Raw genomic sequence first — 144,179 nt, 5'->3', positions numbered from 1 at the left:
TTTTTCAACCAAGCATAATGAGCCAATTCCAAAAAAAACAGAGGTTAAGAGGAGATAATAATCTGAGAATTCAAGGTTCTGAAGTGCATATGCACAGACATCCCCAACCTAAATCTCAAAGTTCCACTCTCCCTAAAGGATCTGACTTTGGCATCTGGGCCTAAAGTGACCTTTCTCTGGTGTCTGCCATTCTTACAATTAAGTCCAGTGTATTGTCTTCACTGCTGATTTCCAATCATAGAAATTGATTCTCCTTGATATTTCCAAAGAAGCTCTCTGATGCTCACACTTTGGTTTAAATTGTTGATTAATAGATTTGAGCCTATATTGTAGCTCGATACATAAATGATGCTTGGTTACTGGCACCTGATTTCACAGTCACATGTATTAGACTCATCTTCGTATTCTGATAGGGGAGATATGTAACAGTGCTCTACAGATCAGAGGAAAAATGCATTGGAGAATTACATATTTAGAACAATTATAGTAACGTATGCTCAGTCTCTGATGGGGTGTTGATTGGTTTTAGAGATGACTCAGGAATAATTTTTGTGAAAGTTGATTCTTGAGCTTTATGTTATTGAAAGATAAACTAAGATCCTCCATATATATATATATATATATATATATAGAGAGAGAGAGAGAGAGAGAGAGAGAGAGAGAGAGAGAGAATTACATTAATACTAATAGTGTGTCATTAAAAGATTTTAATCTGGGTAAACAGACTATCTAATTTTTTGCCTAGATATATTATCTTGAGAATAGTTAGGTGTTTATTGCAATAGTTTAGCCATAATTGATGAACTTAACTAAAGAAAACCTAGAGACAATGAAAGGCTGGTTAATAAGAATGACTCATGAGTTTCTTGCTGAGTGCCTAGGAGGGTAGTGGAGTTGATGTCTGAAATGGGAAATGTAAGAAAAAAATGTTGAATATATGGTTCCTATTATATATTTTGGGTTTCAAATGCCAGTGGAATCTGAGATGAATATTGCAAAGCATTTGTTTTAAATGGGTGGCAACCAATCAGACTCTATTAGGGCATTCCTAAACATTGTAAACTAAAGGTGTAGAAGAAGATAAAGTACAGAATAATAGAAAATGCCCAAGTTTGAGAATTAAGAAGAAAAGGGTTTAGCTGTGACCATACTTATATTTTATGTAAACTAAATGTATCAAAAAGCAAAGTGAAAGGTTTATCCCTCCTCTCATTTTCTTTTAAAATTAGCTGAGTCCTCCCTTGCACTATCAGACATAAATCAAATAACTGAGTCTTAGACAATATTGCACTTTTGATAAACTTTTAGAAAGGAAAGGATATGAACGCTGTCTAGAATACTTAATTATTACCTAAATTCACCAAGGCAACAATCAGCAAAAAAGTGTCATGAGCTAAAGAGTATTCAGAACAACTGCTTTCACCTTTACACAGTGGGTCATGTTACTTCATTTTATTTTTGAGAAACAAAAAAGCATAACTATTACATAAAAAAGTAAGTAATTTTTCTAAATGAGATGTAATTTTCAAAACATCTTTTTTATAAGATAGGAATAGCAACTTTTAATTATGATTGGGATTTGCACGGAAATACTGGTACACCAATTTAATCAAAAGCAGATGTTCCACTTTCAGTTGTTTTCCAAAATGAGGAAAGATGACAATAGCAACTTAGTAACAAAAATAATAGGGGATGTAATATCTTACTAACATTCATTTTACTAGGATGCAGACCTTGCCATGGGTATATCTTTTGTCTAAACTAGGCCTAATTATGATAATAGATTGCTAATTTTGCTTTACTTGAAGTCACTCCAAAAGCTTAAATTCTTGCAAAATGTTGCTATTCATTTTTCATCTCTTCTTCCTTTGCCACTCATAATGATGATTTGTCACTTTGTTTTAAAAATCCAAGATGGTTCTATGACAAATAAATTAGGCAGACATCCCACACAGATTAGGTTATCATCAATTCCAGATTTTCCTGGGCATCAATTTCTCATTTGAATGTTATATTTTCCTTGTGTTTAATTCTTCATAGTCTGAATTCACTCTCTAAAGTCAGCTAAAAATCACAGGATTTTTTTTTGAGTTGTTTTGCTAAATTTTTCCATTATTTAATTCTAAAATAAACATAATGTTTAGAGCAAAGTCCCTTGAAAAAATATTAAAAGACCCACTTATTTTTGAGTCTGTTTTGCCCCCAGTAGTTCTTGCCACCTATCTTTTAATCACCTCATTGTTCATTTGCAACAAATGGTAAAAAGAGAAATTAATGAAAGCAAATTTAATTTAAAAATTACGTAATAATTCAAATGAGGGAATCAAATGTCCTAACTGTGGCCCTGTTTAGGCTTTTAAAAAAGTGGCTAGAGAGCTGAGTACATATTCATCCGTCATACAAAAGAGTAGGCAACACAAAGCCTTTAGTGTATTTGCTGAATAATATAAAAAATTATGAAAAACTGTTATGTATCAAATGTGTAAAAGGGTAATTTAGAAGAATTTGAATAAATAGTTATATTTAGTTTTAATTACATATAACAATGATTTTAACAGCTTGTTAATAGGAAAAGTTGATGAAATTTTGAGATTTAATTGTTGAAGAGTATTGAGAGTTTTAGGAGCAATTTTTGTTATTAACACGAAAGTTGAATACGATAAGAAGTTAATGCTTTCATGATGATGGCGATAGGCAGTGTTGACTATATAATTTGTCAGCAACCAGCAAAGCTTTCAAATTTCACAGGTTTTGAAAGTAAATATAATAATAAATATTTATGCTTTGAGTGAATTATTTATATTGCTTCACTTATGTTTGTTTGAAAATAAAAAAAAATTATCAAAATATTTTTTCTTTCCTTTTGTCCATATTTTTCCTTGCCAGCAAGCAACCAAATAGGCCACACTTCAAAGGGAGGTGTTGGTAACATTGCTCTGGAATTGGTTATACAGAAAATCATGGTCACAGGTAATCTTAAAGATATAACTAAATGTTCAAGTATGACTACTAGACAAAACCATAGAAAGAACTAGTTTCACAAAGGACAGTTCTGCCAAACCTATATTGGCTTATTTTAATGCAAATATTAATACTAAGACTGAATTTAAAATTAAAAAAGTAATAAATGTTGAATCATATGATTTAAACTATTCAAATACATGTATGATAGGAATTCTCCCGGCCAAATTGGGATTTATATGCACCAAATAATCAGATGAAGAATGACATGTTTACATTATATCTGGATGAATAGCCAAGGGAAAAACTTGTGATATTTTCTAAAACATAAAGGTTTCTTTATGAAAGAAATTATAAAATATTTTATTTGAAACATAAAATTTTATACACTATTTGAAGTATTCTTAATCATGACAAGTAGACCAAATGTACATTAAAATAATTATTTTCAAGGTTTTAGCAAGCAATGTAGTGTTTTTTCTTAAATGAGTACTTAAGTTATTCTGTTATTTGATTCATTTAAAAAAATTATTATCTATAATTTCCTATATAAAATTTGAGAAACATAAAATGGGTTAAAAGTTTATGCTGTTAGTTGAATACATTTCAATCTTAATATTTTATTCATGCTGAAAGGTTGAATTTAAATAAAATATGTTAATGGAAAAATATTATTAACATTCAAAACAAAATATATTATATTGGTATCACACAATCTATTTGGTTTATTTCAACAAGCTCATTAATGTATCTTATTGTATATGATTATTATTTATTTAAACAGGTACTTCTTTATTTTTTTCTCCTATTTCCACACTCAAAGCCAGTGTCACATTTGATAACTAGCTGTCAAGGATATTTAATATCCATAATCATCTATGCCAGGAAAATTTTCCTAGCCAGATGGCCAACACTTGCAGTAGACTCATCTCCTTCAATTTATGATTAAAGAATGCTAGCACACGTTTCTTTGTGATTGTTGTATGTGTACACTGATTGTAATTAGTGCAGTAAATTTTTATGTATTAGCCATATCCCATGTCATTTAATGATTACCAAATGCCTATAATTTTAAAAATTAAATATAAAGTGTAATGTTTCTTTCATTATACTATTTGAAAAGTTATTTCTCTGGCACTATTTGAATTTAAATAGAAATTCAACTAATAATTATACAATACATTTTAAAGTATTTATAAGGATAATTTACACTAAATGCCTTTTTAATGTTTGGAACCCAATACTTCTTTACTTTAAAAGAAAACTATGTTGTTACAAACCATAGGATATAGAATTAAAAATTCAAAAGCAATGTAAGTCCAATACTAATAAAACACACAGGTAGCATTCAATATTATGTATTTATAGATAAAACATTATCATAATTTTTTGCAATATATTTTTAACTCAAAACACATGTAAAATAAGTTAAAATTATTTATGTAAAAAGCATCAATCTGCTACATTATTTAAAAATTTTTCTTCTGAAATACCGCCATTTAACAAATTACTCCATATTTGATTAACATTGCCAATATGAATTACCCTATATTTGATTAAAATATGGCAATTCTATGCTACAATGAGTAACATTAATATGAGAAGGTCCTTAGCATTAAGACTTTTTCCATATTTTTTTCTTTTACGATATGTCATTAAAATTGTGCATATAAAAATATGCCAACTTCATTTTTTGTTTATTTGTACTGTATTGATATTCATATTTCAATGCCTGCATGTGAACATGAGCCTTTACCTGAACAATATCCAACATTGTGTATTAAAGGTTTTGTCTGTTTTAATATCTGGTGCTATAATAGAAAAAAAGTCTCTCCTTATCATTTATTTTACTTTATTTGAACAATTACATTTAAAGTTGCTTTCATGTATTCTTCTTTAGGGATATCTTATTAATATAATGTCTGTATTTTGCTATAGGAATGCTCATTGTTTCACTGATTTGCAAAATTTTTTACTACCAAGGAAACATACTTTTTAATTTTTTGATGCAAGCAAATATTTCTCAATCTGTCTTTAAATTTAGTTTACCAATTCTCCGATATATAGCAGTGTTTTTATTTATATATAATTTATCATTCTTGTGTGCTATTTGTCATTGGAACAATGCTTAGGAAAATAGAGGACTAATTATTGTTATTTTATTATTTCAGTGTTTTATATTTAAAACTTAAGTAATTCACAAATTTGAAGTTTATTATTGTATATTTGTTGCTCCTGTTTTACGCAGGTTTAGAGTAATTCCTGGAATTTTTGTGTTGATTAGTTCTGTAATTTCTGTAACATAATCTCATACAATTTTCCATCTCTCCTTTCTGTATGTTACACTTTTGAAATTTCTCTGTATATTACAGAAATAAATTATTCAAAAAGTTTGAAGCCACTGAGCTGTATATATATATATATATATATAATATATCCTGTTTCATAATTTTACATCATATCTTATGCACACTAACTTTGCATAATATAGAGCACAAAAAGAAAGCAAAAGAGAAAAAAGATGAATTATATTACTTGCAATGTTTTTAGATAAAGAGTGGCTGGAAGCAGGCAGATATCCATTTCTGGAGAACATGATTGAGACTCTTGGCAAAAGTCTCAATAGCTAAAGGTGTGTAAGTATATAAATCTATGAAATATCAGTGTTAATCTCTTGAAGTTATTCGTAATGCTGATCTAACACTGAATTTGTTGGAATCATAGCTTTTCAGACCACTGCATAAAGATTCACTTGCAGCACGAAACAACTGTCAAACTAAATATGTGTTCTAATCTTTTGAAACCATTTAAGTCTCATAAAATATGGCTTTAAATAAGTTTATGTAGTAATATCCAAGTCAGTATAATGTTAATGTATTGTTCTGATTATTATAAATATAATAAGAAAACTAATTCATATTTTAAAATTCCTGATTTTCTGTGGAAATATTATTTTGAAAAATCCCTCAAGCTCATTGCATTTCTGATTGCCTTTTCTCTGTAACTTAGTAACATCTACCAGTAAAGATTCCCCAGGGAAGATACACATGTTCCCAAATCCATCCTCACTCACCTATGTCACATATGCTGGTGGCAGTGTCCTTTAAAGTGGGATAGAATATCATTGGTTGTTGCAGACTTTTCCATGGCCCTATTCCCTCAGAACAGAGCTATCATTTAAAAGTGCACTGGCTTGCCTCAAAGGATGCCCCGGCAGCTTTGTTGACTCCTCCCCCTTTAGGGTCCACATCCCCAGGAGGAGCCAAAAGCTCTCTTGCTCCCTGTTTTAGTGATCCCATCTGTGAAGGTACTGGAATCGGGATACATAATCAAACACACATATATAAATAAGCATTTACAACTATTCTCATTCTGTGAGATTATTATGCCTGGAAGAATGATTCTCCAACTATCACTCAACTACAAAGTGGCCAAGAGCCTGAGCGTGACATAAACAATTGAACCTGTTGTTTAATGAATTTCCCCTGGACCCATAAAGTTATTATCAAAGGAAAGAAAACAATTCTACACTACCTTTCTGACATTCAGGGGCACTCACCTGAAATGTATTTTTGTCGGTACAGAAGCCTTTTCAAACTTTCTATCACCTGCCTTTGAAATAAACCTATCTAATATAGTATGGCATGACTCTTTCTGTTTTCTCTTATGATAAAAAAAATTTATTACATTACCTTTATATTATCACTGAGTAGCTTTCCTAATTCATTTTCAAATCCTCTTGTAGTGTTCCTTTTTCCTTCTCCTTATTATTTTTTCCTCAATAATTGGGGGCAATGTGTGGTAAATACTGAGAGTCTTACATTTCTCCGAGCTCTAAAAAAGAGACCTCTTCATCCAAGAACACAAATATATGCAACTTAGAGCCACTTGGTGTTTTTAGCTCTCTATTTAGTTGCTCCTCCCAACTTTCCAACTTTGTTTTTTTTTTTTTTTTTTAACCTGTAAGTATTAAGACTTAACCTACACTTCTACAGTTCTATTTGGAGAAGTTTCTAAAGCAAAGTGGCAACTACATTCTCCTATAGTGCTAACACTGAATCTCCACAGTGTCTTGACTATTAGTGGGGTGTGTATATGAAACAAGGAGTCTGTTTTTTAGTTCTGACCATAGGCAATTACAAAGCCCTCACCTACCAAGCCTCACAGGGAAGAGACACCCTCCACACAGCAAGCCTGGCACACAGCCTGTGCACTGTGGTTTCTGAAAGGAGCTGCCATGTAGGACTCAGGCTCCCAGACCAGTCATGAGCATTTGCATTCCTAGCCCTATCACCTTCATTCTCAAGTCTCTTCATCTTTTAAGAAAGGCTGAAGTAGCTGGGACAAATATCAAGGAGGTAGGAACCCTTAAAAATTACAAGGCTCTGAAGACTTGGGATGAGGAGAGAGCCAATTCAAAATCAAAGACCAATCTGAGTTGAAAGTATAGAAATCAGGGTGGGCATAGACTATATGCAGAAGAAGAAAGAGACCAGCATGACAGGAACTTGGCTTGCTGGAAAATTTAAAGACACTTGAATGAGAGAAATGCATGTTCAATATCAATTCTACCACTCTTTAGCTATGCGACCTTAGGATAGATAAAACAGCTTACTTACTTAAAGTCAAATAGAAATTCTTGGTAAAAAGTTAAAGATGTCTTTTAAGAATCTAAAATATGTGTATTCCAGTCATTGCAGATTAATGTTAGCTATTATTAGCGTTATTGAGTTCTCACCATGTCATGCTACACATTAAAGGTTACAAAAGGTGAAAAAGACAAGGCCCGTTCTTTGAATTTCTCACAGTCTACTGGAGAAATATTGATATATTAATTCAGCCATAGAATTTAGTCTCCTCTTTCAGCTTCTATGCTAAGCATAATGAACAGGAGCAATTGACCCTTATGCCAAAATCATTTAGCTCATATGAAATCGTGTGATGTATCTCATGGAAGCTGAAGTAAAAGAGTCAATGCTATGACATAATTAATATATTAATAAAAACATTTCTCCAGTAGGTTGGAAGTAACTCAACATGAAAATTCAGATAATGTTGATCCAACTGCAGACCATGTTACTGATAGTTTAGTACTTGGTGAGAAGACACTAACATGATTATAAGATTTTCAGCCTGGAAATAAAAAGACTAAGATAATATCTGTGATGTTTACAAATGTGAGAATGACAGAAGAAAGGAAGGACGGAAGGAAGGAAGGAAGGGAGGAGAAAGGAAGGGAAAGGAGGGAGAGAGAAAGTAAGCAGGCAAGAAAGAAAGAGAAAGAAAAGAGAGAGAAAGAAAGAGTGAGGGAGATAGGAAAAGAGAAAGGGAGAAAAGAAAGAAAATGAGACAAAGAATAAAAAGGAAGGAGTGGGGGAAGGGAGGAGGAAGAGAGGAAGGGGGGAAGATAAAAAAGAGAGAGAAAAAAACTAAAGAAAAAGAAAGGAAGCAAGCAAGGAAGGAAGAAATTAAGGGCACAGAAAGCATAAAATTCCTCCAAAAACTCTATACCAGTAGAATGCACTATTTACTCAAAATAGAGCTCAGAAGGCAGCTATTCCATGAAGTTTGCTTTGCTGGCTTCCCTCATTTTCTTCCTTTACCCCCACTAGATTAAGGTCCCATGTTTTCAATTAAAAAAAAAAAAAAGGCAGGGGGAAGCTTTTTTCTGCTTATATCTACCATAGTGGTGTTAGACAAGGTTTCCAGGATTTCAGATGGCTACTAATTTCTTTTTCCAATCTCAAATACATTGCTTGACACATTGCATGAGCCAAATAGCTTCCACAGGGAAAAAAAGATATGAATGTGGGAGCAATTTTTAAAATCCTTAAAATTCTTAAAACCATTAGAAATTTTTAGAAAAACTAAATACATACTTTTCATTAAGTAAATACTGCAGATTAAAAGCATTAAAGTAAATTAAGGAACATGCAGCTATTCTGTTATTATTATGAGTATTACTGCTAATGTTAGAAATATCAATGTAATGGTTTTATGTATTTAGAAGAGTAATGATAGATTAGCATAAATATCTCAAGATGTTACAAGTCAGAAGCCAAATAGAAAAGAGGTAGTTTAATTAAGCGTGGCGTTTCTTGAAGTTTTTATAAGATTTGATAAGTAATAAAAGACGAGATACTGACAAATATAATTTGCATTGTGGCATTATGCTGTAATTAGTTTATCAGCAGAATACATAGTTCAGAGTTTCCAGAACATGAAGGTTTTTTAAAAAGAACTGTAATCTGATTTTAGTACCAGATTAAGTCGCCCAGAAAAACAAGAATCTCGCTCATTGTGTGCCGTTTCTCCTGGTACTTTCATTCTGATGTCTATCTTATAATAAGGAATGGGCTCCAACCCAAATGTATTGTGAGTGGTTAAATGGCAGTGTGTCCTCTCTTCCAGGTACTTTTAAAGGCTGAGTCACAACTTACTTTCTGTCTGTGGTTATAATTCCATTTTCTTATAGGGAATGTGTCTATGGCTGCAGCTGCTGATCAACTGCTGCTGACAGCGATTTTTGTTTCCTAAGTGGGAGGTAACTATGCCTCTTTTTGAACAATTTTTCAACATGGCATTTAGCCTAGAAAGGAACACTATTTTCCTAGATGTTCTTGACCTCCAAAGTCAGATGAACTTCTTCAAATCTTCTCTCATCCCACTTATGTACCCATTATCTTGCCTTTATCCAGATTCCTCACTCACAGGAATTGAAGTACTCTCAAATGTGGGCTTTACCCTTGAACTTTTCTCATTCTGAGAGATTTCTACATTTCCCTTGCTGATAGATCTTCCATTACCCCCAGTTTTTACCTCCTTCACCCCAACGTATCTCAAAACCTACATGCTTCTCAAGTTTCCACTTAATCACAAATTGAATATTAAACCTAACATTATGGGTGATATAAAGGTGAATAAAACACAATCCCCTCCCTAGGAAGCTCATGGTCTGACATGGAAAAGTGACAGACATACATTATTTAAAAAAAAACAACAACAAACTACTGGGAAGGTCATATTTAGAGAAAAGCATCAGATTTAGTGGTGCACATGAAATGACCCTTATTTGAGTATAGTGCTTAAAGAGCTATAGAGAAGGACTTTCTGCCTTAAGTATAATTTGAAGGAGAAAGATGGCATTCTAGGGGAAGGGGCAATATCAGCAAAGTCAGTAAGGCCATAAATAGCATACTATATGTTAGTGTTATGTGAAAGTGTGAAGAGTGAGGCAAGTGCCTTAACCTTGAAAATAATATTTTCTGTCTTATAGACCTTAGCCTAATTCTATAGGAAAAAGGGATATATCAGGGTTTTTAAACAAGAAAATGCCATGATCAGATTTTACAACTCTGGTAAAAGTGTGGAAGAATGAATGAAGTTAGAAAATGTTGATGAAGTTGAACCCTTACCTTATAGAAACTCGAAATGAATCAAAGAAATAAATGTAAGAGCTACACCTATAAAACTCAGAAGAAAACGCAGGGGAAAACTTTATGGCATTGGATTTAGCAGTGCTTTCTTGGATATAATACCAGATGAACAGGCAACAGCATGAAGAAAAATAGATAAACTGACTACATAAAAATTTAAAACTTTTGTGCATCACAGGACACTATCAGTGGAGTGAAAAGGCAACATATAGAATAAGAAAAACATTTACAGATCATGTTGATCTCTAACAAGGGATTAATGTTCAGAATATATAAAGAACTTCTGCAACTCAACAATAAAAAATATAAACAACCTAATTTTTAAAAATCAGAAAAGGTCCTGAATAGATATTTCACCAAAAAACGCACACATGAACAAGGAGCACACTGAAAAGATGTTCATCGGTAATCATGAAGGAAAGCAAATCAAAACCACAATGAGATATCATCCCACACACATTAAGGTGACTACTATATTAAAAAAGCTAAAAATAACTAGTGTTGGTGAAGATGTGGAAAAATTGATGCTCTTGTGCATTGCTGCCAGAAATGTAAAATGGTGTGGCTATTAAGGAAAACCATGTGAAAATTAACTCAAAGTAATTAAAAATAGGATGAACATGTGATACAGCAATTCCACTTCTGGGTGCATACTCAAAAGAATTGGAAGTATTGACTCAAAGATATGTTTGTACACTCTTGTTCACAGCGACATTATTCATTATAGTCAAAAGGTGGAAGCAAGCCAAGTGTTCGTTGCCAGCTGGATGGGTAAACAAAATGTGTTATATACAGACAACTGAATATTAATTAGCTTAAAAAAATGAAAAGAAATTTAATGCATATTACAGCATGGATGAACCTTGAAGAGATTATCCTAAGTGAAATAAGCCAGTAACAGAAGGATAGAGACTATATGATTCTGTCTATGTATGGTATCTGGGGTAGTCAAATTCATAAACAGAAAGTAGAACGGTTATTTCCACAGGCTGGAGGGAGTGGGAATAGGGAGTTATTGTCAAATATGTATGGGGTTTCTGTTTGAGAAGATGAAAAATGTCCTGGAGATGGATGGAGGTGATGGGTGCATAACAATGTGATTATACTTAATGCCCACCGAGCTGTATACTTAAAAATGGTGAAAATTGCAAATTTTATGTTATATATATATTTACCACTATTAAACAAACAGACAAATGGATGGCCTAAATTTAATTACTATTAGTAGGCAGGGATAGGAGAGAATGAGTTGAGAAATATCTACAACATAAAATAGCAATATATGGGGAAAGAGAAATGTAACCGGAAGGGTAAACTACACTATGTAATCAAAGTAGGTTATATTTAACCTGTCTTCTTTTAAGTTTTCAGAAGTAGTGGTCTAAATATACCAGAAATGGTAAGTAAGACAAAATCTTTCACATGGCAAAATCTGCAGACCAGCAGAACCTGAATGAAGGTAGAGGGCTCAGGAGAGTCTCCAAACCATCTCTATTTTTAATAAGCTCCCTAGATGACTTAAAAGCATATCAAAGTTTTCAAATAAAAACACTGGAGAGAAAGAAAGATTAGGAGAATGAATTGGGACATCTGGAGTACAAGATGAATCATATAGGTAGGTGGAAGCTAACCAGAGATAGAGGTACATGAAATACAGGAGCAGTTAACTGTGTCAAATGCAGCAGAGATGTCCACTAAAGAAAAAATATATTTCTTGGGTTAAAATAGCTAATTACTGGTGACATTAGCTGGATAGTGTCAAAACAGTTGTGGAATCATAAATACAGTTAACATGGGTTGTGGAAAATAAAATATCAATTGACATGATTTAAGAAGTTAATGGTAGATCATGATTTAAAAATGGATTAAGTAGAAGAGAAAGAAGGAAAGAGGCATAATAGCTAGAGGAATAATAAGATAAAATAAAGCTTTTTCATTCACATGAAAGGTATGTGAACATGTTCATAGACAATGTAGACATCCAGCAAAAGGAGTGAGCCACAGAAGAGAAAGGAGAAGAGACATGAAGCATATGGATTATAACCAAAGAACAAGGTAACCTTAACTGGAGGTGGCTAGTTAAACATATGCCTCTCCTGGATTTCTGAATTTTCTTCAGTGCATGCAGTAAGCCTTAAATTGCTTCGGTTGAAACTAAAAAAAATTTTGTCACATAATTATTTTCTTTCTCAAAAAACTATGATGGTACTTACATTGTGGTGCATATTTTAGGTACATATTCAAGGAATTCAGAATCTAAACATTTCTACACATCTCATAGTTTGTTGACTTTTCTTCCTCAGCTTGAGATTCAAATAAAAGGCAGGAAAACTTACGTCCCATTTTACAGTTTGCTTCCTCTCTCAGGATGAGTGCCTAGGGGGCACCTCTATACATGCACTTTAAAAGGAAATGTCACATATGTACCTATGCTGCAAGTGAGGAGTTAAATGGGGCCAGCAGGACAGAGCACAGCTCTTTAAGACTATCTTCTACAAGAAATCATAAAAGTCCTTGCAGAGATAGCTTCATTTCCAGGTGCTGAATCGTGATCTTACTCATTTCATTTGTAACACACAAATTGCAGAAGAGATTAAGAAACACTTCAGGGTTATAGATATGCAAAAGAGCACCCCGCACAAAATATCTCACCGCCAGCACTATGAACAAATTACACCATTTGTGTGTCCGTCTCCACTTTAGGTAAAGGAGCAGTTGAACTAAGAATCCATCTGGCCTAGGCAACAAAATATGCTCAATGAAATTAGTTTTTGAAAGTTTGATGCCAGAAGTATATTATATCACTAGACAAGCGTGGATTATGTTACCAGGATTCTTCTATGGAATAAAATATTAAATCCTTAAGCGTCTCAAAAGAACGCCAGAGGAATAGAGCTAACTCAAAGTAGTATGATAAAATGTTTGACAGCCTTAGAGAAATTTAGAAATAATTTCCCCTATTTCAAAATTGGGAATCCTCCTCAGACTTAAACAACTAGAGGAGTGGGAGATTCGAATAATTAATTACTTAATGTAGGAAAATATGCATTTTCTATAAGAACACACACACACCCAGAAAAAAGCAACAGTGTAGTTTATCAAAGTGGTACTCAAGTGGAAGATGGTCAGTTCCTACTTATTGGAAAATACTTATTTTTTTAGTCTGCTATTTTCTATCCTTAGGAAAGGACATGCAAAAATCATGTGTTTTTCACAACTTGTGAAAGCCACAGGCATATACAAACGTTATTTAAAAAATCCACTGTGCTAATCTGCTCTTAACGGTAATGAAATATTTTATGTAATTATGTAAAAACTACAAAAAACAACAGATGAATATTTGCCATTCTCCATTTTCTATTGTTGGCAGAGTCATATATACCCAGAAAGATGCAAAGCATTTGAAAAGCTAACCAGCGAACCAGAATGATGAGAGAAATATTACTGATACCAAAACATGAAATGATAAAAATATGTTTTCAAAACACCTCATAACCTATGTCAAACATTGTCATGCAAGTTTATTTATATTTGGCTAGTTTTTCTTCTTCATCCACTGCATTTATTTATTAATTTAAAAATATTTTCTGATTGCTTTCTTTGTGCCAGATACTGGTCTGAGCACTGGGGATACTAGAGAAACCAAAAAATAGCAACAACGATAACAAAACCAAACCAAAGAAAACCTGTGTTTGTAGAATTAAGTTCAAGTGAATTCACTCTATTGTCCAAACCTGACAATTCTTTCTATATATTATTGTTGGTAACTGCCTCCTCATTTCCTATTCTTCTGTCACTCTTTTCCTCTCATTGTTTAATCTGGGTTACTGAAATGCCTCCCCAAGAAATCTTCCTTTTCCAGTGATTCTCCTTTTTAACCAGTGAACCCTCCTCTATGATTTATTTTTCTTTAAAAAATTTTCACTATGACAGAACTCTGCTCAAACGTTTAATTGCTTTCTTATTGCCTAGAAATTCGTCAACATTTCTTTAAGGCAGTTTATTTATGAACAATGATTTGATTTTCCAGAATGCTCTGCAAATTATGCCACTTAACTAATCCTAATGTTAAAAAGGACTGCTTCCTACTCTCAGGAATGTCACTTGGATTTCTGGCTTCCATGCCTTGGTTGCTGCTACACATCAGACAATCCCCACATTTCCCTGTTAAAATTTTTAACTTATTTTTCAAACACTTGAGTATACCTCCTCTTCTATAATATTTTTATAATCCCCAGGCTAGTGCATCTTCCCTCATTTTAATTCTCACAACCTCCCTTTTCATTTGCATGAGAGGCCTCACAGTTGCCTTTTCTTATATAAACTTTTCGACACATTCTTAGTTTTTTGGAGACAGAGGGCATTGCTTCTGAGTCTTGGCTTCATTACTTACTAAGTGACCTTGACGTACTTCGCTTCTGATCCATTTTTCCCACAGCAAAGTAGAAGCAGATTATTTACAGAATTATTAGAAATCATGTATGTAGAAATCCACAAGGTATCTGCATGTAAACTACCATTTGAGAAGTATGCCTGTATATTCTAGAATAGAGACAAATGCTAGGTTTCTTTATGGTTACAGTCACAGTGCCTGGGCAATATTAGAAATGTAATACATATTTGTAACATATTGTACTGGAGGACAATGCTTATTTTCAATGAACGTCATGACTACAAAATGCTGGGTATTTAAATAAAACCTGAGACTTTGAAGCGCAAATATGCATAAAATTTGGAATCTATTCTAGGTACTTATAAATAGAAAATTTTGTTTTCATTTAATTTTTCTCCATTATCTTCCTCTTGTTTCACTACACAGGAAGAAATATATTACACTAATACATAATCAACGAGTAAGCTACTTCATATTTCATTATATATTTACTAAACCTATGCATTATATTTTTTATTGCTTATTCCTCATTGATGACCTTTCAAAATTAGTTGCAATGGAAGTTTTAAAGCTTTATTACTATATGTAAATTTCTTATTAAAAGAATCTGATTTTTCAGCAAATCCAAAAGTTAGACATGAAAATTAACTTTTTCTTCTATCTTATAAAAAGAAAGTTTTCAAATCCAAAGAAAATAAGACTTTGGGTACAGATAAGTGTTAATAAATATAAAAATTTAACAATAATAATACTTTATGATAGTCTACTGATTTTCACTGCCAACAAGTGAAAGTAGTATTTTCAGGGGGAGTCAAGGGAGTGAACATTTTTTTGGTAAAAGGAAGTCAAGAGTTGTAATTACACCTACAACAATATTGTAGTGAGTAATCGTTATAAACATACACAATTTTTGGATATAAACTATAAAAAATCAAAAAGAGCAACAGTTTAGAAAAGTTCCTGTAATTTGAAAACTAATATATGTTTTAATTTTCTGAGTTTAGTCAAACTTGTAGTATGGAATATTTGGGGTATGAAGTCCATCTGTAGCATAGAATATTTCGGATATAAAGAGATGAACTTCTTCAGGCATAGCATACCTTTTTCTAAAATACCCAACAGTTAGAAATTCTGTCCATTTTGTTAATACATTTTGGACTATTTACATTCTATTATTAAAGGAAATTACCAGAATTGCTTAAAATTTATGAATTTAGGTATAGATTCAAGTTTATACAGATTTATGGAACAAAAATTAGATTTTTTTTCTCTGATTTGAAAATAATTGATGATTTTCTAATATGTTAATCATAGTTAAGTAGAATAGTCATATATATTTGACCAACATAAACTATACTTATAGATATATATTTGTTATAATCATTTAGCTAGAATCAGAAACATATTTGAAATTACAAACACAACAATCAAAGAAACTAGAATGTCTTTAGTGTGAATACTTTAGCTACAGTAAAATGTTAGTAAATTGTTTTTATTATGCCTGATCCATCAGTTAGTAAAGTCCTATATGGTTGCCAGCATGTCTTGTAACTGAAATCAACTAATTATTCCAAGTCATGAGTAAGTGAAGAAGAATAAGAAGGTAACAGAAAAGAAAGAGGAAAAAGAGAAAAGAGAATAAACTCTCACTGTAGTGCCTTGCAGAAACTAGTATTTTCCACCTAGGTAGCTGATTCCCACATAGCAGTTAACTCAGCATGAGATCCATTCATAATTTCCATTATCATTTCTGTTTTTAGTAATCACTTTGTGAGTATCCATACACACTACATTCCAAATAAATTAAATTATTTCTGGATAAAAATAAAGAAAATTACAATGTACTCAAGAACTGTGACTCCTAAGACAAATAATGAATTCAAATAAATAAATAAAAGGTATTTTATTTAACGGTTATAGTGGCAAACACACAAATTCAAATAGGAGATGAGTGGAAAACTCAGAAATACAGTGGACAGCCAATATCATACTGAATGGGCAAAAACTGGAAGCATTCCCTTTGAAAACTAGCACAAGACAGGGATGCCCTCTCTCACCACTCCTATTCAACATAGTGTTGGAAGTTCTGGCCAGAGCAATTAGGCAGGAGAAGGAAATAAAGGGTATTCAATTAGGAAAAGAGGAAGTCAAATTGTCCCTGTTTGCAGATGATATGATTGTATATCTAGAAAACCCCATTGTCTCAGCCCAAAATCTCCTTAAGCTGATAAGCAACTTCAGCAAAGTCTCAGGATACAAAATCAATGTACAAAAATCACAAGCATTCTTATACACCAATAACAGACAAACAGAGAGCCAAATCATGAATGAACTCCCATTCACAATTGCTTCAAAGAGAATAAAATACCTAGGAATCCAAGTTACAAGGGACATGAAGGACCTCTTCAAGGAGAACTACAAACCACTGCTCAATGAAATAAAAGAGGATACAAACAAATGGAAGAACATTCCATGCTCATGGGTAGGAAGAATCAATATCATGAAAATGGCCATACTGCCCAAAAAGTAATTTACAGATTCAATGCCATCCCCATCAAGCTAGCAATGACTTTCTTCACAGAATTGGAAAAAAATACTTTAAAGTTTATATGGCACCAAAAAAGAGCCCGCATCGCCAAGTCAACACTAAGCCAAAAGAGCAAAGCTGGAGGCATGACGCTACCTGACTTCAAACTATACTACAAGGCTACAGTAACCAAAAGGGCATGGTACTGGTACCAAAACAGAGTTAAAGATCAATGGAACAGAAAAGAGCCCTCAGAAATAATGCCTCATATCTACAACTATCTGATCTTTGACAAACCTGAGAAAAACAAGCAATGGGGAAAGGATTCCCTATTTAATAAATGGTGCTGGGAAAACTGGCTAGCCATATATAGAAAGCTGAAACTGGATCCCTTCTTTACACCTTATACAAAAATTAATTCAAGATGGATTAAAGACTTAAACGTTAGACCTAAAACCATAAAAACCCTAGAAGAAAACCTAGGCATTACCATTCAGGACATAGGCATGGGCAAGGACTTCACGTCTAAAACACCAAAAGCAATGGCAACAAAAGCCAAAATTGACAAATGGGATCTAATTAAACTAAAGAGCTTCTACACAGCAAAAGAAACTACCATCAGAGTGAACAGGCAACCTACAAAATGGGAGAAAATTTTCGCAACCTACTCATCTGACAAAGGGCTAACATGCAGACTCTACAATGAACTCAAACGAATTTACAAGAAAAAACCAAACAACCCCATCAAAAAGTGGGCAAAGGACATGAACAGACATTTCTCAAAAGAAGTAATTTATGCAGCCAAAAAACACATGAAAAAATGCTCACCATCACTGGCTATCAGAGAAATGCAAATCAAAAGCACAATGAGATACCAACTCACACCAGTTAGAATGGCAATCATTAAAAAGTCAGGAAACAACAGGTGCTGGAGAGGATGTGGAGAAATAGGAACACTTTTACACTGTTGGTGGGACTGTAAACTAGTTCAACCATTGTGGACGTCGGTGTGGCGATTCCTCAGGGATCTAGAACTAGAAATACCATTTGACCCAGCCATCCCATTACTGGGTATATACCCAAAGGACTATAAATCATGCTGCTATAAAGACACATGCACACGTATGTTTATTGCGGCACTATTCACTATTGCAAAGACTTGGAACCAACCTAAATGTCCAACAATGATAGACTTGATTAAGAAAATGTGGCACATACACACCATAGAATACTATGCAGCCATAAAAAATGATGAGTTCATGTCCTTTGTAGGGACATGGATGAAGTTGGAAATCATCATTCTCAGTAAACTATCGCAAGAACAAAAAACCAAACACCGTATATTCTCACTCATAGATGGGAATTGAACAATGAGAACACATGGACACAGGAAGAGGAACATCACACTCTGGGGACTGTTGTGGGGTGGGGGGAGGGGAGAGGGATAGCACTGGGAGATATACCTAATGCTAGATGACGAGTTAGTGGGTGCAGCACACCAGCATGTCACATGTATACATATGTAGCTAACCTGCACATTGTGCACATGTACCCTAAAACTTAAAGTATAATAATAATAAAATAAAAAAACAAAACAAAAATAAAATAAATAAAATTAAACCAAAAAAAAAAAAAAGAAATACAGTGGAATACTCCCCTATGTTTTACTAATATACTGATATATGTGTGATTAATAGAAACATCAAAATAAAAATAATTCAAAGTAATCAGTATTAAAATTAATATTTGATTAACATTTAATAGGCAATTTTTAAAGCTAGGTTTCCAAATTAAAGTGAGGAAAGGAAATTACAAATTTATTTCCCTTCTATTAAAATTGTATATTTTTATATGTTTCTCTGTCCACGTAGCTACTGTGTGGAGAGTAATGACTGGTTCTATTTTGTCATTTTAAAGTATGCATTGTGTGTGGAATATCTCCTTTATGCTCAATGAATAAGAATCAACCTAGTAAGACAAGGCATACTCATTCATTTATTTACTTACACTAAAAGGATATAAACTCTGGCCACTATGTTAAAAGGTAAATCAAAACTGGCCAATTTCTTTTCTTTTTCTTTTTTTTTTTTTTTTTTGAAACGGAGTCTCGCTCTGTGGCCCAGGCTGGAGTGCAGTGGCGCGATCTCGGCTCACTGCAAGCTCCGCCTCCCAGGTTCACGCCATTCTCCTGCCTCAGCCTCCCGAGTAGCTGGGACTACCAATTTCTAACAAGAACCATTGTCAGTTGCCAAACAGTGACCAAAGTAATGTTGCTGCTTATTTTATCCCACACTGACCTCACTCCCAGCAGATTATGAAAACTTGCATGATTTTAGCAGTAAAAGTAAAGAGTGAGCGTTACACATAACATACCTTACAGTTTGGCCTTATTGTGCTGCTCCTTCTGAAAGCGGTCAGAGTGGCAGTCATCTGACTTGACAGAATTGTGATATATACATACATATAGTGTATATACATTTTTGCTGTCTTGGTGGCTGTCTTCTCCTTTTCAGAAGGCATTTCCCTATCTACCACTTTTTCTGTTAGCCTTATGGTCTTCAAACAGTGATTTTTCACAAATGCAGCTATTCTGCCTTGTCAGCAAAATGTGTCTGCTACTGTCACTTCATAGGCATAATCAGGCTGTAAAAGGTTTATATAAAAATTATCCGGCTCACATGATAGAAACCATGTAATTTCATGGTATTACTAGATAATTAGTTAGAAATCCTTCCACAATCCAGCTCAGTTATTAAGGTGGGCCACTTTATTTATGACTTGGCTAATCATTACATAGTAAGGATATCCAAAAGAATATTCTCTAGTTAGAAATGTACAAAACCGCAATGGTTTCTTAAAGTTTGACTAGGCAGAGGCTGGCTTTAATGAAACCTTAGTAACATATATATTTCATTTGAAAATTAAATGAATATTTAAAAAAGGCATCCTGGAAGTTACAGTATTATTTAGAATTGTATGTATTTGACTGAACATGAATTTTTCATAATGTGATTTTAAAAAGATGAAGATGCCTACTGCAAGTATCCAAATTGCTCCACTAGAATTTACATAGTGCTGTATGAAATGTTATGGCCTCACCTTTTGCATTAATACAGTATTTTCAAGGGTGTATGTCTGTAACTGAAAAAAAAAAAGCACTTGGCATTTAAATTGCCTAATGCAAACTATTTGAACAGCAATTTTAATTTTAAAGTTATATACCCTTTTTCACTTTTTTCACTAACAAACTGGATTAAATGCATAGTTAAGAAATGGTTAAGAAACACCCAAAATGAATTTACAGTTGGGTTGGATCTAGCAACTATAATCTGTTTGTGATGTTAAATTCTTTTCTGATATAAATCAAAGTCTAAAAAAACCCAAACTTTATGCTGTCAACAAAGATAATCTAACTTACGATGCACCTTAAGTATTTATTACATTGGTGACTATTACAAAGAACTATATGTTGCAATGTTTTAAAAAATTAAAAATCAAATGTAAGTTACTAGAAACATATTTCCAATCAATTTATAGGTTATTTCCTTCTGTCTTCTTCAAATATAAAGAAACCGGAACAACTCCAATTCTAGGAAAGTAATTACACATATCAAGACCTGCCAAAGAAATTCAAGGCAGGTAATAGTAGGTGAATATTACGGTGGAGAGAGAAAATCCTGGAGATGGATATTCAGCTCATGTACTAGGGTTAGATCAGCAGCTTTGGGTAGTTAAAAATAAAAGGAAACTCCTGAGGATACAACACATCTCAAGCCAAGTGATATTCACTCAATTTCTTTTCTTTTACTGATGTTTTCCCAGCCGCTATCCATTATTTCTAATGAAGATTTCTTTCTTCCCTAACCCACCACATAATATAATGTAGCTACCAACACGCAGTGGTTTTTACATCTAAAACAAATCCATGATCCATTTCTCTCTCCCCGCTCCCCGCTCCCCGCCCCTCCTTCTTGTTGGTAGTGTTAGAAAGACACTGAGATAGGGTTAAATGTTTAATTTTCTTCTTTGCCCACCAGTCTCTCTTGGCATATAGACAGGGACTAGTAACGACACACACACACACATAAACACACACACACACACACATTCAAGCTAAGCTCCTAATGCTCCTACTGACAGCAAACAGACAGACAAAAGCCATCTACACATCAGAAGGAAATTGCAAGGAAATATCATCACAGAAACTAGGCCCAGGGCTTTGCATTTCCAATCAGGACTTTTCCTGGGAACTATGAATGAAAAAATGGAATAGGCACTGGAAAGTGCCTGGCATATACAGAATTCTAGGGTTGTTTGGAAACAACCTCAGAAATAGTCTCTCTTCCAATTTTTCTCTTTACTCTGCTTTTGTTGTTGTTGTTAACTTCATGTTGCCACCAATGGCTGTACCTTGCGCCAGCCCCAGGAGCCTGTGAAAGTGTGGGAGGTGAGACAGGTTTCACAGGCAGCTATCTAGAGAATCTAAGTAAGGAGAGCAGGCAATTTCAAATGCAGCAGCAGAAAAATGCTTCAGTTCAAGAAACACTAAACTGTTCTGACTATTCTTAGTGGCTATTCCAAAGTAAGATCTTTGAGTGACTCAGATTATTTTAAATATCAGCTTGTATAATCTTAAGAAGTTCATAGATTAGTGTAGTTTTCAAAATAAATTATATAAATGCGTAGCCATTTATAACCCAAACTTAACTATTTTTAAGAAGTTAGGGAAATAAAATAACAGAAGAGTTGACCAAAAAATAGAAAATGAAACCAATTATTCTTGAATAATGGTAAGGCAAAGTTCACTTATGCATGATATATTTTATATTACTCCCCAAAGAATTATTACAAGCTTTAGGAGTACTCAAAGCAACAAGGTTAAATGAAGAATAAATTTACCAATTTGCAAAATTTAATTTTATACACATACACAAATAAAACAATTTTTAACAAATTTAAAATTCATGGTCCCCCAAATTATTTTTCATTATTTAACTCAATAGGAACTTTCAGATCAACACGTAAATATTGTAAAAAATAGTTGACTCCACATTATGCAATATACTATAGCAAAGGAATATTAAAATAGTAGATAAGAAAGGGCACTGGAGTTTTGTAAAACAGGAAAAAAGAAGTCCTGTATTTTATACATTGAATATTTATCCACAATAGCATAATTTGTCTGAAAATAAAGTGATGATCTACAATTATATAACAAGGAGTATCTTGGGATATTTCAATAATTCAAACATTTATTTTTCAGAAAAGTGGTATAGCAAATGAGAATTATGCAACTAAATCACCATTCTAAGAATAAAATGTCAAAAAATAATCCTACAATGACATACTTGAAATGTTTCATATCCAACAAGGCAAAACAAGTAGAAAAGGGAGACTAATTCACAATTAGAAGTCAATATTTTACATGGTTTTGCACTTTTGTCTTTATCTTAATTATGTGGCACCTAGTGTCAGATTACTTGTAAAAAGTATTAAAAAGGGGGCCAGGTGTGGTGGCTCATGCCTGTAATCCCAGCACTTCGGGAGTCCGAGGCGGGTGGATCATGAGGTCAGGAGTTCGATACCAGCCTGACCAACATGGTGAAACCCGTCTCTACTAAAGATACAAAAATTAGCCAGGTGTGGTAGCGCGTGCCTGTAATCCCAGCTACTTGGGAGGCTGAGGCAGGAGAATCACTTGAACCTGGGAGGCGGAGGTTGCAGTGAGTCGAGATTGCGCCATTGCACTGAAGCCTGGGTGACAGGGCAAGACTCTGTCTCAAAAAAAAAAAAAAAAAGTATAAAAAAGGGAGAGATTAAAAAAAAATCTCTGTTTAAATTTAACCTGCATTGGCTATATTTGTACACTCAAAATCTCCATTTTTTTCTAGATGAAAACCATATTTTTGAAATATTAGTATATTTGACAATGAAATCTGAAGATGAGTGAGTATTGCTAACATCTTGCTTACTATCCCCTTAAGATGAAAACCGTATTCACTTGACAAAGTATAGCCTGCAATGGCAACATTAGTAAGCCACACTCTGTTCTGAAAACATGACAGACAGAGATGATATCTCACATGTCTTCTTGGCATCATTTTCTTCCAGTGATTGGTAAGATAAAAGGATTGCTAAAAGTATGTGCTGCTCCTTCCTTCTAATCTTCAACAGGTTCTTGTTGTGTACAATTTATAAGAAAAATGCTCATGATTGCATACAAAATATGAAATAAAAAATACACAAATTGATAAAACGAGCAACCCTCCCTGCAAAATTTGTATAACACAACATGAACGAATGTATTATATCATAAAACACATGCTGAACAACGGAGACATTGTTTGCATCTTGCTTCTTCAGTTCTCTTATGTTTGCAAACACAAAAGATAAGTTTGCTGCACCAGTTTAAAATTGCTGGCCATGTGAATTCCTCTTTATTAGTTATGTACTGGAGTGTTTTAACATATGTTAAAGATAATAATGGTATTGAAATAGTGACACTATCAGAGTACTTAATCATTTTATCATATGTAGTTATATTATCTTACAGAAAATATATTTAATGCCAAACTTTGAATTTTCTTTTTAAAAATCCCAATCAGAAGACTAAAAGCAATTATGTGGTTTTGATCACATTTTAAAATAATGAGTATAAAATCTGTTTATTTTAGAAGAGAAACACATTACAATATTATTATTGAAGAGCTATATTTTTACTTAAGAAACTTTAAATTAGAATTAAAAGGAATATTTTAAAAGAAAGAATTACTTGTTCATTAGAACACGGCTTTCACAAAACTTAATTATATTTATTGAAGTAGAAATAAAAGACTTATGTACCAATAAATGACTTAAAACTGAACAGTGGAATGCCAAAATACATTTTTTGCCCAAGCTCATGGTAATAATTATGTATATTAAGTAAATATACATAATTATATACGTATAAATATATATACATAAAAATATACATTTTTAAATTATGCATATTAAGTAAATATACATAATTATTATATCAACCAATCAATGTCAAAAAACTGTGTATATTTTCTTTGCTTGTTTTTAGAACTTTTAACTAATATCAGCATAAACATAGCCACACATATGAAAAAATGCAACTGTTAGAAATGCACTCCATTTTTCTATTAATATCCCATAAGAAAAATGAAGCAAATGCAGTTAAAAACAATTTTTTTAAAGCTCTGATATTTAGTAGTTGGAAATAATTAGATTTGGTGGCTATCTTATGTCTTCTTTAATGTTTTGACTAAATCCCCTATCAATGGATACTTTTTAACCAAGATGAAAAATATAAACCACAAAAAGGCAGGTGAGTTATTGTCTTGGAGGCCTACATTTTCTACTTGATTGGCAGGCTTCATCTTCCATGTAAGATGAATGAGTCAAAATACAGTATTTCTGTCTCTGGTGCTGAATTGGGTTTCCAGCTCGGCATCCCCTAATATCATTGCTGTCACATATCCTGTGACTCTGTAGCTAGAGGTACGTTCTATAGACTTGAAATCTTTTTTGATATCTGAGGCACCTTCATCATAATATTACTATCATCAAGCAGAATGTCATGAACAAATTAACAACTAGAAAAAACACATTTGCAGCAACATGAGTGTAACTTCTGAAAGTAATAAACCTCGAGTTAAAATTAAATCCAAAAGAGAGAAGGAGACTGAAAGGGGAAGTATGATTTATCTACTTCAGTTTTCCTAGCATACATTAAAGCAGAGTCAGTGAATTCCTAGTTATGAACAATTAGAACAATGTAAGTATAACAAATTTTCAGAGCTCAAAGTAATGTAACCATTTAAAGAGAGGTCACAATGTACCGTGATAAAGCCTTTAACTGAATTGAATATTGTCAACATGTACAAAGATTTATAATCACTTTAAAATGTCTTTGATTTCCATATCCAGACAAATGCCAAAATCCTTGTACAACAATTCCTCAAATAATATTTTATCATTCAACATCGTTTCATTACAAACTTGATGAAGGAAAAACAACCAACAAACAGAAAAACCCTGCAGGGACCACTGTCTGTGTGGAGTTTGCAAGTTCTTCCTATGTTCTCATGGGTTTTCTCTAAGCACTCCAGTTTACTCTAGTATCCCAAAGATGTGCATGTTGGGTTCATCGGTGTGTCTACACTGTTCCAGTGTGAGTGAGTGTGGGTGTGTGTGAGTGCACCCTGCAATGGGACGATGTCTTGCCCATGGTTAGTCTTTTTTTTTTTTTTTTTTTTTAGAGAGTCTCACTCCCTCACCCAGGCTGGAGTGCAGTATCACGATCTCAGCTCACTGCAACCGCTGCCTCCGGGTTCAAGCTTCAGCCTCCCGAGTAGCTGGGATTACAGGCGTGTACCACTACATCCAATTAATATTTGTATTTTTAGTGGAGATGAGGTTTCATCATGTTGGCCAGGCTAGTCTGGAACCCCTGACCTCAAGTGATTCACCAGCCTCTGCCTCCCAAAGTGCTGGGATTACAGGCGAGAGCCACGGCGCCTGGTCCCACGATTACTTCTTGCCTTGCACCCTGAGCTTCTGGGATAGGCTGCAGCCACTGGAGACCCTGAACTGAAATAATTGGGTAAAAAATAATTTTACTTGATTTTATTAATCATTCATATATATATGTATATATATATATTTCACATACATTTCAATGTTTAGTATTAGAAGTGTTTTGCTCTTTATTTAGAAATTTGGTGATGTTTTCGTGACCAGAAATATGCCCTAGGAACTTAACTCTTGTTTACATCATTAACCTATGGTAAAATTGCTTTCCTTATATGTTTTTTTTTGCTTAGAGTCGCAGTTTCCAAGAGCCTTTCAATAACTTTGAGTGAGTATTTACTCTATTTACTTTAGTTTCCAACCCCTTCTGGCTTGTTGCAATACAAGAGTTACCAGATAAACATGCTATGTTACATACAGTGCATGAAAGGAATAGGACAATCTAGATGCAGAGATAAATATTTTAACATTCCTGAATCACATATAATTATAGTAATTGACGCTGTAATAATATGTCATGAAACGTAGTCCAACAATAATGTAAAAATGTTAATATGGATCATGTGAATAATCACTATATAGGAACGTTTGTACCAAAATTCCATATCCAGAATAAATAAAAATTTAATGAGAAAAATGTGAGACTCCAAGCGTCTAATCCTAGTTAATACACAATCTCATTCCAGCATTTCAGCTATAAATCAATAGAGATACTCAGTCAAAATATAAGGATATATATTTTTTACGACTGAATAAATATTTGGTAAAAGAAATGACTTTCATTTTTTTAATAGAGATTTTCTTTATAGCACCATAGGTCCAGTGTAACAGTTCCAGATGATAACAACTACTAAGAGTTTTATTACAGAATGACTTCTAGAAGAAAAATGTGGCAACAACAATAACTTAACTCATTTCAAGAAAATGAGATCAAATGGAATTTTGTCCAGTACTTCTAATATTCATTATACACGTCTAACAACAACGTTGAGGCAGATTATAGTGTAGTGAGATTAAGAATTTGTTTAAAATTATTTACCCAAAATTCCTAGAAGATTATCATATTTATTTATTTACTACATGACAGATACTAAGTTCAGAACTCCTTAAAGCTAACATAAGATTTATTATTTTGGCCGGACACAGTGGCTCATGCCTGTAATTTCAGCACTTTGGGAGGCCGCGGCAGGTGGATCACCTGAAGTCAGGAGTTCAAGACCAGCCTGGCCAACATGGTGAAACCTCGTCTCTACTAAAAATACAAAAATTAGCCGGGCATGGTGGTGGGCACCTGTAATCCCAGCTACTTGGGAGGCTGAGGCAGGAGTATCACTTGAACTCAGGAGGTGGGGGCTGTGGTGAGCAGAAATTGCACCACTGCACTCCAGCCTGGATAACAGAGCAAGACTCTGTCTTGAAAAAAAAAAAAAAAAAAAATATATATATATATATATATATATATATATACACACACCTATATATAGATATATAGATAATTTTATAAATTGTCTTAGTTTGGTAATACCTACAATCTTAGTTTCCTTTGCTTCACTGTAACCTCATTTCATCCGCATGGGAAATTTCTTGTTTTATAGAAAGATTTTCAAATGGAAAAGAATCTTTATTTGTAGTACATGTAATAGAGAGCAAAATTAAACCAAACATCACTGTTCCTATTATGATGGTTACAAATTTTTCATAGCTATGGCCCAGAGTACACATGGAAGAGTATGAAAATTCATACTACTCTTGGTTACCATGTGAAAAACCCACACGAGTGTTTTTTTCTAATTATTTATAAATAAAAACTACTTCTTTAAACTAATGTTTTCTTCTGTCTCTGGTACTGGAAGTAATATTGCCTATAATATTATTCATAATACATATAATGACTAAATTTTGATGTGATTTTACTTTAAGACATTCCAAATAGAAATTTAGCCACATAAAATTTGTGTTAAAGGTGTACACATTATTCAATTTTAACAAAAATAATTTAAATTTCTGAAAATACACATGGAATTGTATTTTTCCAAGTCACTTTACAAAACTATTTATAATAGGATATAATATATTATGATGTAATATATTATCAATATGTAGAGCTTACTTTTTCACACAGTTGTCTAGATGTTATGTGGTCTATTTTTCAATTTAACAAACAAAAATGTAATTTCAACTATAAATGTGGGTACTCATGCACAAGAATATCCACATTCCCACTTAAAAAGACAGACACACTGATGTTCTCATGTTAGCACTATTCATAAAATCATGTTTCATGTATTAAAAAGAGATTCAAACTTTAGGAAAAAAGCTATGTATTTTTCTTTTTAAAAGTATTTACTATGAATCAGCATATTATAAAACATCTTTAGTACCCAACATTATAATTGGTTTTGCAGTTCTAATTTAGAAAATTCATTGTTTAAATGACTTGTTTTTGATTGATTTTAGTTTAAATGTTATTTAAATGCTCAATGAAATAGCTACATTTAGTTTATTTATAAATTAGTCAACCTATTATTTTCATTTTATACAACAAATAATGATTTTGTTTAAAAATAATCAACAGAAATTCAAGTTAATTTTAAATAAATGAGTGTAAAACTGATTTGGTATGAAGAAATTAGAGAAAATAACAGGATAAAAAGATCTTTCCTAAATTCAAAAAAATCTAATTTTCATTTTGATTATATTAGTTACTTTGAAAAGATGCTTAATATTTATTTTTCATTATTCCACATAAGTATAGTATTCTTAAATGTAATCTATATTTTATATTTATCATCAGATTGCTATTGAAATACTTTGATAATATTAATATCTCATGAAACAAAACTATTTTCTATAGGTGTAGTTCTGCGAGCATACATTTTATAATGCAAACACAATATCAATGTATCTTAATGTATTAACATTATATATTCAATATAAAATTTATTCTTATTTTGGAAGGAAAATTATTACAAGAGTTTGTAAAATAAAAAAATAGGTATTTAAAGTACAAAGGTTTTTTAGTAGTATTCCAATATTTTTAATGGGCAAAAGAAGTGAAAACAGAACTTTGAAGTACATGAATCTTAAATATAATGTTAAGGAATTAAAAGATGTGGCTACAAAGTCAAACTCCTTCACAATCTCAAATTATACATTCTCCAAAGTATTCAAAGTGATGACAGTAAGTAAATACTTCATCATCTAAGTACTCATCAAGGTTAAAGTTTGGATAGAAAGAATGAAGAATATATATTTTGCTATCAAAATAGCTAAAAGACTTCTAAAATTGTGCTGTTTGGTGTTCGTAAGTGAAACTCAAATATCTCTTTACTTATGCCTCCTTTTTTCTGATGTTATGTTTAACAAAACATGCAAATTGAAAGTTAAAATTATTTTATTTTACCTCAAATATGAATACAGCTAAAATTTTCATAGCAAATAAAATTTCCTAAATTATAATTGACATATAAAAGCTTATAAAAATATGTTACTATATATTCAAAAAATACTGTATCCTTTAGTCATGGTGCCTTATGACAAAATGCAATGATATCTTAAAATATTAAAACTCTTCCACTGAAATATACGTGCAGTCAGTCCCAGAGAAAAATGTGTCCCTGTGTAGGCAACTGCCCTGAGGAATGTATTATTCCTTCTGGATTACTTTTTTCCCTCCAGGTAATATTGTCATTAAAAAGATGAACTGATTTTCTACTCCCAGGGGAAAATACATGGTGCCCAGAAAAGCTTTCTAAATAGATAAACACCTCACCAGACTTTAAAAAACCGGGATCATATTCGTTGAAAATGCCTGAAAATTTCACCAGCATCTCCATTAAGGCATACCCTGAACTTTAAAACAGTAATGTAAGTGCAGAGCAGCAACAATTACTTTTCTTATTATTTTTGAAAAATGTAACCAATTATACTATCAAAGCAAAATAAATAATTACAATTAAAGACTGGGAAATGAGTTTTATGCCGAAGTTCTCTAGTCCCATTTCCATTTTTTTCTTAACTATCTGAACTTAATTAAAACAAGCATAGACTAAAAGGGAGCCATTTGGAAAATATTTTCTGTGTTTAGCATAAATATATTTAAATATCACTAGTAGCATCCCAATGGTTTTCCAAAAACTTTCATGCCAAAGTACTAAACACTCACCTGATATCCTTATCGACATTTGAGCCATCTTTGCAGTTTATGTCAAGATAAATGGCGTTACGATGGAGCACTCAAGAAGTTTTTGATATTCACTAAATTCACCTTGGTCTGCAGACATCTACAAGTACATATTTGTTAATCCATTAGGTGCTTACTGAATGCCAGGCACAATTCTAGAATATGGTGATAGATAAAACCATTATCCCACTATCTGTTTGTTTGTTTATATAGTAAATATTAACTGAAGCATTTCCTATTTTATTTACATTGTGTTTGGCCAATTAATTAGGAAGAAAAATTTGTGGTCAAAATAATTCTGGATTAATTGTCTTGCATGGAATGGAAACAACATTTGTAAAGAACAACGCAAATGTTGTAAATTGTAAAATGATTTTCACTAAGACCTTTTCATTAGGTGTGAGTACCATCTTGCTGCACTTCTAAAATCTTTCAAGATATTAGCTTTAAAGTACTGAAGTTTCTGTTCATTAATAGAGAAGGTAATGATTTATTTATTATGTTTATAGTGGACTTGTCATTGCTACCATTTTAAATTTTAATCATTAGAATTCTCTATTTATAACCCTGTATAAAGATTCCTCTAAGCATCTAAGGAGGATCTCAGATTGTCACTGAGACTAGTAAATAGCAGTAGTAATGATATTTGAAAATGTTAAAAATATAAATAGTTTTATTATTGGATTAACAGCCAAATTTATACCACAGCGGATAAAGGAAACTAGAACAACTTATATTATTAATCATTAGGTATAAGAGCAGTTGCTAAATTTAGAATATTAAAATGGTGAGTGATATATTGCATATTTATTGTACCTTTTCCAATTAATTCTGCAAAGAAAGGCCAAAGATCTTTAGATATTGTAAGTATGTTCAGTATTGTTTGAATTAAAACTGGAACAATGGAAATTACCTCACACATAACTTCAAAATGTGTTAAAAGCAAATAAAATAAGCAAATAAAAATTATCTAATTTAGAAAGGTTACTCAATTTTTTGAGAAATAAATACTGATGATATATCTTATTAAATGTACTGAAAGCTCAATGTTATTTCAAAAGGTAAAAATATGTAAGAAAGTCAAGAAAACTAAACTAGTAAGTTCTTTCTTTTTCAAGGGTGTCATACTTTTAAAGTTGCCATTAATTATCTACAAACAATTATTTCATTTTGTAAAATAAAAGTTAATGGAGAAATTAAATAATATGTTTTGAACTAATTATTTTACAAATATTAGACACATACACAGTAAGAGAAAGATGTTTTCTCTAAAAGATATAATCATCCCTTTCATAGGTGCATAATGTAAATAACAGTAATAGTTAATTATCATGTTGCTGATTTTAGAGTCACAGTTGTCATACACCTAGTAGAGAAAACTTAAAATCTAAATTTCTTTCAGCTGTTCATAAACCAAGTTCATTGGATTCATTTTTACAATTGAAATTAAAGCAGAGACACAAAGAAAGTTGCCAAAGACACACCATCAATCTGTGGTGGACAAAGAAACTTAATTTGGAATAACAGAATCATCATTTTAATGTTTAGCCATTGGCTATCATTTGATAAAAATAACAGCAAATACTTCGCACCTCTTATTTTCTCATTTGAAGCACAACCTATACTTTCACTGAGGCAAAAAGCTAAGATGATGACTAAACCAAATCAACAGTGAAAAAAAATCCAACTAATTATATATTTATATAGAAACATACATAATAGCAATATATAAAGCTAAGTAACATTTTGTTATAAAAATGATAGAGGAAATAAAATCCAAAATTATTTTAGATAGTATTTCAGTTTTTTGTCTCAAGAAAAACAATCTTAAAAGGAAACAAACATATTTGGAGAGTTTGAGAATTTCATTACATTATCTTTTACTTCCTGTAGGTATATATCTATTTACAAACAACCTCTCATGGACACAATAAGCAATGGTGAAGAATATATTACTTCTACTCATTATTTTGTTCAAAGACATTGAAAAAAAATGGCCATTCTGTCTTCCCCCATTTAAAAAAGTTTTGGTCTTAATTCTATCGGATCAGATTTTCCAAATTATACCTGTCATCCTAAAAGTGATTCTCATATTTGATGTTTCACATATTTCCAATGAATTGGCCATTTACACTCTTGTCAAGTATATGAGCAGTTGAACAGTTTAGGAAAAGCTTCTGTGTATGCTGCAATTATAATTTCCCTTCTGTATTCACATACCTCTTAAATTACTGCTGCCACTTCCCTTATGATGTCCAGGGGCTGTGAGAGATAGTGCATTTTACAAAATCACCTAAACAGGAGTAATTTCATCTCTGAGAGACTCCAAGTCACTGTCAATGGTTAACTTTAACACATATATTTATATTTCAAATACAATATTAATATACAACATACCAGCTCCCCCTTTTCATGTAAAATTATTCATTCTCGTGTTTATTATATTTGTTTTATTTCTTTAATATAAACCTACATAGTATTTGCTACCTCATATATCACATATAAAGCTTTGATAAACTCTGAGCTCCCCAAGAACAATATCTAAAAATCCATGATTATGATAGATACATTTTAATATTAGAGGAACAAATTTTATTTAATCATGATTGAAAGTTAAAATACACTTATGGTCTAGCTGGTAATGTAAAATTATTTGAAGTTTCTAGGTTAAGACAATATGGAAATATGGAAGCTATTCATCTAGCCTAAAATCATTTGAATTCAAAATTTTTTTTAAAGGAAATAAAGCTGATCTGATCAAATAAAACAGATTTTTCAGGAGTTACCACATGAGTCATCAGTTGGCAACCAAGTTTCTTAATGTTTGTAAGCACGCAATAGTGGCATTTTGTAAACTATATTACCTACCCTGTCAACAAAAGTGTGTAATTTAAAATATACTAAAAAAGAAATTGCCACCTTTATGTTTTAGATGTTGTGTATTTAAAATTACTAATGAATCACAAATTCATAGTAACAATTTAAAATCCCCATCCCCTTATTCACACTAAGTCCTGCTTACATAGTTCTTGATTGCCATGTTAGAAATTGAGTCATATTTTTATTTTAATAATGTGGGGGATGTCATGAATTTGCCTTAGGATATTCTTAAAATTCTTTTGTTAGCAAAATAAAGAGATATATCACCTTCTTTTTTTTTTCTTTCCAAAAATAACAGAGAGGTAGGGGACAGTGGTAGAATGATTCAGTTGTGAGAATTAAAGGCAATGATAGAGACCATTTTCCATGTGTCTGACCTTGGGCACAGAGCTTCTAAATGAAGAGACTAGGCCAAAACCAATAATAGGACAACGGATGACTCAAGTACATGCTATACAAACAAATACCTTCTCTGGGGTAAAAATTCTTAAAGGAAGATGAAATTTGTTGTTAAATTACAAGTCAAACATAGTGAAAGCCATATGAAATTAGTGATTTCCTAAAATGCTTACTTTTATAGAAAGACCCTCTTTAATTTTCTGTATATATATATATAAATTATATATATAAAATCTTGGAGAGGATATTTAAAATTTATAATCTGGATACTCAATAATTATGGTTTAACATTCAAAAAACGAATTTCCAGTGAAATACTACATTTTCATCTAAGAATTAGGGATCTTTCATCATAATTGGGTAACAAATATATCATTATACTGATTGAATGGGTTTAAATGACAGTCTGGTGAATGATTTTGAATATTCTCTAAAATTAGTAATTTCTGGATCTCAATATTCTCATTTGGATGCACCCATATATATGCTCATGGTCACTAGCTTTAAAAAATTGGGATGATTATATAATTGAGGTATATTGTTTGAAAAAACATAATTATAACTTAACTAGTGGTAATTTATAACTTCATATTTTAATATATGGTAACTAAATGCTAAACAAAAATAAAACTGTGAAGGAACCCTATTATGTGTATTGTATATCTTATGAAACTTTAGCAAGGGCAGATTTCAGCTATATAAAGAAAAATATATACCATTAACTTTATATTTTGAAGTGAAAATTTAAAGTAGATATTAAAACAGAGGATTTAAATAAATTTGATAGCTATAAGTCTTTCACTATTATTAGAACTTTCAGAGTGATACACCCTTTTGACTTTGGATGTTAATATAGCAAAAAATATTCTATGTTTATAAAGTTAAAAGGCATATTTTTTGTGTGGATAATTTATGTAAATATATTATTACAGGTGAGATATATTTATTGGTCAAGTTTTCATTTTTATATATCAATTTTTAAATTTAATATTTAAAACTGTAGTCTGCATATCACCGATGAACTTTTCACGCATGAAACATGCTAGTCAGAGTATTACAGTATCCTAAAAGAAATTTGCTAATCAGTTAACCTAGGATTACTGACACCCTTCAGATTTTGTTTCAATAGGCAGGTACTAAATTGAAAATATGCAGAAATTTTGGTTTCAATATCCATTATTATGTATTGTTTTTAATGAAGTATACAATAAGGTTTTTGAAAAGTGTGTTAGTTGAGAATGCTAGAAATGATCACTAGTGGTAGAAATAAATTTGTGAGTAAAAATCTAAAACATGTACACTCCAGAACACCAAAAACCACAGAATTTTGCTGCTCGCATAAATATATATGAATATAAATATGATTAAATATTGAAGTATTACAATCAAGAAAGAATTGAACTTGTATGTTAATATCTGGAAAAAATTATTTAAATATACAAATCGCAAATAAGTTTGTCAATGTGGACCAGGTATAAATGAGTCTTCAAAATAAAGCCACAATGTCATCTGTGCATATGTTAAACTAAAATTAAAAACAACAACAAAAATGAAAAATATCCTTCAAAACAATGGTTCATAACTTCTACTTTTAGAAACATGAAATTTTAAAGTATATACATGTTTATTTTATAATAGAAATGTACAATATTTCTTCATGATTACTAATAAAGATGCCAAAAAAAAAAAAAGAACCTCAGTGGAAGATTTCCATTCAACATATCTCTATGACTATTACTTGACTATTACTTTCTTGTATAAAATGACTCTAATAACATCTAATAAAAATGGATCTGACATACTTAGCATTGTGCAATATATCATAACATTTTGTTTAGATCTCTAAAAAATCAAATTATTTTATATTTGCATTACATCAACTTTCTATAAAATATTTCTATTTTAATCTTCAGAAATTATTTTAGGAAATAGTCTAAATATCTCAAACTTGGAGTTAAATGTTGTTCTTTTAATACTAGTACAGTTTTTATAATGCTAGTACAATTAACACCGGAAGTATTTGACCTGTGCTAGTAAGCCATGGTCTGCTAAAACCGGAGGAAGAAAAAAAAAGTACTGTATTATTGTCACATTCAAAAATTTTACTGCATCAAATTTTCTGTCCCCAATCTAACATTCCTAAAACATTAAAATAAGAGTATAATTTGAAATCCTTGACAATATTAAAATGTAAAAAACTTGGGAAAAATGTGTGTGTAATAACTCCTTGATAATCCATCTATTTTTGTATGTCATATACATGCTACATATATTCATGGAAATATATATGGTTAGTCATAGAAAGGCATTAAATTGAATTGAAATTAATAATTATAATGTACAGCGCAATATCAGTGGATATAAAGTTTATGAGGATATAGATGTTAGACAATTACTTTTAGGCACATGACTAATGTCTATCCAACTACTTTAATTTTATTCTCACATATTTATTTGCAATAGTGGAGAATCTCAAAGGGTTTGTAGAAACTTATGCATAAATAAAACTGTTAATATGGTACAGTTTATACTTTTGCAACATTTTATTCTCTTTGAAAATTAATTAATTAACTATGCCTGGTTCTAGTATTTAAATCTGTTGCTTTGATGTTCCTAGTTCCTTTTTCTTAGTGTAAAATTTATTCTTAAAAGTAGTCATTCCAGGTATCTTGCCATGCCTGCAAATATCTTAACTTGGAGCCATCTGAAAAGTGCAAGAAGAGCACATTTCCAAATAAATTGACAGAATATTTGGGATTTGCTATGTTATCATTAATCTGGAGTCATGTGACTTTGGGAACCATCGATGGAACTCTTCAAATTAAATAGCCAGATTTTGGCATTTCAAACTAGGACTAAACTATGTTCACTCTTTCCCTTGCCTTATTGAAAAATAATGAAGAAAAAAGATAAAAAAAAAGAGAAAGAAGGAGGGAAGGAGCAGATGTAAGGAAACAAGAAATAATAGAATCGAAAAAGAAAATAATGAATATTAATTTGAATATTTTGCCAACAAAACAAGGTAGTAACACAAATATAACTAATACATAAGCCCAGAAACTGCAATCTTGGATTAAATTCTTAAACGGTAACTTTTTTCACAGTACGTGTGGATGTTCTCATTACAAACTAGTTTGATTTTCTTACTAGTATTGAGGAAACAGTGGTGAGGAACAGACTTGAGTTCCCAGGAAATTTGTCAAAAATTTCCACTTTTCATGTGTAAAGGTGATAATCTTCACTAAACAGAAGACATGTTCCAAGTTGGCTATCTATGCTAAGGTGGTTTAACTTACAACTTCAATCAATAGTTTAGCTGTAAATGATTTTTTATATTAGCATTCAAATTATCTACATTTTCTTGGAATATGTTTATTTTTTCTTATATAATTTAAGTATTTACATTATAATCACATAGACATAGAAATAATATTTTGTAATATCTACCTCTAAATATATGAGATTTATGCAACATATTAAATCGAACAAGCACAAAGAGTAAGCTTAGTGTGCATCCAAATTTAATTGGTGCCTGAAACATTCCATATTTTCTTCCTCAAAATTCTGTGAAGAGAATTTTCTTACTCCAGTCATATACTACTGATATGTCCATTCCAATTATCTACTCAGTGAGCAACTTAAATCAACAAAAATCAAATATTCAACACTATACAACCTATATTCTAATTTATGAGTTAATGTATTAGCAGGAAGACGTTGGTAGGAGAAAAATGATTCATTTTTAAATTCTGTGCAGTTTCATGATTCTGAGATGATAAAAAATTTTTCACATTTATGAAAGTCAGGATGAATTTACTTTTATTTTCTGAACACAGTGGGAAAATATAAAAATTAAGGGGAACTTTTAAAAATCAATCTATAAATGTTATTTTGAAGATTGAAATAAAATATTGGACATCTTAGGAAGAGTAAGATAGAAATGAACCACCTAAAGGGAGTATATGTGACAAAATGATGTAAAATAATGCTGGTTTTACAATAAAATTTTGTAAATCTTTGAAAAATACATCACTAAACTTTCTTTGAAAGTTACTTATATTGCCCAGAACTAAGTCATTAATTTTATGTAATTCTTATCTTTTTATTTTATGCACCAATTAAGAAATAAAACTAAGTTACATGGAGGATTCCACTTTACATTTATATTTTATAATTTATAAAACTGTCATATCTATATATAATAAGGTTGAGGAAGTGATACTGACATTAAAAAAATAACTTCCTGCTGCTGTGAAGAATAATACCAATCTCAATTGTGAAGTCAAATGCTAGTATTTTTTTTTTCTTTTCTAATCTTGGATCTAATATAGAGGAGGTAGATGAAGAGCAAGCAATGCACTTTTCTTCATGATAATACCATGGCATTATTAAGCTTATTCCTTTCCCCTTTGAAAAAAAGATTAGAAAGGAAAATGTTGCAAAGAATATGAACAGCCTACTGTACTTGGTCAATGTAGCATTACAATTTGTTTTTTTTTTTAATCCTCTGGGAAACTGGTACCACCTGTTCAATCTGAATTCAAGTAGTTACTGTCAATTTTCTCATGGGTGAATGCTGCCTCTTTGTGGCAGAATGCCATGGAAATTGTTCTTTAAACACAAAGTTCATGAACAGCCCTTGATATTGTACAAATTCCAGGTGAAATTATGGGGAGATCCACCTACAGCAATGAAGCACATAATTGAAACATTTCTTATCCTTAAATTGTGTCTAAACTCACTAGAAAACCTTATTCAAAGATGACGAGCTCATATACACCATTTTGAGCATTTAGAATACTGATCAACTTTAGATAAGGAATCCATCATAATTGTTGAAGGTAGTTTTACACAAATTAAAAATATGAAAACTATGGAAAACTGTAGACTGAATAAATAATACTGATATGACAATTACATTGTATTAAGAGAAAAGTGAATATGCGATATATTACTTACCATGCTCCACGTAGTAGATGAATACTTCAGTAAGGAAAGAGTGTATATAATTGAAACAGCATTAATAAACACATTAAGCGACACATTTAGAAAATCATACTTCCCTGAACCAACAAAGGAATAAATTACATATATATGTCATGTATGTTATATATATACTATATATACGGTATATATATACTATATACTATATATATACTATATATACTATATATATACTATATACTATATATATACTATATACTATATATATACTATATATACTATATATACATAGTATATATAGTATATATATACACTTTAAAATTTTGCTAATTAGGGGAAACACATTTTGTATTACGAATAAAGTTTAGGAACTATTTCCTAAATTGTTAATGATGGAGATTCTATCAATCACACATAGTTAAGTCTTTTGCACCTTAAGTAATCATTACTTCCATCCCTCATATTTGACATAGTTATCAAGTGTTTATTCAGAAACTATTTAAAAAATTACATGTGCTGGGATACATATGAGACTGTAACAACAGTAGCCCCATCTTACAGATATCCTGTTTGTCATTATCATCATTGCTTGCTGCCCACAGGGATAAAGACATTGTATAGAGACTTGTACAGTCCATGATTTGGTCTTCTGAGGTGCCAGTACACGTGGATCTGTACAAATGCAACTGGGTTTGGTTAAACAATCGAAAATCGGCTACAATAGTAGTCAAATGAACATGTCATTTTGGTTCATTAATAAAAATACTTTCAAATATTTTCTAATAAAACCCAAAACTTGCAAACAATTCTCACTGGAATGGCCCAATCAATTGCCCTATTTTTAAAAATACATTGGGATACAATCAGCTCTGTTTTCTTAAAAGAAAATGCAGATTCAATTGGGTGGGTTGCATTGGCTTTTAAAGATTTAGCCATTAAATTCTCCACATTTTGAATGATTGAAAATGCCTTCCTGATACCACGTCAGTTTTAGAAATGCAGATCCTAATACAGTGTGACACCTCTGCAAAATCATAGGCTAAATAGTGAAGGAAAGAGGAATGCTAAATGTGCATATAAAAATAGGTGCTACAATAAAATATTTGTATATTTCATCAATAAGTTATTTTGACTAATCAATTATGGATCATATAGCTCTGTAATTTTAATGATTTGTCCACATCTATGGTGATCCTTTACAGGATCACAATACTTTTTTTTTAATTCAAATGTCCAGAATGCATACAAACACATCCTTTAAAAACAAAGAAAAGGAATGAGAAGGGAGGGGAGGGGAGGAGAGAAGGAGAGGGGCGGAAAAAGAGAACAAATTTCCTATTAAAGTTGGGGTGTGCTAATTTCTCCACAAAAGCCAGTTAGACCCACCCATGGCTTAAAAGGGGAGAAAGAGAGGTGGGGCAGGGGCGGGGGAGGGGGAGGAAGCAAAAGAGGAAGAGTAGAATCTATGCTCTGCCATCATCCACCATTCTTAGCACTTCCAACCACTACAAAAATGACTGTGACCTTTCACAAGTCACCCGCGCAGCAAATTGGCCTCCTTAAAGCCCTTCTCCACACCTGCCCCACACGCAAGAAGAGAAAGTGATGTGCCCAGTTTACACAAATGTTTCCCACGTGTAAATTTTAAAGGAAATTGCACACCCTTTTCGTATCTTCCACCGAAGCTGAGAAATCCCGTGCCAAGGCACTTCACCCTAAACGTTGAAACAACACAATTAATCAAATGTGTTCACTGTGTGTGTCTGCTTGCTTGTTTGTTTTAAATGCAAAAGCTCCAAGGGAGTTTCTTTGCTTTTAGAACTGGCTAAATGTGGTCTGTTTTTCCAGCACTTCGAGGTAGTCCGGCTCAACGTTTAGTTTTGCTTTTAACTCCAGATATTCGTTCCGGTTGGGTTCTACAAAGACAGCACTCGGGGGGCTGTAGAGCACCGGTTCCCGTAGCCTGCTGTCCCCTGCCCCCGGGTGCAAATACTGGTGGGGGCGTCTCAGGTCATAGTTGGGGGAGAAAGTGTAAGCAGCGGGGCTGCACGGGAATTTGGGATATTCCGGGAGGCTATTGCCGGCGGGGGTGGTGGAGCAGTGTTTGTCTGGTTCTAAAATGCCCCTGTAAAAGCGGTCGGCGTCCTGCACCGGCGACAGCAGGTCCTCCCGGGGCTCGATGGTGCTGACGCTGTAGGCGGGGCTCCGCAAGTGGTGGCTTTCCCGCCTCTCCTCCTCCCCGGGCTGCAGCTGCAGCTGCGGCGGGGGCTGCTGCTGTGGCTGCTGCGGTGGCGGCGGCGGCTGCTGCTGCTGCTGCAGGTGGTGGTTGCTGCTGTAGGTGACCTTGAGCTCGTGCAGGTCTTTGTAATCCTCTACAGAGTTGCCCTCTCGGGAGCGGTAGATGGGGTTTTTGCACATGTGGCCCAGTGGGTGGGGGATGTATTCATACACGTGGCCCGCGGGCGTCTTCACCTTGGGCAGCGCGGGCCCGCGGTGATGCACGTGCGCGTGTGGGTGGCCGCCCGTGCCGCCGCCGCCGCCGTACACGCTGTACTGCATGTTAAAGGAGCTCACGTCGGAGTTGTTGGTGCTGGTGTGGTCGCTCTGGTTCTTCTTCCTGCGCTTCATGACCAGCACGAAGAGCCCGGCGGCCACGAAGACGGACATGATGAAAACCAGCAGGAGGCTGAGAATTAACACAGACAAGGGCACCGACGACGCCCCTCCGCCTGCGCCCAAGCTCGCGGGGGCCCCGGTGCTATTCAACCGGACCGCAGGAGTCACGGCGCTGGTCCTCGCAGGGACCTGGATAGAGGAGGGTGTGGGCGTGGAAACTACTACATCTGAATAGTCAGGGCACAGCAGCTCCGACTTAATGGAGCGCATGTCGGTCTCAGCGAATTTTTTGGGCGCCTTACAGATCACCTCGTCCACTAGGACGCCCACTTTGAGCTGCTCCACCCACAGCTTCATGCCCACAATGTCACAGGTACAATCCCAAGGATTGTCATGCAGGTCGATTTGGATGAGTGACTTCAGCTGGTCCAAAACTCCACTCACTGGCAAGGAGGTGAAGTGGTTACTCCTCAGGTTTAGCCTGAGGAGGGTCAAGCCAGAGAAGACGCCTGAGGGCATGGCCTGCAGGAGGTTGTTATTCAAGAATAGCAGCTGGAGGTTTGGGACCGGGTCAAAAGTTCCAGACTGAATCTCGCGGATGAGATTGTACTGGAGGAATAGATACTGCAGGCTCTGCAGGCCATAGAATAACTCCGGGCTCAGCCTCTCGATCCTGTTGCCATTCAGGTAGAGGCGCCTCAGGTTGGTGAGATCCCCGAAAGCGCGGTCCTGGATCATCGAGATGCGGTTATTCCCCAGGTGCAGGAGGTCCAGCCCCGTGGCCTCCAGGAAGTCTGTCCTGCGCACGACAGCGATGTAGTTCTCTGTCAGATACATTTTCTTGGGATTGTAGGGCTTGGGCTGCAGTTCAGCGATGCTCTCGATCTTTCGCTCCTGGCAGTTTACGTTGAGGCCCAGATCAGAGATCTGCAGGTTGCAAGTGCACGCGGTGGGACACTCCAAAGGCACCGGGGATTTGGTCTGATAGGCGATGCTGGGGCCATAGTTGCTGTAGCCCAAGTCCTTAGAGGGCTGCCGAGAGGTGGGGCGCACCCTGGGCTTGTTGGGTTGGCGAGTCCCCTTAGGGGGCTTCAAAGGGGGTTTGTAAACAGCAGAGGAAGAAGTGGCCACAGAATTCACTGACGCCGGGGTGGTGTGTAAATACCCCGTGGTGCTCAAAGGCGTCTGCGGCCTCATCTCGTAGTCAGAAATAAGTCTCCTTGGGCAAAGTTCCTGCTTGGATACCTCGTCCAAGTCCCTTCCGTGTAACCGGAAGGGGGTCTCACAAACCACATCCCCCACCAGGGCTGAGTAGGAGATGCTGTCCAACCAATCCTTTAGAGAGATCAGCTCACAAGAACAATTCCAAGGGTTTTCCTCCAGCTGTAGCTCCACAACTTTATCCATGTGCTGCAAGAGCCCCACGTAGGGCAGAAGTTTCAGCCGGTTCCCCCGGAGGTCCAAGTGCGTTAAGGGCACAAAACGGAAAAGATTGTTGGGTAAACTGGACAAAAGATTGTCATTGAGGATAAGCACCTGCAACAAATGCAGTTTCCCAAAAGCATTGGGTTCAATGACGCTGATGTAGTTGTAATCGACCTGTAGGTACTCCAGGTTCTCCAAGCCAAGGAAGGTATCATCTCGCAGAAGTTCCAGTTTATTATTGTTCAGATGCAATCTCCTCAAACCCCGTAGCCCATGGAAAGCCCCGGTCTCAATGTCCTGGATAACATTGCTACCTAGATGCAAAATTGAAGCCCCAGTGTAATTGACAAACTCATTGGGATAGAGACGGTTCAAAAGGTTTCCGGACAACAAGAGGTGGTAGATTGGGAAACGGGGAGGGCTAATTTCAGAGAGACTGATGATCCCCCGGTTTTCACAGCTCACAGTTAAAATGCCGTCCTTTTCCTCACAAGGACATGCATTGTCACAGATTTCCCCATAATAATCGATGGTTTCTGCACACGAAAGGACGAGAGATGTTACAGCAAACGCTAGAGTCTGCAGCATCCAGCTATGCATTTTTCTGTGAAGGTCCTGTTCCAAAGTTACTGGGGGGCAGCAAGTGTGCATTTTACCTCCTGTAAGGGAGAGAGAAAACAAGGAAACAACAGAATATGACAAAAATTTAAGGGATCAGTCAGAAAGTCTCTCTCTTTCTTAACATTATTACTCTAAAACCCAAAAGGAAGAGATACAAATGACACACCTCCCCAAGTGAAACATTGACATTCTCCAGATTTTATTAAAATCGATTATACATTTTGATTTAAAGGTTGATTTCATTTTTTTAAATGAGCACACCACAAATATGCTGCTCCTTACAAGATAAGAGCAGGTTAGATAAAGTCCCATTTTAGTTTTCTCTGCTCCCCCCCTTTTCAAAACCAATCCATAAATATACATAAAATGGCTGTCAGTTCAGTTTCATGGTTCTAATTTAAGAAAAAAGAAGCACCATTTTACAAGGTTCCCCACCTCACCTATGCCCAGTCCCCACCCCCCCTTCTTTCTTTCAGAGCCTCTTCAGTTAACAGTTCACCGTGAAGGTCTCTCATGTTCACAGAGAGGCAAGGAGCCAACATACTTGGGGTATTTTAAACCATCGCTAGAAATGCCACGGTGGGAACCTAAAGGATACTTTTCAGAGGCAAAAAGGCTGTAATATAATGCATCAAAGGAGCCCCAAGAAGCTCTTAAATCATCAATTGTCTCCCGGAGCTTTGAGTAAGGAGAAAAAAAGGAGAGCGCATTTGCTTTGATGGTGGACTTCACTACCACGCTATTAAAGCACATCAGCGTCCTAATCGCATGCACGGTACCACTTAGCAGCGCTTCCCGGAGAGCGCCCTGCGACCACTTCTCATTGATCATGTCAGCGACGCTACCAAACCGCATCTTTAAGCCACTGAAATAGTTCTGCACGATGGATTACAAAGAACTCAGCGAAGGTATCCGCAATCTCCGAATACCTCCCGATGCCTAGAGTTTAAAAAGGACGTTCCTACCGCTTACCGGGAATCAGTACACCAAGGATCAGCACGAAAGCCTCCCTTACCTTGGGCTCCGCGTCTATTTGCAACGGTAATAGCAAGGTTTGCACGGAACTACCACCTCGACAGCATCCCCATCTTTGGAGTTGCTTATTACATTTAATTGTTAACGCTCCCCTCTCTCTTTTTTTTAATCTCAGGGAAAGGACGCCTGGGCCGATTAAGAGGCAAAATAGAAAGGTGGGAGGAAGAACTGTAAGCGACTTAGGTCAGTTGTTTAATATCCGAATTTCATCTCCCACAGGAATCAATATGACCCCCTCCCCCTTTTTTTTCTTGCCCTCTTTTGTCCCCTTGAAGGCTTCCTTCCACTTCCTACTTCTGATCAACAGCAGCACTCTTAAAGGAAGGACATAAATGGAATGAGCGTGTGTGTGTGTGTGTGTGTGTGTGTGTTTGTGTGTGTGCGCGCGCGCATGCTGCGTTGGTTAATGGGGTGGAGGACATTTGATAGAAATGCTGGACTCTAGGAACCTATGCCTTTTCTCTGGTCAACCTTGCCTTTGCCTCACTACCGAAGTCTAATATCGAATTGCAACTCCAAACTAAAGCCAAGATGTTTCCGAGACAGCGGGTTCAAGCCTGGAGACCTTGCTCCTGATCCCCAAGTCGACTCCAGCCCGCGTTATTAAACGCCCCTGCATTCACACGCACATGTATCAGTGTGCCTGCGAATCATTCACGTGTGGCCACCCAGACGTGTCGAGATGAATTGGAACCACAGTGCATAAACCTCGCAAGTATCCCCGACCTCCCAACGCAACGGTAAACGTCTCCCGGCTTAAAAGCGGCAAAAACATCCCCACCCCAGTGAAAGCAAAACGTTTACCTTGAAATTTCAGTTCTCCGCTGGATCAAATCCGCACATCCATTCAGCGAGGTTGGGTCCCCTCCCCCTCCCTCCCTGTGCTTCCCCGCCCCCATTCACCTCCCACCCCATCTGAAAGCCCATTGCAAATTCAGTCCAGCCAGTATTAAACTCCAGCGTTTACAACTTTAATTCAGTTCTAGTTAGCAAGGGTCGAAGAGCTTCCTCTCAACCCACTCCCTTTCCCCTCCTCCTTGCTAGCAAAGGAGACCAAAAATTTGAGAAAATAAAGTTGAATGAGCCTGGGGAGGCTGACATTCTGACGGGGAAACGCACCTCCGATGCAAATTCGCGGGTGCGCTGAACATTCTCAGATTCTCAGATTTTTTTTTTCCTGGAGGGCAGGGGCGGGGGAACTATTCATTTTCTCCCAAAGAATTTAGATACTGGATCACCGCCCTGTACGTCCCTGCAGTAAGCAGCATGGAGCCTCTCGGACTGGAGCCCAGCACCCAGGCCGCACCGGAGGCTCCGGGCACAGCTGCTCAAGCGGCCGCCCAGGCAGAAGCACCCGGAGTTCCAGGACGCGAGGCTCCCCCTCCCCCACCCCGCCCCAAAGAGAAGGAAGGGAAAACGGAGGAAGAAGGGGAGGGAGGAGAGGGAAGGAAAACCACCCCGCCACATAGATAGACACACACACACACACACACACACACACACACACACACACACACACACACATACCTCTTTTGCAAAGTAAACGATAGACTTACCCAGTCTCACATCTCCAAGGCCCAGTCATCATAGCCACCCTTTAAAAACACACACATACAGAAAAACCCTCTTTGGGGTATGCACTGGGTTTCTCAAGCCCAGGCAGGGCGAGGAGACTGCGAGCAGCGCGGTCCCAGAGGCTGGAGGAAAGAGGCGCCCGGACGCCTCCAGCCTGGGGCCGCCGCCGCGGTGGCGACCGCGGGTTCCGGGGCTCCCCAAACGGCTCTCCCCGGTGCTCTCCGCGGTAGTCGGAGCGGGCAGCAGGGTTGGGGGGTGGAGAGCGGGGGGCGTTCTGCAGCGGCGGGATAGCAAGGCGGCGGGAGGGGGCGGCGGAGGTCCGGCTGGAGAGGCGCCTCGCGGTAGGGGCCGGGAGCCGGAGCCGGGCGGGGCGGGGAGGGGGAGCTGCTGGGAGGGGAGGCACGGAGCGGGAGGAGGGGGACGCGGAGAAGACTGCCTGGCACCGCCGGCCCCGCCAACGTGACGGTCAGCCCCGCCGAGCGCTCGCACCCGCTCACACTCATGATCACTCGCACACTCGCTCCAATACGTGTTAAGGCGCGATCGCGGGGTCCCTGGCAGCCTTCGCTGCACCCTCCCCCCCACAGGGGTACTCACAGTTCCCATCTGCATAGGGGGCAACTTTCTCCGACCCAGCTGTGGCCGCCGCCCCCTCCAGCCTCCTCCGGCTCCTCGCACCCTCCGGCCTGGGTTCGCGCCGGCCGGCCCTCCCCTCCCCCCTCGGCTCTCCTCCTCGCCGTCTTCACCACATTCCCCCCTGGTCAGTGGCGCACGCCGGGGGACGAGCCAGAGGGAGCGGGTCGCGGGGGTGTGCATGCATCTCCCGCCTTCTTCTTGCAGCGCACACTGTACATGGTAGTGAGGGGGCGAGCGAAGGTGGCACCGGCCCCTCGGCTGCTCCAGCGAAGGCGGCGGCTGCAGCTCCTGCGCTGTCCTCCGCCCCCAGCGCAGCGGCGACCACCGCGCTGGGATCCCGCCGACGCTGTCTCCCCGCCGAGCCCGCCGCCGCCGCGGCCCCTAATTAGTATTTGAGAGGCTCTTGCATCCCTTTGGCAGTTTCATCCTCACGGTGTTTGCAGGGTTTTTTTCTGTATCCCTTCCCCAGATGCGGCGCACAATCGTCATTAGTTGGAACTCTCTATCACCGACATCCTTTGGGGTTTCTGGGGGAAGGGGGGGCGGGCAGCAACCGCGTCGTTCTATGCCTGTGGCTTGTCCTGGCAGCCCGGTGGCTCTAAAAAAAACTCCGAGAAAGTCGCGTCTTCCTCCCGGGCGCCGAGGAGGTGGCAACGCGGTAAGCAACACCGGGTCTCTGAGACAGCTGCTCCGGAGCGGGTGCAGGGCCCAGTCCAGTGCACTTGTTTATTGTCGCGCCTCTGGTGCGAGCCAAGCTGCAGCAGACATGATGGGCCCGGGGCGAAGCGGGCGCTCGGTGGCCGATAGATGGCAGCCGAGGGCGAAGGCGTCCCTGGGCTAGGGCGGCGCAACCGGGGCCCCCTTGGATGTCACATTCGTAGGAAGAGAGAAGTCTTGGACCATGTGCGTAATTCGAGCGTGGGACTGTGCAATTCTCGGATTGGGAAAGGGAGGAGTGGAAATAACCCCGGCAGTGCCAGGCTTGCTGGTGGTCAGGAACAGATGATTCCAGCCCTGTGCTGATCGCCTGCCTTCCTCCTGCCGTTCAGAATGCTGCTGTCTCGTGTACTTACTGTTAAGCATCCTGGAAAAGGGAGTGGTTCCTCCTAGCTGCAAACAAGGGCGCTACTTTTCTTTTCTCTTTAATAGAATTACGTTTTATAGGTGTGTCTAGGCAACACAAGGGAATGTGAAAGACTTTCAGAGGGAATGTTTGTGAATACATCTGGTGTGTACTAAAAAGCTGGAAAACCCCTAAGTAAATGCAATATCGATAGAAAGCGAGTTTCTTGAAGAGTCATCTGCTAAACTCCACTACAGTCATCTCTACAGTAAGTATTCTTGGGTCTTTCCATGAAACCAGACACTTCCATCCCCAAAAAGGGGTCTTTACATTCATAAGACATGTTTTCAATATTTGTAATATTAGACCTGCCGTTCATCCCAGGTATAAGAGAAAAGTTGATCATAGTAAGTGACCCAGTGCAGGCTGAGTGCACATGTGCCTGTTCCTTTGATAACTATGTAGTTAGTTTCTCCATGTAAATATATTTTACCCACTTTATTTTGCAATTAATTACGTCTTAATTATTATTGATATTGTTTTATTCTTAGTAATATTTGGGATAATACTGTGTTATAATCTGGTTAATCATATGTTTAATATTGATATAGAGTCTCATAATATGTCTATGTTCTGAGACGTATGTATATCTCAGGTGATGAACATTGCAGTCTCCTGAGGTACTGCAATCTTTTTTGAACTTTCCCCTGTGTATGTTGTGTGAATATATATATTTTTACTTTATACCATAAAAACTTTATTTGGAAACAATTTTGTTTAAGTATGGGTTATATTCAAGGGAGAGGAAGGAAAGAAGTAATATGTAATTTCAGACAATAAAAACAAAATCTTGTAATGAACGTTTCATTAAATTTAGAAGCATTTGACCTAGGAATGATAGCCACTAGCTATAGATACATTGCATCAACAAATATAACTTACACTTCATCCACAAAAGGCTTATTTCTGTATTTTTTATTCAGTCATTAACTTTTAACATTATATAAACATTTTAGAAAATTTATTTTAAGTTTAAAATTACTTCTATATTTTCAAAATGAAATGTAATATTTAAATTTAAAATTATATAGGAATTACAGCCAGAAGCCTTTGGAATATAAATATTGAGTCCTATCAGAAACATAATTTTCAATATCGATTAACTTTGTAGAAGTTCTTAAAGGTCCTAAATTGTCTTAATCGATTATTGATTTTTTCAAAATAGCTGAAATAAAGTTGTTATATTTTATCACTGTTCTAAATCTTTATAATTTCATTCAATAGCAAAGTTTAATTCATGGTTTTGTATTATTTTTATTTTAAATATTTATTGTTCTAATTAAAGTAAGTATTATTCAACTAAGAAGTATTAAATATGTTTGGAATTAGTTTAGGTTACAGTTTTGTTAGAAACACTTATGCTAATAATCTAGTTTACCTCTTGTGGTTCAAATAAGTAAATGATGAAAACTTTCTGCCGTTAACTCAACATTAAGGATGGTCCCGGAAGCCACCATTACCTTTTGCCACTAGGTGTCTCTATAAGATGCTCTGCAAGAGAATGAAATTTTAGAAAATACTGTGACTTGAACAGTTCAGAACAGAAAAACACAAGAGGGAAAACATCACAGATATAAGGAAAAGCCTCAGTTATTAATCTGTTTCTTTATTTGCATTGAATGTTGACTATTGCTTAGAAAATATATAAGTGAATTACATAAGAGTGATCAAATATGAGCCAAAACTTTTACCCACATGAACAAATGTATCTATGTTTTAGTCTATACTAAGCAACACATGGTCATATGTGTATACATGCTTTCAGACAGCACTCAGATGCGTGCACTTAATTACGTAGATACATTTGGCCATTGTAAAATTAAATGATTGATCAAATATATCTCCCCAGAATTAAGTCTATTAATATTAAACATTATTTGATGGAGTTGGATGTGAAAGTCACATTTGTCCAAATGTTTGCAAATTTTTTTTTCCTATTAGAATTATCTATTGAGAGGGTATCATCATAAGTGTATATCATGTAGGGAAATATATTTAGAAATATATTTGGGGAATATATTTGACATTTATATTGTAAATATAATTGTCATTATCAATTATGGCCATAATTTGATACCTGCAAATTTAAATTTAAATTGAAAACGTAAGTAGCATACTTGCCACTTAAAATTGACCATATATTTTATATGGTCCAAATATATTTTATATGGACCATATATTTTATATGGACCAAATAATTTATATTTATTAGTTTCTAGAATTATTATTTTAGTGCTTTATGAACACAGGAGGGATTCTTATATTAAGTACATTTTTTAAGATAATTCTTATCACATTTGCGTATCTGTGTGTTATCATTAGAATTTTAAAATGCTTAGTCAAGAATTATGGTGCTTTAAGAAACAACCTAATGAGGATTATAAACAAGGAAATTCTTTATTAATCATTTCATGACTTCATAAGTATTGATCAACATCTAAAGCCAGTAGAGCTTGCAATTTTTTTTTTGTTGTTGTTGTTGTTAGCCTAACTGGTGAGTTAAGATTATGGAATTCTAATGCTAAGTTTCTATTCCTCCATAGTAATGGCTAAGAAGTCTGTTCAACTCAATTTAATAAATGACACATTTTTCAAGTCTAAGTTAAAGGGCATATGTCTTTAAAGTTTTTGAAATTGAAATTATATATATATCACATTTATATATAATTATATATAATATATGTTATATGTATATCACATATCTAAAAGGAGAAAATAAAAGTTTCTCCTGGAGGAAAATAATGAGTCACCATTTATGATTGTGCCTCTATGAAATTGCTAAATTAAATAACTGTACAGCATTTGTCTTTGACATTTTGTCTAATACATTTAAAATTAAAAACAAACATCATGCAGTTATATTTATCAAATTAAAAATGGCCAGCAAATCTAATTTTGCTGAAATTATTTATTCACTTACAGACTTAATTATTCACAGCCTTAGAAATAGACTCTCAGAGGCATTACAAAAGAATATACAAAAAATAGCCAATTTTCTTCCTTGCCTCATGCAGTTCCTTGCACATACACTCGGATATTTTTTGATATAATTACATATGAAAATATCCTTTTTGGATAACCAATTGGAAATATCTACAAAAATATATCTTTGGAACACTACTTTTTCAGAAAGTAGCCTTTAGGTGTGCCAAAGTAAGATATATAAAACACTATGTCAGAAGATATGTAACAGATGCTTGCATTTGAAAATGAGTAAGAACAAGTTAAATGTCTGACTCACTGAAAAGTCATACACATCCTTCTATACCTTAGAATACTCTTCTACTTTAAACAACAGTTTGTATAGGAATACTGTTTTGCCATTATTAGGAGTATATATAACATTACCTATAATTTGTGAGAGGCAGACTTTTTTTCTGGAAAGAAATTAATACACACAAATCTAATAATAGTGGTTACCTTTTGGAAGAAGACTGGCGTCTTAAATAGAATGGGAATTTATTTTTCATCGTATGCTCTTTTTTTTTTCTACTATTTTTGTTTCTTACTGTTTTAGTTTCTACTACAGTTTGTTCAATTTTGCATACACATCCCCAATAAAAATTTATAAAAATGTGCACTTGAAAAATAAGAATATTTGGAGGGGTGATTTAAGAGCTTAGGAAGAGTTCAAGACGAGTTCCTTAAATTCATCTCTATCCCATAGTTCTCAAATGGTTTTATTTTTCATGACCCATTATTATCACTGGAGACACTGAATACATTTCTAAATATGAGTGTCAATTAATTAGTTACAATAATTTCTCAGCATTACTCATATATGACATTCAATTCTAGCTACCAGTATCAGCTAATAGAATGGTAATTAATAGAAGCTAGCTTTGTTATCTTCACACTATTCAGAACCATGCTGTGTACTGGGAACATCAGTTTTATTTGATACTCTGGTGAGTGAAGAGGAAGATCAAAATGGCTCTGTAGAGAAGATAAGTAATTGCACTTGAAGTTGTCAGCAGCTGTTCTTTACTGTTTACTGAAGAAAAGTGAGTGTGTAGTTGTGACATTTTAAATATACAAACTATCATCAGACCCTGTTAGAACAAAGGCTACTGCCATCTGGCTTATACTAGCATTGAAATGCACACATTCCACTGGAAATGAAGAAGTTTCATAATGTAATCAGATTAGCTTTTCTATGTAACTCTCTATTAGTGCTATGATTTGTCTCTTGGGACCCATTGGTCCTTGGTTCTCACACATCTCTAGTCATTTTTAGAAAATAAGTCTAAACAGGCATTTTGTTATGCCTGTGTTTTCTGGGTTATTTCTGTTGTTTTATTTTTTTTAGAGAAAAACAATTAATTATCCTAAAACACAGTTAAATTACAACAATTTCAGAAGAACCATTGCTAATGAAAAATATCTAAATTGATTGTACTACATTCAACTTTGCCAACTGGAATCCTTCATTCATCAGAAGACTCATAATCTCTTTATCCCCTCAAAATGAATCAGCATTTTCCCCAACTCCAACGCTTTGGTTTCCACTGCCCTTTTATCTATCAGACTTTTCATTTTTCTTTTACCTACTGTTCTAGAGAATTCTCTGTAAGTCCTTTCTCCATCTGAAAAAATCTTACTTATTCTTTCTAACAATGAAGACTGCTCATCTAAACATTCCCTTGCGTTATCAAGCACTTGATCTGCACAATGCTCTATTTCTTGCTTAATGTGTTTTTTTCTTCCAGACTACATTATCATTCCTTATTTTGAAAACTGTATATGGTATCCCTTCAATAGCAAGAAAAATGAGCTCCAGAAATCTCTTTGTATACACAAAATACTTGTTCATTTATGAATTTATTAATTGAACAAATATTTAGCACCTAAAATGTGCTAGATCCTGTCTCTTGTATTTGAGATGAAAATAGTTGATTCATATCAGAATGCTTACAGAGATGTTTGACTTTTTATAGATTATCTATTTTCTCTATCAAAAGTCTCTATCAAAATTAATGAACTACAATTTATGCAATAAAATTATATTGTATAAATTGTATTCTTGAATAATATTTATAGTGGCATATGTGCACCAAGCATCTACAAGAGGCTGTTCAATAGAATTTTCTGCGATAATGGAAATTAACTGTATCTGTGCAATCCAATATGATAGCCATTGGCCACATAAGGCTACTGAGAAATTGAAATATGAATGATACCTTTCTGTAGGAGGTAGCTTTAAAAAATGAAATGTGGATGATATGGCAAAGGAACTAAAATTTTATTTGTTATTTAAATTTGATTGATTTAAATTTAAATAGCCACCTGTGGCTAGTGGCTACCATATTGGACAGTGCAGGTCTAGAATATAAATTCCCAGAAGATTGAAACTGTGTTTCTTGTTCAATTTCTGGAATACCTTGGAAATTCAATCAATATGAACAGCTGCACTCATAAGTAATGATGGTGATTATGACACCCTCAATAAATAAGGACAATTATGATTCACATTTGGCAAGAGGCCTGATTTGCATTCTGTTTAGGGTCTCTATTCAATTCTTTCGAATTGCATTCAATTGAAGGCCTCTACTATTCTTTTAAAGATTTCAAGGAACTTTACAAGCACTTCAAAATTCTTCATTACACCCTTATTATACCTCTGTAAAGAAAGAAAGGTAGATTATTTTAAATCAATAGAATTTTATTAGAAGATAAGTGCCTTTTTATGCATGGCAAAGTGCTCTCTAAAGTACTTTTCCCTAGATCACACAGTGGGATATTAGTAGAACTGGAAAAGAAAATACTAAATCAGTATTTTGCTTCAGGAATTATCTAGGATAAGTTTTGTGTGCAAAAAAAACTTTAAAAAAACTGCACTTGAATGTTTGTGTTCCATCTATTTTAATAAGAAAACATGATTTTAAAGTTTAGTGGCCTTTTGTACAATTGGAGCGGGCAGAGTCTGAACAGCAAATTGTAATTAACTAATTTATAGAATGCTAATATGGTCTCTAATTTCCATGAAAAGCTCAATAAACCTCAGTTTTAATAAAATGACATTTATAAATCTGATACAAAGACATAATGTCTAGATAATAAGTCCCATTCAGAAGTTATAATTTTTAAGGTTAGATTTTGTTTTTCATCAATCTATCTAAAGTATTAGTCATATAAGTGGCCTTTATTTCCAACAATATGCTTCTTCCATTGACAAAACCAATATAACTTCAAAGGAATTACACATTGCTGAAAGGCTTAAGTCCAAAATAATTAGGAAACCACCAGATCTAGCCATCAGTAAAGTGTTTCTTGAAGACCTTGAATTCATTCTTGGTTCTGGCTTCATATCATTTGCGCCTCTGCATTAATGAAAACATTTCCTCTGGGTAGATGACAAAGTTAATGTGCTATGTCTTCAATTGACTATATAACTATCACACTGGTTAATCAAATAATAAATATTAAAATGGAAACTCCTTGGAAAATATATTATAATTATTAATCTGGTCCAGGCATGGTGGCTCACTCCTGTAAACCCAGCACTTTGGGAGGTCAAGGTGGGAGGATTTCTTGAGGCCAGGAGTTCAAGACCAGCTTGGGCAACATAGCAAGACCCCATCTGTAGAAAAATAAAAATAAAAGTAGTTGAGTGTGGTGGTGTGCACCTGTAGTTTTAGCTTTTCAGGAGGCTGAAGTAGGAGGATGCCTTGAGTCCAAGAGTTTTAGGTTGCAGTGAAGTATGATCTGGCATGGGAGAGAGAATGAGAGAATGAGATCCTGTCTTTCAAAAAGAGTTTTTTAAAAAATAGTTATTATTAATCTTAACTTACAGATTTTAAGTAATTCTTTTTTTTTTTTTTTTTTTTTTTTTTTGAGATGGAGTCTTGCTCTGTTGCCCAGGCTGCAGCGCAGTGTCCTGATCTTGGCTCAATGTAACGTAACGTTCTCCTCCTGGGTTCGAGCAATTCTCCTGACTCAGCCTCCCAAATGGCTGAGACTGCAAGCACGTGCCACCATGCCTGGCTAATTTTTTTTTTTTTTTTTTTGTATTTTTAGTAGAGATGGGGTTTCACTGTGTTAGCCAGGATGGTCTCGATCTCCTGACCTTGTAATCCACCTGCCTCGGCCTCCCAAAATGTTGGGATTACAGACATGAGCCACTGTGCCCAGCCCATTTTATTCTACTAGTTATCTTTATTTAAACAAATATTGGTAATTGGATGGTAAATTTATGAAAAATTACCTCTGAAAAACACACCTGTGCCAGCTCAGTTTTTGTTTAATATTAGATGATGCATTTTTATTCTGTGATTAAAAATATTCCATCAATCTAATGAAGATTTTTATAGTGACACTAAATTTATAGTTATTCTTATATAGCATGCTATGATGTATGCTGCTATTTTAATTATTATAATTCATAATGAACAAATAACCAATTTTGATTTAAATCACCAGTATGAGATGCATGATTCATTCTAAAATCAATCTAGGTCTTCAACTGCTGTATTATATGAGTAGTGACTGCCATACAAACTTTAACCAATTACACTACCACTTATTCATGATATCTAAGAATTTTCATATTTAAAAATACTTCACTATAGCATAGATATGGTAGCATTTAGTAGTAATGTATTACATAGAGAAAGGCAGGCTTAAATTCATTTGTCCCTCATAATAGGAATCCATTTGACTGGATTTTTTGATATGTAATGTGATGATTTTTTGTCATTTCTGAGATGAAGTCTTGCTCTGTCCCCCAGGCTGGAGTGCAGTGGTGTGATCTCGGCTCACTGCAACCTCCTCCTCCTGGGTTCAAGCAATTCTCCTGTCTCAGCCTCTCGAGTAGCTGGGATTACAGGCATGTGACACCACACCCGGGTAATTTTTGTATTTTTAGTATATACGGGGTTTCACCATGTTGGCCATGCTAGTCTCGAACTCCTGACCTTGTGATCCTCCCGCCTGGGCCTCCCAAAGTGCTGGGATTATAGGCATGAGCAACTGCGCCCAGCATAATGTGACTTTCTTCAGCTATGGTTAACACAAGCATTCACAGGCAATGCACATTTTATTTATAATTCAAAGTCAAAGGTAAATAAAATGTACACATACATACACACACAGAATCATTTACTATTACCAGACATTTTATGTAGATTGTCTCATATTTTCATTTAATTATTATAATGACTTCATGAGGTGTTATTATTACTTACAGATGAAATGCTGAGTTTCAAGGTAGTTGGTGATATTCCATATTTCATACAAACAGTAGATAGCAGACTATGCTATGAATTACACAAACTCTCAGGGTCTATTTGCCTTACCTATGTTAGTTCAAATTAATACCTTTGAACTTTGTTCTCACTTTAAACAAAAAAAAGATACATTGATTTTCAGTAGTTAGTCTCCGTAGGGATACTTTCTGAGTGATTCATCATTTCTATCATGTCAGATATATTTTGAGAAATGAAACAGTGAAAATATATTTCAAAATATTAATATATACTATTGCTCTTTTATTTATTACAATAATAAATTAGATCTTAAAGTGATCATGAAATATATTTAGAAATAGGCTGTGGAATATCAAGGATATTATTAACTACCAGAAATTATTGTTAGAATAATTCAAATATATAGGGTTAATAAAACAACACTTGCTTGTATACATAGAGTATGCTTTTTCCTTAAGTGGAAAATGTCTCTACTATGACATATGTTTCTTGTCTTTCAGTTTTTGACTATTAAGAATTTTATATTTAATAACCCAAATGCTAAAACAAGCATTATACATCTCCTAAAATATCAATAGCAAAATGCAAATATGTATGGTTTATTTGAAGGGGAATTCCTTTCATGATTAAGTTTAGGGACATAACCTCATAGTCCTTTCTAACATAAATATGTTATGTAAATAATTTTAAATTGAAAATTTTGTGACATATTTTCTATTTTTTTCAAAGGCATACATGTGTTAAGGTAATCCCATAATTAAGTTTCTAAATAATCAAAAAAAATCTGATGGTAATATTAATCACAAATGACTAATAAACCCTATAAATAGCTAAATTTTACCCTTTATTTTTAAACATCTGACAATCTTCTTGAGCATTGATGTCATGTAGTCCAATTTTGTTATGAATATTAGGCATGAATCTCCATAAAACTCAAAAAAATTGAGTGTTGGTGCATATCAGTATTTCCTCAATAAAAGTATAATCATATATGAAAAGATTTGACATAATCATGAATCTCCAAATACTGAAAGTTTGTAAATATTAGGTTCATCACTGACTATCACCTCATCTATTTATATCCATGTTGAAATAAATACATGTGTAGTAAAAGAAAATACAAGTATCTCTCCACGTTAGCAATTCATGACGTTTCTGACCACCTTCTCCTAATATGCACTCAGAGAGCTGCAGGGGCACTGGAGAATGCATCTTGGAGCTCTTCCAGAAACTCTGAGTCAAAGAGCAATGTCTGCATTCACAAAGAAGCATTCACAGCTGTCAGAAGTTAAATGTCCATGAGACTCCTAGTACAGCTGCAGTCCTTCCAGTACACTGACAATGACCGTGGATACTAGAATTTGATAACTATTTTTTTCCACGGGAAAAATATCACACAAGAGTGATTAATCTAGGCCTGACTGATAATAAATAATTATGCATTCACAGCACATGAAGCATCATTGTCCTTAAAACATTACTTGGTCTGCAGTGTTTTTGCAGCTAATTTCCACTGCCAGAGAAAGTATTCTTGCTGCAATAAACTGTCAATGAACTTCTTGTAGGCAAACACCTGCAGACACCTGCTGGCAGCTGGTACATAACATTTAGGATTTCAGGAACTACAGCATAAGCCAAACCCAGAAGGCAGTACTGGGTGGGAGTGAGTGTGTAAGGGCATGCATGACCAGAGGAATGCACGCGTGAACAGGTATTTTCTGTCTCCATTTGTAAGTGATAAAATGAATAGACTGAATTTTCTTCTCAATGGTGTAATATAGCTGAGCAGACTAATACAAAAAGCAAGCAACGTTTGCAAATAAAGTTTTCAATTTGAGATAATCTATTCCAATTTATTATTAGGTGTTTTCAAGACCAATGATTACTATGTTGAAAATATTTAACCATGTGCTCTATATGTCCATAGAGATAGGAAGTAATCCACACTTTGCATTCCTTTTTGAAAAAAAAAAACCTTAATGTTCTTTTAAAAATAGTTCTGAAAATTTCTCAATGAGATTTGATATCTCTGATTCTGTAATAGTTTAGGTGAGGTCCAAATGGAGGTAAGTAAATTAGCTCATGTTAGATATCTATTCAACTTTATGGTTGAATAAAGGAGCCCATTTGAAAATGTATTGGTTTTTAATTGTATCGATTAGCACATCAGTAGTCCCTGAATATAAAAATCTGATTCCCAACACTTAGTGAATTATTGAAGATTAACTTAAAGGATTTTTAAATCACTTCCCAGAGTAAGAATCATTATAAACTTTTTCAAATGTCAATTTTTTACTATGTTTTGGCCTTGTTGGTATGAGAAATGATGAAGAAAAATGGAAACCCAGTTGCTTCGAATTTTAGAAGTGGCAGGGCCGATAGAAATCATGGAATACTACACTCTAGTTTAAAGGAAACAGACAGTGTAAATTCTTTAACTAAACTGCCACTCCTGTAAATAGTTACTGGCGAATTGGATAGATCTTCCAATTTTCTGCTTCCTTGGTCAGTGTACCTCACACTGAAGGAAAGTGTGTAGCTAAGTTAACCTGATAACTTATTCTGAAAAGCACAATAATAAAAATAAAACACTACCTCAGGTCCCGTGCTATGTTTTGGCAGCATTCCATGTCATTTGCATAAGACCTTCTGATACGGAATGGATTATCATAATAAATTCAGCTTGGATTATTGAAAAATTTTCTTATACAAAGTGAGCAATAGGTAAGCTGTTAAGTTTTAGTCTTGCCATGTGTGTTCACTGAGGGAAAAAAATCAAGCAGATATGTTGATCAGCTTTATGGAGATACAGTTTCTCAGAGATTAAAGTGCCTTACACGTTTGTTTACACAAACATTAATTCATGCATGTTAATTATGCTTAAGATGTCCTTACTTTGATTAGTGGACTCATCTGTACATATCCAATATCAAATAATGCATGTAAGGCCCCCTCATTTTGGATTATTTTGGTGAAGTTGATAATATTTTAACAGAAGGCAATTAAAATGCAGACTCTTTCTTCTAAATGGCATTCTAGAAAGGTGCTTATATAAGGAAGTGAATAAATGTCTAAACTATATAGTGTTTTTTCTTTCAAATCATTGTTTAGGAAAAGTGACTGAAACTAAAAAAATATTTTATTGCATTTTTTAATTCAATAATTCATTATGGAAATACAATAGTTTCAAACATAGTAGTATGAGTCCTTTTGATTGTTTCATTGCTTTTTACTATATGGACTTTTGCACAGATAGTGCAGTGATTAAAAACATAGGTATGTGCAAACGTTCCTTAGGATTTCAATCCTATTTCTGCCTCTTAGTAGATTTAAAATGTTATTTATTGAAATAAATATCTTTGTTTCCTCATCTAAAATATGTTTAAAATATTAAAACCTACTTTTGTAAGAGGATTAGTTGAGATAATTCATGCAAAATACATAATACGCTTTCTAGCACATTGTAGGTGCTAAATCAATTTTAGCTACTATTATTGTTTTGCCTTTATATTATTAGTTGTTACAGGTGTCAATATAGTTTGAATCTATTTGGTTAAAGAAGCAGTTGGAAAAACAACATATCAGACACTTTCTTTTTCCAGAACAAGCATTATTCAAGAAAAGCTGCATTCATTTTCAGCCGCCCCTGCTTAGTTATGGATTTATAGCATCAAGAGTCCACCATAAGATTAAGCTGTTGCTGGCTTGCAGATTTCTAGAGCTCCTTTTGGCTACTGGAAAAAAAAATGAGAGTGCTTGCCAGACAGCACTTCCTAATGATGAATTTTATGAAACCCATGCATTCACATTGTTCTAAAAGATCTGGAGGGCAGAATAGAGGAGAAACTACACTTTTGTATCTTGGGTTTACAAAGTCATGAATCCTTTACAAAGTTTATTGAAATTGTGTGGGAAATTAAGTCAAGTTTGAGTGTGACACATTTTGATACACTAAAGAGAAATTATAAGCAATTCTTACAACTGTTTTCATGATGAAGATATAATTTGGCTATGTTTAAAATGTTGGCAGCACAACAATCAATATTTAGATTTGAAAATGTACTTTTTTTTTTTGTATTGTACTTTAAGTTCTGTGATACATGTGCAGAATGTGCAGGTTTGTTACATAGGTATACATGTGCCATGGTGGTAGGCTGCACCCATCAACCCATCATCTACATTAGGTGTTTCTCCTAATGCTGTCCCTCCCCTAGGCCCCCACTCCCCACAGGCCCCAGTGTGTGATGTTCCCCTCCCTGTGTCTATGTGTTCTCATTGTTCAACTGTCACTTATGCGTGAGAACATTTGGTGTTTGGTTTTCTGTTACTGTGTTAGTTTGCTGAGAATGATGGTTTGCAGCTTCATCCATGTCCTTGCAAAGGACATGAACTCATCGTTTTTCATGGCTGCATAATATTATATGGTGTATATGTGCCACATTTTCTTTATCCAGTCTATCATTGATGGGCATTTGGGTTGGTTCCAAGTCTTTGCTATTGTGAATAATGCTGCCATAAGTATACATGTGCATGTGTCTTTATAGTAGAATGATTTATAATCCTTTGGATATATACAACGTAATGGAATTGCTGGGTCAAATGGTTCTCAAAAGAAGATATTTATGCGGCCAACAAACATATCAAAAAAAAGCTCGTCATCACTGGTCATTAGGGAAATGCAAATCAAAAGCACAATGAGATACCATATCACGTCAGTTAGAGTGAAGTTTACTTTAATGGAAAAATTAGGAGAGTCAATTTAAGTTATTAAGGATAGTAAGCTCTAATGTAAGTTAATTAATTTATCTTGTGTATAGAATATTATATATGCATATTCATTAATTCAAATTATTACTCAGCTGCATTATTTATTGTTCTTGTCAGTATATAAGAGAAATTTATTGTCTTGTCTGCTGTTTTAAATCTATCATGTATCTATCATCTACCTATCTATCTAATCTTTGCTTGTGTCATTTGAATGATTTCTGTAGTTCCTGAATTTGTTTTTAAAGCACACAAACTTACTAAGTTTGAATTATGTTATTTAATTTATTTTATAAGTACCTGTACTGAAAATATACTATTGTTAAAGTGCAATTTTGAAGCAACGAATACGGCTTCGAAAGTCAAATATAAGAAAATAATACTTCTTTTGAAGAAAATATTTTGGCAATGGGTATTATGTTTGATTTCAAAAAGATTAATTTTGGTGCATTTGGCTTACATATACTACTTTTCACATGTCAGAAAGCTGTATAACTTCATTCTCATAGCCAGTAGTGCAGATGGATGGCATAGTTTTTATACACACACAAACACATATGAATATAAACAGAGAGTGAATTCAGATAAGAAATATATATATTTATATTTCATATATAGTATACATATGTATATAACATACATATATGTATTTTATATTCCACCTATGGTGTGTATATATATTTATATACCATACATATATGTATATGCCATACCTATATGTATATATATGTATATACTATAGGTGGAATATAAAATACATATATGTATATGCCATACATATATGTATATATATTTATATACCATAGGTGGAATGTAAAATTATAAAATATAATTTTATTATATTTTATAATGTAATATTATAAAATATCAGAGCATAATGAAATGCACTTACCATGAATGTCACCATGAATACTGAATTTTTTTTTCTTTTTTTGCTGCCAAATTCAAAGACACTTACCTCATGCATGAAAATAACCTCTTCATGTGCTCTCACTGATCTGTAATTTCCTTGATGGTAACAATTATGCTGTACTAATTTTATGTCTTCTAGCAGCTCAATTATTTTTTGAATTAAGTTCACATGAAGATTATGATTTTTATATATCTGTTCATCATTTTAAATAACAATTAGTGTGTCTAAACATTGATACTTTTTGCTATAAGAATATCCAATGATTCAGATTTTACTGCATTTTTGGAATTGAGATATTGATATAATATTTATTTGCTTTATTATGTATATGAAGGTTACATGTTGGGATAATATTCAGATAGCATGTTTAGACATAATCCCTAAGTTTATTTTATCTATTCCTTGCTATTTTCTAAAACCCAAGTGACAGGATTTGTGTGTTTGTTTTTATTTTGCTTTTACAAATATTATTCTCTATTTTTCCAGCCATATTCTTGCAGAATACAGAATAGGACAGTCCTCAAAGCTTGGTCACATTGATGAGGAAGAGTCTGGGGGCCACAGTAGTTGTAGCTGTTGCAGCCCAAGACTTCTTTGAATCATCAAGAGGGTTCCTGCCAGGAGAAACGCTTTAAAAATATATAGCCATTATACTTCCTGATTGGTTGATGAGGCAGGTTGTAGCTGAGAATTTAAGCCACTGTGCCAGCTAAAAGACTAACTTGGCAGCTGTTACAGCAATTACTGGAAGGGGCCATTCTTTGTCTGCTGTGAGCAATAGGTGACTCTAAAGTGCTCAGCTCTTGGCCTTCCAGAGTTTCTGAATTTTTAGGAAGTTATAGGGCAGTCTGTTGAATGTTTTCCTAAAATATAATACTTTGAAATGTATTTGTTTGCTTTAGAAATACGATTCTGATTGTGTTATACAAAATAAAAGTTGGAGGTCTGCCAACACATGCAGACTATATAAAGACATTTACGCTTCAAGGGAAAGCATAATCAGTAAGCAAGTCAATTATTATTGTTAATCTAAAGTACTGCAGTCAAATTAGCAAAGGATAATACACTGGGTACATTTTCTTTGCACAGCAAAGGAAACAATCACTGGAGTGAATAGACAATCTATAGAATGGGAGAAAATATTTGCACACCATCTGATAAGAGGTCAATCAATCTAAAATATATAAGGAATCCATACAACTCAATAGCAAGAAAAAACCCCAATTTTAAAAAATGGAAAAAAGATCTGAATAGACATTTTTCAAAAGAAGACATGAAGATGACTAGCAGTTATATGAAAAAGAGGCTTAGCATTGCTAAACATCAGGAAAATGCTCATCAAAACAACAATAAGATATTACCTCACACCAGTTGAAATGGCTATTACCAAAAAGAAAAAAGATAACAAGTATTGGTAAAAATATGGAAAAAGGGAACCCTTCTTTTGTGGGAATATAAATTGGTAAAACCATTATGAAAAAAGTGTGGAGGTTTGTCAAAAAATTAAAAATAGATCTCCTATATGATCCAGCATTCCCAATGCTGAGTTTATAGCCAAAGGAAATGAAATCAGTATTTCAAAATGATATTTGCACTCTCATGTTTATTGCAACATTATTCACAGTGATTAAAATATGGAAGCAATCTTAGTGTCCACCAACAGGTAAATGGATAAATAAAATGTGGTATATACAATGAAATATTGTTTAACTGTAAAAGAAAGAAATCCTGCCATTTGCAACACCATGGGTGAATCTGGAAGACATTATGTCAAGTGAAATAAGCCAGGCACAGAGAGACAAATAATAGTTGGTATCATTCATATGTGGAATCTGAAGAAGCTGATCTTATAGAAGAGTAGAATGGTGGTTGCCAGACACTGGGGCAGTTCGGGGGAGTGTTGCATTAAATAATACATTGTTCGTCAAATAATGCATATTTACAGTTAGAGAGGAGGAATAAATAAGTTCAAAAGATCTGCTATTCAGCGTGGTAACGATATTCAATGACAATATATTGTATTCTTGAAAGTTGCGAAGAGAGGGGATGTTAAATGTTCTCATCACAAAAATATAACTGTGAGGTAATATATTTGTTAATAGCCTAGATTTAAGAATTTCACAATGTATATATACTTCAAAATATAATGTTATACATGATAACTACATACAATTTTATATGTCAGTTAAACAAACATATTTGAGTAAATTATTATATTACATACACTCGGGTATATCCACTGGTCAAATTCAAGATATGCTAAAAATTAGTTGCTTAAAGAATAATAAATATTATTCATTCTAACCTAATATTCCTAAAGTTCTGTATGTACTTTACCTAACTTGGAAGAGTATGTATCGTGGAAATTTTGTTTTATCTGATTTTAACATAAAGCTCTTAGGTTTATTTTCAAAATCCCATAGTTTTATTTCAAAACTATATTCTCAGTCTTTATTTATGTCTTTTGATTTCCAGTATATACTTTAGCAAGTAACACTGCTTATCTGTGTTTATATTTTTGAAAATTAAATTCTATAAATCCTTTACATATTTAACAATCACTTACTAATCCCTTAACATGTGTAAGGTTCATTGTCAATTTTCAGAAAGAAATCAAATCGACAAAGATCAGATTACACCTTTAGAGAGCTCATGTTCTATATACAAAAATAAATATATAAAATGTTGTACATTATGTATTCATAGTGCAACTAATATGGAAAAATACACTAATTTCACAAAGACTGTGAATTAAAAGTAAATCTCCATTAAACCTCTAATTATTAAAAATATTTTCCAATGATTTTTGAAGTGATGGAAATAGAACATGAATATGTGCATGTACCTGTTCAATTATATTTATGTGTGTGTCTGTATGACTGTGTGGAGGTGGAGAGGAATAAGTGATGGTTAACATACATCTTTTATTATCCTGGCTATGATAGAAAAAGATTAAATCAGAAAATTCTCGCGAGATTTAAAAATTTATAAGCATAGCGAGCACATCTTTAAATATATGATACAAAACAAAAATGCTGAAATAGTGAAACATGCATTTTATTAATTTGCAGGAGATTTGAATGTGAACAATTATATAAATGCTTAAATATTTGTTTTTAAATACATGGATTTTTAAAAGCAATTTATTTTTCTGATGAAATGACTAACATTTACTTAGTGAGTGGTAATATTTTGGCTGCACAATTTACTGAAAAGACAAAGAGAATACTTCCTTAACTTTGCAAGTCATAGAGTAATAAAATCTAGCAGCTACGTCCCCAGAAATACTTCATATTGAGAGAAAAACTTTGAAAAGAAAAGAATTTTGCTCTATAAAGAGGTTGTGATATTTCAGAAGGGAAGTGAAAATAAGACTTTCTTCACTATTTTTAATGGCTGTAGATGTTAGAAAACAATAGGCAAAAACGATCATTCTAATTTCAATATAGTTCAGATTTAGTCCTATTAATATGAGTTGAAAGATTATAGTATTTATATATGCTTTTTTGGTAAGTTATGAATTCAAACAATACGTAACATTAAAATGGATAAGCAAGTGGTCTGGACTGAATCGTGCCACTTCCCCAATTCCCATGTTAAAGGCTTAACCTCCACTGAGATGGGGGTTGTAACATTAGTCTTGCTTGTCTTTTAAAAATTAATAACAATGGGTTAAGAGTATATTTTCTAACATGGATATCATTGTCTTACCATGCATCCAAGCAACAATACTTCTGTAAGAATTAGATAATTACAGGGCAAAATGTTTCTGAAATGCCAAATTTAATTCCCTTTTATAATTTTGAAGGTTTTTAAAAAATTTCAGCTTTTATTTTAGATTCAAGAGGTACATTGCAAGTTTGTTTCATGGGTGTAATGTGTGAGTGGAGATTAGGAGTACAATTGATCTTGTCATGCAGATAGTGAGCATAGTAGCCAATAGGTAATTTTTCAACCCTTGTCCCCTCCCTCTCCTCTCTAGTAATCCCCAGTGTCTATTATTCTACTCTTTGTGTAGAATATTTTAGCTCCCAGTTATAAGTGAGAATATGTGGTATTTGGTTTTCTGCTTCTGCTTTACTTTGCTTAGGATAATGGTTTCCAGCTGTATCCATGTTGCTGCAAAAGATGTGATTAATTTAAGGATTTTGTATCTAGCATATGACCTTTTAAAAATTAAAAAAATATTCCAAATTTGAATGTACATTACTGCCAGAGAATATGTGTAATCACCAAAATGAGTAGTTGCTAATTTTGTTTACTACTGTAATATATTGATTCACATTAATTTTAATTTATTGCATCAAAGAGATCATATCAAGGTGAAGTGGGCAGATAAGCTATTATTGAATTAAGCTAGGAAAAAATATTTAAATCTTTTGCATTGAAGTGAAACTTTAATGTTGATTATTTGCACATAGAAAGTTTTCACTTTCACCTGAAAACATTTCTGGAAACTGTGTCAAAAATTAAGTAATATAAAGGAAACCAAGTTTGCATTTCTGTATTAGCAAATATCTAGGCACACTAAGGATCCCATGAATTCTTAATTAAATGAGTTTAAGTTTTAAAAAATGTTAGATTTTCTTGTTTTACTTAAGTACAAACCTGTGGTTTCAACTTATGTCTTGAAGTGTGGTAGTAAAAGTTCTCAGTTATAGTCTAAAGGCATTAATAGCTTCTTTGGCTATTTTAAGAGGAGGAGTTAAGAATAAACAGACCAACAAAGGAAAAAAATAAGGCATGTAAAAAGGTGTATGTGATATGTGAACAATGAAATCTAAAGCACTGAAAATTGTGACTACTTATATAAATCCTTTATTTGTACCAAAGAACCTTGTCATAAGCAGTTTCAGTTTTAGCGTATGTTAATCAGATACATCATTAATTAAACTAGATTGAAATTACCATAGATCATCATTATCAAGCAATATTTACTTTTAGTGAGGTAAATATATTTTTTCATTTTTACTAAAAATTTTGAACATGTACCCTTAACTCATGGCCTGAAATAACTTTCATAAGTTTTGTAACTCATTACTTCATTTATTATCCTGCCAATTCAACTACCAAATTATATTAAGCTAAATATACCACATCCCAAAGGAAATGGAATAATTATATCAAAAGGACAACCACACTCATATGTTTATGGCAGCACTGTTTACACTAGCAAGTCATGGAACCAACAGGGTTCACCAACAACTTATTGGATATAAAAAATCTGGTACATATATACACCATGAATACTATGCAGCCACAATAAAAGAACAAAATCACATCATTTGCAGCCATATGGATACGGCAGGAGGCCATTATCCTAATTGAACTAACACAGAAGAAGAAATCAAGTACTGTATGTTCTCACTTATAAGTGGGAGTTAAACAAAGGGTACACATGGACATGGAGATGGAGAAAATCTACTCTGGGGACTCCAAAGAGGGGAGGTTGAGAGGGAAGGGAGGGTTGAAACATTACTTGTTGGCTACAGTGTCCAATATTTGGGTGGGTGACATGTGCACTAGAAGTTTAACCCCACCATTAAGCATATAATACTCATGTAATAATCAGGCACATGCACCCCCAGAATCTAAAATTATAACAAAACCCTACATCATATTATTTCACCCACAAGTATTTTAGTGAGGATCTCTAAGATAAAAAGTTATTTTTAAAAGCAAGCACAAAATCATTTCAAACTTGTAAATTAGCATTAATTCTTTAACGTTATCAAGTAACTTAAGTTCAAATATTTCTGATTGTTTCACAAGTTTGTATTGTTGTTTTTATTTTAGTCTATATTTTACCTATTCTAACATGTTCTCTCTCTCCCTCCCTCTCTGTATATATATACATATATATACATATATACATCTGTCTCTCTCTATGTAGATAGATATCTATATATAGATAGATGTATATGTATGTGTGTGTATATATGTATGCATGTATATATTTGTTATATATCCTTTCTCTCTCTTTTCCTTGAAAAATATCTGAGGAAGAATTTGTATCATTCTTCTGATATGGATTATACTGATAGCCCATTGTAGTGCTATTTAAGATGCTCCTGGTTTCTCTGTGTTTCTGTAGATTGCTAGTAAAATTGAGAGGCTAATAGGGGTATTTTGAAACCAGCATAATGAAGGAAAGGAATAGGAAGTACTGTAGATTCAAATAATTATTAGATGTAAATGAGATGCATAGTTCAATCACCATATTTTATAGATGATGCAACTGACATCCACAGACATATCAAAAGTCATAAAACTTGTTGATGGCATAGCTTCCAATAGAATCTAGGCATCCTGAACTAAATGAACAGGAATAGAAATTTCAGTACACAAAAAAATGCTCTTTACTAATAAAGAGCAGGAGGATATGTTAACAGAGAGAAGCGATTAGGGTTTTACAATTTGTTTCTTCCCTACTATATACTGACCATGTGACATTAGGCAAGTTCTCAATTCTCCGAATCTATAGAAGACATCAGAATAGCTATGACTTTTTTTTTCCAGAAATGTGGAGATACAAATATTTAGTCAAATAACACTTAATTGCCTGTTAAAGAATGCAGTGAAGTTATCTGGACTGCCAGATGCCCACGCAGAATTTAATCCCTGTCATTCAAAAGTGTACATATCATTAACAATTTCCCAAAACCAATACGTGCCAGTTGATCTCATATGGTGGGCTTCTGAGAGTCTGGAGAGTCAACTGTTTATTGGGGTTTGAGATGTACCATGGGGAAAGCTTCTAGCTAAGGTTCCTGGTGCAGGTTTTGTTTCTGTTATTTCTCTCTTATTAAATGTGTTTGTAATAGGAAAACATTTGTACTAAATATCATGTTATTACATGGCTAAAAGCTATGACTTAAAGCTCATAGGATTTTTCCTTCCAGATTCCCTACTGGGTAAACTTTCTTGGATGGGTAGTTATCCAGAAAGATAGCCCTCATAGGGACATATCCGTTGCATGAAACTCCTCCATAGAGAGTCAGTTTCTTTATTTATCATTGAGGAAGAAATGCAAACTGAAAACATTGTGTGACATCTAGGTGTTAAAATACATCTGCTTTGTTACCAAGTGAAGAAACCCAGTCAATAATTATTGAATTCAAAATAAACCAATCATGGACCATTACTGTAAAGGTGAACCCTGGAATCTGAAAGGTCAAAAAGTCCATTGTAGGACCAAAAATTTAATAATTTGTTTCAGTATTACTTCCAGAAAACCTCTGATAAAAATAAAAAAAATCTTGCCTAGAGCTCCTTGACCCCTGTTCTACAACACTAATATTATAAGATATATCAGATGTGTTAAACATTATAAATGCGACCTCCAGGGGTGCAGAAATACAAAAATCACTTAAACATAAGCTATCCTTACAGTATGAGTTCTTCCAGTTCACATGAGAGATGTTCAGACAGTTGGATGGCACCGGGCATGGATAAGGTGGATGGGATAGTGTTGCCAAAAGGTTGGCAAAACTTTATGAAGAAAAGGTAACGAGGTGATTTTTATCAAATTCGTCTACTTTATATAACATTTTTTGTCTAAATCCAAGCTTTATCTTTCTACCATCCATCAGAGCTGATTTCATCGACAGCTTGCTTTGGTTAATTACCGCAGTGTTTTAACTGAATGCCCCAAGGTATTGATGTAATCAACGACCACTTCAAGCCTTGGAATACTAGGAATCTTGGCAGAACTCTGGAGACAGTTTATCAATATCTAAGGTATTCATTTTTTTAAACTACATAAAGCCTATAGATACATGGATAATGATATGACAGTATTTTAACAGTATGATTAGCTGAATATTTCTTCAAAGCTAAAAGACATTTTACAGGCTAGGTACTTTGAACAACTATTAACATATGCTTTTTATGAGATAAATCTCAAGTGACTACTTTATACAGTAATCCTTAGAATTTTAACATAAAATGCAATATTTTATTCTTCACAGCTATTTGGGTCATTGAATTGGGAAATAAGATTCTCACAGTATAGTAAATAGATTCTTAGCCCGGGCATCCAGAAACATAAACTTGTATTTTCAAGTTGACTACCTGTGGTCTGTGTGACCTTGGCGAGATAGCTTGATCACTGCCAGAAGTTTTTTGTATCCCCTATTTGGGAAAGCAGTTTACTCTGGGTTTGCCTTTCCAGATTCATCTTTCCCCAAGCCACCTGCCATCTGTCAAACTCAAGACCACGGTATAGCAGTTCCATTGCATGAATTGTAGCTGTCTGATCCAGTGATGCTCTCTTAGGTAATAGCACCTGTTTATCAATGGAAAGTTTGGAGGCAGGATCCTGCCACACTCCTCCTCTTCTCCTACTCACATTTTCCTGATTGATTGTACATGAATGTATCTTTTTAATGCAGTATAGATGTCACTTCCTCCCTGGAACTTTTCCTGACTCTCCTCTTGTTTTCATTCTGAGGTGCTTGCATGTGCTCCCATATCATTAGGGTGAACATAAATATTTTGTTTCCAGTTGTAGCACCAGTTTACATCTGTTTTCTTAGCTGAATTATAAAGAGTGACCACTTTTACTCACAAATATTCCCATTTGTATAATAAATTATACAGTTGCAGTACACAGCTTCCTCTGTTTGTTCCTGTCCTTCCACTGTTAACTTACATTCTTTTTTTTTTTTTCTTTTTTGAGACGGAGTCTCGCTCTGTTGTCCAGGCTGGAGTGCAGTGGCGCAATCTCGGCTCACTGCAAGCTCCGCCTCCCGGGTTCATGCCATTCTCCTGCCTCAGCCTCCCAAGTAGCTGGGACTACAGGCAGCCACCGTACCAAGCCCGGCTATTTTTTTTTTATTTTTTAGTAGAGACGGGGTTTCACCGTGTTAGCCAGGATGGTCTCGATCTCCTGACCTCGTGATTTGCCCACCTCGGCCTCCCAAAGTGCTGGGATTACAGGTGTGAGCCACCACGCCAGGCCTGTTAACTTGTATTCTTACTGCCAATTTATATGTCTGTTTTCTCCAGAAGAATGTAAGATTCTTAGCATCAAGTAAACTATGTCTAACTATCATTAGAACTTTTAGTGTTTAGCTGTTGCGCCTAATCATTTAGGCATGGGAGATATCACTCTTGTTGTTGGAAACTGACAATTTTTAAATTCCATACTCATGCTGGAAACCAAGATTATGATTGTTGATTATATCCCATCAACAAAAAATAATGCATGCAAGCTAATATGTATTTAATTATTTATATGTTATATGCAAACTACAATCTATTAATATAAACATTAGAAAATATATTTATAAAATAAATTCAAAGATACACAATAAAATAAATATACATGTTGGATCTAATTTTTTCCTATACCTCATAGAATCTTATTGGTTCCCTCCTACAGTGTGATATGACCTTTGGACATATGACCAAAGGAGATGTATGAAAACCTCCTTTTGTTATAGAAAAACTTATTCTGAATAAATGATTTGGCAAAATGTTTATGATTATGCTTGTTATAAGCTTTTGTCTACCCTAACCATAATACTAAGGAAGGGAAAACTAGGACAAAATAGATATAGGAATAGATGTATGAGAGCCCTTGTTACCATAAATAAATTGAAAGTTCTATAAATAATGAATCTAAATACAGTGTTGTCAATATTATTGAACTTTCACACACATACTGCAAGGACTTCTTAGTTCAGTTCTTGAAATTTTTTTCTAAGCGCCTGGAAATCATATTCAATGGAAATAAAGGCATTAATATGACATAAAATTATAACCATCCCTGTCTAAATAAGGGTAACACTTCCTTTGATTTATATGGTGAGTTAATGATAACCAAAACTTTGACATATCTCATTTTTTCTTTACAAAGAACTTCTGAGATAAATAACAGAGGTATCACTATTTGTTTTCCTTTTTGGCAAAAATTATCTTAATCTGTGACATTGCCAAAGTGTCTTTTCATTCTAAATCTAGTATACCATTTCATTAGCCATTTGCCTAAACATATTAATTATTAACCCAGTAATTAGTACTAATGTAGTTAAAAATTATTTAAAATAAAAACTCTTAGTTACCACTAGCTACAAGCTATTACCTTAATTCTCTTACATCAATGACATTTTAAATTAGTTTCTGATTGATAACTCATTAGCTATTACTATACCTATATTACCATAGTACCAAAGGAAATAAATAATTCTCTTAATTAAGATCTTCAGGGAATTCAGTAGCAGAAATTGTTGAAAACCTTTTTCTTTCTTTTGACCATTGATGTGGTTTGGCTGTGTCCCCACCCCAATCTCACCTTGAATTGTAGCTCCCATAATTCTCACGTGTTGTGGGAGGGACTTGGTGGGAGGTAATTAAATCATGGGGGCAGGTATTTCCTGTGCTGTTCTCCTGATAGTGAATAAGTCTCACATGATCTGATGGTTTTATAAAGCGGAATTCCCCTTCACACACTGTCTTCCCTGATGCTATGTAAGATGTGACTGTGATCCTCATTCACCTTCAGTCATGATTGTGAGGCCTCCCCAGCCATATGGAACTGTGAGTCAATTAAAACTCTTTCCTTTATAAATTATCCAGTCTCAGGTATGTCTTTATTACCAGCATGAGAACAGACTAGTATAGCCATCTTCTCCATTTGCATAGACTTAACTAATCATTATATGTCCTACACACTGAGTGACACCATAAGACATGTTACCAAGGCATGCTAAGAATACCTTATGTGTTTAAAGGAAGCAGGAAATGGAGAGTGCTATGGTTTGAATATGTTCCCCCAAATTCATGTGTTGGAAATTTAATTCCCAATAAAATAGTATTAAGAAGTGAAGCCTAATGGGAGGTGTTTAGGTCATAAGGGGTCCACCCTTATGGATGAATTAATGCAGATTATAAAAGCACTTGAAGCTTCTAGTTCAATCTCTTGCTTCCTCTCATGCAATTATCTCTCTTACTCATGTTATGCTTTCTGCCATTTTATGACATAGAAAGAAGACCCTTACCAGATGGCAGTGTCATGTTCTTGGACTTCCCAATTTCTAGAACTATGAGCCAAATAAATGTGTGTTCATTAAACATTACCCAGTCTCATATTTCTGATGCAGCAGAACAAAATGAACTAATATAGCATGAATCATACTTTTTATTTTTTTTGCAAGGTGCTGTAAACTTTATTTCCATCTTTTTCTCATGAGTAAAATAAAAGCTTTATTTGTTTCTCATGTACCCAATACAATGGTAGACTCAGTTATACTTTACTGATAATTTGCATCAAAGTTAGGACAGATACTTGTGTTCTGGGAAATTTTTTCTCCAACTTGGTTGAATTATAGATGAGTATCAAAAATTGAGGGTGGTCATCCCCAAATTTAAAGCTTGAGATGTTTTATCTGAAACAAATATTAAATTTATTTAGAGGAGGGAAGAAATGGAATGTGCTATTGTTTGAATATGTCCCCCAAAATTCATGTTTCAAGAGATAAAAATAAAGCCTACTTTAACATAAACTAATTTAACAAATTATATTGTCTTATGATTCATTAGATTTGTTCATTCTAGCGTCTCAGAAGAAATGTATTAAAAGTCAAGTGTGCTCTAGCAAAACACATATTAACTTTAACACCTTTAAAATTGAATCATATAATAACCAAAAACCTCACTGAAAGTTAAATTTTAAATAATGAATTTGTTAATGTTGGCTAGCCATTCAAACTTCTAGTTCTCATCATTCGTCTGTTAAACAAATGTTACGTTCTCACAGAAGTTTTTCCTAAACTACCAGTCCATGTTCTCTCCAAATCATACTCCAACATTTTCTTTTGTAGAACTCATTTCTAATTTAAATTATTCAATTTTCCCTTTATTGACATCATTACCGCCTTAAACTATTCTATTTTTATCTTTGTCAAATTTTATGTTGTTTCCCTTTATTGACATCATTACCGCCTTAAACTATTCTATTTTTATCTTTGTCAAATTTTATGTTGTATCCCTTTACTAGAATATAAGCCAGAAAGGAGGGAAAAACCCTGACTGTATTTTTCATGACCACAAATTATCCAAGAGGCACCAAACATTACCCGTATATTTGAGTTGAACAGATAAATGAATGAGTAGATGAATGGTTAACAACTATTGCAAATGAAATAGAAGTAATGGAAACAGATGGAATTTGAATAAGATAACCTAGGGTTGGATTTGGGGCAAATTATTCAATCTCTCTGCAATTCAGCAGTCTTGTCTGTAAAATTAGGACAATAAAAATACCTATACCATATATACAATGAGACCATTAAAGTGTTAATATTTCCATTATAATAACAATGAGTATTTGTGTGTTTTCAAGCTTAAATACTTAAAAAAAAGACACAGTATAGAGTAATTATTAAGAGCATGTCCTGTCAGACTGCCTAGATTCAAATGCTCACTCTACTGCTCAGAACATCTGTGTATCTTGAGCGATGTATTCAATTCACCTACACCTCTACTTTTTGTCTGTAAAACGGGGAAAAATATTTACTGTCTTATAGTTTTATGATGATAGAGTTTATTAGTTATATATTAAATTAATTACTTTTAATTATATATGTTAAATATCAATAATTTATTATTAATCTATTATCCAGGACTCATCCAGTATTTATTAGTGGTAGTGTTAATTTTTATTTTTATTATCTCTGTGGACTTTTTGGAGAAAGTAGTGAGTTAAATTTGAATTTGTGGAGATTGTAGTGCTTGTAGAAATCTCAACAGGTGGCCAGGCATGGTGGCTCATGCCTGTAATCCCAGCACTTTGGGAGGCTGAGGCAGGCGGATCACAAGGTCAGGAGTTCGAGACCAGTCTTGCCAATATGGTGAAACACCGTCTCTACTAAAAATACAAAAATTAACCGGGCATGGTGGCATGCACCTTTATTCCCATCTACTCGGGAGGCTGAGGCAGAAGAATCCCTTGAACCCGGGAGGTGGAGGTTGCAGTGAGCCGAGATGGCACCACTGCACTCCAGCCTGGGTGACAGAGCGAGGCTCTGTCTCAAAAAAGAAGAAGAAGAAGAAGAAGAAGAAGAAGAAGAAGAAGAAGAAGAAGAAGAAGAAGAAGAAGAAGAAGAAGAAGAAGAAGAAGAAATCTTAATACCTATACTCAGGGAACGGACATTGTTATATGGCTGAATACTCAGGAGAGTGGTTTGTATTTTAAATCCTTACTGAAGACAATCTTACTCCATTTGAGCTAATATAACAAAATGCCATAAAGTAGGTTGCTTATAAGCTACATAAGTTTATTTCTCACAGTTGTGGAGGCTGCAAGTCCAGATCAAGACACTGACAGACTTAGAGTCTGATAAGGGCCTCCTCTGCAGTCCGTAGATGGCACCTCTTAGCTGTGTCCTCATATGATTTGAGAGACAAAGTAAGCAGCTCTCTGGGGCCTCTTTTATAAGAGAACTAATCCACTTCATGAGAGTTGCACCCACATCATCTAATCACCTCCCAAAGACCATCACCGCTTAATGCTATCACATTGGTGATTAGCCTTGAACATTAGAATTTGGGGGGGCACAAATGTTCAGGTCACAACTAATGGTAATAATAAAACTGTAGATTCAAAACATGGGGTGCCTATTAAATTTTGTAAAGCAAGTATGTCCAATGAAAACACAAAATCATGAAGGAATTGAAAGAATAAGAATTTTGAAATGGCAACAAGAATCACACAGGACTAAAATGTCTGAGAGTTAAAAGAAGAAAGGAAGAATAGAATCATAGAGATTAATGAAACAAGTTTAATAAGAGGCAGAGAATTATAGATATGCTAAAGAGAGATCAAGTAAGGGACAATTTGAAAAGTCCACTGCCATGGCCAGTAAGGAAGCCAGTATTGTGTTGCAGGTAGAAATCACAATATGAAGAGATGAGTGAGTGGGGTATGAAGATGTAACAATAGCAAAACAGCATAGGAACGTGATGAACAGGAAGATAGTAAGGAAGTGAGGTTTGCTTGAGAACAGTTTTAAAATTTTCTATTATTTGAATGGCAGAAACTTGAGCTCATTTGTAAGCTCATGGGAATTACTCAGTGATGAAATTTTCAAATAATTGACTAAGCATATTTATAAGGAATGTTATCCAAAGTATGATTAAAGGTTTTTACTCTGATAGAACTGATCAAATAAGAAAAGATATCTAGTATCTTCTAGAGAACAGGGAAAGAAATAAGGATGGGAATAAGTATTTTCAGGTATTGGCTAAGGTGGCTAAAAATGTATGCCTTATACCATCTTACCATTACCATATGGCAAAATCAGATGCAGTTTCAGTTTTTGCACTGTTTTCTTGCACCTTTCAGCACTCAGATGTATGATTCTGTATTATATTTCTTTCTGACTTCATTTCTTCTGCTTCCTTCCTTTTGTATCATCTCAATTTATTTCATTTTATTTTTATCCTTACAAAAAGGTCTTGAGGTAGATTATAGAGATAAATGAAATGCCTCAACATAGCAAATCAGAACAGAATGTAAAGGATAAAATAAAGGGGGGACAGAACTAAGGATTTAAAATGGAGTTTAAGTCAAAATGTATATGTAAAATTTCCATGCAATCACTAAGGCCAAAACCAAATTTTGACATCAAGTTTTCTTGTCACTAATGTGAATGGGAAATCTCTACGTTAAGTAATACGTACTGTTTGTGAAATACAGGCAAATCCTTAGGACAAGCACAAATATTTCTAATATGTGGAATCCACTCAGGAATTCTTATAAAACAAATCCTGAATAATGAAATTAAGATAACATTTTAACAGATAGTATTACAGTCTACACACAGGTGAATTTAAAACAATTACATTGTTACTTATTGTGAGTAATGACATCATACTGAAACAATGCTCTGAGGAACAAATTGAATACTTCCTATTTATATAGCTCTCTGATTGCATAGCTTAATCCTGAGTAGATTTTTGAATATATAGGAAAAATAGACTGCATAGTTTTCCTTAAAGATTATTTATTTTAGATAATATTTTATTTGATATAATGTGATTAGAAGTTAAAGATCATAATGATTGGCCTTTCTGTATGTCACAGCTTGCTCTGCAAAAGACCTTATTTATTCTCTACATATTTCTTCACAAAGTCTGACACACTGTTCTACAATGAAATAGCTTAACCTAAAGTTTAGCAGTTTCTTTTACAAAATATTAGCCTGAGAAACACAAAACTAATGTTTATCACAAAAGAAGCTAGCATACCATTTAAATAGAATGTCTGTAATTTGAAAGGGGAAGCTTTGTCTTTAAAATGAAGGAGGGTGAGATAAATCATATTTGAATTCAAAACAAACAGTTCATGTCTATTTTTTAACCTATGATCAAAGATAGGAACTCAGAATGATTATTGAACAGTTTTAAGAATATTACAGGCTTTTGCTAATTTAATCCTCATTATATTGTGATCTTTTTGGAGATTTATAAGCCTCATTGTAATATGGCCAAATTGAGAACAGGACACCAAGTAACTTATCCAAAATTACATAGTTTTTAAATATTGTAACAACAGTGAGATTTGAAATTAACCTGACAGTAACTCTGGCTGCAGAATCTATGCTCATAAACACTAAGCAGTATATCTCCTTGTGCAGAGAGCAATAATCTTGCACTGTCTATAGTATCTAATGCTCTAAGCAATAGCCATAAGTGGCCATGAGCACTTGAAATGTGGCCATTCAGATTTCAGCTGTGCTGTAAGTGTAAAATACACATCAGATTTCAAATATTTAATACAATAAATAATGTAAAAATGTAAAATATTTCATCAGTGATTTTGACAATGACTACATGTGGAAATAATATTTGGGATATAGTGAGTTAAATAACATGTTATTAATTTTAAAATTAATTTTACTTGTTTCTTTTTCTCTCTTTTATGATGCACTCATTTTAACATGATAGGTAGGCAGTCAGATTATAGGATCCAAACAAATACTTAATAAATGAATCAATTAATGGTTGATGCATTATAACTACTCTTCTGGATAAAATACCAACACTTTTGCTCAACATAAATGAACCAATATTTTGGCTTTTGTGAGAGTCTGTGTCTGCAGAACAGGAATATTACTTTTTAACTTAAAAAATATTTTTAAAAAACAATTTATTGAAGTTTGATTGACATACAAAACTGTACGTATTTAATCTATACAAATAGAGATAAGTAAACCATTGCCACAATTTATACCGCAAACATATGCATCACCTCTTTTAAGAGGATACTATTAATAAAATAATGTAATAGCATTTTATTGAATGCTTGCTGTGTTCTAACCAATGCTTGCTTGTTCTAACCTTCATATGTATTACTTCATTCAATATTCATAATTATATAAAATAGGTATTATTGATAACCTTACTTCAGAAATGAGAGAAGTGGAGCCAACAGAGGTTAAATAAAAATCTGAGGGCCAACTAATTAGTAATTGAGAGTGGAATTCAAACCTAGGTAGGGCTCTGGTAGATGAGGATGAAGGTATTAATAAAGTAATAAACTTGGGGGTAACGATATCCATTTTCTAATGTTCTAATCTCATTTTTTAATTCCTTGGGTACTCTTGGTCAAGGCAAGTAACTATTTTGTGTAACAGTTTGCTCACCAATGAGATGAAAGGCTCTAAATATCTTGTAATATATATATTTAAGAACATCAAAGTCTGAAAAAACAATATGAATCCAACTTTTCTTTCCAGGATTTTATCCCAGCACCCCTTATACAAGTCGTGCACCACAGCCAAAGTGAACTATTTATTGATTATTGAATACACCCAATATGTGTGCTTACACCTCACATATGGTGTCCTCTCTGCCTACATGTATTCTCCTTCATCTCTCACTATGGAGACTGTTTAATTTTCAATGCTCCTATCAACCTTTGTGTCCTCCTTTATTCTTTTTTGATTATTACCTGCACATAACTTCCTTGCCTTCTGAACAATCATTATGTTTTAAGTATATTTTGGAATTTATCTCCCTTCACATAACATTATGGTTATGGTATACTTGACTAATTATTATGCGTTTATAAGCTACTTCATGTCAAATATCATGCTTTACTCCTTTGTGTATTTTCTGCATTTTACATTAGTCATAAATGCTCCAATATGATTATCAAGTTTAATAGCATCTTCACCTGACTACTAAGAAATCCAGTGGTAATTTCTGTCTCTAGAAAGAGAGAGAGAGAGAGAGAGAGAGAGATACTTTTTCCTTGCAAAAAGAGGTGGCAGTTGAAACTGTTGCAATTCACTGCAACAATTTTGAGAAAAAAATGTAATTACAAAATTTATATCTTCTTTTTCTTTCTAATTGGAAAAAATATTGAGTGCACACATATATTCTCACATTAATACAAATCAACTTATTCTTAAGTTAATATCAAGACATTTCCAGTAACTAATTCTAATGTGATAGAAAGTATATATTTGGCAAGTTCATAGGTTCTCTGCTTGTTCAATTATACAATCAAATATTCATTTTATTGGTTTAGTTTTCTATATTAAGATATATAAAATTTTCTGGAAGAAAATTAGATCTATATATTAGATCAAAATGTTGAGCCTTAAAATTATGAAGTGACTCAAAATCTTAAATTATTTAGTTGAAGAAAGGAGTCATTTGTAAAATTTAACAGACATGCAACTTCATTTTCTATTGACATATTTTCTATGTCAATCTTTTTGAGAGGGTAGGAAGTTCATTCTGCTGTTGATTTTAAGGCATTCTTTTACAATACCATTAAAAAAAATACCTAGAAAACAGTTAACTGAAAACACCCACTATAGGTCAGCACTAAAGTCAAAACCAGTTGGCCTGTGAAGAAGAAAGACTGAGTTTCTGTATTCATGAGCAGGGGTGACAAGAACTCCATGTTAATTCACCATTATTAAAACATCATCAACTTTTAATAATTTGTTAAATGTTATATTAACAATTTCAATGTTCAGATTAACCCCATTATTTTAAGAACTATTTTATAGTTATTATTCCTGTTAACTTTGTCATTTTACAAATAATTTCAACATTATAATCATAAAATCTCTTTCAATGACAAGTATAAATATCATAAAACATAAATGTTCACTCTTTGAAATAATTATTTGGCCAAAAGTGTTGAATACGTAACTTGTCAGAAATGGGCCTGTATAGTTACTTCTATTAATAGACTTACATATAAAGGATAAAGATGTTTTATCAATATGTTGCTACTAGTTTTCTAAGGAATCTAGAATGTATATACAAATATATATCTATATTATATATAATTTAATATATAAAATAAGATGTTTAAATACAAATATTATTATTTAATTTATTAGGGTTATAAATAGATAATACATATATATGTATCTGTGTGTGTATGTATATGCATGAACTGTAGATTATTTCCTAATTTCTTAGAATGTGTTGAAGTGGAAAACAATTTGTATTTTATGCAAAGCTATTAGGATATTCTGTAGACCATTTATATAATATTATGTAACAGGAATTGGAATTTAGAGCAACCATAAATAAAATAATCTTTATATAACTGGCAATCACAATATTAAAGCATGAAAACCAGGAGAATTTGAGAAAACACATTGTCCTTTCTTAACTTCATTCCCACTCTATCTACCTTCCAATATAGGGACAGATATCTCAGTGGCAATTCATCTGAAACTTTTGCATTTCAAAATACAGTCTCTGTGAATAAATAAAAGGTGTTGTCCGGTTTAAACTGACAGAAGAATCCAGAATGATATTTCATTCAAGCAAAGTTATTGCACATAAAAATAAAACAGTTCCAATAATTCTATCTCACTTATGGAACTAAACTTCTTATAATTATAATATAAAGATATTCTTCACCATTATACTTACAGTATGTTTAGTCTCATGATTTACAAATATTTGATATGATTACTGGTGTAGAATTGACAGAGAAATAAATATCTATAGATTTACATATTTTGTACATTAATAGATTTAAAATAGATATACTGTTTTAAGATATCTACATGTGCATGAAATAAAAGTTGAATTGTACTAGAATTCATTTATATTAATATTGGTGCTGAATATTATGAATATATATTTCATCTAATATGGCATACAGATATGTCAATATTTTAAACAAGTTAGCTGTATTTGAAAGGAAGTATGCCATTTAAAAAATTATGTATGTATAAGAGATAGATTACTGTGTGCTCAGATTAATAGGCATCTTTGTTAGTTTTCTTTACATGTCAGTTACACATTTAATTTAAATTCAGACTCCATGAAAATTGCATGGTGAAGAATGCATGGAGCACATTATGCTTCTTTCCTTCTGAAATCTCTCACTTGTTTTCTTAGTTTTTCTGTACATCAATAATTCCTTCTAGCCTCCCCTAAGAATCCACACTTTATTGTGTTATTCCTTAATTTTCTTTTATGTGAATTAAATGTTTTATTTAATTCCCTCTGGAACTCTGTAATTATCAAAGCATCCCTGAACTATAAAATGGAGTTGTATATAAGACAACATTTTCTCCTTCTTTCAACCATTTTTTATGTCTCTGTACGTGCTAATCAAAGTGCTCCTCTTCTTTTAGACAGCCCTACTTTTCCTTAGACACTTAATTTGTCACTGCCACCTATTCAAAACCCTCCCCATACACTATATCTTCATTGAGTTCTTGAGAAGAACCTACAAATTTGACATGCATAATGGAGAAGATACAGCCTTTGAAACTTGGACATTTTTATTCTTATTTCAACATTCATGACCTCTAACAATTAATCTTTAATGTTTAAGTTAATTTTCCCTGATGTATGAAATGGATTTAGAACCTCATGAAAATTAATTAAATTAACATACTTACACATCTAACAAAGAAGAGTCATCCTTAGGTATACACAGTGGGCTGGTTCTAGGACCTTTCATGGATACCCACATCCTCGGATGCTCAAGTCCCTGATACCAAATGGTGTAGTATTTACATATGAGTTATGCACATTCTTCTGTATATTTTAAATCATTTCTATATTCCTTATAATTGTAATACTATGTAAATGATTTGTAAATAGTCATTCTACTGCATTGTTTAGGGAATAATAACAAGAAAAAACCTGCACATGTTCAGTATAGACACAGTGTTTTTTTTTAAAACTTTGATTCATGGTTGATTGAATCCATGGGTACTGAGGACTGACTATACTGTCACACAGGAGTCATTTAGTAAGTGGTAGTTTTCTATACATTTTTTAAAAATACCATCCTGTTTTTTCTTCTTATTTCATGATGTATAATTACTCACTAATCTCCAAGTAACTTCCAGAGACCATATTAGATGCTACCTTTAGAATATAAGTCAGCATAGTTGACCTCAAGGATTTATTTTATTTTACTACATAATCTTGTCTAAAACGCTGAAATCTGACTTCTGTCTGTCACGATCTATTGAAAGTTATTTCTCAGAACTTACTATGGTATCTCATTTATTCCACATATTCAATTAGTATGTGTTGAACAGCAGCATAGTATATGCCATCATCATTTTTCTTGACTCTGCAGCATTCGACATTGATCAACATCTCCCCATTTTGAAATTCTCCTCTTGGAAGCTTACTTTATATCAACGTTCTTTTCTTTCTGTTCCTCTGATTTGTATCCTTCTGCCTTGCTGTAATTCATTCTTCCATAACCTATTACAGCTTTTTGTAATCCTATCAACATTTAACCCTCTAATTAATGTCTTATTTCTCCCCTGACCTCACGCTGAGCTTCAGTCCTACGTTTCTAGTCACTAGCTATATATTTCTATGTCTTACCATCTCAAACTCAATGCATCTTTAAAATAATTCTACAAATGTGGACATAAAGCCTTTGACATAAAACCCATTGAACTATGAATGTCCTGTTATTACTAACACTAATCTCACAGTTCGTCACCCTTGTCTTGATCTGTAGTGCTTCAGAATTTATATACAGGAGGATTTAGAGAGACTGGCTCAATAACATAGAAGAAAGAATCACAGATTAAGAAATTTTTGTTAAAGTTTTTCATGGAAATCACCTTAAATATTATTTTTAAATGGTAAAAAATAACACAAACTTTAAAAATGCTTTATTTTCTACTTTTCTAAAATTATAAAAATATAAATTAAAACTGTATTATTATTAGAGGTATATTTAATATTGTTAATATTTAAGATGGTTTGTGGAGCAGTAATGGATATTATTAGAAGGCTCAAATCTGCCATCCCTCACCTCAGCTTACCCTAGAGAACTGTGATAGATACATTTAACTCTTCCTACATTTTTTGTTGTTGTTGTTGTTTTTCTTTCAAACTTTTATTTTAGGATCATGGGGTATACGGGCAGGTTTGTTACATGGATTAATTGCATGTTGCGGGGGTTTGGTGTACAGATTATTTAGTCACCCACTTAAGGATTATAGTACCTGATAAGTACTATAATAGTTTTTCCAATCTCACCCTCCTTCCACTCTCCACACTCAAGTAAACCCCAGTATCCATTGTTCCCTTTTTTTCTGTGTTCATGTGTACTCAATGTTTAGCTCCCACTTTTAAGTGAGAACATGCAGTATTTGATTTTCTGTTCCTGCATTAACTTGCTTAGGATAATGGCCTCCAGCTCCATGCATGTTGCTGCAAAGAACATGATTTTATTCATTTTATTAACAGCATAGTATGCCATGGTGCATATTTAACACATTTCCTTTATCTAGAGAATCTTATTGGGCATCTAGATTGATTCTATGGCTTTGCTATTGTAAATTGTGCTGCAATGAATATAATGTGCATGTCTCTTTAGGATAGAATTATTTATATTTATTTGGGTATATACCCAGGAATTGGGTTGCTGGGTGAAATAGTAGCTCTACTTATAAGTTATTGGAGAAATCTCCAAACTGCTTTGCACAGTGGCTGGGCTAATTTACATTCCCAATGGCAGTAGTATAAGGATTCCCTTTTTTCCACAGCCTTACCAGCATCTGTTATTTTCTGACTTTGTAATAATAGCCACTCTGACTGGTGTGAGATGATATCTCATTGTGGTTTTGATGCATTTCTCTGACGATTATTGATGTTGAGCATTTTTTCATGTGCTTGTTGGCCATATGTATGTCTTCTTTTGGGAAGTTTCTGTTCATGTCTTTGTTTATCTTTTAATAGGGCTGTTTATTTTTTGCTTGTTAATTTGTTTAAATTCCTTATAGATTCTGCATATTAGACCTTTGTCAGATGAATAGTTTGCAAATATTTCCCCCATTCTGAAGGTTGTCTGTTTACTCTGTTGACAGTTTCTTTTGCTGTGGAGAAGCTCTTTAGCTTAATTAGGTCACACTTATTTTTGTTGCAGTTACTTTTGAAGTCTTCATCATGAAATTTTTATAGGGCCTATGTTCACAATGATATTTCCTAGATTATCTTCTTTTTTATGGTTTTAGGTTTTATATTTAAGTCTTTAACCTACCTTGTGTTGATTTTTGCATATGGTTAAAGAAAGGGCTCCAGTTCTGCATATAACTAGCCTGTTCTCCCAACACAAATTATTGAATAGGGGGTTCCTTCTCCATTGCTTGTTTTTGTCAATTTTGTTTATTTCTGGTTTCTCTAATCTGTACCATTGACTTATGATCTGTTTTTCTACCAGTACTATGATGTTTTAGTTACTGTAGCCTTGTAATATAGTTTAAAGTTGGGTAGTGTGATGCCTCTGGATTTGTTCTTTTTGCTCAGTATTGCTATGGCCATTTGGATTCTTTTTTGGCTCTGTATGAATTTTAGAATAGTTTTTCTAATTCTGTGAAAAATGTCATTGATAGTTTAATAGGGATAGCATTAAACATTAATTATTTCTATTCATGAGCATGTAATGTTTTCCCATTTGTCTGTGTCATCTCTGATTTCTTTCAGCAGTGTTTTGTAACTCTCATTTTAGAGACCTTGCCTCCCTGGTTAGCTGTATTCCTATATTTTATTTTTTTGTATGTGGCTATTTGTTAATGGGATTTCATTCTTGATTTGTCTCTCAGATTGGACATTATTGGTGTATAGAAATGCTACTGATTTTTTTACATTGATTTTTGGTACTGAAACTTTGCCGTAGTTGTTAATCAGATCGAAGAGCTCTTGGGTAGAGACTGTGGGGTTTTCTAGGTATAAAATAATATCATATGTGAAGAGAGATAGCTTGACCTCTTCTTTTCTTGTTTGGATGCCTTTTACTTTCTCTTGCCTAATTGCTCTGGCTAGAACTTCTAGTACTATGTTGAATAGGAGTGATGAGAGTGGTCATCCTTGTCTTGTTCTGGTTCTCAGGAGAATTTTTCCAGCTTTTGTCCGTTTAGTATAATGTTGGCTGTGGGTTTGCCATCATTGGCTCCTTATTTTTAGATATGTTTCCTAGATCCCTAGTTTTCTGAGGCTTTTTTAACATGAAGGGATGTTGAATTTAATTGAAAGCATCTATTGAAATGATCATGTGGGTTTTAATTGTTTTTGCATGGAAATTAAATAAGCTGCTCCCGAATGACATGGGTAAACAATGAAATTAAGGCAGAAAAATAATTGTTTGAAACTAAGAAAAACAAAAATACAACATATTGAAATCTCTGGAACACAGCTATATCCATGTTAGAAGAAATTTTATAGTGCTAAATGCCCACATGAAAAAGTTAGAAAGATCTCCAGTTAGCAATCTACCATCACATCTAGAGGAACTGGAAAAACAAGAGCAAACCCACCCCAAAGCTGCAGAAGAAAATTAATAACCTAATCAGAGCTGAACGGAATGAAATTGAGATGTGAAAAATTATACAAAAGATCAATGACACCAAAAGCTGGTTATTTGAAAGAATAAATAAGATCGATTGCCTGCTAGCTAAGTTAATAAAGAAAAAAATAGAAAATCCAAATAAACACAATCAGAAATGATAAAGGGGACGTTAACTCCTACCCTAATTCATTTTAAGAGGCCAGCATCATTGTGATACAAAAACTTAGCTGAGACGCAACGAAAAATGAAAGCTTTAAGCCTATTATTTTCAATTGTTCATGAGCTCATTCAATTTATTTTACACAATATCTCAAACCTGTCCCTTCCTTTCTATTACCACTGCCAAAAATTACAGTCTTAAGTAAGGGTCTGTAGCCTTACATCCAGAGAATTAAAGAAAACTTTTAGCTGATTTATTTGTGCCTCCCCTCCAAAGTTTTTCTCATTCAATCTATCCAATATATTACCTTCAGATGAATCCTACTAAAGTAGGACATTGATCAGGCAAATATTGAGATCGAAAATCCTGTTATCTCTGGTTTGCCTGCTGGATAAATTCCAAACATTTTTCAAAATTTGGAACCCTAGATAACCTGGCATTCTTAGTCTCAGTTGCTTTCAACTGCTTATATATATGAAACCATTAAATCAGCTTACCTAACTCTGTAAATGTACTTTTCAATTCCCCGCTTTCTCACATTTGCTCTTGATGGTTTGTCTTTCCTTATCTCTTAACATCGCCCCTAAAGTGAGGGGAAATTTACATTTTATTTTTCCCAACCAGTCTAGCTGGAACTTTGCCTCACAAACTAGCAACAAGGGAGTCTTTGCCTTTCTGAATTTTGTATATTTGACATAACTTAAGAAACACTGTAAAACATAAGCGTTAAGCTTAAGAATTTGAAGATTCTCTGATTTCTCACTTAGAATTAAAAGGCTGAGTATACAGCCATGTGTTTCTTCAAATTGGGCATGTACACGCATACACATAAATTGCTTATATAATTTCCATACTTATATATGTGAACATATACATTGACAATTATCCTGTCATCAGATCATCCAATTGCTGTTTCAGAGATTTAAGATGATATTGATATTACTTCTAGAGGCTAAATGTTGTATAATGATTTTAGCATATCATAGATGCTAATCTTAATAGTATTTCTAAATCATAATCTTTCCTTTGTTTCTTCCTCTTAATCTCCACGAAGAAGATTATAGATTTGAAAGGTGAAGTAAGTTAGAATAAAACCATGTTAATCATTACCTTGGCAAAAATTGTGTGAAATTCAGTATAAAGAAAAGCATTACTAATAGCCCTTCTGAAGCATAGAAAAAGGGATACTCTATATGTGACTGATTCTAACTAAAATTAGGCATTGAATAATAGTCTTTAAAAGACACATGCACACGTATGTTTATTGCAGCACTTTTCACAATAGCAAAGACTTGGAACCAACCCAAATGTCCATCAATGATAGACTGGATTAAGAAAATGTGGCACATATACACCATGGAATACTATGCAGCCATAAAAATGATGAGTTCATGTCCTTTGTAGGGACATGGTTGAAGCTGGAAATCATCATTCTCAGTAAACTATCGCAAGAACAAAAAACCAAACACTGCAAGTTCTCACTCATAGGTGGGAATTGAACAATGAGAACACATGGACACAAGAAGGGGAACATCACACTCTGGGGACTGTTGTGGAGTGGGGGGAAGGGGGAGGGATAGCATTAGGAGATATACCTAATGCTAAATGATGAGTTAATGGGTGCAGCACACCAGCATGGCAAATGTATACATATGTAACAAACCTGCACATTGTGCACATGTACCCTAAAACTTAAAGTATAATAATAATAAAATAAAAATAATAAATAAATAAATAAATAAATAAAAACATACTGATCATTTTACAAGTTTAAAATTAGGTAAGGGAGTATGTTCTTTGTCAGGTAAACTATATCAATTACTATTTCCTTAATTGTTACTAAGTTAATACATTTTAGTTATTTTGTTTATTATTTTTCATGTAATTTTACTCTGGGAGTTACCCACATTACATAATATCAAATATTTTATACAAAATATTATTTTTAAAATTTATCATTTTAAATGATAAAATACATTAAATTAAATTACAGTAATCCTTAGTCTCAATAAAATATGTTACTATAATTGATGTTATATAATTTTCTGGTCTTTCTCAAATTTGTATAATTACATTAATTTTTAATATACTAAGGCTATGAGAAACTAAATTAAAATTTTTGAAATGCATAGAGTACTTCAATATTGAGTTGCTTTTCAAGAAATAATTTTAATTTTTATTATAATAAACTAATTCAATAAATTATCTTTTATTTTCATGATCAAATAATCTTTATTATTTAACCATTGCCATCAACCTAATGAAACACCTGGATAAAGACTTTTTTTATTAGAAGAAAAAAGGAAGAAAAGAAGGAAGAAACAAAGAAGCAAAGGAAGAAAGAAATCAAGAAAGCAACCAAAAAATAAACAAACAAATTGTCTTTCCTCAGATCTATGTTAATGAAAACCAAGTAGCCAATTTGCACGTCTATTTCACAATGGCAATAACTAATTTTCTCTACCAATTCTTCCAAATGAGTAAAACTGATTGAATTTTTCCTAAATTAATAAAATATCTGGTTCTTCTAAAAGTATAAATTTTTTATGCACTGATTGTCATCTCTATTAAATTTATATTATTTTCTGACTTGTTTTTATAAACAACTGTCTTCCTCAACTTTAAATACCATTTTGATAGTAGTGATTATATGATAAGGTTTAATGAATATTGTTGCTCATTGATTTCAACATTCAAATAATTTTTAAGATTTCCAATTTGGGATAACTTCAGCAGCTGATATGCTCTCAGGTTGTGTATAAATATATTTAATCAAAGAAATGAGTCCTTGAGGCATTTATTTTTTAAAGATATCCATTATGAATTAATGTGAACCCTTCATTTTATTTTGTATTTTTCTTCAGATACTGTCAAAATACAATAAAAATATAGTAAAAAAATAAGCCAGACTGATGCTTTCAATTGCTATACTGTTTATATTGAAGAGTTTTAATTCACATATCCTCTTCATTTTTTTACTTGCCTTAATAGACTTTTTAAATTTTTTGTATTATTATCAAGCACTAGGATGGGAGATTAAAGATTTGCCTTCAAAGAGCTCATCCTTTAATAGAGGAACAGAGTAATTAAAAATATGTTAACTGTTCAAGGTACTGTGGAGAAGCATTGAAAAATTATATGTAGCCTTGATGGCATGATCAAACTTGATTATTAGGTAGATTACTATTGCAACAGTGTCCAAAATAGACCAGATATCAGAACATTTGCGAAAACTAACTCAGAGTATGATAAAGCAATTCTCACAAATAACGACAGGCACTTGAACTGAGGACGATCTAGAAATACTTTGTATTGAATTGATTAGGGAATTAGTAAGAAAATGCAATTAAAAAAATAGTGACAGGTTTGAATGTGAAGATAATAAAAGGAGAACTTCCAGATTTTTGGCTAAGACAATGTTCATTCAACTTCATAATAAATGCAACAAAATATACAAATTTCTTCATTTTGAGAGAAAATGATGAAATTGCTTTTGTACATTTTAATTTATTTTGGTTGCAGTATATGCAAGTGCAGATATGCTGAAAAAAATTAAATGCAGCAATTTATATATCAGGAAAGAAGTTTAGATTTATAAAAACAAAATTTAGAAATTGCAATTTAGTCACATTTAAACTTGTGGCTTTCTTGAGCTATGGTACTTAACCTCATCATGCTTCAGTTTCTTCGTTTATATACTAGTAACATTGTGGAGATAATACATTAATTTTATTAATACAAGTAAAGAGCTTAAAATAGATCTCAAAATGTATGCATTCAATGAATATTAGCTAAAACAATGGAGACAGTGATGTCTCTATTTACAAATTTTGGGGGTGAAATTTGGTTCTTATAAAGTTGTTCTGGAATTAGACGGTTTTGAAGGAATATGCAGCAGCTTGTTAAGAGGAAACAGAAAAAATATCATAAATTTAGGTATTTTGCAAAAAGGCTAGGTCCTGGGCTCAGCTGATGGGAGAAAGTGATGCAGTAGCAGGGGTAAATATCTACAATTTGTCCAAAGTCATTCACCAAGTGAACTGAAGTCCAAATATAGCCCATGTGATTCAACATCTATTCCAATGTACTTTAAAAAATTGGTTATTCACTAAACCAACTGTCTAACCTCATGAAGCAGAGCAGATTTATGGAAACTAAATAGTTCTGGACTCTACTTTGTTTTATTCACTTATACTTCCATCTTATGCCAATTCCACACTGTCTTGATTATGGTACCTTTAGAGATGCCTAGTTTCCATTTTCCTAAAATACAGAAAAAATAAGCAAATTTCCTCATATGTAATCCATCCAATGTAAGTTCTATCTAAAAATTATATACATAGTAAAACCCAACTCATCATTGACTTAAATAGTACTTTTTATTTTTGCCCGCATACATGAACAGAAACATGTGGTCACAAGAAATAATTCTGGAATTTTCCGATTTTACTGTTTATGTAAGATATCAATGTCACCAGATAACAGGAAAAGGTGACCAATAGATGGGAAACAAAATATAAATTATGTTTATCTCTCAATCAGTATTTAATTCATGTATTTTTAGCACTTAATATGTCACACATGGCTTTAGGGAATTTGCAGAGAATAGGCAGATAATGTCCTTGGTACACAGACGATAACTTCCAGTAGTAGAGACAGATAACAAATACATGAATAAATGTAGTTAATTGAAATAGTAATAAATGTTGTAAAAAATGTAAAGTGGGTCATGTGCAGTGGTTCACACATGTAATCCCAGCACTTTGGGAAGCAGAGAAGGGCAGACTGGTTGAGCCCAGGAGTTCAATACCAGCCTGAGCAACATGGTGAGACCCTGTCTCTACAAAATATATATGTGTGTGTGTACATATATACACATATATACATATATATGTATATATGTGTATATATACCCCAAAATTAGCCAGACATGATGGCGTGTGCCTGTGTCTCAGGTACTTGAGAGGCTGAGGTGGGAGGATCTCTTGAACTTGGTTGATGGAGGTTACAGTGAGTCAAGATTGTGCCACTGCATTCCAGCACTGGCGACGGAGTGAGACCCTGTCAAAAAATTAATTAATTAAAAGTGGGCACTGTATAAGGTAAGGACTGTAAGAAGAACAAATTTAAGTAAAACAGTTAGAGAAATCTAGCAAAACAAAGCTTGTGAGTTTGCTGAACATTGGATTGATTTGAAGAACATAAACTTTACACACCTGCAGAATAGTAAAAGATGGTGAATGCAGAAGGAAATTAGTTTGCAAATGTGGCCAGAGATCAAGAAGGACCTATTAGTCTCTGGTAAGTAACCTGAGCTTCTGTTTGTTTTTTAATTCATTGGGAAATCTTGGGAAGGTTACAAGAAAATAAATTACGGATAATTAGAGTTCTTGTTATTTAACAGACCACCCCAAGCTTTTTGGCATAAAACAATATTTTCTTTGGCTCACCAATCTGCAGTTTGGTGAAATGAAGGCTTATCTTTGCTTCATCACATCATCTGCATCAGCTCAACTGGGAGCTGGAAGATTCCACTTGAAAAAGAAATCTCTCTTCCACGGGTGCAAATTAATGCAGTTGACTAGAAACTCAGCTGGTGCTGAGGGGCAGAAGCCTCTGTTCCTTTCCACGTGAACTTCCTCAGAAAGGCTTCTCTGCTGCACTCTCTGGGCTTGACGACAAGGTAGCTGGACATAAGGTGAGCCTCCCAGGAGACAGAAAGTGGAAACTAGCAGTTTCTTTTATACTTGTTCTGGGAACTGGCACATCATTTTTATCGGACACTACTGATTATGTGTACAGAGTCCAGATTTCAGGGAGAGGCATAGACTGTATTTCTCAATGGAAGGAATATTAAATAATTTTGGGACCACACTCTCTTCTGACCACCAATTATTTACATTTCTCCCACATTCAATATATAGTCACACCAAGAAACCCCAGGATTTTTGTGCCATTACAGCATCAGGAAGAAAATCAACGACTGAGATCTCATCATCTTAATTATGTATATATATATGGATGATGCCCTTTAGTTGCTCTTCCTTGGGTATGTCTCCTTGAGTACAGTTCTCCTTTGAAATAAAGCTATAGGAAATAAAGAGGCAAGCTCTCTTCCCTCAACATACCCAAAATTTATTGGTTGGACAGACATAGGCTAATTACAATTGTCGTTGAAGGGGGTGAGTAAAAAGGAAGGCTAGTCCCTTATCCATAGTAATCTTTAAATCCAGCTAAAAAATATTGCTAAATATTTAAAGGCCAGGTGCAGTGGCTCGCGCCTGTAATCCCAGCATTTTGGGAGGCTGAGGCAGGCGGATCACAAAGTCAGGAGTTCGAGACCAGCCTGGCCAATCTGGTGACCCCCCGTCTTTACTAAAATACAAAAATTAACTGGGCGTGGTGGCACGCACCTGTAAACCCAGCTACTCGGGAGGCTGAGGCAGAAGAATTGCTTGAACATGTGAGGTGGAGGTTGCAGTGAGCCGAGATCATGCCACTGCACGTCCATGCCTGGACGACAGAGCAGACGCAGATTCCATCGTGCTCTCTCTCTATATATATATACACGTGTATATATATGGCTAGTTTATTATTAATTTTTATCTCTATATATATATGTGTGTATGTATGTGTGTGTGTGTGTGTGTGTGTGTATATATATGGCTCACTGTCTCTCTCCATATATATGTATATATATATGGCTAGTTTATTGACTGGGTCACAGTGTTGCTTTCCAAGGGTTATTCTTAATGGCTTATAGTGTCCTTCTTTTGGATCTTTGTTCTACCTTCTGAAACATATTTTATTTTCCATAAAATGTAGCTTCTGTTCGCTCCTGAGTAGTTTTCTCACCACAAAAGTTTAGGAGTTTAAATGCCTATTTTCATCTTGTACTGTCTTTGTTTCTTTCAGTCTAATTTGGCAGGGCTTTCACCAGAATCATTTATAGGCATTCTTTGAGTTTTATTGCTGCTCACTCAATTAGGTAGAAGCCACAACCAGAAATCTCATTGAGGTAAGCTTTACTACAACTTGAGATCATTGTAAGGCTACTATGGGACAATAACAGCTAATTGAACTTGGGGCTTATCCTGCACTGGCAGTCCGGTATAGCTGGAGCTGGAACAGCAGGTGAACTGGGGCTGGCCATATCACCATTCTTATAGTCTCAAGGTCTTCTCATTGTGGTCTCTTCATGTGGGCTAATTTGGGCTTTGTCACATCATGGTGGCTGGGTGTCAAGAGTGAGTATCCCAATAGAACCATGTCCAGTTTGATGACCTAGCCTTAGAAGTCACATAGCATAAGACATAGACATAAGACCCCCAGGATTAAGGAGAAGGCAACACAGACCCTCACCTCTTGTTAGGAGAATTGTCAAGGTCATATTGTAAGTGAAAGTACAATAGAACATCATATTATGGTCATTTTTAAGAAAATACAGTCTTCCACAGTTAGAATTTAGACTAAATTAATATAACAAAGTAATCAAATATGTAATCATTTTACAAAGTTTTATATATGTGTGTATATATGTATACATGTATATATGTATACATATATATGTATACATGTATACAAGTATATATGTATACATATATACGTATATATGTATACATATATACGTATATATCGTATATACATATATGTATACATATATATGTATACATACATATATATGTTGTTGTTGTTTGTTCTCATTGCAAGAGTCCAGACATACATAGGCCTCATCTGGTACCGAGGCTCCAAAGAACGGTAATTCCCAAAAGATGGCTTTCATTTCTGGTCAACTGTAGGAAATAATACTTCCCTGCCAATGAGTAAAGACCAAGGGAGTATATGTCATATTTGTTTTAATTGCATCCTGAAGTAGCAGACATTACCTCGCTCCCCTCTAATTGGACAATACTAGTCATATGTAGTCATATGTTATAATAACCTGCAATAGAAGATGGAGTGCTTAGTCTTTAGCTGGGAAACCATGTGTCTAACACAAACATAGTGGTTCTATCAACAACAAAGGTAAAATGAATGTCATTGGAAAACTAGCGGTTTCTGCTACAAGTGGCATAATCTAATCATTGTTTCAAATTATATATGTAGTAGTGTTTGGAGAATAAACTGGGAAGTGGTAAGAGTAGAGGCAGATCCTATGTTAGGAGGCAATTACAATGGCCTAAGAAATATTTGGTGTTGGCTTGGGCAAGATAGTAACTGTAGAGCCTGGACTTAGATTTTTGGATTGACTAACTAGGTATATAGTGGTATCATTACTGAAAAAGAGAAAAAGTTTTCTTATAGGGTGGAATTGAAATATATACTTTCATTTTCTTATATGTTAATATTCTGATTTTTTTGTGACAACTAAGTCAAAATGGCAAGTTGAAAGTTAGCTAAATTCATCTAGAACTCATAGGAAAAGCCATGGGCAGAATTTTTAATCTGGGGTCAATAGTATGGAAATGCTCTCTGTTGAAATATCTAAACTACAAACTTGCTTTGGGAAACTCAAGATATCAGAAAATAACTGAAGAAGAAAATGATGCAGAGAAGTGAGGAGCAGTAATGTTGCTGTTTGTTAAAAGGCTAAAGGAAGTCATCCGGGAGGCAGAAACCCCAAAAAGATGAAAGAGAAAAAGAAGACTGATACTGTTAAGCTTCTCTTTTTCTTTTCCTAGAGATTTAGTTGTGCTCATTAGGGTAAGTAATTCAAGGATATAATTTGGTTAAGGTTCTAGAAAGTTCTTTTAAAATTTATTCTCTGTTTTGTGGTTTTGTGCTTCTGTCTTTCTGCTTCGTAAATATATCTTACTAAGTATATATAGTAAATATATCTTGCTCAGAAGCAATTACACGTATTACCCAATAGAGGATCTCCCTGTTTTTTCTCTCCCATGGTATCTAGTTATTTATCTTATAATATTTAATACAATTTAAAATTTTTTCCTACTTTGTACATTTTTTGTGCAAAATAACCTATCTTATCTAGGATTCAACATCCTAGAGCATAGAATTTGCACTTTGCATAAAATAGGAACTTTTTAAAAATGTGATTAATGACCATTGGACGTGTAATTTGGAGTTCCATCTACAAACACATTACTGACTATATAATTAACAACAAAGAAGTGACCCTACTCAAAGAAGGTTGGGAGCATGTGACTCAGTTTTAGACTGAGTTGGGGAAGCATTGATTTTCCCTTTTGTCTTTGTAGAGTTTTTCCTTGGAGACAGCTCTTTTTGCTGTCTCTTCACCATTAGAGTCATAGTATTTGGAGAGCCATGATTAAAGGAAAGAACTGTGGAAAATGGGCCAAAAAACCCATTAGTGAAGCTTTTAGTGTTGTTCTAAAGCTTGCCAGTGGTCTAGGCGAAAGGAGTTCTGAAAGCTTTATATAATAGACTAACCCAAATCATGAATCCACTGGGGCTTGGACAAAAGCCATAGCTAGAATTGGAATGTGTACACTACTTCTCTGTATCCTCTGGCTATCTCCCTTTTGATTTTATGGCTCTAGAAAATGGGTGGTTGAGGATTCAGATATTCTATCTAGAAATCAAATATAATTTCAGTGGTGAAATAACATGCAAAAGTAAAAGTTGCAACAAGGCTAAAAATTAAGGATTTTTATTCACAACATCTAGATAACTTAACAGAGTCTAATATAAATTTTGTGATATGTGTGAGGTCACAAGACTAGTAAGTAAAAGAACAGGAATTAGATTCCAGATCTGTTGTAATACAAGAATATGCACTCTCCATATTATATCAATTTGCTTACCTAGTAAATAAAAATAGCATTCACAAAAGAGCCTCCTTTGTTACCCTGAAATTTTTACAATTTTACTGGGTTACAGAGAAAGGAGCATTCCCTGAGAAATCAGACCTGTGGGAGAAACTTATTTGCAACCGATAGATTTAGATAAGAGTAGGAGAGAAAGATGGATTTTCAAGGTGAGAGAGATATAAAAGGGCAAGTTAAGGCTTATAGTACCAGATGAGTGCAACTTGTTCTTCACCTGCCCCTGCAGACAAGTAATAGGTTGTGACTGAGTCAAGAGTACAATAACCACACACTGAATTACTTTAAATGTAATTATCTTTCTTTCATGTTGTTATAACGTTGTTGCCAAAACTATGCATTTTAATAATTAATAAACAACATGAACTCAAGTTTTTCATAGAATGACTTGATATAAGATCAGGATTATTACAGCCCTATTTTTCCCCTCTGAGGAAATATTGTAATAAATGTTCTTCTGAAGTTACATTTTACAATACTTCTGAATCCATCTCTCACAAATTAAAAAGATACACATACATATTATTATGAAAATAAAAACCTGGATTCTGGTAGACTTATTTGTTTTTAGACATTTGTTTCATTTTCAGACTTATCAAGATTTATGAGCTTTTTACTCCTTAAGTGAACTTTATACCTCTCTTCACAAATCAATTGTATGAAGAACAGGATTCACTGCAACCTGCCTAAGTGTAATAAAATCAACCAAAAGAAAGCCCAAATTTCTCTTTTGCAAAATATGAATAATGTTACAGAAGAGAAAAACATTCGTCCTAGCTCTCCTTTTTACAAATTCCCCTAAAAGAATTTATGACTCAAGTGAATGACTGGTCTAGTGGGATGCAGTTTTCTAGGCTAAGATGTAAAATATCCTAAGAACATTTATTACTGCTTGACTGTACTTGAACCTTTTTCAAGATAATGGCCTGAAAATCAGAGATATGTTGGAAAAAATAGTGACTATTAAATTCAGAAGATAATACAAAACAAGATCAAGATATTGGAATTATCATTTATTTGTTGTCTGATCTACGTTATATTCTGTGAGAATTTCTGAGTAGATTTTCACTAAATATACATCAACATCAACAATGACATTAAACTGAAAACGATATTCATTTGGTTGAGCTGTTTTGTAACCAAGTTTTTCAGAATAATTGTATTGGCCAAATACATTAGCAATTTGTTCGTCTGTATCTTCATTTTTGCTAGAGAGACAAAACCATGAAACAAATGAAAAAATATTAAAACATTAAGAAAACTTTAATATGTTTCCCTAAAATACTTTGAAATAAATATTAAAAATCTATAAAAATATATCCAATAAGCAGTTATAAAAGTATTGTTTAAACTAAGAAGTCCAGGTAATTTAACTTCAATTTTATTTTATCTACAAAGTGAAATTTTACACATTTTATTTCCATATGAATTATTTATAATTAATTTCCTTGTTTTTATATTTATTTTTGGATTTAGATGAACAGCTCCTATTTTTAAACATATACATGATTTTTCTTCAATTCACAGTATAGACAAATGAATATTTTTAGCCCATAGGTCAAATAAAAGATTAATAATTTAGACATATCAGCTGTAAATTCATAAGAACCATATGGATGTCCAAGTGGAGGTGGAGGAGGTGATTAAGACAGGAAAAAGGCAACCATGAATGAAGACACACAGATCCTCAACCTTTAAAACAGTAAGACACAGTTTTTCACTTATATTAGCCCTTAAAAAACATAAGATCTACTGTTGAAATGGTGCATATTCCAAGAACTGTTGATATAAATCAAATATATTTTGATGGGAAGAATTAACATGGATAACTGTGTATAATTTTCTTTCAGTGTACACTTAAATTACCTAAACAATTAAAGCCTTATTTTCTTATTCTGTTAAGTGTTAGTAGTAAAGTCTACTTACTTAATAGGACTAGAGCATGAAGTAAGAAAACCAGGCATATCATATTCTTTGTGTAATGCCTACATATTGCAAGTTGCATATTTGGTAGCCACTATGCTAATTTCCATTTATGACTATGTCTGTATTTTCTAGAAAGTTGTTTTTTAACCTTAATTAAGAAATGCAAAAATGTTCAGACCTTTTGTGCAGCAATTTTACTAGTAGGAAATTATCCTAAGGAAACAATCACTTACACACACACATACACACACACTCACATACACACACACACTCACATGCACACATCTATACCATAAAATTTTATTATGAAATTATTGTAAGTTTATAAAAATATTTACCAATAGAATAATATTAAGTAACTCATGGATTTTTTATTAAAACTAATTTTGGTATTTTTTAAAGGACTAAAGATATTTTGGTACAAATTTCAGGGAAAATAGGATGCTAGCCCTTGAGAACATGCCGATCTTGCTCCTTGGCTAACTACACCATTCACCTTACTTTGGCTAGGGAGGCATTTGCAGAGCTCTCCTTCTGACATTTTTGTCTAGAGGAGGCGTTGTTGTCTCCCTTACTCTCAGAAGCTTCACGTGTGTTAAGGAAACTTTTTAAGTGTCTTTCCTTTTTGAAATGAGCAAATGGTAAGTATATAGATACTTTATTAATTTTATCTTATTTATTCAAATATTTTATTTTCCTTCTATTCTATCTTTTTTACTATAGGCATGGACATTCTATTACACATTTGGAAAAGTACAGAGTGTAATGCACTCTATACCCAAGTCTATATTCAAAAGCTGTTTCTATTTTTCTATATTTGCATCACTAGGTATATGTTCTTTTTAAAGTAAATTATAGATACATTGGTACTTCATTCTAAATATTTCAAGCATATATCTCCAAAAATTAATATTCTCAAATTTTGCTGCAGTGCTGTTATTACAGCTAAAATAATTGAGACAAATCACATAATATTACAAAATACCCACAAATTCTATATTTGAGCATATTCAGATATTCTAAAAGTGTATTTATAGCTGATTTGCTCAAGTCAATCAAGAATCACACATTGTATTTGGTTGTGTTGGTTCTTAAATCTCTATTAATCTACAATAGACCCAACTATATTTTTCTTTACTTTTATGACATAGAAAGTCTATTGCCAGTGGTTGTCCATTTTCAGATTTGTAATATAGAATTGGTTTGTTTTCATTCTCTGAAGCATATTATATCATTACATTACACAACAACTTCCTGACTTTATCCAATAAGTACATACTGAATTATGAGTGTATGTCAGCCAGAGAACATATAGCTATGACAGAAAAAAAAAAAAAAAAGAAAGATCTGTCTTTCTTTTTGCTCTAAATATTTTTTTCTCTTTCCTTTAGGATGCAACTGACTCACTTAAAATAGCTGTGTGGATATAGAACTTTTATCAACTACTATTTACTAAATTATATTGGTGTGTTTGTCCTCATCTTAGAATAGCATATCAATAGATGCTATAAAAACATAAGAGGTACGTTTGTAAAACATTGAATTCGGTTCCAAATATCTCAAAATTCTTCCCTAAAGAACACTTTTTGATCGAGATTAAGACATAGGAATCTAAGTTCATCAACCAAAGATGGGTGCCTGACTGCTCATCAACTAATTTTATATGACTCAAAGAATAGGAATTCAGAAGATCTGTGTCCAGCTTTGTCATGGGTAAATAAGGAAGGCACCCATAAATCTTATGTAAGTCGTAGGAAGAAGTGTGGTTCTTTGCAGTGAACCATTTCCTGGAAGACACAAGACTGGGGGAATTTTTTAACCTTTGCTGTTTTCCAGGAGCACAGGTTTCTGGTAAAATTCAACATTGTCAGGAGCAGCCAGAGTGATAAGATAACATATACACAAGACAATCCCTAATAACTTATACACAAGATGATCCCTAATGCAAATGGCGCCTGTGTCTGGAAGAAGCAGTGACACCTTCATAAAACTAAACTTTTGCCTTAATAATATGGTGCTTTCCAGTAGAGGCAATAGCAGAGCCCAGGAGAGAAAGTACGGCCCAGAAGCTAAAGTGTAGATCAAACGCATAATGGCTGAGGTAGTAGTTTCTTGAACTTATTTGTGAGCACATGCAAAAAGTCTCCTGAGTTAAAAACCACAACCACAACAACAACAACGACAACAACAACAACAGGGAGGACATTTGCAAAAGTACAGAGTCTCTGCAAGCTTCTGAAAACAAGAGCCAGTAAAAAATGTGATGTAGTAATGTTATTACCACACATGTGAATTCGTTTTTACATAGTTTTGATGACTTGTGGAAGTTTAGGTTACAGTCACATAGAAAAGTATTTACCCCTTACCTGAAGCACCCTGAGTTTGAGATCAAGAAAAAAAAGATACTAAATGTTTCATCTTGGTATGCCTTGAGGCATAATAGTAAGATAGATATAATAGTATCCATTAATGGCAGAATTCCATCATTTTATAGATATGACTGTCTATGTTATGGTATGTTTTGTAATAAACATGTTTTGTTTTAGAAAAGGAAAACAGAAATATTTGAGATGTCTGAAAGAGTGAAGTTTTCCTAGTGCTGTGAGGAGATTACTAAGAAAAAATGGCATGTACTAATTTTATTTGATTAAAATAAGAACTCAATAATAGACGACAAGCTTCAGGCTAGTTTTAGGAACAATAGTTCTTTCTTTGTCTTTGTTTTGTTTAGTTTTGAAGACAGGGTCTCACTCTGTTGCCCAGGCTACAGTGCAGTGGCACGATCATGGCTCACTGCAGCCCAGCCTTGGCCTCCTAAGCTCAAGTGATCCTCCCAACACAGCCTCCCATGTTGCTGGGACTACAGGCACACATCACTACTCCTGACTGATTTTTTTTCTTTTTTTAATGTTTGTAAAGACAGGGTTTCACCATTTTGCCCAGGCTGATCTAAAACTCCTGAGCTCAAGTGATCCTTCTGCCTCAGCCTCCTAAAATGGTGGGATTATGAATAAGAGTCACCATGCCCAGATGAGACTTAACTTTCTAAGTAAATGAGACATAATTAAGAATCAGTAATATAAACATTTTAAGCCTCCATTTGTAACCAGGTCCTTTCAGCATTTTGACAGAAGTTCTGTATCTTCCTCTTCAATACTTAAATTTACTTTTCCTCAGGCACCTGCATTCAACATTAATTTTAAAAAGATCCTGTCAAGTACTACTCTTGAGCTTTTGTTTAATTATTCTTATTACAATACTTCCAGAAACTACCATGAAGGAATTTACATAATTGATATTCATACATTGCAAATAAAATAGAGAGTTTGCTGAAGTAATTTATACTGTCTACTGAAAATAGAGTTTTCAGCTATATTACAAGATAAATTAAATTGTGTTGTAAAGGTCTGGGTGCAAAACTATAATTTTACCATTTTTTTCTGGAAAATATGGGTTCGAGTTTCTAATTCATAAACTTAAATTGTTCTGTGGTGAAATTAAAAACTTTCTTGAAAAGTACTTGTATGAAAACTAGTTTTTCTCCGTGTCTACTATGTAGTGTTTCTCAAACTTGCTACTATGGACGCGAGAAGGTTTTTGAAAGTATTGCTTTTTTACGTTCCACAAGTTCTCTACTAAAATTTTTATTTTAGTTTTATCTTTCTATTTTGATAATAATTTCACAATAACCTTATATAAGCATATTCTTTATCAGATACAATACAGATCGGTTATTTCAGTGCCATGGCTGCCTTTGGGTTTATGATATTTTTGGCTCCGAGTTGTATGATGAGAAGTTAATGAACAAATGAGATAGAGAAGCTACATATGTAATACATTTGTCCCAAGTGAAGCCCAAATTACATGCCGATGACACTATAGAAACAAAAGTTTGGTAGCATTTTAATGTGAGTAAAATGAGAAATCAAGTAATTTCATGGCTTAGGGTTGACTAGGCCTGTGAAACTCAACAGAAAACTTTATCACAACAATCATATCATATTTTAATTGAGGTTGGAAATTTACTGTTAACAACACATGTTCTATTATCTCAAATTTATGTTGTTAATTTTAATTTTATGGGTTTATAATTTGCTTGTGCTTAGCTTATAAATTCTCTTTGGCTTTATAGTTATAAATTCAAAGAATCAATTAGAGTTTATTCCAAGTTTTATGTTTTTAAGTACTTAATTAATATCATAATGTAATTTAAGTTGATACTTGGATCAGCTGGAATTCTTTTTCATGTCAAAAATGTCCATAAGTTCATCAAGTTGGAGATATATGTTCATTGAATCATATATCTTTTTTCCCTTATACAAGTGCAAGATAAAGGAAGAAAAGAAAAATATCTATTAAATTAGAAGAATTATTTCCAAGTATGTAGTTCAAACTACTTGTTTAACATTATGTCATTCTTTCAATCAGCACATTTTTAGGAGCTCCTGTTATCCTAATATTATTTACCTCTCAATAAATTTATTAGAACTTGAGAACAGAAAACAACAACAACAACAAAAAACACATACACTGAAGAAAAAAAGAAAATATTATTTTAAGGCCAATATGCTAGTGCATCAAATAAGTAAGTAATTTCTTCTCAAACAGGAATTATATACTACTCTTGGAAATTTTTTCAATGAGGACATCACCACAGAGAAATGAATTTATGAGTTTCAATTATTTCATTTGTTACCATGACAACACTATAGACAGTTTCCCTTTTCTGTTTTTTTAATTTTTTAACATAATATTTATTCAACCTGCAATGTTTATTAAATCAAGTATTTTGCCATGTGATGTATCAAATGGAACATGCCATCACTATTCTAAAGGATTTTGCTCTTTGGGGACCGGGAAGAATCTTATATTAAGTATCAGGGCTTGAATTGATCATATCAAATTCTCCTAAAATTGGTTAAATTGTTAAATCTCTGCTCATTATTTTCAATTATTTAATAATTTGTGGTGTTTCAGAATTTTTTATATGTATTTATTTTTACTTCGTTTTAGGGTGTGGTTAAGAGAAAAAAAAATTGCCATTAAGGAATCAGCAAATAGGATGTCTGAAGTGAGGATATAGCACCTATCTCTGAGATTAAAGTCATCTGATCAAAAATGATGCCTCTGAGACTATAACAAAGGAATGAATAATGAAATATAAGAATGGGGATTCTGCACTAACTCTATGGGGAAGAAAACAATGGTAAGAGCAAAAGGATCAACATCAGCAACTCCTGTTTCCATCGATTTCTTTATAAGATGCCGTCTACATGATTCCAAAATATCCCAGCCTTTTTCTCCCCTGTCAAGCTTCCCTGTCTCTAAAAGAGATCTTGCTCTTCCTGCACAGAAAGAAATAATAATATATCACTGAGATATTATTATTACATTTAAAGTTACTTACACTCTTTCTCATTCCTATAATTTCCTAGTTGGAAGCCCTCGCACTTGGGAAATTATTTAATGTGATTTTTTCTTCCTGACATATAAATTGTCACATCACCTTAAATGTTGGGACTTCAGGTTGGGAAGTGGGTGGATAATATTCTTGAGGAAGCTGCCTTCCTTTTATAGATAATGTTACCTCCTTGTAAAGGTTGCTTTCTATGTAAAAGGTTGCTTTCTATGTATTATTCTACTTTTTTTCTAAGAATATACCATATAATGAAAACTTTACAGGCTTGACATCCTATTACTAAGATTATAATTGTTGAGGTCTTCAACAGAATTTCAAGTCAAATATGTTGTGTTATATGCCTATTTATATTTCACTCTTTGATTCACCTAGTTAGGATCTCAGAATTGAACTTTAATTGCAGATTTATTACTTCTTTACTCTCTTCATGTATTAATTTAAAATTTACTTTTTCCTACCTTCATCTTGGTTTGAGAAGGTTATTTCCCTTTCATTTGATTTCTTTGTTTTAATTTACATGTGCATATTTATTACCTGTATATAAGCAAAATTTATAGAAGAGGATAGTATGAGTTAATAAATAAATATATTATCAGGATATTTTCTTTATATTTAATATACGTTGTAATTAAAATGCACTGTTTAGCTGAACTGTGCCTCCTGGAAACTGTAGCATTTAAAGACAGCACTATGTGAAATATAAAATTATGTTTTTTTTTCTCTGTGTCTATGATGTATTGAAGTAATGTTCTTCAGGAAAATTTTTTTAATTTTCAAATTTATAATTTACATAATAATTGTACATATTTATAGGGTACAATGTGATGTTTCAATGCATGTCGATAATATAACGATCAAATTGGAATAATCACCATATCTATCACTTTAAACATTTGTCATTTTTATGTGACAGGTGACAACATTTAAAATATTCTGTTCTAGCTATCTTGAAATATACACCAAATTGTAGTTTGCTGTAATCATCCCTCTGAAATTAATTTTTTCTGAGTTTAGATTTTCAGAACACCAAACTGGTAACCAAATTATTAATCAAGTTGACAGAAAATTTTATTCTTGTTAATAAAAATACCAATTTATATTTACATTTGTAACTGCTATGTCTATTGTGAGCTGTAATCCCTTTATAGAGGTAAATATGCAAATAAAATAAGCAAATGGCGAAAAAGCAGCCTTTCAGGCTGACTACTTTCTAAATAGATCTAAACTTCAATCCAAATAAGAAAGTGCAATATTGAAATTTTAAGGCTGCTAAGTCATTTTGTGGGGGTAAAGGATTAATATTAAATTTCAGGAGTTAGATTAGGACAGTGACTAAAATGAATAAGATTAGGAATTCAAGATTTGTTCTTAAATGTATTGAGCTGTGATGACCCATGTCAATTAAAATTTTCCAGGTTACATGACAAACACTATAACCTTTACAACATAAATTGTGGAGATTTGTATTTTGAATAAGGTTCAACTAAGTAGAAATGATAACCTCCATAATGTTATTTACTACTCCTGGAAATTTTTTTTGATAAAAAATAAAAATGTTATTGTAATTACAGTAGTGAGTCATATGTAATGCCTCAATGACAATTTTAGTTTATTGTCCCCCAAAATAACATTACTATTCTACATAGCTAAGTTTATTGGTTTCAGCATGACATAAATAGGCCTACGTTTGAAAAATAATTTAACCTCTCTTATTGAGGTTATCCTTTCTATTTACTTGAACCTTATTCATCTTTCTAGGCATTATCATATAGTGAAAAATACTGAAATATACAGATAAATATTATTTATAAATATCACAGCCACCATTTACTGAGCCATCACCATGTGTCAGACGTGTTAAGGATGTATCACACGTCATTTCCAACACTCTTAACAGCACGCAGTGTAAATTTTTTCAGCTCCATTGAAATTTCCTCCATTGCTTATAAACAAACTGAGCTTAAAAGATGCTAAAGTAGCCAAGTGCATAGAATGAGTGATTGACATGGATTCAAACCCAGGCTTGAAAACTCAATCTCTTTCTACCAACACAACTTCCTTAGAAAAAGAATAAACCAACACAAAACAATTGGGGATAGTCCCTACCTTTCAATGGCCACAACATTATGTTTGATTTTTATAGATTTCATGTTCTTTATTTTCCAGCTAGGAACAATTTGTCTAACTCACAAGGTTAATGTGGATACTCCCTCTCAAAAATGTTTGTTTATTTTAATTCCCAGTTCCATAAAGTATTTTACGTTTATTTATAATTTGTTCTGAAATTAAACCTGCATGTTTATGGGTGTCACAATGTGATCTGAGGCACGTTGGATGACCCCAAGACCCTTTTAGTGTGTCCAAGAGTGCCTCAGTTTGTTTTCAAGTACTTATCTGTACATAGCTGGATCTTCTTTATATACTTCAACCAGAACAACATACCATAAAACACTGAGTTCAGAAAAGTGGAATATTCAGTGATCTACTAAGCCGATCATTAAAGAATTTCACAAAAATACAAAGCAACACAGATCTCACTAAACCTACTTTTGCTTTGCAAAATAACCATTTGTCATCAAAATGTTACTTTTGTTAATATTTATGTATATGTTATTACTATTTTAAAAATTTAGTGAATTGCTAGGAAAATTAGTGAGTATTTAAAAATTTTTTCAGTTTTAATTTTTGTTTTGTTTTTTTGTTTTGATACGGAGTCTTTCTCTGTTGCCCAGGCTGGAGTGCAGTGGCGCCATCTCGGCTCACTGCAAGCTCTGCCTCCCGGGTTGACGCCATTCTCCTGCCTCAGCCTCCCGAGTATCTGGGACTACAGGCGCCCACCACCACGCCTGGCTCGTTTTTTGTATTTTTTTTTTTTTTTTTTTTTTTAGCAGAGACGAAGCTTCACCGTGTTAGCCAGGATGGTCTCGATCTCCTGACCTCATGACCTGCCTGCCTCGGCCTCCCAAAGTGCTGGGATTACAGGTGTGAGCCACTGAGCCTGGCCCCAGTTTTAATTGTTAATACAGTAATATCAATAGATACAACCTGCATAAACTAAAGCTCTTTGGGGCCTTCCGTGACATTAAGAACGTAAGTGGTCTCAAGATAGAGAAGTTTCAGGACTACCACTGTACATTTTTGTAACATTTATTTTATTTCTTGTATTGCTAATTTATCTTTATATAGTTGCTATTTTATAAGATGTAAACTCCTTGATAATAAGAATGTTATTTATTTGCCATGTCATTTAAATGCCATGATTTGCATAATTGGCATGTAACAAATATTTGGAGATTGTTGATTGGCAGAGATTAATTAATTTACCCTCATCATTACATAGGTAGTTAAACTCAGAGCAGAAATTAAAACTGAGATTTCTAGTATTATTGTGAGTCACAGCTAGAAAATAAAATCTGTCTCTAAAGTGGGAGGATTTCATATTTTAGCATGGAAAATTATTTCCCTTTGTTCAAATATTTCAACTTCCTCCTGGTAATTGTCCCATTCATTTTGCAGCCCAGGCTTAGGGAATAAAATTGGTATGAATTTGTTTACTGTAGAAGTGAAATTTACTTTCAAAATATAAGTTTTTAAATATCCACAATTAGGTATTGGCTGAAAAAAATGTATGTATAAAGATGAACTTTATTTAAGGAAGTGTATTTAGACTTCTCAATAGCTGGAAAGCCATCTCAGTCTTTCTCTTAATATCTTGTCTTCTTATATTTCTTTGTGTGCCTATGTTTGCATCTCATTTCTCTACATGGCTGGTGTTATTAGTCCATTCTCACACTGCTATAAAGACATACTTGAGACTGGGTAATTTATGGAGAAAAGAGGTTTAATTGAGTTACGGTGTCACAGAGCATATAGGTAACATGGATGGGGAGGCCTCAGGAAACTTATGACAGAAAGCAAAGAGGAAGCAGGCACAATCTTCACATGGTGGAGCAAGAGAGAGAGAGCATGAAGAGGGAAGGGCTACACATTTTTAACCAACCAGATCTCCTGAGAACTTGTTCACTATCACAAGAACAGCAAGGGGTAAATCGTCCCCGTGATCCAATCATCTCTCATCAGGTCCCTCCCGCAGCATTGGAAGTTATAATTTCACATGAGATTTGGGTGGGGACACAGAGTCAAACCATATCAGTTGCCTGATATTATTAATTACATGTGGCTCGTCAAAGCATCCCCCCCAATGCAAATCGAATCCCAAATACAGACAGTGGGTACACAGCTTTACAGGTCAATCATGCATAGCTAAGCTACACGGCATTGCCTTGTCTCCATTCCAAAGTCCCCAGAGAAAAATCCAGTGGATCCCGTGTAAGTGAGTTATCTATTCTCTCTATACCGTTCTCTGAGCCTAGGGTGGCAGCATGTTTAGGTTGAGAGGGGGAGTGTTGTTTTACATAAAGTGTTAAGCTAAGTGTATGTTCTTTATGAAGGAATACAGAGAAGTAGATATATGGGAAAGATCTGTACCTTTAGGACTCCAAATTATCAAATCCTTCAAAAGATGTATAGGGAATCCTTACTGATCTATGAAACACTAATCCCCAAATTATATAAACTTTTGCTTAGTGGTTTTAATACTACTTGCCATAAGGCCTCTGGGAGATTTGATTAAAAATAAAAACGGTATCGTAACTACAGCAGTGAGTCATATATAATGCCTAAATGGCAGTTTTAGTTGGTTGTCCTAAAAAATAACATTACTATTCTACAAAACTAAGTTTACTGGTTTCAGCATGACATAAATAGGCCTATGTTGGAAAATAATTTAAATGTAACTGTACACATACATATTGAAACTTTTCAGGATACATTTTTACTATGAATTTGCTGTATCTGAAATGTAAAGAAATATACAATGCAGATTTTTATATAAAGCATAATGTAGGGGAAATTATGAAATTTCAAAATAAGCTTTCAGTAGCATTGTAATATGCTTTTGTAGAAACCAAGTTATCCAGAAGGCACAAGGAGTTGCAGTGTGTCCTAAGTCAGCAATGCACAATGCCTAATTTATTTTCCATTAAGTTTTGTGTCTAGAAGTTACATAATATCTAAGAAGGAGCTTAGAGGAAAGCTTTAGAACAAATGAAACTAAGAGCTATAGGTTGTCATTACAATATTCTTTAAGAGCTTATCTATTGTCCTGCAATAAATATATTGCTAAAAAATTTGTTCAATAAGCAAACCTTACAATAAAGTGACACTGATGTACATAATCATATACTTTTAATACTGTTTTCAAAAAATATTCATGAAATAAAATATCAAAGTCCTTTCTACATTCCAGTAATAACTGGACTACAGTTATTGACTACAGAACATATATTGCACATTGGTTCTGTTCACTATTAAGAATCCAGCTTAATATGAAAAATGAATATAGAATCTATATACAATATAGTAATCATTACAATTTGTGTATGTAGCTCTCCTTGTATCTTCTTGTTGAAGTAAGTAGTAATGATTCTGTATGATATATTTTTATATTATAGACTGCTAGTGGGAAGACTTAGGCATGTCAACTTTTCCTTTGTGGGAGAGGTTAGGAGGCTGAGTGGATGATCAAAAGTGCTGCAACACAGAGATCAGCTGAGTCTGAAAGGGGAAGACAATCCATTGTGCTGATTATAAGTATCCTTCCGTTCTAGATAGGTATAAGTTTTCATTTTACACTGGGTTGGAGAACTCTAAGGAATTTAGACATATAAGTTATTTTTCTTATTCAACTTTCATTAAAGAAAACAGTTGTAATGTTTTGTTTGTTTGTTAAAAAAAAAAGAAAAGAAAAGAAAGAAAAGAGGGCCAGGCACGGTGACTCACGCCTGTAATCCCAGCACTTTGGGAGGCCGAGGCAGGTGGTTCACCTGAGGTCAGGAGTTCGAGATCAGCCTGGTCAACATGGTGAAACCCCGTCTCTACTGAAAAAAAACAAAAAATTATCCAGGCCTGGTGGCACACGCCTGTAATCCCAGCTACTTGAGAGGCTGAGGCAGGAGAATCGCTTGGACCCATGAGGCAGAGGTTGCAGTGAGCCAAGGTCCTGCCATTGCACTCCAGTCTGGGTGACAGAGTGAGACTCAGTCTCAAAAAAAAAAAAGAAAAAAGAAATAAAAGAAAAGAAGAGGAAAAGATAACTCTGTTATACCAATTACTAGGTATGTGAAAGAGAAAACAACCAACAGTGTATAAGGGCGACAGAATCAAGGCTGGGATATGGAAGGAGGGGAGGAAGAGAGGAAGAGAGAACAGAAAATATTTTTCCAAGTATGTGGTTCTTGATCCAAGATCTGAAAATATAAGGTCTAACTTGCCAAAGTAGGGCAATGGCTTGCCAATGGGACAATGGCTGCTTTGTAAAACCATTTGCTCTGAGTTCAGATAAGTAAAAACTATTTCTCCTATTTTCCTTGACTCTCTCATGCATGATCTTGGGTTCTCTGTATTTTCCAGTTTTGGATGTCTCCACCTATATCAGTTAGAGTCCACCTGCTATAGTAAACAACCGACACAATTACAGTGATTTAAATAAGTAAACTCTATTTCTGTATGTAATAATAGTCCTGTTAGTTCCAGTTATCAGACAGCTTTGCCCCATGAAGACATTCACAAAATCAGACAATTTTCCTTCTGGGTTCCTACTATTCAATAGTTTGTGCCCTTGTGTATTCAGTCAAAAATAAACTGCTTCCACATCTTCATTCCAACCCATGGGAGGGGGAAAAAGACTCACCCATACAAAAAAGCTTAACTTGAATCATCCAGAAGTAGCATCCAATGTCTCCACTCACACACATTGTTCCAAACGTGAGGTACATATGCACACCTAGCCAGAGGAAAGCCAGGGACATACAGGTTTTAGCTGGATGGTCAAATGTTTAGATAAAGATGTATTTATAGGGAATAAAGGAAATGAATTTAGGGAGAAAAGCACTACTTGTCTGATTTCTGATTTCTTCAAGTTACCTTCTGTTCAAGTTGGCTTTGGCTATGCAGTCAGTGGTTTGCTGTCATTATGCATTTCCTGACCTTAGTCCTATCCCTGGTTCCATTTTTATCATCCCATTACTATCTTTCATCCTCTCATGTATGCCTTTTTCTTTATTTTCTGATTCCACTCCCACCTCTCAACCCAAAATTTTGCTGTAACCTCTTTCAGCAGTATATTTTGGTACCTGGTGCAGTCAACATGCTGAGTGTTAGGGTTCCATTAAAGGAAAAATATACATTTTACATAATTTCATAAAGAAAGATTTCTTACAGTTAAGTAAATTAAACAGGATATCATGTACATAATGCATTTGATTTAGAAGTTGAGTTTTATGATGTTTAGGAACTGTAACAATAAGGATAAAAGATAATTCTAGAAAAATTCATACATTCAAAAAATACTATTGTAATAAAAGTATAACATTTCTATAATAAAGAGAAAGTAATGCACTTTGTTGGATTTTGTGCATGCAATACATTTTTATTGTGCATCAAGTATATTCTTTACACTGTTTTGCCTACTGGGCTTCAATCATGATCAAAATAGCTAAAACTCATTGACCATATGAATTCAGTATTCTACTGGGGTAAGAGGGATAATTAACTAAAAATACTTATCAGTGAATCACATATTAGGTTAGAAGGCAAGGCATCAAACTATGCTACTTTTCATAGATATATCTGGTTCTTTACTCTTCATAAACAAATGGAAGATTTTCCTCACTCCTTTGAGATTATGCATAAGAAAATGACGTATAGACATATTCAATAATTGTTATAAACATATTCAATAACTATTATAGGCATATTCAGTAACTCATATACAATTTCCCATGTTCTCTTCTTTCTTCCTACTGCTGAAGTTAACTGGGTAAACAGAAGGTGGTGGTAGAATCTTAGCTTTATAGGTCATCCATTAGCTGTATCCAAAGGAACTACAATCCCGTGAGACTCCCTGCAGACCTACGTGGTGTTTGTAGAATGATCTTGGTTATTTATACCACTGAGATTTGAGACTGATTGTCACATCACTATAACCTACTTACACTGTTTGAAACAGACATTGTCAATTCAAAACAAACAAAGAAAACCAAACAAAAAACAGATCAGGGAAAGGAGAATAAACAACAACAAAGAGAAGATGATTTGCTGTTCAAAACGGGTGGTGAATAGAGATTTTCCATTGAATATGAGACACATGAATAAGAAATGAAGGTGAGGGAGATAGCAATGAAAATATTTGGGGAAAGACAGTCCAGACTGAGGAAATAGCCTATGCAAAGGGCTCTAAGGCAGGGATTTTCCTTGCTTATTCTGTGTATAGAAAGGCCATTTAGCAGAGTGACCAGGCAATTGACTGACTGAAATCAACGAGTGGATTACTGATGAGAAAGATGGTGGGTAGATGGTATATGGCCTTTTTGTCATTGTAAGGATTTTGACTACTTGTCTGAGTAAAACATGAGAAATGATGTAAGTGACAAAATAGAAATTGTATTTTAAAAGAATCACTCAGACTGCTGGTTCATATAAAAAGTAAAGCGGACAACTGCAATCAGAGCAAATTAGGAGTTTTTTTTTTTTTTTTTTTTGGTGTGTGTGTGTTGTGTTTTTTCTTTAAGTTCCTAGATACGTGTGCAGGATGTGCAGATTTGTTATATACGTATACATGTGCCATGGTGGTTTGCTGCACCTATCAACCCATCATTTAGGTTTTACGCCCTGCATGCATTAGGTATTTGTTCTAATGCTCTCCCTTCCCTTGTCCCCCAGCCCCCAACAGGCCCCTGTGTGTGTTGTTCCCCTCCCAGTGTTCACGTGTTCTCATTGTTCAACTCCCACTTATGAATAATAAAATGTGGTGTTTGGTTTTCTGTTCCTGTGTTAGTTTGCTGAGAATGATGGCTTCCAGCTTCATCATGTTCCTGCCAAGGACATGATCTCGTTCTTTTTTTATGGCTGCATAGTATTCCATGGTGTATATGTGCCACATTTTCTTTATCCATTCTGTCACTGATGGGTACTTGGGTTGGTTCCAAGTCTTTGCTAATGGAAATAGTGTTGCAATAAACATAACTGTGCATGTATCTTTATAGCAGAATGATTTATAATCCTTTGAGTATATACCCAGTAATGGGATTGCTGGGTCAATTGATATTTCTGGTTCTAGATCCCTGAGGAATCTCCACGCTGTCTTCCACAATGGTTGAACTAATTTACGCTCTCACCAATGGTGTAAAAGCATTCCTATTTCTCCAAAGCCTTGCCAGAATCTGTTGTTTCTTGGCTTTTTAGTGATCACCCTTCTGATTTGCATGAGATGGTACATCATTGTGGTTTTGATTTGCATTTCTCTAATGATTAGTGATGATTAGCTTTTTTTCATATGTTTGTTGGCTGCATAAATATCTCCTTTTGAGAAGGTTCTGTTCATATCCTTTGCCCACTTTTTGATGGGGTTCTTTGTTTTTTTTTTTTTTCTTGTAAATTTATTTACATTCCCTGTAGATTCTGGATATTAAGTCTTTGTCAGATGGGTAGATTGCAAAAATTTTCTCCCATTCTGTCGGTTGCCTGTTCACTCTGATGATAGTTTCTTTTGCTGTGCAGAAGCTCTTTAGTTTAATTAGATCCCATTAGTCAATTTTGGCTTTTGTTGCAATCGCTTTTGGAGTTTTAGTCAGGAAGTCTTCGCCCATGCTTATATCCTGAATGATATTGCTTACGTTTTCTTCTAGGATTTTTCTGGTTTTGGGCTTTATGTTTAAGTCTTTGATCGATCTTGAGTTAATTTTTGTATAACGTGTAAGGAAGGGGTCCAGTTCCAGTTTTCTGCATATGGCTAGCCAGTTTTCCAGCACCATTTATTAAATAGGGAATCCTTTCCCCATTGCTTATTTTTGTCAGGTTTGTCAAAGATCAGATTGTTGTAGATGTGTGGTGCTATTTCTGAGGACTCTGTTCTGTTCCTTTGGTCTATATATGTACCATGCTGTTTTGGTTACTGTAGCCTTGTAGTATAGTTTGAAGTCAGGTAGTATGATGCCTCCAGCTTTGCTCTTTTTGCTTGGAATTGTCTTGGCTATATGGGCTTTTCATTGGTTCCATATGAAATTTAAAGTAGTATTTTTCTAATTCTGTGAAGAAAGTCAATGGTAGCTTGATGGGAATATCATTGAATCTATAAATTACTTTGGACGGTATGGCCATTTTTACGATACTGATTGATTCTTCCTATCCATGAGCATGGAATGTTTTTCCATTTGTTTGTGTCCCCTCATTTCCTTGAACAGTGGTTTGTAGTTCTCCTTGAAGAGGTACTTCACATTCCTTGTAAGTTGTATTCCTAGTTATTTTATTCTCTTTATAACAATTGTGAATGGTAGCTTATGATTTGGCTCTCTGCTTGTCCATTGTTGGTATATAGTAATGCTTGTGATTTTTTGCATATTGATTTTGTACTGAGACTTTGCTGAAGTTGCATATCAGCTTATAGAGTTTTTAGGCTGAGACGATGGGGTTTTCTAAATATAGAATCATGTCATCTGCAAACAAAGACTATTTAGCTTCCTCTCTTCCTATTCTAATATCCTTTATTTCTTTCTCTTGCCTGATTGCTCTGGCCAGAACTTCCAATACTATGTTGAATAGGAGTGGTGAGAGAGGGCAATCTTGTCTTGTGCTGGTTTTCAAAAGGAATGCTTCCAGCTTTTGTGCATTCAGTATGTTATTGGCTAGGGCTTTGTTTTCTCAGTGCCACATGGCACTTATTCTAAAATCGACCACATAATTGGAAGTAAAACACTCCTCAGCAAATGCAAAAGAACAGAAAACAAGACAAACAGTCTCTGAGACCACAGTGCAATCAAATTAGAATTCAGGATTAAGAAACTCACTCAAAACCGCATGGAAATTGAACAACCTGCTTCTGAATGACTCCTGGATAAATAACGAAATTAAGGCAGAAATAAAGAAGTTCTTTGAAACTAATGGGAAAAAAGAGAAAATGTACCAGAATCTCTGGGAAACAGCTAAAACAGTGTTAAAAGGGAAATTTATAGCACTGAATGCCCACATCAGAAAGCTAGAAATATCTCAAATTGACACCCTACCATAACAATTAAAAGAACTAGAGAAGCAAGAGCAAACAAATCCAAAAGCTAGCAGAAGACCAGAAATAACTAAAATCAGAGCAGAACTGAAGGAGACAGAGACACAAAAACCTTTGTGTGTGTGTGTGTGTGTGTCCGTGTGTGTGTCCGTGTGTGTTTTAAGAAGGTGTCTCACTCTGTCCCCTAGGCGGGAGTGAAGTGGTGCAATCTTTGCTCATTTTAACCTCCGCCTCCTGGGCTTAAGTGAACCTCTAATTAGGAGATTATTATATTAATCCATGTGAGAGATAATGGTGGCTCAGATTAGAACATTAGCATTAGAGAGGGTGACATATGTCCTGATGAATTACATGTGAATGTGAAAAAAGAGAGTATTCAAAATGACTCCAGGCTATTTTGGCCTACACCACTGGAAGAAAGAGAGGAGGAAAATTGAGACAGAGAGACAAGACAACTTTTAAAAAATGCTTTCCTGAGAAAGTAAGAGGAGTACAGGGACGGAGAATTGCAAGAGATGCAAGTCAAGAATATATATATATATATATATATATGTAGCTTCAAAGAAATAACACTGCTTTTATGATGATGTAAATGTTGAAGGAGATGAACAAAATAAATAAATTCTGAAGACAACCTAAGTGTGTGTGTCTGTGTGTGTGTATATATATATATAAATATAAATATATACACACACAATATATATATATATACACACACACACACATAGGTATCAAAAATGTGAAGATCTTAACAACACCCAAAATTAAAGATAATTTTACATGCAAAGAAATGTCTATTACAAAAAACGCAAGAATCAATGGAATCAAGAAGGATATTCTTATAAAACCTTAGGTAAGATAAATAATAGTTGATAAGTTTTACTACATTACAGTTACAAAATTGTTTATTCAAATATTCAGCTGATAAAATTAAAAGCTACAATTTATAAAACATATTGGCAACCCATATATCTGAAAGATATCCAAAATATGCAAACTACTTCTATAAATTAATACCCAAAATAGAACTAAATACTTAAGAAGAAATTTGAAAGAGGAGGAATAAAAGTAGTGATTGAACATATGAATAAATGAAATCAAGCCTCATTACTCATGGGGAAATATAAATTAAGACCTTCATGAAAAATTATTTTCTAATTATCCCAGTGTCAAAATTTAGAACATCTGATTATATCAAGTGCTGGAAAGCCTACATATCAATTTTTACTTTCATACATGACTGGAAAGAGCATGTATCAGTGCAACCATTATTTTAAAAGGTTTTGAAATTACTTCATTTCTCCATTATTAAATTTTTTGTTACACTTTAATTATCAGTCTTTCAACGGTTTCCTGGAAATTCCAAAATGTATTTGTAACAATATACTCTATCTAAAATTATCAATTTTACTATGTCCCAGACAATAAATGTAGAATGGACAAATCATATTTACTCCAGCCTTTTTAGATTGTTTTCATATGTTAAAATCCTAACAATTCATGTTATAAAACTCACAAACATTGTTACTGTTGTTACTTCAAACATTTTCACTCCCATGCTCACATACCTGCATGCACACATACACATTTATGTTTTTTTCTGTGCTGTTTATTTCTAATTAGAATTCTAACTGGTATCATTTCCTTCAGAGTGAATAACTTTATTTAGTTGTTCTTGTAATGCAGGTGTGCTGGTGATGATTTCTTTTAGCTTTTTTTTTTTTTTTTTTTTTTGAGGTACAGGTTGTTTTGCCTTAATTGAAGATTTCTTTCATCCAGTGTAACAGTCTAGATTGACAGGGTGTTTTTCTGTTATTGTTCTTGTTTTTATCCATTTCAGTAATTTTAAAATGGGGTAAAAATCTATAAAATATCTCAAGGTTCTCTCATTTAGAATATAAAAATCTATATTTGGATGAACAGGAGATTATAGGATTCCAAATATATTTAATTAAATGATGGCTCAAATACTGAAACCTGCTGAGTAGATAGTTGTTCTTTCCTTGTTGGTCCTCAATAGAAAATCGGTTTTTGTTGTTGTTGTTCATTTTGCTACTTTATAAACTGTATGATCTTTAACTGTGTTGCAATTAATATTTTATATTGTTTCATGTTTCATTTTATAGAGCTCTGTATCATAAACTCTTTCTTAATAATAATATTATTGAATGTAAGATTTAAACTTTTAAAACAATTATTATATAGCATGGCAGGCAGAATAATTTCTTCTCAAAAAAAAAAGTCCCCTTATTAATACCTGGAATTTGTGAATATGTTTATTTATATGGCAAATGAGGCTTCACAGATGAGATCAAAGCACAGATTGAGATGAAGAGATTATCCTGGATCATTAGGCTGGAGCTAGTGTAATCACCAGGGATTCAATAAATGAAAGACAGAGTCAGGAGGATCAGAGTCAGCGAGATTTGAAGATGATGCTTCTCTGCTGGCTTTAAGGATGTAGGAAGGGGCCTGGAACTGAGAAATACATGAGAGGCCTGTAGAAGATGGAAACTATGAAAGAGTGGATTCTCCAGTAAACCCTCTAAAAGAAATGCAGACCTGTCAACACCTGCACTTCAGCCCAGTGAAACCCATTTCAGACTTTATACCTCCCAAATTGTGGAATAATGACTTTATTTCATTTTAATCCACTAAATTTGCACATATTAATCTTTTTGAGCTCTGGTGTGGTGAGCATATAAGAAGGGAATGTGAAAAGAGAGTGGGAAAGAGACTTTCAGGGAGGTTTGCAAAAACAGTATTAGGATTGCCTTGACTTTCTCTTCACTGAGCATTAGCATTTTATCCAATTTGTCCACAAAAAGGGAATATATATACACACATATACACATATACACACAAATATATGTGTATATATATACACACATATACACATATACACACAAATATATGTGTATATATATACACACACACATAATTTGTTTTTTAAGAACATATTTTTTAAAAAAGGTTGAATATATATGTATATATGTGTGTTATTCTCTCTATATACATATACGTATAATTATTTTTTAAATAGCACATATAATTCATTTTTAAAAAAAGTTTAAATATATGTCTGTGTGTGTGTCTGTGTGTGCGTGCGTGCACGCGTGTGTATAGGGTTGACCCTTGAACCTGTGGGTTTGAACTGCACGGGTTCGCTTATACTGAGATTTTCTCTCTCTTCGGCTACAGCTCTGATATAGCAAGACCAACCCATCCTCTTTCTCCTCCTTCTCAACTCAACGTGAAGACAACAAGAATGAAGACTTTTGATGATCCACTTCCACTTAATGACTAGTACATATATTTTCTCATCCTTATGATTTTCTGAACCCCATTTTCCCCTAGCTTACTTATGCTGTATTGTAAGAATATAGCATATAATACACATGACATACAAAATATGTGTTAACAGAATGTTTATGTTGTCAGGTCAGCTGTAGGCTATTAGAAGTTAAGCTTTGGGGCAGCCTAAGTTATCCATGAATTTTTGACTTCATGGAGGTTGATACTCCTACCTCCAACATTGTTCAAGGGTCAACTGTATGCAATACATATACCCCCCTCACCCTTCCAAAACTCACATTCTGCAAAATTGGCAGGGTGTATGGGCAGGCTGGAAACTTATACTGGATTTCTATGTTGCAATCCTGAGGCAGTTTCTTTTTTTTCCAGGAAACCTCAAATGTTTTTGCTCGTAACTTCTTCATCTTATTGGAACAGGCCCACTCAAATTATTGAAGTTAATTCAAATTTTTGAAAAGTTTAAATTTTATTTATGACTTATTTTAAAAATTGTTTGATAACTAAAAAAAGTATTTGTGGTGTAAAACATGATGTTTTGAAGTACATATACAATATGGGATGGTTAAATATAGCTAAATAATAAATGCTTTATCTCACATAGTTATTATTTTCACCATAAGAACATATAACATCCACCCTCTTTACATTTTCAAGAATACAATATATTAACTTTTATTATAGTCACCTTGCTGTGCAACAGACTCCTTGAAATTGATTTTTCCCGTCTAACTATATTTACATATACTTTGGCCAATGTCTCCCCAAATCCCAAATCCTCCTAACCACCCCAGTTTCTGGTAATCACCATTTTGCTTTTTACCTCTATGTGATTAATGATTAATGATTCTAGATGCCATATTAGTCAGGGTTCTCCAGAGGGACAGAACTCATAGGATATATGTGTAAGTGAAAGGGAGTTTCTATATATAAAATATATATGTGTGTATATATATATAAATATATTTACTATATTATATATTATGTAACATATACTATACAACATAAATATATAGTGTATATATAGTATATAGTATATATAAGCTTGCTAATTTATTGTAGTTCCATTTGTCTATGTTTTCTTATTAAAATATGCAAAACACATATAAGTATGTATACTATATATACTAGTATGTATAGTACTAAGACTAGTATGTTGTACTAGTATGTGGTATATGTAGTATACATATGAGATATATATATCTATATATACTACTATATTATATGGATATATAGATTTATATAAGTATATATGTATATATACTGGTATGTATTATATATAATATAATATAATATAATGTAGTAATATATAATATATAATATAATGCAATATTATAACGTAAGAATATATAATATATTACACTGTATATAATATAGTATATGGAATATACTACAATGTATATAATATAGTATATGGAATATAATACAATGTATATAATATAGTACATATAATATAATGCATATAATATATATATAGTGCTGCCAGAAATGATTAACATTTGAGTAAGTGGACTGGGAGAGGAAGACTAGTATATAATATATATATCACATTTTCTTTATTCATTCAATTATGGACACTTAAGTAGATTCCATCTCTTGGCTATTGTAAATAGTTCTACCATAAGCATGGAGAGCTGATATCTCCTCAACACACTAATTTCAGTTCCCTTGGATATTGGCCCAGCAGGGGGATTGCTGGTTCATACAATAGTTTTAATTTTACTTTCTTTAGGAATCTCCATATTGTTATCCATAATGGCTGTATTAATTTACATTTCAATCAGCAAGTGTGCAAGAGTTTTCTTTTCTCCACATACTTGTAAGCACTTGATATCTCTAACGTTTTTAACAATAGCCATTCTAACTGGGGTGGGTGATATTTCCTTGTGGTTTTAATTTGTATTTCCCTGATGATTATTGATGTTGAGCATTTTTTCATGTCTGCCAGCCATTTGTATGCCTTTTTTTGCAGAGTGTCTATTTAGGTTTTTAGCCCATTTTTATTTTAATTTATTTGGTTTTTGGTAATAAAAGTTTAAGTTTCTTATATTTTTTGGATATTAACACCTTGTCAGGTGTATAGTTTTCAACTATTTATTCCCATTCTGTAGGTTGTCTCTTCATTCTTTTGATTATTTCATTTGCTGTGGAGAAGCTTGCTAATTTATTGTAATTCCATTTGTCTATGTTTTCTTATAAAAATATGCAAAACATATATAAAAACATAACTGTGCTATGACGACTTAGCCAAAAAATTCTTGCCCAAGTCAATATCATGAAGTGTTCTCCCTGTGTTTTCTTCCAATAGTTTCATAGTTTCAGGTCTTACATTTAAGACTTCATTCATTTTGAGTTAATATTTCATATGGTGAGAGATAAGGGGTGAACTTTATTCTTCTGCATGAGGTTATCCAGTTTTTCAACAACATTTATTGAAGAAATTGTCCTTTCTTGGTACCTTTCTGTATTCTTTGGACCTTTACTGAAAATCAGTTAACTGTAAATGTGTACATTTGTTTCTGGAAGCTTTTTTTCTGTACCTATAATCTACGTGTCTATTTTTCTGTCAGTACTATGCTGTTTTCGTCACTACAGCTTTGTAGTATACTTTGAAGTAAGTTAGTCTGATGCAAGTCTAAATCTTTTAGTTAACATCAACTGACTGTAAATGTTAAACACATCTAAAGACACCTTCACATGAGCATTTAGACTAGTGTTTGAATAATACCTGGATTTCATAGCCTAGCCAAGTGGACATATAAAATGAACCATCACAGTCCACTCCTTGTCAACTTGTCACACATACACATCTCTTTAAATCATATTTAATTTCCAAATAAAGATAATAGTAAAGAATACTTCTTTCTGACATGATACAATCATCCTGCATAACCCTGAAAATCCACCAACTCTTTCCCCAGAAGAGGATGTAAAGGTCATGGGTGGTGTTTTCTCTGATATCATGTAACTCAAATGCAATGATATACAGTTAATATTTAAGTACTATGTTGCAAAGTTAATACAATTTTTTTATAGAAAGGGATAATATAAGAGAAAGCAAAGGTATTTGTGTACATGTGTTTGAGTGTATATACACACAGAGTCACACATATGTATACACATATATGTACATATACCCCACATATATATACACACATATTTACAATTAAATCATATTTACAATACAATAAAGTTACAGTTTTTGTTTCTGAAGTAGACCTGTGGTCTTAGCTGGTAATTATAATTGCTTTCTTCCGCTATCCATTCTATATTACATTTGTCTTCAGCAATCACCTCAGCTGGTTGTGGTTCTTTGTCAAGTAATATAATCCATATAATCCAAATCTTTATTTCTTAAGGGTCTATGCCTTTTTTTTTCTTTTTTTTTTTTTTGATGGGATCTTACTCTTTTGCCCAGGCTAGAGTTCATGGCCCTATCAGAGCTCACTGTAACCTTAAACTCCTGAGCTCAAGCAATCCTTACACCTCAGCCTCCCAAGCAAATGAGACTACAGATACATGACACCACACCAGGCTAATTATTTTTTGTCTTTTACTTTTTGTAGAAGTGGGGTCTTGCTATGTTGCCCAGGCTATTCTTGAACTCCTGGCCTCAAGCAATCCTCCCACTTTGGCTTCCTGAATTGCCACGATTACAGGTGTGAGCCACTGCACCCAGATTTTCATTAACTTTTTTTTTTTTGAGACAGAGTCTCTCTCTGTCGCCCAGGCTGGAGTGCAGTGGCACAGTCTCAGCTCTCTGCAAGCTCCGCCTCCCGGGTTCACGCCATTCTCCTGCCTCAGCCTCCCGAGTAGCTGGGACTACAGGCCCCCACCACCACGCCAGGCTAATTTTTTGTATTTTTGGTAGAGACAGGGTTTCACCATTCACAGGATGGTTTCGATCTCCTGACATTGTGATCCACCCGCCTCGGCCTCCCAAAGTGCTGGGATTACAGGCGTGAACCACCACGCCTGGCCGATTTTCATTAACTTTTAACCACAGCAGGATATGGTAGTACTCAGAGGCACTAAGGGATCTCGTGTATTGTAGATATATTCTTCTTTACCTCAATTGCAGAAGTCTAATTTCCCTTAGCATTCAAGACCAATCACCTTGCGAGTATAGTAGCTCCTTTATTTGCCTGTTGATTCAGTCATGAGAAATCCAAATTGACTGAGCAACAGTCTTAATTTCCACTTCGATGAATTCATTGTTCTTTCTCTTGGTGCACTTCTTCCCTTTGGAATGAAAACTTCTAGACAAGTAGGCCATAAAGTTGCTGGGACAGAAGGCAAAAAAATTTCCTAGTGGATCATTAGGGGTTATAGTGAAAAGTACCATTCTTATTTCTACTCCGTTGATTCCTGGACCAATAAATCCTGGCTATGGGAGAAACAGCAATTTATATGGGGCACAGATTTAGAGCATAGACAGCCTCCTGAAGGAAGAACATTGCCCCAATCCTGCAAGATATTTCAACCTAGCCGTCAAGGTAGCTGAATCTTCAAAGGGCCATTCTATCAAGCCAGCTGCTTCAGAATAGTGGGGAACATGGAAAGACCAGTGAATTCTACTACAAATTTGAAAACAGCAGGCAAATGTAACAATGCAATAAAAACATCAAATTTCCGTATCCCCTAAAAGCAATAACTATCAGCATTTATTGTGACCTGTTTCTTTTTCTTTTTTTTTTTTTTTTTTTGAGACGGAGTCTCACTCTGTAGCCCAGGCTGGAGTGCAGTGGTGCGATCTCGGCTCACTGCAAGTTCCACCTCCCGGGTTCACGCCATTCTCCTGCCTCAGCCTCCTGAGTAGCTGGGACTACAGTCGCCCGCCACCATGCCCGGCTAAGTTTTTTTTTCCTACTTTTAGTAGAGATGAGGCTTCACCGTATTAGCCAGGATGGTCTCGATCTCCTGACCTCGTGATCCACCCGCCTCGGCCTTCCAAAGTCTTGGGATTACAGGCGTGAGCCACTGCGCCTGGCCCCTATTGTGACCTCTTTCTACAAATGTGTTTTGTCTGCTTTTATTTATTCTTTTATTTATTTTTGTATGGCTCATCCCTGTAATCTCAGCACTTTGGAAGGCCATTGCCTGCTTTAAAATTTATATTTTATTCATAGGTTGTGTGCTCTCTTTAATCTATAGTCATCTGTCAATTAACAAAAAGATATGTTATCAGAAATGCATTGTTGAGCAATTTTGCCATTGTGTGAACAACACAGAGTAGATTGGCCAAATTTAGATGATATAGACTACTATACACCTAAGATATATGGTATAGCCAATTGTCGTAGGCTACAAACGTGAACAGTATGCTTGTTCTGAATGCTATAGGCAATTGTAACACAATGGTAAGTATTTAAGTATCTAGCCATACAAAAAATATGGTAAAAATGTGGCTTACAGATAAAAGGAACACCTATATAGGACACTTACCGTGAGTGGAGCTTGTAGGAATGGAAGTTGCTCTGGGTGTGTCAGTGTGTGGTGAGTGAGTGTGAAGGCACAGGTAGGACATTACTATATGTTACCGTAGATTTGCAAAGGCAGTACACTTCAGCTACACAACATTTATAAAAAATTTTCTTCAATAATTTAGCTTACTGTAACTTTTTTCTTTATATACTTTTAAATTATTTTTGAATTTTAACTACTTTGTAATAACATTATAGCTTAAAACATAAACAACACATTGTGCAGCTCTACGAAATACTTTATATTTTTATTCTATAGTTTTAAATTTATTTTTTCAATTTTCATTTTTTACTTTTCAAATTTTTTGTTAAAAACAAAGACACAAACACACACATTAGTCTAAACATACATAGAGTCAGGATCATCAGTATCACTGTCTCCCACCTCCGTATCTTGTCTCACTGGAAGGTTTTTAGGGACAATAACACACAAGGACCTGTCATATCCCATGATAATAAGGCCTTCTTCAGGAATATCCCTTGAAGGATCTCCTGAGGCTGTTTTACAGTTAATTTTTATTTTTAAGTAAGCAGAGGGAGTACATTCAAAATAATAATAAAAAAGTATAGCAAATACATAAACCAGTAACACTTGCTTATTGTCATTATTAAATATTAGGTACTACACATAGTTGCATGTGCTATACTTTTATAAAGGTGGCAGGGCAGTAAGTTTGTTTACACCACATCACCACACACATGTGGGTAAATGTTTTGGCTATGATGTTGCAATGGCTAAACTGTCATTAAGCAATAGGAATTTTTCAGTCAGTGTATATTTTAAGGTTTTTCCATGTCACACAGTTTTGCCACTCTCAATGGCTGCCACATTGTTCACCTTATGGTTTTAGCATATTGTGTCTGTTTATTAGTGAAGATATTTAGAGTCTTGTTATAGCCTTTTTCTACTTAGCATATTTTTATATATTTTTTCAATTTAGTTAATTTAAACAGCAGTTTCCTATGAATTTGCTATCACCTATTTAGTGGCTCTGATTGATAATTTTAACCTTATATAATAGAGCTGCTTCACAGTTACACTTCAAAGTACACAGTTTTAAAAAGTTGAACTATTTAAATTACCTAGGTTATTGTTATTGTGTAGTGCAGGATGACTAAATAGTTTTCTCTAAATAAGAAATGAATTGCTCTACCTCTGTTTGTGGGATTTCTTTACAATGCTTGCTTAATCACAAATAATTGTTTGTGTAAACTACCTTTTTTAAATTTTTAAAAAAATTTTTTGAGATGGAGTCTTGCTCTGTCACCCAGGCTGGAGAGCAGTGGCATGATCTCCACCCACTTCAACCTCTGCCTCCCGGGTTCAAGCAATTCTCCTGCCTCAGGCTCTCGAGTAGCTGTCCCTACAGGTGCCTGCCACTGTGACTGGCTAATTTTTGTATTTTTAGTAGAGACAGGGTTTCACCATGTTGGCCAGGCTCGTCTCGAACTCCTGACCTTGTGATCCGCCTGCCTCGGCCTCCCAACATGCTGGGGTTACAGGCGTGAGCCACCACGCCTGGCCAAAAATATATTTTTATAGGCTGAGGTTCTTCATATTTTCTAAATTTTATAAAACAGAAAACTGAAAAATTTAAGAACCTATTAATATTTATAAAATGAAACATTATTTCTCAGGATATAAATCTAAGCTTTGTAAATATTTTACTCAAATTGAAAAACATTGAGCCACCGCACCTAGCATTAAACTAACATTTCTTTATAGAGTGTCTGTATGAATACATGGATTTACTTTTTGTCAGTGCTTATATTAATGACAAATTAATGAAATTATTGATTCATTTAAGAAATAATTTTTAAATTATTTTTTAAAATGTTTGTGAATACATAGTAGGTGTATAAATTTGTGGGGTATATGAGATGTTTTGATACAAGCATGTAATGTGAAATAAGCACATCATGGAGAATGAGGTATCCATCCCCTCAATCATTTATCCTTTGAGTTACAAACAATCCAATTACATTATTTATTTTTAAATATACAATTAAGTTATTATAGACTATAGTCACCCTATTGTGCTATCAAATAGTAGGTCTTATTTATTCTTTCTATCTTTTTGTACCCATTAGCCATCTCCACCTGCCCTCCAACCACCCATAAGTTCAATTGTTTTTATTTTTAGATCCCACAAATTAGTGACAGCATGCAATGTTTGTCTTTCTGCGCCTAGCTTATTTCACTAAACATAATGCTCTCCAGTTCCATCGTGTTGTTGCACATGACTGGTTCTCATTATTCATATGACTGAATAGTACTTCACTGTGTATATGTACCACATTTTCTTTATCCACTCATCTGCTGATGGACATTTAGGTTGCTTTCAAATCTTAGCTATTGTAAACACTGCTGCAAGAAACATAGGAGTGCAGCTATCTCTTTGATACATTGATTTCCCTTCTTTTGGGTAGTTACCCAGCAGTGAGATTCCTGGATCATATGGTAGCTCAATTTTCAATTTTTAAAGAAACTTCCAACTCTTCTCCATAGTGGTTGTACTAATTTACATTCCCACCAACAATGTATGAGGATTCCCTTTTCTCCACATACTCGCCAGCATTTGTTATGGCCTGTCTTTTGGATGTAAACCATTTCAACTGTGGTGAGGTGGTATCTCATTGTAGTTTTAATTTGCATTTCTCTGATGATTAGTGCTGTTGAGCACCTTTTCATATGCCTGTTTGCCATTTGTATGTCTTCTTTTGAAAAAAAAAAGTCTGTTCAAATGTTTCACCCATTTTTGATTGGATTATGAGTTTTTTTTTTCTAAGAGTTTTTTGAGCTTCTTATATATTCTGGTTATTAATCCCTTGTCAGAGAGGTAGTTTTTGCAAATATTTTATCCCATTCTGTGGGTTGTCTCTTCACTTTGTTGATTGTATCCTTTTCTGTGCAGAAGCTTTTTAACTTGATGTGATCTCATTTGTCTATCTTTGCTTTGGTTGCCTGTGCTTCTGGGGTATTGCTCAAGAAATATTTGCCCAGACCAATATCCTGGAGATTTTCCCCAATGTTTTCTTGCGGTAGTTTCATAGTTTGAGGTCTCTTTGGTTTAAGTCTTGAATTCATTTTTATATATGGTGAGAGATAGGGGTCTAGTTTCATTCTTTTGCATATGCATATTCAGTTTTCCCAGCATTATTTATTGAAGAGACCATCCTTTCCCCAATGTATGTTCTTAGCACCTTTGTCCTTCCCTTCAAAGCAGTGGATTCCTTTCTGGCCCAGGGTGTATCTAGAAATGTCCTCTGGGAACTAGGACCTGGAATGCGAGCCTCATGACTCTGACTGGTGCCCTATTCTGTTGTGGCTGAGTTAGTATCCAAAATGCAAGACAAAGTCCTCTCCAGTCTTCCCTCTGCTCTCCTCAAGTGGAAGGAAGGGGTCTCTTTTGGAGCCTGGAGCTGGGCAGCCAGGGGTTAGTGGAGGGGTGAAGCCAGCACTCCTTTGGTTGCCCCAACTGGTATCTCAGATTGTGACCTGTCCCCTCAGTCCACTGTCTCTGGACCTAGTTCAGCCCTAGGACTTGCTATGAGTTTCAGTCCTTATGGCCTAGACTGCCTTTTAAGTTTACTTAGAGACAAAAGCACTTTGGCCTTAGGTGACGAGGTTTTCCAGGCACTCACGTTTGGACCAATGGGATTGGCAATTCCCCTCTGGCTAGGGCTGGTTTAAATGCTCCCTCCTTGGGCGGATATCAGCTGAGTTTTGTCTGGTTTTCCTTTCTTCTCTAACAGGACAGCACTGAGTTCGATGCCTCAGAATTGCTGTGTTCTGCTCCCTCAGCACCCAGAGACACCCCCCACACCACACGTCTGCTGCTGGGGTGGAGGGTGGGTGGCATAGGTGATTCAGGACTGTTTTTTCTATCTCTTCACTGCCTCTTTCAGTAATATGAAGTTAAAATCAGCTACCGTGAGTGCTCACCTGATTTTTCATTCTTATGAAGGTGTTTCATTCTGTGTAAATAGTTGCTAACTTGGTGACCTTGCTGGGGAGATGAGCAGTGGAGCCTTCTATTTTGCCATATTGTTCCACCCATCCTGGAAATCATTTCTTGACAGCTGACTATAGATGCTCAAAATGGTCATCAATACAACTGACATTATCTTCCTTGTGTTAGGATTTATAGTGAACATGGAATGCAGATATTAAATAACACAAGTGGAATTTTTTTTTAATACGAAGCACAGATCCTACAGTAGTGGATAACCTAACTCATTTTGGTGTAAAATAAGATATGTTCTAGAAGAATAATTAGCTGAGAGGTCTGAAAGTTAGGAATTTAAGTAATTTCCAGGGCTGAAAGAAATCTATAATATGTAGAGAGAGAAGGAAGAGAGTGATACAACAATTGGGAGAACAAGAAGATCAAGACAACTGCATTTAGTTTAAAGTCATGCTAAAAATTAGAACCAATAGCAAGTGTGGATAGTGAACCAAGAATGTGAAGGAGAGAAACCAAGGTTCTTTCTGAAATTTTTCTCCTTTTAAATTGATTGACAATGTTACAATTTACTGACATAAGGAAGACTGCAGGTGGCAAAGTTCTGAAGGGAAAAGCAGGAGCTTATGTTTTGACAGATGAAGTTTGAGGGGCTTATTAATCATCCAAGGAGGAGGTCTCAATGAGACATGTAGACCTAGAGGCCTACAGATATAGCAGTCTTAGGGTAGAAAACTGTATTAGAATCATAAATTTAGAAATGTGAACACTTAGTATTTAAACTAATGAGGTGGGATGAGATCACCAAAGTAATCAGTGTATATTGAAGGGTGCTGTATAGAGTTATGTTGGGGAAAAATGTGACAGTGTATTTTAAAGCACTTGTCCAATTTCAGTTCCCATCAGGGAGCTAACCATTCCAGATTATTTGCTAATTTTTTCTACTAGCTATTTAGTTTGGGTTTGAGGTTTTTGTTTATGGGGTCATACTCTATATATTGAACTGCAATTTGTTTTGTTCTCTAATTGATATGATGAGGAACATTTTCTCTGTTAGTATGAATAATTCTATAGGATTACTTCTGTTTCATAATTTTTAGTGATATTAATATACCATAGTTTAATCATATTTGTATTTAGATAACTTGCAACTATTAATATTTAGTTATACATGGAATTGAAGTTGAGCACAGAAGAAGATGAATCAATAATAGAGGAGTTTATTTAAGTGTTACAGGTAATACTGCCTACCATCTAATAATATGCATATGTTTTTATACGAATATGGGTTTTTTTACATTTTCTCATTGGGTCTCAGATTCAGCTTCTCTAATAATAAGAGCATCTTACCATGGGGAGTAGCATTCTAGTGTCTGTAAATAAGAAATTTTAGTATCACAGGGCTTGCAAATCTAAGAGCACTATGTCATTTGGTGATCAATTGGATAGAAAAGTATCTGCTTAAAGTTATAGGAAAATATGGGTTATGCTGGATTGACTAAGGGATACATTGTAAGCCTTTAAGTGAAACCTTCCTCTCTATATATTTACAAATAATGTCATTACTCAATATTTACTTCTGTGGTACTCTTAGAATCTACGCTCTGCATAGGATGCCATACCACGCTAGAAATAACGGCATGACAAAATTTCCTAGTGCATGCTAGATAACTTAGCGCACATGGAAATAATTCCATGGGATGTATTTCTAAAAGTGGAAATGTAGAGCCTAAGGATTTATCATTTGTAAAATTTTCATAGTACCTTTGGATACTAAACAAACTTACATTCCCTCAGCATCTTGTGAGAGCTTCAACTGCCCCACCTTTGATAACATGGATATTATCAGTCTTTAAAATTTTTGCTGATATGATCATTATTGTTTTAATTTTCATTACTCTGCTTAATACTCTGATTGAGCACCTTTGCCTATATTATTCCCGTTTGTATTTTTAAATTCCTGTGCATCTCCTTGACTTCTTTTACTTTTCTTCACAATGTTTTTATTTTGCTCTTTATAATGAATCCATATTATTTTCGAGTCTGCAGTCTTCTCAAGATTTTCACCCAGCCTGCATGTATGTGGATTTTAACTTGCTTATGGTTTCACTTATTATAAATATTCTTTTTCGCGTGTGACTGTGAGTGCATTGCAATCTGTGTGTGTGTGTGTGTGTGTGTGTGTGAGTGTGTGTGTTTACTGTAGTTAAATCTCATCTTTTACTTTATTTTGCACTTTCTGTCTTAAGTGATCTGCTAAGACCATGAAATGAGTTTGGAAGTTTTCCAATAATTTGTGTACACCAGAATACTTCTAAAAAATAAGAATTATTTGTTCTTGAAATATTGGTGGCAGTTCCCTTAACACCCTGTGCTGGGATGAAATTTAGGTATACTTCTTGCTTTGTTTCTTATCCAGCTTTAGCAACAATACTTTGCTGGGCCTGTTTGTTTAGTTGTGTGCTTTTCCAGACAATTTGCTCATTTCTGGGATCTTTTTCATTTTTTCCTACCAGCCAAATAGAAATACTGAGTTACTGACAACTAAACTTCGGGGTTGTAATGGGTTTTCTTGTCCAGAATTATATTTCACATGTTTTATGCTTCTTATCCCAGCCAGTCAGCTTTCCTCTGAATTAGAATTTAACTGTGAGTTTTTTAAAATTATACTTTAAGTTCTGGGATACATGTGCAGAACATGCAGGTTTGTTACATGGGTATACACATGCCATGGTGGTTTGCCACACCCATCAACCCATCATCTACATTAGGCATTTCTTCTAATGCTATCCCTCTCCTAGCCCTCCAGCCCCCGACAGGCCCCGGTGTGTGATATTCCCCTCCCTGTGTCCATGTGTTCTCATTGCTCAATTCCCACTTATGAGTGACAACAATTGGTGTTTGGTTTTCTGTTCCTGTTTTAGTTTGCTGAGAATGATGGTTTCCAGCTTCATCAATGTCCCTGCAAAGGACATGAACTCATCATTTTTTATGGCTGCATAGTATTCCATGGTGTATATGTGCCACATTTTCTTTGTCCAGTTTATCAATGATGGGCATTTGGGTTGGTTCCAAGTCTTTGCTATTGTGAATAGTGCTGCAATAAACATACGTGTGCATGTGTCTTTATAGTAGCATGATTTATAATCCTTTGGTTATATACCAAGTAATGAGATTGTTGGGTCAAATGGTATTTCTGGTTCTAGATCCTTGAGGAATTGCCACACTGTCTTCCACAATGGTTGAACTAGTTTACAGTTCCACCAACAGTGTAAAAGTGATCCTACTTCTCCACATCCTCTCCAGCATCTGATGTTTCCTGACTTTTTAATGATTGCCATTCTAACTGGTGTGAGATGGTATCTCATTGTGGTTTTGATTTGCATTTCTCTAATGACCAGTGATGATGAACATTTGTTTCATGTATTTGTTGGCCGCAGAAATGTCTTCTTTTGAGAAGCATCTGTTCATATCATTCGCTCACTTTTGATGGAGTCGTTTGATTTTTTCTTGTAAATTTGTTTAAGATCTTTGTAGATTCTGAATATTAGCCCTTTGTCTAGATGGATACATTGCAAAATTTTTCTCCCATTCTGTAGGTTACCTGTTCACGCTGATGATAGTTTATTTTGCTGTGCAGAAGCTCTTTAATTTAATTAGATCCCATTTGTCTATTTTGGCCTTTGTTGCCATTGCTTTTGGTGTTTGCCCGTGCAAATGTCCTGAATGGCATTGCCTAGGTTTTCTTCTAGGGTTTTTATGGTTTTAGGTCTTATGTTTAAGTCTTTAATCCATCTTGAGTTAATTTTTGTATAAGGTGTAAGGAAGGGATCTGGTGTCAGTTTTCTGCATATGGCTAGCCAGTTTTCCCAACACCATTTATTAAATAGGGTAACATTTCCCCATTTTTTTTTTTTGTCAAAAATCAGATGGTTGTAGATGTGTGCCATTATTTTTGAGGACTCTGTTCTCTTCCTTTGGTCTATATGTCTGTTTTGGTACCAGCACCATCCTGTTTTGGTTACTGTAGCCTTGTAGTATAGTTTGAAGTCAGGTAGCATGATGCCTCCAACTTTGTTCTCTTTGCTTAGGATTGTCTTGGCTATACGGGCTCTTTTTTGGTTCCATATGAAATTTAAATTAATCTTTTTTCTAATTCAGTGAAGGAAGTCAATAGTAGCTTGCTGGGGATAGCATTGAATTTATAAAATAGTCTGTGCAGTATGGCCATTTTCACGATATTGATTCTTCCTTTCCATGAGCATGGAATGCTTTTCCATTTGTTTGTGTCCTCTCTTATTTCCTGGAGCAGTGGTTTGTAGTTCTCCTTGAAGAGGTCTTTCACATCCCTTGTAAGTTGCATTCCTAGGTATTTTATGCTCTATGTGCTTGCTATTCTTTCTCTGTTATGTTTCTAGAAAGATGATTAGGAGATGTACGTCAGGGAGAATATAGAGGTTAAGCAGATTTAACCTTGAGGCACACTGCTAAGATATGAGTTAATACTGTGTTACTAATTAGGTTTGTAAACCTAAAGTTACATAATATAACTGTGTCTCAGTTTCTTCAGTACTTAAGGGGATAACTAAGGAAGTCTTAGTTATATACTTCATTAGTTGTTATAACTCAACTAATGTTATCTCATATTACTATTATCATTTTATTGGAGGATGAAAGATTAAGTGTGAATAATTATTGCAGTCATGTAATATTTTTTTACACATAAATCTTAATCCTCAAATTCACATTTGTGGAAATTTATAAATATTTTCTATTGTTCAATTGCATTTTCACATTTTTAACCTTAACTGAAATATAGCATATATTAAAGAAAATGCACAAAACATATATGCTCAATACATTATCACAATTCAACTAACTATGGAACTGCAACATGTTGAAGAAATAAACTGTTGCTAACATCTTAGAAGCTTACGCCTTTTTCCAGTTGCTACTCCTTTTTTGCCTCTGCCCTTAAGGTTTCTTTATTTCAACTCTTAACTCTGTTACCCAGTTTTGCCTGGTTTTGAGCTTAAAATAAATAAAATCATAAGGTGTTCATTATTTTATGCCTGGCTTCTTTTATTCAACATTATGCTTTAGTCTATAGCTGTGGTACATTAATTTTCGTTGCTACATAGTAACATTCCATTATATAAAGATAACAACCTGCAACCATTCCACTAATGGTAAACATTTCAGTTATTTAAATGTGTGGCTACTACAAATAAGACTGCTATTAATTTTATATGTCTTTGGTGCACACATGTATGCACTAATATATACACACAAACGCATGAGTGAAATTGTTAGGTGGTAGCATAGATACATATGTAGCATACGTACATATGTTTAACCTTAGTAGACAAAGCTACATTGTTTTTTTTCAAAGCATCACTGTTAGGCTGTCAGTGTTTATGGGGTTTCTGTTTCTGCAAATCCTTGCAAACAGTTGGTTTAATATTAATAATTCTGGTTTATGTATTATCATATAACTTACTGTGATTTTAATTTGCTTTTTATAATTTCTAATCAATTGTTCACTTTTTCATGTATTTGTTAAGTTTTTGGGTATCCTCATTCAGGACAAGCCTATTCTGACACCTTGCCTAAATATCCGTTTCTCATGGTTGTGTAGGAGTTATTTATAGTTCCATAACTCTTTTCAAATTCATGGATTGCCAAATGCATGTTCCATATTTAAAATATTGATTTTTGTAATACTTGAAAATAATTTTTTTTTTACTTATTTAGGTTTTCTTTAATTTTTCTACATTATTAAAATATTTTTTCTATAGAGGTCTTCAAGATATTTTGTTATGTTTCTTCATAATTATTCATATTTTTAAAGAGTATCTTTTAAAATATCCTTTAAAAATACTTTATATATTAAATTTATAGGTGGTGCCCTACTAGGTTTTGAGAAGGCAAATGTGCTTCAGATGTTTCTTTTAGGAGAATCACATCTATATTGTTGAGGGCAGTTGCAAAATAGTGGAGAAGGAGAAGGCCTTTACAACAAGCTAAGTGGTGGATAGTTAGGGCTTGATATAGAGAACTAGGAATTAATAAGTGATGAAAATGAGCAAAATCTAAGAGTCTGAGTCCACAGAAATTGGCATCTTTTGAGTGTGAAGAGTGATGGATATGATGAAAGGTGAAAGGTTACTTTCCTCCCAAAAATTTCACCACTTATTTTCTTCTGGAAGAATAAAATAAGATATTGCTGTTCAATGGGAGTCAAGGGAAAGTAGAAGAAGACATGACTATGTTTTTACAAATGTTCCTGGCAGCTGCTTTTCACATTCTTTTTTCTGATGTGCTCACTACGTATGCGCTCAAAACAAAAATTAGTTAAATTTTTTTCTCCTTCTCTTTGTGCTTAGTCTCTGTTCATCATGAGAAATGCTCAGCGACTGCAGACATAAAGAGAAAGCTTTCAATTAAAGTTTCAATGATGGGATAGGAACTGAGAAGTCTGTGGAGTTTTCTGCCTAGGAGTACCCTTGGAAAAGCCACTGCTATGCCCAACCAGCACTGGGAATCCCAGATCACATGCAATCATAGGAGTTGCCCTGGAGGCAGAAGCTCAGCACATGTTCTGGTACAAGGAGATTACAGTGTTGTGCAAAGCAAAGGGATGAATGATGCCCAACTCTCTAACATGGGCCTCGGTTTCCACATCGAGGTTGGAAATGAGCTAGGAAGCAGATCCACCATAAATGGAGAAAGAAGAGAAACAAGGTGAGCTTTTAATGACACCGTAGCCTGACTCTTTGGTATGGAAATGGAAAGAGATCCTCATGGAAACATAAATAAAATATATCACATATAACTTACACCAATAATTATTTTCTCCCCCAGTACCTCAATTTTGCCCAGATTGGACTCTATTTTATTTCCTTATTTTTCCACAGTAATTTACTTAAGTAAAACCAGGATTTATTTTATTCATCTCCATGTCAGTTGCTAAGTCCAAGGGATGTATATAGTTTAAAAAATATCACAAAGGATGATATGGTGAAATTGAACAACACATTATTACCTGATGTACAGTCATTGATTTTGTATACTAGCCTTTACCCCTGGCTACTGATAATTTTGGATTTTGAAGATTCAAAGACAGAGACTTGTAAATACTTTAGTTTTTACACTTCTTTATCGTACTCATACCTGGGATGGAAAAGTATCATTTAATATATTAAGAACATTGTTATAGTACGTGTGTTTAAATAACTCACAAGAGCAAGTAATCTTACCTCATGTCATCTATTTTTGAAAAAATATTTTATGTATTTCCACCTGCTTCTTCCAGATGACCTTTAGCAAAACTTTGTGAAGTTTCATTGTGGCTGTTGTCTTAGAAAGATGGTCTTGTTAATAAGAAGGTCAGTGTTTTAGCCTTGCAATATAAGATGATGTGCATTTGTTTAGAGGGAGACTTTAGGATACAGCAAAGTGTTTTACAAATGTTTACCATTTTTATTCTTATTAGATTTTTGAAAGTATTTGGTTTAAAATTTTCTTCTTTTTATTCAACCAGCTCTTTAAATTACCCATCAATTCTTGTTAAGAGTGTGTATAGTATATCTCTCTATACATTTCATGTATTTTTGTATGAATTGTGCTATTTTTATAATTTTTCTATTTAGCCTCTGTATCCAATATGATTCAATGTATACATGGATGCCATACGTAGGTACTGATTATTTCCTCTTTTATTATTAATAAATTCTAATTTATTTCAATGTGTTATCTCTGTAATACATAATATTCTAGACAATATTGACTCCATTTTTTATGTTTTAGAATTCCTAAATTATAATTGCACACAAATTAATATTTTAATTGTCTTGATGGACACAGTGTTCTTTTACTATGCATTGTAATATTTATCATCCAAACTATACTTTCAAATGTGTTTTATTCTCCTCCATTTTATATCTTAGTGAAGGTGTCCCTCCTAAACTTAGCTATTAAATGAAATAAATAAACTATGAATCATTCCACACTGTCTTTCTCCATTAAGCCATGCTGATTTTCCTCCTCAATGGTTCTTAAATTCAGTCTTTATTTTTCTTTCCCACACTTTTGTTCAGGGCAGATGCTTATCATTGTCTTTCCTGGATTGCTGGCTTAATCTCTTGATTCTTTTTCTTCTCTCATGTCCTGTCAGACTCATACCTGTCCTCTAGCCTGTGGCCAGAGTGCCTCAACTGAACATGCTACTCAATTTCTGAGAAACATTTTTTAAAACCTATCTATCAATGACTCTCCCTTTCTTGATTCAACGTTCTTCACAAAGGGCTGACAAGTGTGATTAGATATTGATGTCCTCCCCTCTCAGGGCCACAGCAAGAGTCCCATGGTTGCTGTAGTGCCTCAGCTAAGAAAAGCTTAGTGCTTACCTTAGTGCATTATGCAAGCTTCCTAACTTTCTGAAGATTGCTTGACATGGATAAATGTGGAAAGCATTAAATTAGAACATTAAAAGTCCTTTTAATGACATAGAAATCTTTCTAGACTAGGAAGCGCAGCTAAACTATATAATATCCTTGTGCAAATCTGTAAAAAGGTATCATTTAGCCTCAACAGATGATTTTTAAAAGATGCCACAAGTAGACATCGGTATATTTGATAGTACCTTTTTGGAAAGAAAGAAAGAAAGACAGAAGAAAGAAAGAAAGAAAGAAAGAGAGAAAGAGAGAAAGAAGAAAGAGAGAAAGAAAGGAAGGAAGGAAGGAAAGAAAGAGAAAGAAAAAGAAAGAGAAAGAAAGAAAAGAAAGGAAAGAAAAAGAAGAAAGGAAAGGAAAAGAAAAAGAGAGGAAGGAAAGGGAAGGGAAGGGAGGAAGAGAGGAAGAAAGAAAGAGAAGAAAGAAAAAAGAAAAAGAAAGAAACAAAGAAAGAAGAGAGAAAGAGAAAGAAAAGAAAGAAAGAGAAAAGAAAAAGAAAAGAGAAAAGGAAAGAGAATTACATATTACTTCTCTGGGCCAGATTCAGCCCTCTGTTAAGTTCCAGGAATTGGGCCAGTTTTACAAACTGCATAACCATGAGCAGAGGCCAAACTCCCATTACCTGATCTCTTGGTGTATCGCCTTTCTTTGAGGTATTCATCATGCTGTTTTAAAATTATGTCTTTTCTCTTTTTGTCATCACTGATTTAGAAAAACCTTACTCTGTTTCCTTACCTATCCACACTTTCAATTCGTGTTACTTTTTCCTCCAGCCCAATCTTGCTTCCATCAAATTTAATGTGTAATACTATCATAGCCATTATCATGCCATTTTCTGTATATAGTGTTTGTGTTTTCCAAGGGGTGAAAACACTATAAAGTTACACTACTTCTCAATCCAGCAAATTTACTGTTAGTTATCTACCTAAGCGAAATGAAAACATATATCCACACACACTGGCCCTACAGTGAAAACAATCTAATCATGCGTCACCTGGTGAATGAATTCACAAAATTAGAGAACTCTTATGTATGAAGCTATGTACCTGATTTTCTTACCTAAGTTATTTGAAAGCACAAACACACTTTTTTGTGTATATTTTAGTTGCGTGCCATGCCTGGCTCAGAGCTTTGCCTGAAAAAGGCCCTTGATAAATGGTGGATGAATGAATAAATGCATTAAAAAAAACCGTCTATCCATATGATAGAATACCACTTAGCTATAAAAAAGAACAAACTGTAGATACATACTACTATGTGGATGAACCTCATAGTTTTATACACACTGAAAGAAGCCAGGTACCAGAAACCACATACTGTAAGATTCCATTTATACAAAATGTCCAGAAAAGACAAATCTTTAGAGATAGACTGGTGAATGACTTGAACTGTGGAGAGGGACAGCGACAGTTAATGTGCATATAGTATCTCAGTGAAGTGATGAAACATTCAAAAACTGATTTATGGCAATGGTTTCAAAGCTTGGTAAATTTACTAAAATATCATTGAATTCTACACTTGAAATGGATGAATTATATGATATGTAAAAGATGCCTCAGTTAAGTTACTTTTTGAAACTTAGATTACTTGTCTTTTCCTTATTGAGGTTTGAACCAGCAGCCCAAGATCTGGCCTATGGACAATGTTTTGTTGCTCATATCTCTACCATTCTGTACTCAACATTTTCCCCTATTTTAACAAAAGCATTAGTTATTACTCATTTGTTTATAATAAGAATATAGAGGCCTTATTTCCAATTTGATAGATATTTTGGTTACTATTAAAAAGTCAGACATGATTGTAATATAGTTGCATAAATACAGTATTTTTTTTAACTAGTCACAATTCATTTCATGTTTTCCCATTGTTGAAAAAAAGTTTTTTTGGGGCAATCCCTAAAATAAAAGATTCTGTAATAAAATGAAGTTTGCAAAATTGCATGATACGGTCCTTTCTTGAAAGATTCATAACAGGGACTAGTGTATATTTTTAGGAATCTTGAGTCTGAAGCTTTAAATTTCTTTCTTGTTTGACTGTTGCTATGATAATGCTACATTTTTAAGAGTCAAAATTATAGTAGTGCAAAATAATATACATGAATTTTTCAAGCACAGATCTGAAGACCCATTAGATGTGGATATAGTTGCTTTTTATACATCATTCATTCCTGGACCTGAGTGAAGGGACAGATCAACCTGGGGCAGGATCTCTTCCTGGTGAATAAAAGGAGACAAGAGACCATAATACACCACACATATGAAACTTTTGCTTGGATGTGGCATATATTATGTTCATGAATGAGAGCCGTAAATCAAAGATATGAGGAACTATATCTTACCCAGAGTGAAGTCACAGCAAGGGAGGGAATGAAAGAAAGATATGTGACTTTCTATTTGGAGTTTGCTTACTTTTAAATGGATCTCACTACTCTTTTTTCACAATAAATTTTTGAATCCTAGATTCATGGATTATATTTTGAGAAACAATGATAATGTGAAATTGTAATTCTTATCTCTGAATGCGTATTAAAATCACATGTAGTGTTTTTAAAAATATTGATATCCACATTCCACCTACACCGATTGAAACAATCTTAAGGGAGTGGAATTCAGGCATTGGTATTTTAAAATTCCCTTCGTTTAATCTATGAATATATATGAAAAGGTTGAGAACTACTACTGTGGGGAAATGGAATGTGGCAGAATATTTTTCATATTCTTCATTTGAACGTTTCTAACTAGAATTCAATGTTTTTATATTCCCTAAGCTTAAGTTCATTTTACTTCAGGCATATCTGAATTTTAGTCTGTTAGTTACATACAGAGTAGTCATTACTGAAGTTTGATATGGAGCTTTATTTTAGCCTTATTGGGATTATATATTCCATTCTCCTTGGAGTGAGTCTGTAAAGAAGAACAGATTATAAATCGCTTTGTATAACTTTCAGTGCCTTATATTTCTCTGGTATATTTCTACATGGAGGAGAGAATATATTTTAGGCCATAGATACACTATGATTAGGTATGTCTTCCAGGAGAAATAGGAGGCACAATATGGTTTCAATGATCTATATTTGCATAATTTAAAAAATGTATAGCCAAGGAATTACACCATTATTTCAGAAGTTCCAGAAGATGTTAAATTTTTTGTAGCCCCAAACACTTCAATCACCCTATGGGAAACTCCTATTTTTTACAGTAAATTAAGCATCTATTTTTTGGCTTGAATATTTTATATATATTGCTTTTTAAATTAGCTTTCTAGCATTTTGACTATAAAACATTATTTAATAACCTACATTTAATAAGTCAGAAACATTCTGCTTATTTTTGTCACCTTTTTCATACTTATGATTTGAATCTTGGAGAATAATATGTAACATGGTGATTCAGAGTATAGGATAATAAGGAAATGAGAAGCCTAAATCATGTTAAAGCATATAAAGCAATACAAAGGGAAGAATCAATACAAAAGAAAAGCATAGTACATAAAGCAGGATGAAGTAATCGATAGCAGTGTATTGTAGCATACAATCGCAGATGATTACAGGAAAACCCACTTGAGTTATGTGGTGATGCTAAAGAGCTACAACAAATTTCCACTGCATGTTGGCATCAGACAAAGGATTAAGGGAATTCTGAACAACATTAGAAAAGTTTAACTATTACCAAAGAACATCAAGGCTCTAAAACTTTCTGAACATTTTAAAAAATAATATTTGAAAATAGTTTTGCTTTCAGGCCACCAAAGAAGAAAAACAAAGTGTCTGGGTTCTAAGATCTAATAGGATTCTAAGATCTATTAAGATCTAAGATCCATGTTAGGATCCTAGGATCCTAATATCTAACTTTACCCTGTGGTAGCCTAATTTTATTTTACCACAGGATGAAATTCGATATTACTAATTAGTTATTACTTATTTTCTAAGGAATTAATATGAATTATTCCAGTTTCTTACTACTACACTAAAAAAAATCACAAGAAAATTGGTGGACTAAAACAACAGTAACTGTTTAACTCTTCTTCCCCGTGTTCCTAGGGGCTGGCTGTTCTCAGTTCAGTGGTTCTCACTCAGTCTTGCTTGTGGTTCCAGGGAAATGGTGTCTGCACCTGGAATGATTTCAAAGGTTTTTTCTCTCACATGTCTCCATGTGACTTGGGCTTCTTCACATCATGACAGTTGAATTTCAGTAACAAGCATCCTAAGGGGACCAAGCAGAAGCCAGAAGGTTTATTCCTATTTAGGACCTAATTTTGGAAATCATAGCATGTCACTTCCTTTCTATTCCAGACATTCAAGAGGATACACAGAGCCCATTCTTGCAATGAGAGGAGTGTAAGCATCATATAAAAACATGGAAGATGGAAGATCTTTTGGCCATTGTCTTGGAAGTGTAATCTGACACGTGGATCTTAAATTTCCTTTTATATTTTCCCTTGGTGTGGACACTAAAATATTTACCTAGGCTTATATAATGCATACATCACAATTTTCCCAAAGAAGAATTTTAATACGGGAGTTTTGGATACACACAGGATGTGAACTGCAGACATTTTCCTAAGAGTTTACCTAGTTGTTCAAGGTATGAGAAGGGCAGCTGCCTTTGTATGAGACCCCAACACATATCACTCTTTCTTTCTCTTACCCATGAAAATGCAGCCTTAGTCTTTTAGTTCCACTGAAATTTTAAGCTGCTTATCACCTCATGGTTTCTGCTTATATTTGTTAATTTATCGACTGGATCTTTGCATAATGTCTTAATCAGCTTGGGCTGCCATAATAAAATACAATAGGCTGGGTGACTTGAATGACAGAAATTTATTTCTCATAGTTGTGGAGGCTGAAATTCTCAGATCAAGGTGCCAGCAAGGTTGGATTCTATTGAGAGTTCGCCTTCTAGCTTGCAGACGGTCACCTTCTAGATATGTACTCACACAGAGAAGAGTGAAAGCAAGCTTATAAGCAAGTAGTGTCTCATAAGGACACTGCTCTCATCAGGAGGGCCATCACTCTTTTGATCTCATCTAAACATAATCAGTTTCCAAAGTTTCCATCTTCAAACACCTTCACATGAGCAATTAAGGCTTCAGCATGTGAATTTAGAGGGATGGGACAATTCAGTCCATAGCACATGAGTAATTCCTCATATATTCTCTCTCAGCTCATATATCAAGCCTTCCCTGGCCATCCTGTTCACAATAGTTCTATTCTTCCCGAGGCATTATCATATTACCTATTTCCTTCAGTGCATTTACACTTTTCCCTCCCTTCTTTATATTAGATTCAAGTCCCAGTGAAAGCAGCTTTTTGTGTTCATGCTGGAACAGCGCTTGCTGCAGAGAAGGCTTCAGAAAATGGTCCATGGATGAGTGAATGAATCGATGGCTCACCAGAATAATTCATATATGAGTGCTTTGGCAGCTGTAATTTTGGGGGAGAGGTTATCTTTCTTAAATGGTCATAAATCAAACCAACTTCAGCTTTCACGCATTCATTCCTATTCTGTTATTCTGAGGCCACAAGGAAAGTCATTAATTCTTTGACATAATAGACTGCACTTCAAAAATTTATAAACAGCTATTCTGTCCCATTTATATTTTCAATTTAAAGGTTGTGTGTGCTTACAAACACATTTAATATGACAGGTTTCTAATCCTCTTGTCATCACTGACACTTACCTCAGGAAGTTTTCAGTTTTCAAATGACCCTTTGAAAGTGTGTGGTCCCAGTAGAATATAACACTCTAGGTAATGCCTCACTAAGCTGAGGATATAATAGGACATCACTTCCCTGATTAGGGGCTGTTTTTTTATTAATGCAGAATAAAATATTTTGCCTTTTCTGAGGAAACATGATTCACAAACAATCTAATGGATATTTCCATCTTTAATTGTGTCTATTTTGCCAAAGCTAAAATCAGTTTTGCCAAGTGTCAAATATCAAGAATTTTAGAGCCTTTTAAACTGACATTTAAAAACCAAGAAAACAAAAAAAAGTTGTTCTAAATAGGTTAAGATTCCAAAATAAATTCAGAGGATTGACACAAAATGAGATCCTGCTGTTTTCACAAGCGAGATCAAAAGAAGCTTCCAAATAATTCATGAGACTTCTGATTTAATGCCATATGGCTGGCATCTTTGCAATAATCAGCTTGAACTTCCTATTTAAAAAATGATAAAGACCTTCAAAGGAAGAAATGAAAACAACATAACCTAAAATTGATTCACAACCAATGGTTAGAATCAGTTAAATTTGTAACAATTATTTCCCTTTTGGGTTGGATTAAGACTACCTTTGTTTCGTTTCGTATGTCCTACTCATATTTAGACTCTAAATTCTGTAATGTCTAGAACTTTGTTAAGAATATCACCACAGTAGTCAGATACACTGGGTTCAAATCACAGGGTCAACCTTGCTGATTTTAAGGCAAGTTATTTAGCATCTTCATGCCTCAGTTTTCTCATTTGTAAAATAAGGGTATTAATAGCATCAAATCAGAAATACATAGAATATACTTAAAATAATGTGCCATATTACTCAGTAAGTATAAAACAGGTATTCAATAAAAGCAAGCAATTGATGGAGAGGTTATTATTATAGAATAGAATATTTTAGTTTGCTTGAAGACATTTAGAGATATAGAATCCCTTCACCAATGGCTTCCCTATTGGCTAAGAAATTCACATTTTAGTACCAAAATTTTGTAGTTCTGTTGCTCTATGGAAAAAATTTACCTTTGGAGGTATATCTGGGTCACCATCACCGCCGTCACCACCTCCACTACTCTTGTGCCTCAACCCACTGATCTCTCCACTAGACCCTGGCCAATTCAGCTCCTTTCTGCATACAGCAAGCATAAGCATCAACTGAAGTAAGTTAGAGTCTTAGAACCTCAGGTCCTATCCTACATGAATTCTGAATCTGCCTTTTAATAAGACCCCAAGTTTATTCATATATTTATCAATATATAAGAATCTCTGCTCTATATTTATCCAGAGTCTGCAGCTTCTGGCAAAAGACTGTTCAAAACAGCAATTCTGAGAGTATGAAATAGTACCTTACAAACTGAAAATTTTAAGAGTCCATTAATAAATCCAGATGCTCATGTATAGAACCAAAAGCAAAAAAGTATTCTGAGATTTAAAGTTGTATCTACTTTGTTTGTACATACTTGGGTATTACATAAAGGAAGATAGAAATAATTGATTGTACAGCGTTTCTTGCTGGAATATATCAATTGCCCTTCAGCTCCAGATCTGTAAGAAGATTTGAACAGCATCCAGTTAGATAGTAAACAGAGAAAGGACTTTGACAAGTACTGTTTGTATTAAAGAAAACACTTGGATAAATTTTTCACAACAAATACAACACTTAAAAAATATTAATAATTGGAAAAGAGCCCAGTGCACAGGAGACACCGGATAAATATATGTTGAAGTCAACCAAAAAGTGAAAAGAGAAAATTACAAAGAACAGACAATCCTTCAGATTTTAAGAAGTTCTGTTTTATGGCAAAAACAGGTAACTACAAGACGATGCCCTAAGTGCAGGATCAGAGTATGTAAAGGGCATATGAGAAAGCCTGCATGTATCTCTCCCAACTTGAGTGCATATGGGCATAAGAGGGATGTCTGTAAATGAGGACATTTCTCCTGAATTTACAAGGCATGATTGCTGCTTATGGGGATAGAAGGGAAGGTAATGACATTCCAGAAAAATTGATGTAGGCTTTCCTGTGAGTCATGTATGATCAGCCAGCAGCAGGAGATGTCTTGGGAGAAATATCAAAATTCACAGCATGGAGGTTCTTGCATGAGGAGCTTGTGTATGGTGGAGTGGGGTGGAAGTAATTGCAGAGGAGATTTTGAAGTGTTTCAAGGAGAAAAATACTAAGACCAGGTTTTAGTTTCATATAACAATTATATATAATAGCATTGTATGCTGATAATGCTATATATATATATATATATATATATATTTATAACTAATAAAACAAAAGCCTATGCATTAAGAGCTCAATTATTCTCATTTCAAAGATGAGAAAGTATAAGCTTAGAAAAGTTCTTTTTTTCAAAATTATGCATAATAGAGCCTTGCACATGGTAAATGCTGGATATATTTCTTGTTAAAAGCAAACACACAAAAAATAACAACAAAATAATAGGCTTTACCATAGTCGGAACATTCAGCAGGACTCTAGTTTGGTCTATTTTTTTAATGCCCTTAATGAATAAAAAGATCTGATCAGTGAAAATGAGTGTTCCTTGTATCTTTTGCCTCTAACTTCATGATGGCCCACCTTCAGCTCTCTGGAGAAGGAAAAGCAGACATTTCTAGGGGAAGTAATAAATGGCCTCAGGTGATCTAGGCAGCCGTGTAAAGAGAGGAATCGGGAGGTTATTAATTCATGGTGCAGACAGGAATCTTGGCCTGGCTGTCCTGCTGATTTGGTCCTCAGGGTAAAAATATGATATAACAGCACTGCACATCTTCGTCTTCAAATTAACTATCTTCTTGGTCACACTTCTCCAGTACAAACTAGTTGATCTTCATGTCTGGTGTGAAGGCTCAGCCTGGTATCTCAATTCATCATCCTCTTGGGAATTTCACTCATCTTTCTGTTATTTTTTATTTTTCAGGTTATGTAATTTATGTTTCTTTCTTGGTTTACTGTCTTACTTGAGGTACACATCTTCCAATAACATATTTAAAACTGTTCCTTGGGAGAAAAATGTATGGCGATCTTAAATGTCTGAAAATATTTGTATTCTACCATTATACCTAATTTTCTGAGTATAACATTTTCAGGTAGGTAATTATTTTCCATCAGAGTCTTTTAGCTATTGCCTCATTGCATTTTTTTGTTGCTTCCAGAGATGATATTGAGAAATTTCAAGCCATTCTGAGAGCTGATCTTTTATCTGATATTAATCTTCTATATTTTCTCTAGAAGATTTTGATCCTTCTCATTGTTCATAGTGCTCTGATAGTCCACAAACATGTGCTTTTGAATGTAACTTGGTATGAATTTATTTTCATAGAATGTGGTAATCACTTAGAGTGGTATCTTTTAATCTGAAAATGGTCATTCTTTGGTTCTAAAAAAATTGCTTATAATTTTCTCCACTCTATTTTCTCTGTAAACTCTTTTTTTGGAAGAGGATTTTATACTGCAATCTTCTAATTTAATTACCTTTATCTCAAATCTTCTTTGTGTTCAATTTTTTGAATTCTTCAACTTTATTATTAACTTTTATTGCATGTTCTTTTTATTATCATCTTTTAAATTCCATGAGTTCATTTTAATTCTAATTTTATGTATTGTGATATCAGGGTTGCTGTATCTTTTTGTACAATTCTGAAGACATTAAAATAGTTTTTAATGTCTGCATAATTTGTTTCCACTAATTGGCTTGTTTTCTATTTATTTTGTTCTTTGTCATTCAGATTAGAAGATTTCTTTAGATATCTAATAACTTTTTATTGTCAGTTTATATGTAAGAGTAAAAACATTTAAAAAAAACAAAACCTTGACCTCAAATTT

The 144,179-nt window shown here is 34.0% G+C and overlaps 1 protein-coding gene and 2 long non-coding RNA genes across 6 annotated transcripts; 1 reads left to right on the top strand and 2 right to left on the bottom strand.

Annotated features, from left to right (window-relative positions):
* Window positions 1–23,724: 23,724 nt before the first annotated feature.
* LOC129136852 (uncharacterized) lies at window positions 23,725–38,441 on the bottom strand. The gene is made up of 2 exons (XR_008538865.2): window positions 30,021–38,441; window positions 23,725–25,915 (listed from the first exon to the last, which is right to left on the bottom strand). It is a non-coding gene; the product is annotated as an uncharacterized LOC129136852 (long non-coding RNA).
* A 281-nt stretch (window positions 38,442–38,722) lies between these two features.
* Window positions 38,723–46,680, bottom strand: SLITRK5 (SLIT and NTRK like family member 5). Of its 3 annotated transcripts, none has more exons than XM_009427126.5 (2): window positions 46,131–46,680; window positions 38,723–42,961 (listed from the first exon to the last, which is right to left on the bottom strand). In XM_009427126.5, the coding sequence occupies exon 2, from the start codon at window positions 42,951–42,953 to the stop codon at window positions 40,077–40,079; it is 2,877 nt and encodes a 958-aa protein (XP_009425401.1). In that variant the 5' UTR covers window positions 42,954–42,961; window positions 46,131–46,680; the 3' UTR covers window positions 38,723–40,076. The 3 variants fall into 3 exon arrangements, with proteins under 3 accessions (XP_009425401.1, XP_522693.3, XP_003314232.1); XM_522693.8 differs by lacking the exon at window positions 46,131–46,680 and adding an exon at window positions 45,515–45,819; XM_003314184.6 differs by lacking the exon at window positions 46,131–46,680 and adding an exon at window positions 44,763–44,831.
* Window positions 46,681–47,008: 328 nt separating this feature from the next.
* Window positions 47,009–133,929, top strand: LOC129136851 (uncharacterized). Of its 2 annotated transcripts, XR_008538862.2 has the most exons (4): window positions 47,220–47,500; window positions 68,766–68,913; window positions 98,275–98,405; window positions 101,897–102,178. It is a non-coding gene; the product is annotated as an uncharacterized LOC129136851 (long non-coding RNA). The 2 variants fall into 2 exon arrangements; XR_008538861.1 differs by lacking the exons at window positions 68,766–68,913; window positions 98,275–98,405 and adding an exon at window positions 132,568–133,929 and having other exon boundaries at window positions 47,009–47,500; window positions 101,897–102,089.
* The last annotated feature ends 10,250 nt before the right edge of the window (window positions 133,930–144,179 follow it).

Source organism: Pan troglodytes, chromosome 14, assembly GCF_028858775.2.
Source record: "Pan troglodytes isolate AG18354 chromosome 14, NHGRI_mPanTro3-v2.0_pri, whole genome shotgun sequence".
NCBI lineage: Eukaryota > Metazoa > Chordata > Mammalia > Primates > Hominidae > Pan > Pan troglodytes.
Note: the sequence above shows the minus strand (reverse complement) of the source record. Positions and strands in the feature narration are given on the sequence as shown.

What these genes read in the sequence shown, in the direction of transcription:
- SLITRK5 (XM_009427126.5), bottom strand. Translation starts at nt 42,953, where the DNA reads ATGCACACTTGCTGCCCCCCAGTAACTTTGGAACAGGACCTTCACAGA.